This window comes from Hirundo rustica, chromosome 4, assembly GCF_015227805.2.
Source record: "Hirundo rustica isolate bHirRus1 chromosome 4, bHirRus1.pri.v3, whole genome shotgun sequence".
Lineage (NCBI taxonomy): Eukaryota > Metazoa > Chordata > Aves > Passeriformes > Hirundinidae > Hirundo > Hirundo rustica.
Window position 1 is genome coordinate 68,438,666 of NC_053453.1, and position 144,179 is coordinate 68,582,844.

The window sequence follows — 144,179 nt, forward strand, 5'->3', positions numbered from 1 at the left end:
TCTTTACCTGCTGCCTGGCTTAAAAGCCGTCATAAATCTGTGCCGTGCAGCAGGAATAACAGGGAAGGCACCGTGTAATACAAGGTGCTCTAATTCCATCCCAGGCACTCGGAGGCAGCCGTAAATCAGCCCGGAGAGGCCTCAGACGGGAGAACTGGGGGAAGGCTGGGAAGGCGGCCACAGCCCGGCCCTTGCCACTGGAGCCCATCCGCCCTTGGGCTGAGGTGAGCTCATCTGCCTCACAGATAAAGGGCTCTGAGGTCTCCAGGCCTGAGCAGTGACCAAACTGCTGTCAGATCTCTTCGGGGAGAAGCGCAGCCGCCTGCCTTTGGTGGGAACGCCCCGTGGGATGCGCCACACGCTGCAGCACGGAGCAAGGCCTGGCCGCTGCTCTCCTCGTGCCTCTCCAGGTTTGCCTCCACCTGGCATCCCCTGGGGACACCAAACACAGCCCCTGGCTGGGCTCACCCACGGCCAAGGCTCCCGTGTCCCAGCTGCAGACGCGGCTCTGGGGCAGGGAAAGCTCCTCCGATACCGTGGGCCTTTGGCAGCTGTACGTGAGCGACGGCTGCTCTGGGCCGTGCCCACACACTCACCCAAGCCAGTGGAGCTCCTCCACTGGGAATTCGGCAAGAGCTGGAGCTAGGGAGATGCTGCCATATTCTGGACAGGAAAATCTCTTTTTCTGTGCGCCAGTGGGAAAAAAACTTTCTCAAGTGTGGAAGTTTTCCGAGGGAGACTTTCCTAATAATGATTTTTCTCAAGTTTTGAAAAAAAATTGTGAATATTCTTTTTCCTGCCTGCTAGTATAGTATGATGGATATAACATCTTCATAAGGTTTCTTTGTGCTACGGTTAAAACTTATTAAATTTTGGAAAAGATGAATTGCAAAGGGGAATGGAATGAAAACATATTTGTCCGTTCGAACTTCCAAACTCACTCTAAGACTTGCTAAGATGCAGGAATAAAAGGTAAATTATTGAATACTGTGCCATCAATCATTTTATTCTACCCATGGTAATAAGCAAAACAAGAGGACAGAAAAAGAAAATACAACTAAAGTTGTGGCTATGTTGAAACTTTGGAGGAAAAAGTTGAATAAAAAGGAAGAAAAAAGTATGTGGCAACCATGAGTATCCTATGCCAAACCTCAGTGGAGGTCCCTGGAATGAGCCAGCAAGCCAAGCCTAAATAAAAATAGGACCTGTGGGATTCTCCATCCGATTTTCAAATAGTCACTGCTACACTGCCATTTGTCAAGCTTGCAGGGCAGTTTTTTACCAGATGTGAGAAACACGGTACCAAATCCAGGCCGAAGCCAGAGAGAAGAGTGTATGCTTCCACACAGGAATAATCTGCTCAGGAAGAACTGTAAAGTCTGAGACTGGACTGAAACCTCCCAGATCCCTGGGTGCTGTGAAGTGTGTTTTAATAATTTCACCACAAGTGAGATGTTTTCATCACCAAAAGTGAGGTGTTCAAAGGACCTCTCTTACTGTGTAAAGGAAGGGTTAAACTGCCTTTTTTCACAAAAGGGAAATGGCAATTTACCGTATCAGGAACAATTTTCAGTTTAGATGTTTACACTAAGAACTGGCTAAGAGTGGTACTTTTATTTGTTTTACTTCAAAGTGCATCAAGTGTTTCTCACTCTCTTCCAAGTGTTAATTAACATCAGATATTAATGAGCAAACAGCTCCTCACTTTCAGCTGATTGAGAAACCTTCTTAACACGCTTCGTTTGCTTTATAAAATCTCACTTGGGCTCCTTGAGGATGGAAATATTATTGTTTACATTTGTATAAGCAAGCTGGACAGGGAAAACCCAGAGCAAGAACCTCTGGAACACGAACATAAGACACATCAGGGAACTTAATTGCAACTGTGTTTTAACCTTGTTGGGTTTTGATTTGTGTTGGAGACGGCATGAACAGTATCCTACAACCAAACGAGTCTTTATACCATATCAAATGCTTAGCATGACTGCTGCTCATTCCTTTTAATTGTAGAACAATTGAAAGTGTCCAAGTGACTTAGGAACACAGATTTCTTTGAAAACCAGCGGATATTTTAGCCTAGGTTTTTTTGATACCTTTGTCTTCCTTTGTTGAGCTGATTTTTTGGTGAAATCTGAGCATGCACGTCAGTGAATCCCAGATCCGCACAGACGTCTTCCCAGGCTCCCATCTCCCAGTTTTTGTAATGGGAGTTAATACCTGGATGCCTTCATGGATAACCATCCACAAGTCACAAGGTTCAGAGTGATGCCATTATAGCTTTCAAATATTTTGTTAATGTTCCTGTCATTCAAGTTTAGTGCACTGCTCTTAGGACTGGGCAGTTTTGGCCACCACAATAAGAAAGATCTAAAGCTATTAGACAGCACCCAAAGCAGGGACACGAGGATGGTGAAGGATCTGGAGGGGCCATATGAGGAGTGGCTGAGGGCACTTCAGCTGGAGAAAAGGGAATTAGGGGGAACCTCATTGCAGTTTGCAGCTTCCTCACGAAGGACAACTCTGCTCTCTGTGCCCAGGGACAGAGCCGAGGGAATGGCTGGAGCCGTGTCAGGGGAGGCTTAGGTTGGATATCAGGGAAAGGTTCTTCCCCCAGAGGGTGTCGGGCTCTGAACAGGCTCCCCAGGGAATGGGCACGGCCCCAAGGCTGCCAGAGCTGCTAGAGAGTTTGGACAACGCTGTCAGGGATGCAGAGGGTGGGATTGAGGGGTGTCTGTGCAGGGCCAGGGGCTGGACTCAATGATCCTTGTGGGTCTCTTCCAAGTCAGGATGTTCTGTGATTCTGAGTCTACTCTTCACCTCCCAGTAAGAGCACAATGCTGGGACCAGGCCCCGTGTGGGAGCCCTTTCCGAGCCCAAGGCTGGGTTTTCTGTATTTCCCAACGAGTACCATCTCTCTCCCTGCAACCACAGCTGCCCCTCTGTTTAGCAAGATGGGATGTGCCATGTCACACCTGTACCACCATGGACTGGCACACCAGTTACAGTCTCACTGGGCTTTTGGATCCTCCCCCAGTACAAACACCCCTTTGCAATTGGCCCTTTCAGGAGAGTGCCCAGGAATCACTCCTGTGCTCTGTGGATTTCCCTCTGCTGCAGCCATGGAGGAAGAGCCCCAGCAGCTGCACTCCAGGGCACTCACACACTGGGGCAAGGATGGATGTTCATGGCTGGGGCTGGCAGCACTTCATTAGGGGAGTTATTGGGGTCTTCTGTAAACATCTGCCTTTGCTTTTGTGCTTTGCCAAATGAGGTAAAGATATTTTTCCACCGGGTAACTGCTTTCAGAGAAAAAGAAGGGTTGCTCATGTTGAATACCCAACAAAACTGTAAGAGCTTTGAAAAAGTCAAAGAGGCAGAACACACATCCACACAGTAGAGATCCAAAGTTCAATGGTGGCTTCAACGTCAGAGAGCTGCTTCATGTCTTCTCTGTGCCTTCTTTCAAAACACTAAGCACTTTCTCCAGGGAAGCTAGTAACTCCCTCACAGAAGGGAAGCTAATGACTGAAATCCTGGCCGCACAGAAAATCCCACATCCACCAATTTTTACCTGCCCTATTATAAGCAAACATACAGACTTCGTTCCAGCAAGATGTATTAAGCTTCTGCTCATCAATGAACACTTGCTGGCACACTAAATTGAAGAGAGATGTTTAAGTGGACACACACTATATAAAAGTGCTTGCCATGATACACAGACCTCATGTGATGTTATGTGTGCTCATGATTAAGCTCTTTCCTCACACCTGATGTGAGGAAAGCAACCAACAGCACCTCAAGAAGTGGCAATGCTGACTGGAGTTTTAAAAAAAGCTGTTCTTCCCTTGTGATTCCAGGAGGCCAAGCTGCTGTTTACATTTGGGTACTAACATTTTCAGTAGGCAGTTCTGGGAAATACTCAGCGCCCCCGAGTTGTGCTTTCAGGTTTCTGGTGGAGTGTCATTAGCTGCAATGACAGGCACTGCTAAGGACAGGCCTGATTATCTGCAGGCTCCCACGCTGCCAAGTACAGGCACATGGTTTTGCATTTACAGTTGATCCTAGAGAGGAGAACACTGTGGATATTTTTGGCCCTTTATTTTAACGGGATTGCCAGAATGACTAGAATCTGAAAACTCACAGCTCATTACCAAGAGCAAAATGCTGACCCAGGCAGACCCAGAAGATTTGAGAACTACTTCAGAGTTGAGATCTAACAGGCTGCTGTAGAACGTGGACAGCATTTTCCCCCTGTTAACCCCACCGTCCCAGAGAGAACATTCTCTCTGTGTTTACAGAATGCTCTCCAGCCTGTTGTGCACCCTGGAGAGCAGCAGGATGCTTTAGGCTACACACAATGCAATCACTACCTCAGCTTGTCTCATGTTCACACTGCAGCCCTGAGGCTGCAAGAAGGAGCTCAGGACCTGCAGTGCTGCATGAGGAGATGCACAGCCAGAGGAATGGAGAAGGTTAAAACCAGCCACAGTACTGCCTGTTCCCCTGTGAGTGCTTCAGACATGTACCAACTTTTCCTCCTTAACCAACAGCCTTCATCTGTCTCCATGAAGCCGAGTCAAAAAGCCTTCCAAACCTTTGGTGAAGGTGTGAACAAAAGGCTGCTTCAAGGTGTTGATGACCTCAAGCACCACCTGACGCCAGATAACGTGTGGCATTTTTGGACCAGAGAGGCAATAAAATACCCACTTTTGCTGCTGACTGTCCCAAGAGTTATTCCATTTCACTGTGCATCTCACAGCTCTCCCAGCCACAGAGATGAGGGGAAAGCTCAGGAAAGCTGGGCTTGCCTTTGTGTAGCACAGCAGACAGAAACACAGGATTACAACGAGGCAATTTTGACTCCAGTCTACAGTAACAGGCTGCTGTACAATCAAAATATATCCTAACGGTTAAATAAAACCAGACTGATACCTCTGGTCTCAAGGTAGCCTTAAGGTTTACAGGACTCCTGGTTTTGGGTGTATTTTGCACGTGAGAGAACAATTTCTATGCCTACAGCCAAACTCAGCACCTTGTTGTTATACTCGTTTTCTTCCCCAGATTTTTCTTCTAAGACTAGAAAGTTCATATTCTCAAAGTATCTTTAATGACCAAACATTTTTTGTCCATCGTTTTTCAGATGCAATTTCTGCTTTTTAGATAGCAGAGAATTCTTTTGGGGGCACTAAATGTCATTCAAAGAGTCTCTTATGAGAAACTGAGGGACTAAATAGATGTCTGGTTTTGGTTTTTAAATTCTCATTCTTGATTTTCATTGTTAAAGCTTTTCCCTTGCAATGTAAACCTTACCTGCTGAAGAATGTTGTGTGATTTAACACATATAATGTGATATTACCTGAAAAACACTGCATGATTCCTGAGGAAGAGGCGAGGTTGAACTAAACCAGGGCATTGTGAGTAAAATTTGTTGCACTCAAACTTAGATGTCAAGGAAATACAAACTTCCTGAATGCAGCTTCGCAGCATTTTTGGAATCATTTCCCCCAGTAACTTCATCCCACTCAAATGAACCAAAAATGAAACAGATCGAGAGCAGGTAAACGTTGAAATAAATAAAACTTCTTTAATTTGATTTTTCATGATAAAGATTTAAAAAAGGGTACTTATTTTGCAGGCAGTTATCAAAAATCTACACTTAAAATCCAAATTTAGAGCTATTAGGGACAGGATAACAACAATTGTATCTAGACTTACTTTGCTGGTCTCAGAAGTGTATCTCAGGAGTGTATTTAGCTCTTGTTTCTCTGTGAATTAGGACACTGATGTTGTTATGCTGCCTATCAGGGAAGGCAGTAGGTTGTATAGTTATCTCCTGATTGGGGCAAAATCACTACCCTGAAACCACACAACCTACTACCTCATCCTGTTAGAGCATCACGTGCATCTTCTGAAGGAAACATTTCACCATTTGTAAGTAAATTACCTTAACCCTCCCCAGCCCAGACATTTCTGAGCCTCAGAAAGGCCACGTGTGACCTCTCAGCCCTGTCCCACAGCTCTGCCTGGGAGTCAGACAGAGCTGGTGGAGGGACTCCAGAGACAGGAGAACTGCAGTGGCAAACACTGTCCCTCCCAAATGAGCACTATGTAATAAAAAAACCAGTTATGTCAGCATCCAAAACTGACTGAAGAGATCTTTTACTTAAGGTTCAAGAATTTACCAGTTCCAGGGCAGAACGTGAGTGACTGGAAGACATCCTCTTAGGGTTTTGTCCAGCTCATCCCTTTGTAGTTTCTCAAACAGCCTACACCAAGTGGATTTAAACAGCTGCTGAATCAAAAAACTTCATGTTTAAAAGTATTTTATGTTTAATACGAACACAAATGCCAGAAAACAAGGAGAAATGGATCAGCTGTTTCCAAGTGGCCACTCCCAGGGCAGTCCCAGACAGACGTGTGTGAGCAAATCCACTGCGGACTGGGTTGTGCCTCTGTGTCCGGGAACCCACACCCCACCTGCTCTCCCAAAATGCCAGAAGGAAATGGCTTTGGAGCCTGAATGGGAAATACAGGAATCTAAACACTCTAAGGACATTTGTGTACAAGAACCGAACACGTAGACAGAGCCCAGAGAACGGTATGGTTAAAAAATATCTGCGTCGTCCTTCGGAGACATCCCGCGCTGACATCACAGCCACTTCAGGAAAGACAGTAGATTGTATAGTTATCTGACAGGCAGGGCATAGCCCTAAAACTATACAACCTACTACCTCACCCCAAAGGACAGTCACACTCTGATCACAGGAAGCACAGGCTGCATTCCCAGACAGCTGGATTGCTTGGTGACAACCTAGAAGATAAAAAAACTCTGGCGACAAATGTTAACAGTCTTGAATTTGAAACAGTTTGTTATATACCAGTCAACATTCTGCTTAATGAGCTCCAGTTCCATGTTTGAAATGTTTAATAGATTTGGAACTTGTGAAGTCATGTCAGTGACAAGATACACAAGGGAAACAGGATACAGCATTCATTTTTAATAACTGCACTTGTGTACTTCCAGCTCCTACATGACTGTACCTTATCAAACCAGTTTGTCACTTAGGGAAAGGCATCACTATGACACAGAATGGATGCTGACTCAGAGGGATTGTTTAACTTGCTTCCAGATACTCCTCCACTATCCTAATGGGGAAGAGCTGAGGTTCTCTAAGGGCATTTCCCGAGTTCTGCATAGGTAAACCCCAAAGACTGAGCAATGCATTTGTCAAGATTGTGAGGAATTGTGGCCTGCTCAGCAATGCTCCTAACTGGGCATTAATCCAGCTCTGAATTGATGACCAAATTAAGCACAGCCCACTGAAACAGGGGGATTAGCAGAACTGCCACTACAGCATCAGCTTCTGTAGCCTCAAACTGGTACTCGAGTTTGGGGGCAGTTGATATTCTCTGCCACCTGGTTTGATAGACAACAACATTTCCCGTTCAGGGCAGATCTGTGGAATAACTGAGATATCAGTCTGTGTTCTAATATAAACACTGCTTTAATAAATAAGCAAACTTTTAGAACAAACACCCTACCTTAATCAGCGAGCTAACCTTTTGCTAGTTAATTAAAGAACAGAATAAATGCTGCATCCATCAGCCCCACACGGATCAAGGAGAGTTGTTTCACTCGGCAAATCCCACCCTGAGGGCAGCTGGTCACACTGCAGGGGGATGAAGCCATCTGCCCTGGCTTTCAGCATGTGGGGATCTGAAAAGAGAGCAGCAAGATTAAACGCACATATCTCAACTGCATTTCGCTGCACACTGAAACAATTATCTGTGCAGAAGCAGAGAGCAGCTTCTTTCTCCAGGAGAACCACGCACAGCACCAGCTTTCCCTTTCACCTGTTACACCACAATTACCCCACAGCCCATGGGGATCCTGACTCACAAGAGACCGGCAAGAATAAAGTATAGTGAGAAGAGAATAATTTTTTATTAGATTAACTTGAATGTTAGAAGCATTGCAGAGACAGGCAGAGAGAGGTATCAGGTACTTCACCTTCAAGGAACAAGCACTTTTAAACAAAGCAGAGAAGGAAGGAGAATGCAGATATCTGACCCAATGTGTTAATCTATAAAGGACAATGATATGCCATCAGTGTCAAAGATCATTTCACTGCACGGGGCTGTAGAAAGAGGTCATTGGTTGCTGTTAGCTGCACGTGTTGCCACTTGTTGGACAAAACAGGGCAGGTGCAACTCTCACCATGCTGAGATCACTGCAAGGAAGGAAACACTGTCCAGCCCTGTATTTCCCCTCTTGGAACCTCAAAGCCCTTGGAGGCCAAAAAGGATGATATTCTTTCAATACCATACTGTAGGAGTACCTTGAGAGACTTCAACATTTCATCAATGATAAAAAACCCCAAAACTGGTACCAGAAGCCACTCTTAACCTCTAGAAAGAACCCCTTTGGAAAGCTCTTCAGCAGAAAGCCTGACAGTCTTCTCTGTGTACTTAAGGGTTTTAAATCTCAGAATTTTCTGAGTATCAGCTTTTAGGCATGGTCAATTACTTTCCCAATAATCCTCTGTAAAAAAACCCCTACCCTGTACCTCTGTTTTTTTAGATAAAATATTTTAAAATAAACAAGTTCTTTACGTGTGCAATCAGAGATCTCAGTATTTTTCCTAAAAGCCAAGAATGTGAAGTGGAGCTAAACTTCTGTGCAGTTTCAGCCAGGCTGGTTGTGTTGCACAGTCACCTCTCAGAAAGTGTTCTCTGTGTAAAATAAACCCTTTTATGTATTATTATACATAATATAATTGGAGGAAAGCTGAGTATTGTGTGACTTCAAAGTGTGACTTTTTGTAAGCATCTGCTTTATAGTGCAAGGCTAAAAAAACAACGTAACCTTTCAGAATAGCAACCCTTTATGCTGGATGGTCCAGTGAAACCAGTTCAAAGAGCAAGTCTGGCTCTAGAAGGATGCAGTCACAGCAGTGAAAAGCCCAAACTACCCCACAGACCCATCTAACTCCAATGACAGGGAATTCTGGATGAAAAACCTACACTTACAGCTGATCTCAGTGACTCAAAGAGACAGAAACATAGATTGAAAGAAAAGCAACATTCTGGAGTATGTTCTAGGGAATTACGCTGCCTGTCTTTAATATATCTGGACTTCACTTGTACTTTTGGGGGCAGTACTAGGTGGGATACTAGAAAATGTTCATCCCTGTTGAAAAAACGGTGAACTTTAGTTAACCATTTCTATAGGATGCTCTTATTTTCTATGATAATGATATTAGAGATTATTTTCTCTAGGTGCTGTGCTGATACAATGTTGTCTTAGTGTATATTTTCCCACAGAAGTAGTAGTCTGTTAATTCATAATGATATTGAGGTAATTACTTGTAAAGTACCATATACTCTGTGTAACACTATTTTCTATAAGATCTGTTATTATGGGTATTAGTAATACTCATTAGCAGACAAAAATGGAAAAGAATGCGCTTTATCCAACACCTAAAATTAATTAGTCTTCTGCTTTCACAAGCTGCCCATAAACTTATTTTAATTGACTAGATCACCAAACAAGGATGAACTTTGAAATACTTAATGAAAGAAAAAAAAAAAAAAGAAGCATGTTCATTTTCCTTCTATGAAGACGACAGGCACGAGAAATAGCTATCTGGCAAGAGTTATGTTTCTAGTTTAACAACTGTTTAACACTAGGAAAAATATGACATTTCCATATTCCAACTCTCACTGAAAAATGTCTTGGAACTGTTGTTAATAAGTACCTCAGCAGTCACTTTTCAAAAGGCTGGGGGCCAAGTCTGCTATTTCTGTGATCTTACAGGAAAGCAGCCTTAAAGCAGGGCTGTTATCTAACTAAAAGCCTTACTAATGAACAGACTGGGACAGCACAGACCAAGCATTCTGCGATTTCAAGGTACCTAACCCCCAAACCTCAGGAGGATTTATGAAGGCTGAGCCTCCCTGGCTCCCAGGAAAGGGGAAATGCCCTGGCTGTGAGCTCTTGGAGTGCACTGTGATTACCAGGGAGGAAGAGGGCTTGGAGGCTCTCCTAGGCAGGGACATTCCCCAGCAAGGTCTGGGGTCTGGATGCAGGCCAGACCAGCAGTTTCCAATCCCTCTGCATGCAATGGTTGTCTCCTGGCTTCCCAAGGGATGCACAGTCCCCACTCTGCTCTGACAGACTATTTATTCACGATTAGGAACGTCACCAACATTTTTGGGAAGAGCCTTGTGGGGCAAATGGCTGAGGATGTGCCAGGGTGGACACTGCAGCCAAAGGGAAACCTCCTGACCAAATCCAGCAAGGCTTGGGTCAGGCAGGAGAACTGCAACACCCTTCCTCTGGAGCAGGAGCAGTGTGGCAGGCAGCTTTCCTAGAGATTTCAGGTAGAGATTAATTAGAGGAGGGAAAGATTCACTTTCCTTGGATTTATTATGATTAACTCCCCACAATGTATTTTAAAATATATTTTAAACTAAATATAATGAAAAAAACACACTGCCTTCATACAGCATGGAAACGTCAAGAAGAAAAAAACACTCTACAATGAATAATAAACAGTTTTACGTATTCAGTGAAGCCATTGTTGTTATTGAACTGTTTGCAAGTATTTGGGAAAAAGGAGCAGCTGTGAAATGAACTCTCAGAATCCTCTGGCTAAATTTCTCTGAGCTCTGCAGTAATTTTTGTATGTTTTTTTATGTAATTTGTATGGGGTTTTTTTGTATGTAATTTTGTATGTTTCTGAAGTCTGAACATTTCATGTACGGGGATAAAAAAAAAAGTAACAGAATGTAAAAACATTTAAATACATCAGCTTAAATAAATCAATCTCCCATAGAGTAGCCTGACTACCAGCCAGACCTGCACAGGAACTTCCTCACGCTTGTGCGGAACCATGTTAACGTCAAGGAAAATCCTCCACAGAAATGAAAGACTTGCAGGAAAGTTTTACAGTGGTTATCAGAAAATGGGATGTGCTTGATGTCAGCTGCTCTGACTCCTTGACTGGGTGTAGGGAGGTCTGACAAGCAGCAGATCCAAGGAGCTGGGGCTGGGTGTGCACCAAAGGTGTTCTGCACCACCACAGGCACGTTCTACAGGTGTTATGTTAGCATTTCCTACACCTTCTGTCCTGTGAAATGCCTGGAATGTTAAACATGCTCCAAAATGGACTGCATTAGGGAAAAGACCATTTTCCATCAAAAATAGACCTCATTTTTCTTGGAGATGGGATCATGTCTTCTGCTTAGGAAAACTGCACTACCTACACTGACAAAATAGTTATTTTTCTATTGCGTTTATCTCTGCATTTTGCTTATGTACTAGTCTGAATGCTAAAAAGCCACAAGAGCTGGTATTCCAGAGAATGATGAAACACTTGACGTCTCAAAGCCTCCACAAATATAGAAATTAAACCATGGCTAAGCTCTGTATATTGCACTTGTGATCTTAAGCAAATAAATATGTATTTTTTAAAAAATAAGCTGTGAAAGACACCACAGAACTGTTCAGTGCATTACAAGCTATTGTTTTTGTAGGACTTAAAGATCAATCTCCTGTTTTCCCGGCATCATCTTTCCATCTCCTGGCTCCCCAGCCGAGCTGCTGTGCTTGCCCCCACTGTATCCCTGAGCTCTCCATGGCAGAGATGAGGACCACCAGATCCTAAAGTTCAGAAATCAGGGTGACTCCAGAGTGCAGGGGAGGTGAAATCTGTGTGGAAATGCCAAATAAGGTGAGGTACACCTTATGAAAAACAAATATTACATGTACTCTTGCTATCTTACCATGTGTAAAATCAAAAGTGCAAGGGCTGGATTACCTGGGAAATGAACCCAGCAAGAGGAGACGAGGCTGTGATAAATTAGGGATTGGTTATTATTAGGAAAAGAGCAAAGAGGATGTGTCAGGTTTATTTTCTCTTGGCAAACGGAGATAGCAAGAGTAAAAGGGGCATAGAACACTACTCTCACAGTATTTCCTAAATATTCCTCAATTATCTCCATGCTCCTGGGAGGATTGTATTCATGCAGATCACACAAAAATGAAATGCTAAGGACAACCCCCACAAATATTCACTAATTTTAGGATGCTGAGTAATGGACCTTATATTTAAAAGAGCTGAGCTCACCTAACTCAGCTGACATCACCTGGATTTGCCTTAACATCTCTGAACACAAAACTGGACAATTAAACTGATCACCCTCATCTTTGGTTTGATATGTGATGTCCAGCTCTCCAAAGCTGCACCTTTCCCACTCCCCTTAAAGCCCTGTGAAAATAAAACCAGGCACAGTCAATGATGCAGAGAACATTCAGAATCAGCCTTCCAGTCTCTCCAGCTAAATACCCAGCCATCTCACAGGCAATTATTTGAGTGATATTTTAATTTTTTTTTGGATGAAAAATGCCTTTACTACACAGAGAATCTTAAATAAGCCACCTGGACTTTAAGTCAAGTGGATTTGGCTTTTCAGTACATGCAATTCATACAGTGTCACACCTAACCCATGTGACACCACTGAGAAAGTGTATTTTTTTCAGTTCCTTATAGAAGCTAGGAAAAATTGAATAGACCACTCTTAAAAGCATGCCATTCCCAATCACAATCCACTAATTCCTTTTTGAGAAAACTGAATTTTCACTCTTAAATGGATTCAGGCCCTTGAAAACTGTTCTTCTTTAAAAAGACATGCAATAAACTAGGAAGTGCAAATCCTAACTAAGAGGGAATGTCTGTCAGGGTAAGCCTCAAGAAGAAACTAAAATTCATTTTGCAGAATGCAGCCATGCCAATATTTATAGCTGGTAGAAAAAGGGCTTTCTCTCAAAAGGCCTTAATTTTAAATTTTAGCCCTCAGTGAGATCAAGCAGCTGACAAGTAGGAGTGAATAAATCAGTGCTCTGAGAACCAGGAGTGGGTCAAAGCTTTGAATAGTGTTACATGAATTTAGCCTAAAATTGTGTATGTACATCAATGCACCCTTACATTTGTCATCACCACAAACAGGATAAGATTACTTGAGTGCTCATGAAGAAGGAGCTTTAGATGATGGCAGACAAGCAAAATCCATCCTTTACAAACTGTTCCATTTGTGACGATCACTTCAGAGCCTTCAGCGTTTGAAATGGTGGATAACACTGTATGGAAAGCTGGCATGAAATCCCTGTTCTGTGTAATATTCTTGTTTTAAAACATTGTTAAAAGCCTAAAATTCATTTCTATTTCCTGGAATCTGGACTGCATGTGTGGTTGAGCCAGTGGGTTTGGTTCAACCTGACAGTAAACCAGCAGAGGCCTGGAAGTCCACATGCTTTAACACAGAGAAAGCATTTGTACAGGCACTGCAAATCCAAGCTGCAGTTTGTTTTTGGTTACTTTTGGGGCTGGGAGAGGGTGTGAAGCTATAGACCTGACCAGACAAGCCCATTTGCAAGAGCAAGCGTTGTCCCTGACCCTGTTAAGGCATTTTTGTGTTCCTGTCAGGGCACCTATGCACTTCGCCACTAGCGACACTGCCAGTTATCGAGCTCCCTGTCTCCTTTGGGTGACTGTTTTCCTTTGGTCACCAGCACAGATCCCTGTGCACTGCACCAGCTTTGTTGTCACCCCGGGATGCTGTCTCAAGTTGTGTTATGATTTCAGAAGCACACATTTGTGCTTTGTCACCATGACTTTGCCTCTGCTCTGCCCAGTTATTTTCCATCCGGAGCATTCCAACGACAGTGCCAAGAGGCGCACGCTCGCCCAGCCCAGCCTAACACCTCTAAAAAGCAAGGGGGAACCACTGGAAATTGCCATTTCCACACAGGGGCCCTTCAGCCCACCAGTGCCTGTGTACTGAGGGGGTGAAGGCTTTTGGAGCCTTGGGGTGAGTGGGCAGTGCTGCTGACATGGCACCGGCTGGCACAAGAGAATTCCCCATGAATTCCAGGCTCGCGGCTCAGACACACAGCACTCCTCCCATTCCTCAGCTGCCTGGGGCTCTCCAGAGGTGGACACCAGGGTGAGCTTTTGTAGCTGAGACTAAAGCTTTTGGGGGTTAAACATTCCCAAGCGGGCTGAAGCGGCGGTGGCAGAGAGCGAGCGGATCTGTGCCGGAGCTCGGCGCGCGTTCGCCTCTCCGTGTCCATCGTCCATGGCGCTGCTGCTACGGGCGCTGATTCTACATCAACGAAGTCACGAGAGAACTGCTACGAGGAGCAACCAGGAGAGGCACAGGGAAAGGGAGCCTTGTCAGTCGGCGTTAAAAACAGCTCAGTGTTGCGTTTTCTGATTGTGAAGCCTCTTGGGAGTCAGAAAATGCAACACATTTTCTCTGAAGAGTAAGAAGCTGAAACCTAAAACCTTGTAGAGGGTCTTCAGAATCGATTTCTTCATGTCCTGTACGTGACTCCGTTCCAATTCCCCACATATGAAAAATATATAACCTCTTAGCTTTGAATTCATCTGCCTTACAGTTCCTTTTAGCTCCTGTTTAAAATCTACTAAATTCTATCTTGGCTATCATGTAAGCAATTGTTCTGCGCCTGCTCAGGGATGACAGACTTCAGAATTGAAGAACTGTCGTGCCAGGAGGAGATTATACCTCCTCTGAAGACAGAAACACGCACATTGCTTGTATCAGCTGAGAAATACAGCAAGCAGACTCGGTGCAACTGAAATAATTGATTCCCTTTCCCTTATCAACACAAAAGATAAGAGCCATGCAAAAGTACCTGCTTTTCTGTCTCACTGCATTTGTAGCAAACACCTTGGACAGGATTTCAATACTTTACTGTTACAGAAATAAGCTTTAGGCAAAGAATCCATGACACATAAATAAAGATATACTTCACAAGACATATCTTAGTTGTGAAAGTAGGTCATGCATTTAAGGCATTTCTAGACTCTTGATGTAAATATTCTGAAAATATTTTTGTGTGCATAGAATAATATTTTAATTATTTATCGGACTTCATTCTCTAAGAACACTAAAGGAACAGATATTTCTAAGAGTCCTCATAGGGTAGAAAAGAACTTCTTTGCAACCTTTTACAACTTCATGTTGTGCACATTTCGTTCCTAATGGAACTGCATGCTTGAAGCACACCTCAAAAAGAGTTGAAACAGTAAAAAAAAGTTATTGTGTGAAGATCCCAGACTGCACAGGTAGGGAGCCTGACTAAACAATACCAGACATTTTCACCTTGTATTATTTTGGGACTCTTGGAATTTCCTCAAGACTGGTGTTGGGTATTTGTTCACTCGCCTATGAGCAAATTATTCCATGAGCAAAGTTAAAGAGGGGAAAAAAAAAAAAAGAGAAGAATGCTAGAAATCGAGGGTGTATGTCTTTGTGATGTGAATTGAGTTTCCAGGCCAGAACTTTTATCAGGAGAATAAAAAAAAAAAAAAAAACAGAGGCAATTTAACTCAGCACCACTATCAATTTATCCACTAGGTGTCACAAAATAATCATGCAACCAGACGAGAAGCAATTAGATGTAAAATGTGTCAGTGTGCTACATCAATGAAGTGCTGCTTTGAAATGAAATCTGTGATAAGAGCAGATGCAGGAAAATGTCATGGATGTCATGAATATGCATAAACTGCCAGGAGTGTATGGGAACCTGAGCCATGACACACAAAAACCCTTGCTAACCATGGTCTATGTCATGTAATGGATTCACATACAAGCATTTAAGTGTTCCATTAAAAAAAAAAAAAAAAAAAAACCCAACAAAACAAAAACAAAAAAACCCCCACAAAACCTTCCCAAATCCTAAAAGCAGTATTACCAGTCCTCAGAACTGCAAGGTTTATGTTTCTTGCTTTTTAATGCTCTAGGCTCTAGCTACTGGAAAAATGTATTGTATCAGATTCTCTACAAATGTGTAAAAATCTCTCATGGCTACAGGGGAAAAAAATGCCAAGAAAACAAGTTCTGAAGGATAAAACATATGAGGAAGAAAAACATAAATATTTTATTAATATTAGTATAAAATCACCACAAATGCCAAACTCTGGAATTGGCAGTAACATGTGACAGACACTCCTTAGATCCAGACTGTTCTTTTGGAAGGGCAGGGTAGAAAATTACCAAATGGTTCTGTAGCCATTATTTTCCAGAAATTAACCTCTCACAGACAGTATTTTTGTTCTTAAATATTCGTGAACCATTTTAAATTCATAATTACACATACACCTGCACTCATCCGAAACACTGAGCCCATGAAAAGATTAAGCCCGGGCTGTTGAACAGGCACCTTGGTTTCCAAAATGGTTCTTTAATAACAGGAACTTTTCCTCAGAGTTGCATAAAATTTTTATGGGCCAAGTAGATTCCAGTGTGAATATAACATTATCTGTACTCACACATAATCCAGACAATTAAAAATGCTGTAATCACTAGCATAAACAACGTTATGAAGTAGAACAGGCTGGTTAGATAAGAAGAGGAAACGTTATCCTGGACATTTTTTATCATCCAAACATAACAGTACCAGGGCTCTGCAGGCTCTGCTGCCAAGTGCCATTGCAGAAAGCCAGCCTAAGCAATGTCAAAACCCCTTCCCCCTAGTGAGAAATGCAGTAAAGGATCACATGCCCTACCAGGGCACTGTATGTTTATGCTGCACTTTGTATGTTTTATCCTGGCTGTAAAAACCAGGCTTTTTCAAGGGTGTAAGCAAGCTCAAGTGATAAAGTTCAGATTTTTTACAGTCTTTCTCTGTGAGATGAACTGTCTAAATGTCAGAGCTGCCCAACACTTTCCAAAGCTTGGAAATACTTTCTTACTTGGTGATCATAGGACAGCTTTTCTTCTGTGAATTTTTCCCTCTTTTTTTGTCAGCAGGACAGGAACTTCCAGGAACACAGGTACAAAGCTGAGAGAAATACCTTTTGTTTGTTTGTTTCCAAAACTAGCATAACTTAATGTGTATATGCTAAAGGAGTCTGATGTGAAATACACTTTCAGAAAAACTCAGAACTATTCTCTGAAGTTCTCCCCACATTAAAACCATTATCTGACTTTAAAGAGCCCTCCAGCGATTCCCATTCAAGCTGGCAGAATTCAGAGCCTCCTGAAGTCAGTGAGAATTTTGTTATCATGTAGCAAAGCTGTGATTTCCCTTTGGGCAGAGCCATGCAGAAAAAATGCTGAGGTAACCATTCATTACAAAAACCCCCGACTCTTTGATGCCAAGAAGGTGAATGAGCAGAGATGTACAGTATTATTAATTCCACTTAAGGAATTAAGTTGCTCCTTTTTGGTCTTTTGGCGGTCCAAGTCTGCAATATTTGTTTTTTAGTCCTTGTTGTGAAAGAATCAAAGAACAACAGAATAATCCAGGTTGGAAGAGGCATCCAGTGCTGAAAGCATCCAGTCCAGCCTCCTGTTCAAAGCAGGTCTAATTTATCAGGTTGCTGAGGCACACACCCAACTGAATCTTGGACACCTCTAAGGATGGACAACCCCTCTGCGTACCTGCTCCAGCCTTTGACCACTCTTTGGTTAAAAGATTTTCCTTGTATCTGACTGAGATTTCCTTTGTTGCAGCTTGTGGCTCTCAGCCCAGGACGAGCCAGGCTCCAGGCTCTCAGGCTGGGATCAGGCAGCTGCTGGCAGCACTGCAGGTCCCCCCTCTGTGGTGCCCTTCCCTGCCTGGACCAGGGCACGTGAGCTCTCCCAGTGCTGGTGCCTCTCCTGCACAAAGGTGCTCCCAAACTGGGCACATTGATCCCAGGGATGGAGCAGCTCTGCCATGGAGAAAGGCTGAGAGAATTGGCATTGCTCAGCCTGGAGAGGAGAAGATTTGGGGTGACCTCATTGTCCCAGAACCTGAAGGGAGCCCACAGGAAAGACAGGGAAAAACTACTTATAATGGCCTGGAGGGATAGGGCAAGGGGGAATGGCTTCAAACTGACACGGACCAGGCTTAGATGGGACATTGGGAAGAAACTGTCCCCTGTGAGGGTGGTCAGGCCCTGGCACAGGGTGTGGCTGCTCCATCCCTGGAAGTGCCCAAGGCCAGGTTGGATGGGACTCAGAGTTTTACATCTCGCCTCATTCCAACCCCCTGCCATGGGCAGGGACGCCTTCCACTTAACCCTCCCAACCCAAACCTTTCTCAGTGGTTCGAAGGCAGTCTCTCCAGGGCACTGGGGAGGGAGGATCACTGCTCTGAGCCCTGTTTCCCTCGTGCAGTAGAACAGCTTAGGAATGTGAATGTGCAGCAAATGTGCTTCCTATTAGCTCTTAATGCCATAAACCTAAAATCCTTGATACTACTGTTAGAGCAGCGCTTCCATTCAAATCTCAAAAGAAGCTTTAGACGGGATAGTGAGAACTCAGCAGCCACACAAGACACTTACTGCTGCGTAGGGCAGACTCGCAAATGCTCGTGGATCAGAGGTGCTGCCCTTGTGCATCACTATTTCACTTACAGTGGAATAATTTTAAATTACATTAAGAATTATAATCATATTCCGCTACCATTTACTTTTTCATACCCTCTGCCACTAGAAATACGCTTGGAGATCTCCATCCAGCCCAAGTGCACTATTCTGGGAAAGTTTCCATTTAGATGAGAACATTTATGCTCATTACTACATGATTTTTTTTTTAAGCTTAATTCAGTATGAATAACTGGTTCAACTTGGTGTCTGCTCGTGAGTGAGCAGTTGGAAGGAACTGGTTAATCATTGTTTGCCATCTGCTTTGGAGAATCAGCACTTTACAGAACCTTTTCTGCAGCAAATAAAACTACAGTGCACAAAGAGCACTAAAAGAAAATCCTATTTTCAGCTATGGGGTGCTTCTTAGCACTCCCCATCAGATTTCTCGGCCAAAAATGAAGGCAGCCCCTTTCAGGTATTTGTTGTTCTCTCAGAAAGGCTCTGAATTCTCTAATCTCTCCAGTCTGTTTTATTAAAACCAACTCTAAGTTCTTCTGAACAGACAAGCCGGGACTTAAAAAGCTATATTGGGTCAAGAAGCAAAATTTGCCTCCTCACATAAAAACATCAACATGAAAAAATAAAATTGGTTGACTATCTATGCTGCTTTGTTGGCTGTTCTTCCCCATCTGGTGCAACTGACAAATGCTGTGTCATACTTGGAGAAGGATCAAAATTTCCATTTTTAGATTTTGGAATCCAGGAGTTCCTATAAAAAAATCATTTGCTTCAAAATGAGGACAAATATATGTGCATGATGTAAAAATGTTCCTCTTAAAAACAGAAAAATTGCTGGGAAAAGGCACTTCCTAAACTGAGGTTTTCTTAAAATACACATTCCTAACAAGTGGCAAAAAATATCAGAAGAAATGCTGAGCATGAGAAAATCAGTTCTGCTAGGCTCACTCTGCTATCAAAGGTCTGGCACTGGGGGCCATAATTCAGGTTATTCAAGTCCTTTTCAAGACTGATTAAAGTTCAATTTAGAAACATCAACAGGAAACCCAGGCTCCAATGCTCTTAATATTGAGGGGGCCAAAGACTGCAGTCTTTCAGCAGAAAATCAAAATGTGTTCCTCTAGGCCTTGCAAATACTGAGCTCTCAATGCATTCAGTCATCCAAAAAACCTGTCAGTGAAAAATATTTTTCCTTTAAAAAACTTCTTAAAACAAACAATGGGACATGGTCCTTCTGACTTCTTGCTCCAGCCATAAATTTCAGCCATCCTCCTTTTCTTTGCAGATCTCCTGGGGTATTGAATCACGGAATCACAAAATGATTTGAATTGGGAGGGCACTCAAAGATCATCCAGTTCCTGCCATGGGCAGGGACACCTTCCTCTATCCTGGGTCACATCAAGCTCTGTCCAACCTGGCCTTGAGCACTTCCAGGGATGGGGCAGCCACAGCTCCTCTGGGCACCCTCACCACCCTCAAAGTGAAGAATTTCTTCCTAATGTCCAATTTAAACCTACTCTCTGTCCGTGGGAAGCCATTCCCCATCGTCCTGCCACTTCAGGCCCTTATCCAAAGTCCCTCTCCAGCTCTCTTGGAGACCCTTTGGCACTGGAAAGGGGTCTAAGGTCCCCCCAGAGCCTTCTCTTCAAGTTGTTTTATCTAATGACTGGGGAGACACACTCTTGCAGATTCCTGAGGCTCGACAATTGTTTGCTATTTGAGATAACTGGTACCAACAGAGGTGTTAAAAAGAGATTATCCAGAAAGCCTTTGGAGACTTTAGGGTTCCAGACCCACTATGGTCTAATGGGCACAACGGGACTCTCTGACAGTCCTGTTGGGATTTTCCCTCTGTTACAGCTGGCAGTAAGAGATAGAAAGATTTAATTAGCACAGAAGAGCTGCATTGCCTTGCAAGCACTCAGCAAAAAAAAAAATCTTTGGAACAGGAAAGTGAGCAAGGTGGGAGAGAGGAAGGTCCTTTGGGTATGCAGAAATTTGAGTGAGCTGGATTAATTTACCAACTGGATCACATATTTCTTTCATAATCTTGAGCAAACCCTTGGGTGAAGTTTTCAGAAAAATAAGCTCAGTTCTTCTGGCTTCTTTAGATGCTAAAATAACTCATCAGACTTTTTGAAAGGAAACTGCAACTCGGCTCCCTGAAAACGTTACAAGCTGACCCACACTGAAGGCTTTTAAAGATCTACCCCTGTCTGTGGAGGTTATACATCCTAAGGTATTCACAGCTGTGCTTCCCTTCCACATCTGTAAGGGTTCCTCCTCTATATGCTGAGGAGAACAAGGTTGTAGCGTCCATGAACCAGCTTTGAGAATCTTCAGTGCTAAGGTCATTTAAATACCTGGACTGACAAAAGGTGCCCGTGTTACAGGGACCATCTCCTACTTCTGGCTTTGACAAAAGAAGGATTCAATGAACCCCAGAGTCAAGATCACAAGATGCCACAGATGCCAGGGTAGGTTGCTCTAAACCCAGCGAGGAGTCTGGCCTTCAGTTGTGGGGAGGAACAAGAAGGGCACTTTTCACTCCTTCTCTTAACAGGGACAAGAGCCCTTTCTAGCACGTGTCTGTACTGAGTTGAACTGCTTCCTGTGAAGGCTCTTTACAGTATAAAACAGAGATGTTTAGATCAAGAGCTGACTTTCCTTTCTAGATTCATCAATGTTCTTTGACAGCCACAGGATACTTAACCAAACAATCCAGATGCTGGGTTTGAGAGATGAAAACAAGGTCAATACAGATATCTAGCGTATCTTCAGAGTCCAAAATGTGTCTTAAAATACCCTGCATTTACCATAAAGGTCTCTAGCTTGCTTAAAATTTAGCTAAAGCACTGGACTTGGATACAGTAGGATTAATTGGCCCATTCAAGACCAAACTCCTGACATTCCAGATCACCCTTGTAGCATTCCCTCAGAAGGAACACAAGTGTTTCTTGAACTTATTATTCCAGAATAATTTGCTTCTCGTTAAGGTGAAATTAGTACAGGTGAAGACATGAAATACCTGCAGAAGTTCCCTCTTTGATCACTCAGCTGGATCCAGCAGAAGTTGAAGGTTGAAGGCCTTGCCAACAGGAATTTCACGCAAATGATTCCACATTCTGCAGCTGTTTCTTCTGAGAAAGACTTGTCAGGAAGATGTATGAAATAGTTTTTTCTGCAGGCATGAAAGAGCAGAGGGAAAGAAGATTAGTAATGCCAGAAGTTCCACCCTTAAGCTGGGCAGGAATCAGAATCATCCTTAAGCTGGGCCCAGTAAAACATCTCATGTGGGCAAGTGCTTTCAGCCTGTATCTATGCCAAGACACAGCTCTACAGGGCTGCATTCCTGTAGACACAAGCCAAGACAGACATAAGAGGTCTATACTCTGACTTTTCCCTATGGGTATCTCCACAAGAATGTCTTTGGTTGAGGGTCATGTGTTTTTTATATATATATTTTCCATAAAAATCAACAGCCTTTTTCTAGTATTCAACTCATTATCGACACTCCCCACTTTGCCACATCAACATTTTATTTGAAGTATCAGTCATAGCATCCCATCAAAATTTAATAGCCGCTTTCTATAATTGAAGAGTATTAACTCTTGGATTCACCCATGCTAATGTTTATCTTTCTCCTTCTTTTAAAATTCTAATGATATTAAAAATACAACACCTTTCTACACCATGACTCAGAGTTGCATAATATTTCTTTCTTCAGCTCATGGGAAAGGAAAGAGATACAAGCAAAGGCAGAAGAATTCTCTATCCAAGTCTGCAGCTTTATACTGAATCCTGAGTGTCAAACCAACAGGGCTTTTAAGAAAAATGTCAACAACTGTAACAGTTACATAAGACATAGTTAGAAAAATACTTTGCAAGGAAAAATGACAGTTTCTGTCACTTGGGAAGATGATTTATATTTCAGCTTTAGAATGCAAGCATGTGACCTGACATTTACTAAAGAAATCAAAGAGATGTTGAGCAAGATTACAAAAGGCAAAGCACTGATTGCCCTCTTCCAGCAGCTCCTCTCTGTACCACAGAAGGATCTGCATAGTCTTCCTCTCGACATTATGCAAAAAAATAGAAAGGGAGGTCACAACAACAGCTCTCCCTGTTGTCACTTTGTGCTGACTTGCTCCAGTTACGAAGGCCATCTGGTGCTGTTTGTGCTGCCTTTGTGCCTTGTGTTGTTCTTTATGGACGAGGAGGATTCACAGGTCACATCAGCTGTGTTTTAAGTTTCTTTGCAAGAGAATTTGATGGCTGAAACTCTGTGCATAAAGAGTGTATAGCTGTCGATACCAGAACATGGTGAAAGGGATACCAGGTGCAGGGGTGTCCAGATAGGAAGGATGGCAGGTCAGGTGAGCTGGGCTTCCTTACTGGTTCTGTAATCCACTTCCTGTAGGACTTCAAGTGGCTACATGAGCCCTTTGGGGCTCAGTTTTATCGCTTGTTAAATGGAGATCATAATTCCCTATCTCACGGTGATACTGTGAGGCTTATTCATTAATGGGTTCAACTCAATGCCAGGCAGATGGTCAATACAAATTTTATGCATCACTGAAGTAACATTTAACCTCAGGACTTAAGTGGCATGTAGTCTCGTGCTGGTCCCTGAGCAGTCACTAGATAAATATTAAGCATTCACTTTACTGAAAATATTTGAGAGGCAGGAGTTGTTAGTAGTGCTGATTTTGCATCCCTTCAGTTACAAATTTTCAGGATGACGAACGTAAAAGGACGCATTCTTCAAATGCAGTGCAAACCAGGTACTAAGTGCATCTCCTAGTGATGGTAATAAATGAGGAGGAGAAAATGGTAACGCTGCTGAACCAAGCATACAGTGATTTAAATGAGTCCATGAAACAGGCACTTTAAGTCTCAAGAATGACCACTGACAGTATCTGGAGGGATTGATTTCAGTTTAGTGTTGGGAGAAGGGTTGTTTTTACTGGCCTCAGCCAAAAAAACAATTCATTGAGTGTGATTGCCATTTACCTGCAGAAACACAGCTACAATTCAGCATAGTAATGAGTTAAAAGGTGCATCTCAGAGATATTTATAACCATATAAATATTTGCTTTGCTTACTGTGGCAATCACACAGAGGAAAAAAGTTCTTTTCCAAACATCTTTTTCAAGGTTTCTGAGGACTATTTTTAAACTTTATTGCCACAAGTAATGTACCATGAAGACCTAAGCACCAGCAAGAAATGAATCTCCAGCGTGATTACTATGCATACCTTGTAATCTCCTCTGCAGAGATGACCAATCTTCACTTCTTTCGTTTCAAACTTGGTTCCCCAGTAAGTCATTCTTTCTGTTTCTAAAGAGAGAGAAAGAAAAAAAAAAATTGTGTTATCCTTAGGATGGAAAAAGTGAGGAACAGAAATTCAGATATTAAATACGGCCTTCCAAAGTCTTTCCTGCAGGTGAGGAATGCGTTTCAGAAGAAGGCCAATGTCCCACTGCAAACTTATTTTGGAAGCCTTAATTGAGGGTAAGTAGGGCATGAACAGCGCTTTGTAGAGGGATGACTTCACCCTCAGGGAAGCACTATGACAAGATTCCTGAGACCAGTCAACTTAATAGCTGCAAACCTTGAAAGCTTTGAGTAAAAAAAGTCTCCTCTACTTTCACAGCCAAGTGAGTTTAAAGAAAAGTTACCAGATAAAAATATTTCAACCTTTACCCCGTAATATCATCCTTGTTTTCAGACCTTTAAAATTACTATACCAATCACTAGTAGAAAGATTAATTGTGGTCAGATTAATTGACCAGTCATGGACATCAACACATCAGGTATAAATCACTCCTAAAATGAAGTATGTAGCAGTTTAATCTCAGTAGCCAGGGACACTAACACTTTTGATAATGCATTTGTGTCAGTAATATCTTTCTTTACATATGCTTTGTAATTGCAGTCAAGTACAGAAACCACTATCTCAGATAAAAACACATACAGTGTGGTGAAATAACTCCTGGTTTCTTGCATGGTGATGGTGATAGAACTAAGGGGAACACAAAAAAACCCTCTGTCATGTCCCCACTATGAGAAGGGGAGAGGAGCTGAGATTCACAGATCCCCTCAGTGGATTAGAGTGAGATAACACTCAAGGTCCATAATAACACTCAAATCCATAACAAGCCACTCAGATGGCACAGATATTATAAAAATGGTGACCCTGTCACAACTATATCCACATAAGCTATACAGGAACACCAAATTTCATGGAACAAGTACTCAGTAAACATTAGCCCTCTCAACAATTATATCCACTTAAACTGTGCAGTGAACGCCACCTGTAATGGAACAAATATTCAGCAAATGTCAACTCTCTCACAAGTGGGACTGACCCTGAAATGGGCTCAAGGGCATGGTGTTGATACCACTAGGGTTGTGGGTTCCATCCCTGTCCCACCTCTGGAACTCTCCCTTTGGGTGCTGCCTGAACTCACAGTGCAATTACCTGGGCCTCATCCCTTGCACACTCCACATAAATGACTCTGGGTCATTCCAAAGAAGCGATGCTGTGATTGTTCTCTCTCTCATCACAGGCTAAATCTATTCACTTCTTACTGCTTCTACTTTTTTCCCAGCTAATTCTGCTGCTTTTTCATGAAGAAGGGTTACTTTTCACCACAACTTCCTCAAAATTTGTATATATGTAACAGTCCATTCCAAGCCAATCTTCCTGGAACACTGCTTTCCTCCAACAAAAGACACCTCCCATTTTGGCATTTCTCAGTCTTTTACCACCACAAGATCCATGTGCTTCACAACTCCTTTTGAATGTTACCCCCCCACAACCTCACAGGAGAGAAAATACTGCCTTTGTTTACAGAATAGAAAGGTAGAGACAGGGAGAGTATACAGCTGGCTTTTTCTGTCTCAGTTAAGGTGACTGGATCGTACGGAGTCCTTCAGAGAGAAATCTGCAGCACATCTCTAACATACACACCCTGAACCAACCTCTTAGGAGCCTCTCTTTTCTCTCTCCATAGCAGCAGCTTAAGAAAAACAATTACCTACACATGCACCTAAATTAGATCTAAATGCAAGTGAATATTCTCTTCACCGCCAAGTCTGAGAGCAAAGTCCTATAAAGAACTTAAGCATCCTAAAAATTAGGATTGGGTTACCCACTGTGAGATGACACCTGGCCTTGGAATGAAAGGCAGTAAGGCAACAGAGCTCCCCACACAATCTACGAGGAGAGGTAATGGTCTGGTTTATCTTCCTCAAAGCCACTGCTTTGTTTTGCTTTAGTGCTCAGAGACCACCTCCTCTTCCTCAGCTCTGTAGGTGACGTAATGCTTTGCTCTCTATTTAATTCACTCTGAAATGTGCCAGTACATCTGTGTACCATTCTGAACAGCTGAAAGAATTTATTTTAAATTGTCACTCAGTTTATTAATAAAGGAGAAAAATGCATGTGTATATTTTTCCTTAAAATAGAATATAGGTACTGTACACTGTACTACACGAAAAGAATCTTTAGCTTCAGTCAGACATCTGGTCAATGGGAACCTACAGGCAGAAAAAAGTCCAGACACAAGATGGGATAGAAATGCTACAGATAAAGAAACTCTTCAAACTTGACAGCCTAAAGGCTGCATAAAGAGTATGTGTTGACACAGTGCCACATTGAGATTTCATAGACATGGGTTTCAGACTATTCCATTATTACAGTAGGCTACAATCCTGCAGATGTTTAGACACGAAGGACTTTATTCAGTCATGTCAGTGTTTTCATGACTGGGTCTTATTAAATTTCTTCGCCAGAGAGTTAATAAGAAAGCCCACTCTCATAGACTGGCTATAGAAGAGCAACAGTTGCCAGATATATTTTTGTTGAAACATGAGAATGCACAACAAGAAACATCATATTAAACTCTCATCCTGAAATGCACAATACCTGCACTCCAGGGCCTTCAAGGGCTTACTGAAATATGGAACTCAAATTAAAGATATGTTTATGCATTAGTCTGAATGGGGACATTACTGAACATCATGGATATTGTTCCCAAACAACAAACAGGATCTGCTTTAGCAAGAACTGCATTTAAATGTTGTGAGTAAAAGCAGAAAGAGGTGAATAGCAGGAACATGTTAACTACAGTCTTCGAGGCAGCCAAGTGACCCAATCTGAGAGTCAGAGAACTACTGATAGTGCTGGTCTAGAAAAGAGTGTGCAATTTCCTTTGTACACAACATCTACAGACCAAGACAATTATGATTAAGTCTACATCTAGTTTTGGCCCAGAACCACCAGAGCTGGTGGTTCCTCTCTAATGCAGTGAACCAAAAAAGGGGCTACTGATAAATGCCATGAATGGCTGGCACTGGAAATCAGTGTACTGGGTTTAGCTTAACCTGGATATGTTCTTTTTAGGTCAACGGCATAAGCCACCCTTTACCATGGCAGGTTGCAATACAGAAGGATTGTTGCTTTCACTCAGGATTGTTGAACTGTACTCTTGCACATCCTGATGGCAGTGCAGCATTGAACAAAAAATGTTGTAGAACTGACACTCGGTGTCTGCTAAAATGGAAAAGCCCCACTTTACTGTAGAGCAATACAAGATGTTTCCTTTGTGGGAAGAAAGGAGAAATTATGTTCTGATTGATTAACCCCCCATCCCATCCCAACAACATGAGTGACTGGAAACCCAGTGAAGTAGGATCTCCACAAAATGGCACCACTGATCCCATTTTAGGAAAGTGTTGGCTATTAACTTTTTCTGGAATACTTCATATTTGCAAAAGACATCCTAGGTGTAATAACTACAGTTATTTCCTGTCCCCATAAGCTCTACAGCCTGACTGCAGCATTACTAAAACACTTTTGTGCAAAATGCAAATTTTTGTGATGTGATGCTACTTCAGCTAACAACAGATAATAACTTCTACAATCCAAGTCCTCAAAACACAGAATCACATAATATGCTGAGTTGGATGCCACCCACATGCATCATCAAGTCCAGCACCTACAAAAACTAAAGAAATGGAGTTTATGCTGAAATAACGGAAACAACCCAGGCAAATCAAATCCATTATTGAAAGAAGCAGGTTACTAAAGTTATTGATTAAGTTGGTCATTAAATGCATTTGAACACTCTTGTACTGTTACTGAAGATGAATGCCCTTACAAATAGATTATTTGCAAATGGCTGCAACCTGTGGGCTTAGTCCCAGACTTGTCTGGTGTCTGTGCTGTGCTGGTCCCTATGCCCAATATGTGACTGTGAATCCAACCATACAAACCCAGGCTTTTGCCTAAGAATTCTCTATCCTGTTGCACCTACAGTCCAGGGGGATTTTCCACATGCAGTGACTGAGTTCATCAACCACAACACTTCTGCCTATCTATTCCATATACTTAGCACTTGTATTTTTTCAAGCACAGACTACTAATCGCCTCTGGAAACAATACACTAGGTCAGACAGACCCTTCTCTGGCCCAGAATTCTTACATTCTTAGGATTTTTAACTGAGGAGACTGTTTCTCTCAAAGTTTTGTTTAACATACATACATATTGAAACTGCCCCATGCTTCCCAGGCTACAATCAACAATCAAATGCCGCAACACAGTATGGGGCAGGAGGAACATCACTGCAGAGAAGTGCTGAAACTGAAGCAGAGCTAATGGAGTTCCTTCAGAGTCCCTGATCCCCTGCAGCTCATTGCCACTAGAACTGCAGCCTCCTCTTAGCCATTAATACCTGCTGCTAGGATTCAACCCTTACCTGAAATTTCCACGGAAAACTTTTAGAAACAAAACCAAAATGCAGGCATTATCAACGAGACCTTATGAGAACAATTACGAAAGCTGTGAATGCAACAGCAGATGTGCCTGCCTGCAGATCTTTCTGTCTGCTCACAGCGTAACAAGAGCCACACAACTCGGGGAGGGTGTTCCCTGGAAACCACCCGTGTGCAGGTAAGAGCACCTGAGGCTCCTCAGGACCTGCTTGGGGGAACAGCATACTCTCCTGAAGAGCTTACTGCCCTTCTACACAAAACATGGCACGGGCTAGAGGAAGTACTGGCAGGCAGCTCCCAATGTGTTTGTCAGGAAAACCAAGTGAGGCAGCCAGAAAATAAATGGCTTACTGGATATGTGAAGTTTTTGTGCCTCTGCTGAATCAGCAGTGGCGTCTGATAATGGTTTTCATCCTTCTTTTTTTTTTTCCCTCTAACAAGGAAGATGTATAACTCTTGACATAAACTATATTGTAGAATGTGCTGAACAAATATTTCATCAAAGGGGAAAAGTTTATCTTAGAGTCATTTTGCTGCCAAATGATTTATTAGAACTCAGAGCCAAAACAGGTAAAAGCCCTAAGGAAGTGCTCTATCTTTCCAATAATTCAACTCTAAGAAGAGCTAAACTCTACATACAGGAAGGCTGGGGTTTGCTAGGAAGCAGAGTCTTGCAAAACAAATAAAGATTTCCTACACATATGTCAGTGCAATTCTCTGCATCAACACCTGAAAAAGGAGCAGGCGTTAAAGAAATGCACACTTAAAGCCATGACTAATGAGGATACTTCTGTACCACAGAGTCTGGATTAGCCAGTGAATCTTTCAGACAATCTAAGTTGAAAAATAGCATTTGGCAAGGTCTGCTGACATCTGCCAGCACTTTCTTTAGCCTCCTGCATTCCCCGAAGGTACCGCCTGCGAGCTGCCCTGCAGGACCACAGCACAGCAACTGCAGACACCAGGGAATGCAGACAGACATGCAAAGTGTTTAAAATAGGAAACACAGGCTCTGTGCTGGGGGCTGGTACAACAGGTGTATATATATATATATATATATATATGGGGAGCTCATATTAATGAGGCTTCTGTTACACACGTTCGGGGCGGCCGGTAGCCTTTTCAGAAGTAGAAGGGTATTTTGGTTAAAGTCAGACAGAGTAACCTCGTAGTAACCTCTAGTCTGGCTCACAGCCATAGGGAGGACTCTGAAGGACTGTCCCTTGGTGCTGCATTGATTAGATTTCTTCCCATAATACACCCAGTGTTTTTGCTCAGTAAACCTTACTAACAACTGAATCACGAATAAAGACTGAGAGGGGAAATAAAAGCTGATCTCCATGTGAAAATGGGCCATAAAATTAACAAGGCTCTCAGCATCAAGTAATTCTGTCTGCTCTATTGTGGCCAGAAAGTCAGAGCCTGTAGAATACACACGCAAGCAAGTACAAGAAGAAAATAACCCCCCCACACCCACCCAGCCAACCAAACCAAACCGAAATCAAGATCAACCCCCGCAAAAAATGCACAACCCACCCCCAACCTAAACCAAACAACCCCCCCCAATCCAAAACAACCTCAAATACCGCCCCCCCAATTTATACAGCAAGTCAAATATTTAAAGAAATAACACTTAAGAAATCTAAAAGCTTAACTTCTCATACTATATTTAATTATTCCCTTGTATTTTAAATATTTTCCTTGTATTTCCATATATTATACATGCATAATTTTGGGATACCAGTTCTGCTGGCACACATTTTCCCCAATCTTTCATTGTGCTGTGGAAATGCTAACATCCTAATTTCTATGTCTTACAGCATCAACACTGCATATAAAGCACCTTTACAAAAGCAAACAAAAAAAAAAAAGGCACACACTCTTAAATAAAATGTGGATGATAACCTGGGACATACCAAGCCTACAGGGTAGTAATTTTTCCTCTAAGAACATATGGGGGTATGATAATCCCAGAACACTTTCAAATCTAGATATTGGATACAAAGAGTGCCCTGCTGTGGACTGTCAATAGTTTTTGCTAGAATGATCCTTAGTTGCTGAAAAGGAAAGCAACCCCCAAATCATTGTCATTGGAAAGACAACTGTGACACTGAACATTCCAAATGAACAGCCCCCATTCCTTTAAGAAAGGATCACCAGCTTCTATCAATAATGAATCATCTAGGCTCTGAATAACAATCACAGCATTTGCATACTTGGTAATTCATGTGAGAAAAACTATCTTTCTAACATGTAAACATAACCTACTACCAAGTATTAGAACTGAAAGGATGAGCAGGATTGTCATGACTTCAGCTACGCTGCATGGTAACCGATGAAGTAAGCAGACTAAGCATTTTGCAACATCTAGAGTAAGATGGGAACATAATACATAGGACTGTTTTAATAAGGCATGTGGGAATACACAAATAACTCATTTCTATCTTCTCTAGTAACACATGCTCTTAGGAAGGGCTGTCCCCCCAAAACGATCAATCTAGATATAAAGACAAGTATGGTGTGCAACATAATTTTTAAAGGTCTGTAGCTGTAGCAGGATACCAGACTAAATCTTAAGCAGATCTATTCATGTTATCACAACTGCGACCTAATAAATTAGAAGCAAAAACCCCCTTCTTGCTACATGAAAACAGGTGCCCAATATCAAAGGGCAACAATGGTAAGGACCTTAAAATACTATCATTTGTTCGAGGTTTTCTCCCTTAGATCTTTTAAATGAACGACTCTGGTAAAGCAATGTCAAGGAGCAATAATCAGACACAAAATAGCCAGGTGAAAAGTCAGCACCACAGGAAGCCTAACACAGCTGATGCTGAATGCTAGCAAGCTTTTTTTGCTTCTGGAAACATTGGCACTGCAGGTTTTACCATTTTGTTTAAAAAGCTGGTATGGCAGCTTCTGAACCTTTGCTGTTAACTGTGGTAAAGAAATGAATGCTGTCATTCACCTGGCGCTGGCTTGTCTTCCTACTGCCTTAGGGGCATCCAAACACTGGGCAAACTCAGTGATTGTGAAACACTTGCAAAAACTTGCAATCTACGTGCAGAGGAGAAAGGTCTTACTTCGAAATAATAAAAAAATTCAGTTAGAAAAAAGTATCTCAAGAACTTCATGAAAGAATATGAGATTTTTCATGGAGGTTCTTAATGTGTTTTGGAGCTTAAAACAATTGTGTTGTATATCTATCTATCTATCTGATATATTTTGCACAAATGGCACTTCAAATATTGAATTTGAAGTTTTTTCTGTGCCATGCCCCTCCTATATCCAACATCTCCTTTTAAGAAAAGGGTCAGAAGAGAATCAGATATTTGATAATTCCCTGCTGTGCCACTCTCTCCTCAACCACTCAAGCAAGCAACGCATGGAACAGCAGGATGAATTCAACATGCACTAACCACAAACCCTATAAGAGGATCTTTCATTTGTGCCATATAAGTATAGTGAACTAAACCCATATGTACTTATTAATATATGACATAAAATGTGCAATAATTTACAAAAGCACGTGTATCAACATCAAAATGAAACACATAATGGGAGGAGACCTAGTGGAGCAGACAAACACAAAATACAAGCCCTCTTTACTGCTGTTTCAAAAAATATCCTTTCAGATACTGCCTAAGATATCAAGGCTAATGATTTAGAGATGTCTTGGCTCAAATATCCTGCTTGCTGGGACAGCTGTCCCTCGGAAGGACGCACTCACATCTGCAAATCACAAATTACAGTATTGCTGCTATGAATGCATAAGGTTAGGAAGAACTATCATAAGCTGCCTCGTACTTTCAAGGCAGTGATTTTGAATTATTGGAAAAACACTTATTATTCCCCTAAGGAAGCCAGGTTTCAGACACCACATAAAAAAAGCTCTTCTGGAAGAGGAAAGCAAACCTTATTAACTCCTAGTTACACCTTCAGAGAATTGAATAGAAATCCAGATGTCTTAACTCTGTAACCTATGATCCGGGTCCAGATCATCCGTACTTTTGGCTCCCATTTTACCTCAACTAAACTTGCTTTCATTGAGTTATTTTTTTGCTATATAAATACCTATTTCTGGGAGCTACTGTTCAGCTGAAACCAACAACCTCTTTCAAAAGCTCCCCCTTTATTTATCTTGGGACAACAAGAATGGTTGAAATTAATTCACAACTTCTTGGCCCAAGGTAGTGGTCCTGCCAGTTCCATGACTGAAAACACTGTTTCTTGCTGATCCTAGGTAAAAAAAGCAAAGCCTTTGATCAATACAAGATTGAGGGTCAGTCTCAGAAAATAAGCAATCCAAGAAAAAACTCACTCATGAGAAAATCCTCGTGGAAGTGCAAATAGAGGTGATGCAAAGGCATGCTCTCATTGTAGCTGGTTATTTGCTGGAATATGGTGCTGATACTTTTATATTCAAGTCGTGTTAAAAATGCTCTCAGTTAACATGCTGTTAACATGTCTGAGTTATGTATGTCACATTTTTATCACCAACAACAGTAACAGGTATATTTGCACCATGCTGGAGGAACTTCAAAGTCATTTATAAGCACTAATGATAAGGAAGCATTAATCCTTATTTTGCAGATGAGGAACAGATGTACGAGACTCTCTTGTGCTTTTTCGTGAATCACTGCAGCAGAGGCAGAAACTGAACTTGAATTACCTGCAACCTCAGTCACCTCTACATGAACAGCTTTCTGAAAAAGCATGGTAGACATGGGACACCTTCCTGAGAAGTAAACAGAAAGCAGCAACTTTCCTTGTAATCCTCTTAAAAGGCAGTGCCCAACTCCCTCCTCAAAAAACAAAAACAAACCCAAGAACAAAACAGCACGTGCTGTAATTTTAGAGAGAACTTTAGTCAGGTGGGGCAGTTTCTCTGTCACCCCTTGCTCAGTTTATGACAGCAATCCTTGCCTGTTACTCAGTCTTGTTTGGAGAATTTACTCCTTGTTATGTAACTCCAGATATTTCTTGCAGCATTGAGCTTTTACTGTACTTAGATGGGTAGGAAAGAAAGGAAGAATGACTCTACAGAAGGAGTTTCAGATACTTTATTTTTACTGCCGTACACATCGTTTCCTGAGGTATTTAGGTGTACTAAGGGCGCAATGTATCAAAATGATTGATGGATTGCATTTTAAAAATAGAAGTACTGTTCTGATACTGGGATTAACTATTATCATTAAGATATGGCAGAATTTTAAACAGCTTTGAATTTGCACCCTCTTGTGAATGTAAAGTGTCCTTCCCCATCCCCCTTGCCCATGTTACACACACGAACCAGAGCATTTCACAGAGAAACAGAGTAAATGCCACTAACTTTGCTCCTCACACAGCCAGTCCTGCATCCCTCGGACCACAGGAACAACTCCACACTGTCCCTTCAATTTCTGTCACATATTTTCAGATTGCTTTCAGCATATTTCTAGTCTACCCTGCTGCCTCTTTTTCCCTGAACAATGTTATGTGTTGCTCTACGGGAGAAGCCTAATTACAGCTGTTTTGAAGGTTCTTATTTTAAAATATCCTATCTTTTCTTGATCAAATCATGGTTATTGAAGGAGCTGCAAATAATATTTGGAATAAATGGCTGTGCTGGATCTGGTTGGGGTAGAGTTAAATTTCTTCCAGTAGCTGGTAGTGGCTGTGTTTTGGGTTTGTGCTGGAACAGTGCTGACAACACAGGGATGTTTTAGTTATTTTTTAGTTTAGGCATGCATAGAGCTGAGGCCTCTTCTGCTCCTCTCCCACCCCACCAGTGATAGATCTGGGGGGCACAAGGCATTGGGATGATACACATCCAGGACAGCTGACCCCAGCTGGCCACAGGGACATCCTGATGGTGTCACTCCAGTACACACAGCAGGTGGGAGAAGGAAGGAGGAGACATTTGGAGTGATGGAGTTTGTTTTCCCAAGTCACTGTGACCTGTGATGGAGCCCAGCTTTCCTGGGATGGCTGAGCACCTCCCTGTCCAAGGGAAGTGGGGAACAAATCCCTGGTTTTGCTTTGCTTGTGCACACACTTTTGCTTTCTCTTTTAGTCTTTATCTCATCCCAGGAGCTTTCTCAGTTTTACCCTTCCGATTCTCTGCCCGGACCCACGGCAGGGGAGGGAGAGGGGCTGAGTTGGCACCTGGGGTTAAACCACAACGGTGCCGTAAGCTGGTGGCCCCGTACAGTGTGAGCAGGTTCTGACTCAGAGCTGGGTGAGAGACCGCAGCTACAGCAGGGCCCTGCCAGCAGCACGTTCGTGCCAATAGAAAAGAACAGTTGATGGCATCTACCCAAGGTCAGCTCCTCAAATTTGGGAGCCCGCTTTCTTCCAGACACTGTAAAGTCACTTGTTTAAACGCAGCCAGTCGGCAACAATTAAACGCCTAAACAAAACATGCAGATTTGGTGCTCCCTTTGAAATCTCCCCCACGCCATGCTGTTTATTTTCTACTTCTCACAGCCTTAATTATCCAACAATCAGGCCACAAAATGGCGCTGGGAGCGAGGCAGACATTTTGTAACTGTGTCATTGAACGGGACAATGGGAACGCGCCGAGGGAAAGGCAGTGACCCAAGGGACACTCAGCTCTATGACAGCCCAGCTTCTAAGCAAACCCTTTATCTTATTTTACAGCAAAGTAAAAGCCAAGCAGCGCTGAGGAGCCACCTGACAGCATTTGGCCACTGAGCAGGCAAAAATATAGTCCAGGGCAGCCCTTTCCCAGCTATTTCACTGCAGCGAGCGCAGCTCATCACCCGTCTGAGCACAGCCTCTTTTCTGGGAGCCACATGGACTCAGGACCACCCATTGACACTGACTCAGTCACTGTAATCTTAACCACATTCTTCCCTTGAAAGTCAAGACACCAATGTTTTCTATTACAGCTCCAGGAACTTCACAGTCTTCTGCACAGCTCTGAATGCACTTGCAACATAGCCAGCAAATGAACACCCGAAGAACGGAGCCTACACCTCCATCTCTGCAAGTGACTTTTGATTTAAATGTCACTGTCTTGTGTGTAATAAGCCAGGGACAGCTAAAGCTGAACAAAGTAACGCCAGAGCTGATAAAAGCACCAAGAACTAATAAGCACATTTTTTCTTCAAGTGTGTGTCCACCAACCTCCTTGTAAAAGTATTAGCACCTGATAGAACCTAAGAAATAAACATGCAAATCTTCAGGAAAAACTGCAAAGCATATGCTACTCATTAAAGATTTAGGTACCGGTTTAGAGATTTAGGTTTAGGTACTGGTTTAGAGATATAGATATTTCACACTGCTTCCTGAGAGGAGAAGAAAACACAAACAATTTAAAAAACAAAACCCAAACCCCAAACCTACAACTTTCTAACACAGAAAAGCTGTGGTATAAATAAAAATGGCTGGGGAATTTAGCTTTCTTTTTTTTTAATGACACAGAATAAGCAAAGCAGCTGAGCTATTGGTGTATTTGGAACAGCTGATAGATGTAAAAAAACCCCAACACTCTGGAATTATATAATGCAAAAAAAAAATCATCATTATTGATTTTCATGCAGCTCTGATTTTGAGGGACTTGTAATGTAGAAATGAAACCAACGAAACAGGTAAGAGAGATAAATTTCTGTACAAAGGCACCCTGAATACATAGGATTACACAGGTACACTGAGGCGAGAAGAGTTTAGGCAAAAGCATTTCTGTTCCCTCTATTCCAATCCAGTGTGATGCTGCTACTTGATATTCAAAGGACCAGGAAGAGGTGACTGAATGGGAAGGGCTGGCCCTCAAAAGCCAAGGATAAGTGACCCTTCCCAGAGTGCAGGCAGCAGAGTGAACCAGCTACCTGGAAAAGCAGGAAGAAATGTATTTCGAAACTTTATCTCTTGGAAGAAATGGCAGAAAGCCTGACCATGTTAAAAGAAAAATACTCTGAGCCCCCAGGGACAGCAGGGTAAAATGTTCTCAGAAAAGGGAAGAATTTAGCCTACAGTTGACATACGACACGTTTCCCAGTAACTCATCTCTAAAGCTGTGGATTTAAAATCAACCTGGATTACAGCTGTCCTTTGCTTTTGTTACAAACCCCCAATATTGTGGAAAGAATTCTGAGTATTGTTACAAACTTGAAAGCAGGTCAAATTTAGCAGAAGTTCCCTATAGGCTGTGATCCTTCAGAGTTAAGATAACTCTGGTCTGAGCTGGGGGAAAAGAGCTCTGAATTAACACAAGGCTTTACACTGGATGTGTGGGAAAACTTGTGGCTTGACAAAATTTCCTTGCAAACCCAGGTGAAGTTCAGTGGTTTCTGTGATATTTCACAAAGACTGTCTGGATGCCTTTGAACTTGAAACTCAAAGCGGAATCCAGCAGCTGCAAACTTAAACACAGCAAGACAAAGATTAAGAAAAAAATGTTTGCATGAGCTCCTGGGAAGAATATACTAAGTTTCACCTGCTGACATTGGAAAAGCAGAAGTCTAAACCCTCCAGTTCCACTTCAATTTAAATAAAGACAGTAGGGAGGGGTGGCAGAGGCACATTTGTTACATTTATGACTTACCTAAGAGAGGTGGCATGAAGGAAACTAAAGAAAAGTAAAGCACTGTAAGCAGAAAAAGAGAAAGTAAAGTGAGATGATTACAGACAGATGAGAATAAGGATTAAAAACCAGCCCACAAGTACTGGGAAAAAGGTTTAGAAATCATACTGAAAATCAAGGAATGGGAATAAAAAGACTAAGCATGTTACTTACGGCACATTTCTTTGACATGCTTTTTTTCTTAAGTATAGAAAACTTTTTGAGCAATAAAGAATTTTGATTCTACTGTTAAATCCCTACAGAGAGAGAGAAAAAAATCCTAAATTTTGTCAGTATGCTTTTGCTCTCTGTGGTTCCACTTCTTTGGTGAATTACTCCTTAGTCACTTGAAAATGCTGGAAATCACATATGCTGATTCTAAAATAATATTCCCTGCCTCCCTAAGTCTCCAGTTATCCTTTAACTGAGCGAAGCTGTAAGAAAAGTAGCCATTTGTATAAAATGGTCAGGCAGATCACCTCGGGGGCACAGCAGTGTTCCCACTATGCTGCCATTTCTGCCTGTCTGACTGATAGAAGTGTGGGAAAGGAGGAGCAAAAAAATATTTTGGGAAGAATCATGAAGTATCACATCTGTGGTTTTTTTTTAATTATATAGTTCTCTGTCTTTTTTTGACTAACAGATATCCTAATGGGGGAACTTAATAGTTACACAGACAAGAGAAACTGGGATTGATACAGCTATGAATAACGAGGGTTGCAGTTTTTCATTGCAAACCTGGAGAATACTAAAGTAAAAAATCGCCTGGATAAAATGAACTACAGCAACAAACCCCAGAATGCTTCCATGTTAGTTTAAGAAATGCTGGATTCACCATTATGACCTAAAGAGTCTCTTTACATTCCTTCTTTCTTTATAATTTATGTAAGACCAACTGCTGTGACAATTGAAAGAATTGCTTTAATAAGGCAATGTCCCCCTATCTTTTAAATACTGTTGGTTCCTGAGACAAAGAAATCCACCCCACAACTCCAAAGACACAAAATAATGCAACACAAAAGAAGCCAAAGGCAAAAATGAGAAGCCTGCACACTAAAGGAATTTGGTGGGGAAGGTGGTATTTCTGGTCACAACTCCAAGCACAAGCTTGCTGCCTTTTATCAGCTTTATTACTAATACCTCCTACACCTCTAACTCCATTCTCTGTCCCCATGGCAAACCAATCCAAACCTGTGTCTCCTGCCTGGGCTCCAATAAAAGCATGATGATGCATAATGCAAGTATTGCAGGGGTACAGCATTCAGTGCTGAGAGCACCAGGACACCTGAGAGCAGGTGAAATGTGCTGTGAGAGAGGCTCACAAGGGACCCTCTGCACACTGGAGCAAACAGCCTCTGAGGAGGGATGTCTCTGCAGCATCAGCTGAGGGACAGTCCTGAAGTTACAGAGACATGGAAATGTATTGGCTGCAGGAATAACCAGAGCCTGGTGGGAAATTCAGGGGGAGGAAAACGTGAACATCTTGTTTCACTGCAGTGGAATGCTAACTCTGTTTACCCTGCACACTGCCATTCTTCAGACAGGGACTCCACTACGGTGCACTTTGTGCTGGCCTGGAGGGACTCCTGCCTCTACCAAAACATCACCCAGACAGCTAAGAGTTAACAGAAAACGTACAAAAGAGAACAATCGCACATTGTCACAGGAGACGAAATTAAATATCCCAACAGACATTCCTGTTCATACGACATTCTGGCCAACAGCCTCCTCAGATACTACAGAGATAACAATGCAACCGCTTTCATTACTAATGCTAATTCAACGGGAATTTAACGGAGTAAGTAGTTTAAATCAGCATTTTCTTTTAGGAATTCTGGGCTGGCAGTAGTAACATCTGTCTCTCTGAAGTGACAACAGTGAGCTTAAGCTCCAGCTCTGGCAGTTCTGCAACATGAGGCATTGCATTACTAACCCAGAGCTAGGTAATCCTTCTCCTGCCAGCATTAATGAGTTTCCAGCTACCCAAGAGTCCTTCGAACTAAGGAGCCCAGGTAGCAGGAGTGGCAGCACAGGGGGCTGGGCCCTAGACCTGATCTCTCGTGCCACATCCAGGCACTGCCCTGGGCCCCACTCTGGATACATCCCAAGGCGCAATTCTGGCACAGATCTCGACCTCGTTGTTAATCGTGTGACAGTGGCGGTCCCCAAATGCAGCCCTGGGCTCCCCAGCAGCACAGCCTGGCTGGATCAGCAGCTGCTGGGCTGCACCAACTCCAGTTCCTTCATTGCTTTGCCCATTTCAGCGCTGGGAGCACTTGTCCTTCAAAACAGGCTTGCAGAGGACTCGCTGCCTCCCAGGGAAAGGACGTTCCACACATGGAGAGCTCTCTGGGAGAGGATGAAGCTAAGGTCCCAGGAACCCTTGTGAAGTGTCTGTAGTTAACACTTCATGCTCTCTTTTTCCCCCCCCAATAAAGTATTTGTTTTCTGAAATCCTTTAAGAACTGTGTCATTAACACAGTATTTCTGATTTTACACAGAAACTGCTTTTTGAAGATATTTTGCAGCATAAATTCTGCACAACTTAATCCATATACTTTTTTTTACTTTTAAAACCATCCCTCTCAGCAACACTATGTATTTTTGAGTAGGAATTACCTACTTTAGAATAGATTACAGTGTGATGTTCAAAATTTCCATCTTTTATTCCTTTGCAACTGTGAAAGAGTTAATCTCCCATCTTAATGGGAGTTTGCCTTTAATAAGAAAGCATTAAAACAAGCCAACAATAATAAGCTAAATGAAGGCCATTCTTTTGCTTTTTGTCAATATTTTCATAGCAACAAATAGATCAAACACAAGATATTTTTTAAGGATTTCCCCCCCACCTTGTAAGTCATAAATGCTTTGGTATATTTAATTTCAAAATGAGTTCCCTGTGGATCAGGCTAACACAACAGATTAAGAAAACCTTCCCAAACCCTGCTGCATCTTAGATGGAAAAGTACAAAAAATGTTCTTTTGCAGTTTCCCCCTGCTCCTTTTTCAACTGTTCCTCTTCCCCCCACACCAAAGGACCAAGCTGTCAATGCCAACCAAAGGTTTCTTAGTCCTATTCTGAGGCTTCAAAACACTAATACATATTTTTTCTAAATAAATGAAGGGTTTTAGACTATATTCACAGGAAAATATTCAAGTGACTATATATTTGCTATATCACACTGATACAGCTGGCATATTTAGAGACAGAAGGATCCCCCCTGCAGGATGAAAAGCAAAGGGAATACCTGTGTTTTGCGACAGTCTGCACAAGTACTACTCAGTGCCTGTTTGTGAGAGACCTAATGGACTGTTACTCTTGGATCTGTACCAGTTTTAAACCTCCCTAAGCAAGGTCAGGAGACACTTCTGCCCAGGGAGGGGTGTTTGTAAGACCTGACCAACTTTTCCATGCAAGGGCATTGGCCAGACTTTGAAAATACTCCTTTGCAATACTTGCTTGTCAAAGGGATTTCATTTGCAGACTTGAATATCCTTTCTCCTGTCCTTCTGTCCTTACTGGTTACACGACACCAAGGGCTCCTCAGTGAACTGCAGAGCACAGCTGTGCACAGCTGCTTTAGCACATGGACACCATCCTTGTCACTGGAACACGCTGGGACTTGGTTCACTGCCCCACTAGATCTGCCTGATGGTAAGTCCTGTTCCTGGAAAATGCTTCCATAAGAACTGCAAGCTCTGCTCCAGCTGTGGGCAGATGTGAGGGCAGCAGAGGCAGGGGTGGCAGCAAGAGCCCCAGTGCAGAAGGGTCCTGCCTCCCTCCTCCTGCAGCTGGACCAGAGAATGGAGGCCTATAACTAGAAGCAAAAGTGACAAAACAAGCTCTCTGTCTGATAAATCACCAACTCTTCCAGCTGGCCAAGGCAGCTGCGACGTCCCACCCGTCCCAGCCTGGGATCACCACTTCCATTGGTGCTGGTGCCACACTTGGTCCTCAGCTAAAAAGAAAATGTCCCCTCTAAACATTTTGCAAGAGTGGTAAAGGTAGTGACAAATAACTTACAAATGGCACTGCAAGATTTACCAATGTCTTGTGCAGTGCGAACACACGAAGGCTCAGGGAAGCAAAAGCGCTGGTGCAGCTCTAATCTACTGTGAATTTCAGCTTTAGCACGGACATGGTTTTGGTTACTTACCACATATTTGAAACAATTGAAGTGGCTTTTTTCTGTGTTTACTTTGGAGCCAGCTATTTTCAAGGTCACAGTCCCCGCCAAAGGAGGAAACTGTGTCTCTGAGGTATTGGGAATTAAACAGAGGAAAGAAAAAGGCACAAAGAAAGTAGCTGCCTTATAGAGAGAAATCAAATATTTTGTTTCCTTCCTTGTTCACTCTGTAGTCAAAAAAAGAACTTTACAGTAAACACTAACTCAGGTTTTTTAAAAAAATGAACATAATTCTGAATTCACAGGAATTCTTTTTTAACTCCTGGAATCCCTTTCTGATAAACTGCAATACAAAGGGACATTTCCACTTGCAGGTTTCCACTTGGCTTTTACAGTCTCAGAGCACATGCTGACCACTCTCCTGTCTGTGGTGACACATGGGGGCACCTATATCCAGTCAAGTGTTTTGTGCAGGCAGTTTTCAGAGCTGGAGATACAAATGAGGAGGCAGAGGGGAGGCAGCAAATGTTTTGAGAGCCTTGGAAAAGCCAGTCGAGACAGAAATCAGACACTGCAGAGGGCACCAATTTTGCCGTGACCACAGAGTTTTGTGGCAGGAACCAGAGGAAACCAGTGCCAAAGGGATGGTGAGGGAAAGGATGGGAGTGAGAGAACAGAGGATGCAAAGACAAGCAAGGAATTCCACCCTCGGAAGAGCAGGACCTACTGGTATCAGACTGCAGCCTGCCCTGTCCCTGGTACAGGAGGTGACACAACATTTCACCACAGCAGAGCTCCACTCTGTATCTGATGCCAGGAATTAACTCTGGAGCCTTAGGTCTTAAATAACGCAGAGAAGGATCAAAGCCAGCAGCTATATGAAAAGAGGCTTCTTTCATAACTTAAGTGCTCATTTCCAAAATACCAATGTTATTTATTTAAGTAACTATGACCTTTTTTGATGCACTTCTAATGTAAATGCTCACGTGTGGTTGTCAAAAGAAAATCATGATAATAAAATCACACCTTAGATCAGGAGTTGCCCAATTAACTTTGCTGGGATAGCATCCCTATAGAAACAGATTTGCACTGTAGCTCTTTGAGGCAGGGGTTACAGCTGTTTCCAATTCTGCCCCAGGCTCTGCACTTGCAGAAGACAAATGCATTTGGAGCCATTTTGCAGATGCTTTTTTCTCATGCAAGTACCACGAGAAATACACCAAGACTCTGGGAATCCCTCCTTCTGCTGGCCTCTGCTGTTCTTGTCATAGCCCACATTTTGGTGGATGCCTGTTCCTCCAGCTGTAGTGCCAAGAAGAGTTATTTTGAGGTGCAGAAGATGTCTTCCATGGCTCTAATTAAACACACACAGGCAGGGAACAGCATGTACATACCAGTCCAGAGGACATACAGTGTCAACTAGAACCGGAACAGTTTCACTGGAACAACATCAGGAAGGCCAGGAAGTGAAGGAAGACTCTTCCATGCCTTGACAGTGGTGCAGGACATCATCTGTTCCTTATGTAGATGTCAGCAGCAAGATACAATGATTGAGGGAGTGTCATTAGTATCTACTTATTACTTGGGCCAAACTGGGATACAGAACAGCAGTTCTTGAATAGAAGATGATAGACCCTTGGGTGAAAAATGGGCATGGGAAGTATATACAAGAGTTCTGTGAGTGAAAAAATAAGAATTTATATGAGTTACTTCTTCAAAAAGGGTGTGCTCTGTCCCACACCCAGGTATCACAGTAAGGACACAGCTTCTGTTTCAGTTGTTTCTCAAATCTGGGACATTAATAAAAACGGGACAGGAACACATGACAACATAAGATAATTTTCTCTCCAGAAATTGTCTTTTAGACACCTATGCAATTTACCTTTAGGTGATATCTACACCTAAATGGTGTAGGGTTCATTTACACTTGCTGTATTTATTTTCCAGTGACATCAAAGAGCTATGCAGCCTTTTTTTAAAATCACCTGCACTGATACTTTGTAACACACGTGTATTAATGTAAGGAAGCAAAAATACACATCAGAGCTGACTGCTGCTGGTGGGAAGGGAAAATGCATGACTTCTCAACCCTAAGCAAACACGTTAGTAGGCTTTAATAATGTCAAGAAATTTTGTTAGCTGTATTAGCACCACTAAAGAGTCCTCTAGGTATAAAAGAACCAAACATGCAGAATGATAGCATCAATACATTTAAGAACTAATAGTATGAACTATAGAGCTAACAGCTATATGGTTACCACTTTAAAAACCAAGCTGTCAAGGATTCAAGAAAAAGATTAAAACCCCATAAATCATATTTGCTAGTGAATACACAAGAGTTATGTTTTGTTTTGGGACTTGTTTTATTTAAATTCTGCTGCAATCAATACATATTTTGGAAAACAATGAAAAACTCCTCAAGCAGATGATATTCCTCAATGTTTGAACATGAGAATATTCCCCTTGACATCCTGAGGTAATGCAGGCTCATCAAGAAAGATGTTCTAACTGAAACAGGTGAATTAATAACTCTAAAAGAAGGTGGAAGTTGCACAGATAGGAAGAGCACTGTGTTTATACTTGACCAAACCCAGTATGCCACGCTGAGGCACTGTGGAGTTTTCCACAAGTTTAGGCTGTGGCAGGACGTTCTAAGCCTTCCTTGTATGGAGGTTTGGTCTTCTAGGCCTCTGAAGGAAGAAACACTTTCCAAAATGTGAACAGTCTACTGTGCTTTTTAGCAATGTTTCTTGAAAGTACATTTTAGGTACAAAGAGCAGAAAAAAATATATCTGTTACCACAAATGATCACTTCCTCAACTTCTTAATGCACGTTATGTGACTTACCAAAATCCTTCTGGTTTTGAGTCATACTACATCAAGTCTCCCTTGTTGGCTTTGACATCATACCTGGAGCAGCCAATGGTTAGCAGTTTCTGATTTGAGTGTCATCGGCGCAACTGAAATAAAGAACAGAATATTGTTCAGAATTACTTTTATTCTCCATGCCTCAAGGAACACAAGCACTTGTCCAACTTCAGTACTGATGTATTTGAAAATCTCAGTGAGCTGTTAAAGACAGCACCCCGCTCATCAGAACCCAGTACCAAATGATTCCACACATGATGGACCTAAGTGAAGGCAACTTCAAAATAAGGTCTCATCTATGAAATCTTCTAACTGGTAACACTTGCTGTTCAGCTGGTGTCCAAGAGTAAGTCTGGAGCCTGGTTTTAGTAGCATGCTGTTCAAAATATGATTATTGCTTAAAAAAAATTGATTTTTTTTATTTATGATTCTCAAGATTTTCCCTGTCACTACTTAAAAAACTTATGAAAAAATGCCACACTTGTATTTATGAACAGCATGGCTCACGCACCTTCATATTGACTGCAATATGTTACTAAAGCAAAAATCTTCAGCTTTTTGTAGCTGAACCTTGTCAGAATGCAATGCAGCAACCCAAAGCACCCATCTCATTTAGCTCCATGGCCTTGATTTTATACAATTTTAAATGATTTTATACATTAATAACCTGATCACTATTTTTACTGAAATCAAAACAGAGTCCATATGAGCTGATACTGGAATAATGAATCTCTGACACTGCATGGCAATGTCAGAGACAGAAAACAATATTCTGGTGGGCTCTGCAGCAGTTGTGTAACTTACACCTTGGAGCTTTCTAAGCTGCCATAAGATTATGTGATGCAAAAAAAAATCCTTTTGCATTGAATGCAAGAGACTAACTGGTGGGGAAAAAAAATCATCCACCTGTTACACTATGCTTTGTTATCTGGGAACAATCCCAAATTTCCCCTCAGGACTGTTAAAAGGTCCTAACAGAGTTTTTCAGAGCATTTGAGATTATATAATTTAGCTGTAAAATCCCATTTTGGATGCAATAATGTTTGCTGTATCTGGAATTACTGCAAGCATCCTGGAAACGGAAGTAAGAACACACCAACACACCATCTTCCTCTGCAAGAAGGTTGCTGAGAAGGTAGTTTTACCTTCAAGTGACCATGACTGCTCTTATTAAGCAGGACGCATTATAATCATGGTCTTTTCTATCATCTTCTGGTCTTGTATCACAAGTACCCAACCTGGAAATTGTCACTGGCAAAATAACTTTTAATTAAGAAGGAAAGCACATCCATAATGGAATCTGAATTGTGCTTTGCCGCTTCTGAAACTCCCCAATGTACTGATTCCAAGATGAGATGGGCTTCCATTTTGGTAAGCAAGTACCAGCTTTTTAACTTATTGTCAGCCTGCAGCAGCTGCTGCATTATTCACATGTTCTTTCACCTTGCCCAAGGTGAAGTTCATTATTCTGTAAGGATTAAAGGAGTTTCCATGGGGCATGCTAGTAGCCAGGTAGGGGTCAGTATGTTCTCTCAAGTAAAAAGTGACAGGACAAAAAGAAACAGCATCAAAGTTGTGCCAGGGGAGGTTTAGGTTGGATAACAGAAAAAATTTCTTCATGGAAAGAAGAAATTTTTCATTTCTTCATGTCGAGCATTGGAACATTCTGCTTGGGGTAGTGGTGGAGTCACCATCCCTGGAGGGATTTAAAAGGTGTGTAGGTGGGGACATGTTTTAGTGGTCACCTTGGCAGTGCTTGGTTAAGGGTTGGACTTGGTATGAGAAGTCTTTTCCAGCCTAAAGGATTCCATGGTTCTGTAACTGTATGGCAAAAAATTATAACATTTCTTATATTCCTGAATTTCTAATGACATAAAGTGGTATTAATAAAATAGTCCTAGGGCAAGCTAGGGCAAGCACTCACCAAAACACCAGAAAAAAAATTGTTCTGATGCAGCTTAATATATACAAAACCATTCAAAATTCACCTGATTCTATCCCCCAAGTTTGCCCCAAAGAGGGCAAACCAGGAGGAAAGGTTCTCAGGTATAACTCGTGATGAGCACCCGTGACCACAGGCACTGACCAGGCACCACCCTTGTCACTGCCCAGAGAATGCACAGGTGAGTGAAGAGTCAGAGCCCAGGATGTCTGTGTGCCTAAGCAGCCTTGCCCCATGCACTGGGACATGAGGAGAACCCTTGCCTGGGCTGGAGCACTTGTGGTGGCACCCATGGTCTGGCTATGAAGAGCAGAACACTCCACAGGGTGCTTTACTGTGATTGAATCTTTAAGGGAGGAGTAGTCTTTAATCTTGCTAATGACATTTTCTAGGAACTGCTTCAGAGACATTCTTTCATGTGAGAGGCTGAAACGGTAAGGGTTAATGACTCAAACGATGGGCCATTTGCCAAAGCAGCAGGTGCTTTGCTGAGCCCCCCAGCCAGAGCAGGGAGAACTTTTGGGTGTGTGGTGGGGAAACTCCTGGTCTGCAGAAGCAGGGCCCAGGGGCAGAGGAGGTGAGCACCCACCACGGGAAGGTGACCATGAGAAACCTACCTTCGTTTAGCAACAAGCTGGTTTTGAGCCAGATAAGGGAAAAGGTAGATAAGAAGCAGATCTGCGAGGTGGAACGGTGCTTTTGATCACGGCAATGTCCTCCCTTACACAAGGGCTCAGGTGTAAAACTCCACCCGACCCTGGGCAAGACATTCACACGGAGGCCTCAGAGTTTCCATCCCTTCTGATGGGGGGCATAACCGGCTCAACTGCACCGACCTGAGAGGCAGGGTCACGTCTCAGAGCCCTGAAATGCCCCCAGACTTATTTTAGAGCCTTCCACCAGGGAACTGTTCATGATCCACAGTGTTGTATCAGGTAGTGTAACACTTCCCACGTCCCCAGGGGAGGTACCTGAGAATTCCCAGCCGGACACTGAACCCACTGCACTTCGTGTTTCATGGATCCAGACTGAGACCGTCACCCCAACCAACAGACACTGAAATTGCACTGAAATCAACTCTTGTCACTGGATCCATGGGTGGTGATACATCTCCACCATCTACTCTTATCCTTTCTTCTTCTTTCTTTCTTTTCCTTATATGTTTTCTTAAGTGATATCTTTATACTTTTATATTGCTGCTTTTCAGTAGATACGAACCAAAACAAGTACACACCTCCTTTCCATTGTAACCAAATGGTTCTAAAACAAACCTGCTGTCTATTTCTCCATTCTGTAAAACACAGTGTCATTTCACTCTAACTCACCACATGGGATCTATTAACAAGAACCTTGGCTACTTGGCCTTCAGGGATGGGTCATAACATTTCCCTCACCAAAATTATTTTTATTGTCGTCAGTACAAATTAGGCTCCCAAATCTTCTTAAACACATAATGTCAAATGGTACAGATCTAAATATATTTTCTTTGTTTCACAGATTTTTCTTCTACAATGGATATATATGTATTTATGTAAATCCACATTCTAAACCTTACTCTGTTATTTTAAATAATAACTAGCTGTTTTAAAGACAAGGTAAAATAAAACATAATAAATCAACAACTTCTTAAATTATAAATAATAAATTAAAAAGAAAACCAATATTCAGCTTCCACTGTCAAACCTATCACTTCAAACTGCTCTGCTTCTATAAGCAAATTAAAGTTTTATGCCCCTAGTACTGGGAATCCAATAGAAGCCTGATCCTTTGCACATGAAATGCCTTCTTTTGCCTCAAATCTCAAAGCCAGCTCCGTTCTGGTTCTCTCCTTCCCATTCCATCTGTGCACTAAGGATTCCTTTACGCCTTCCTTGGCCCATTATAACTGATGTACATTTAAATATGCACGTACATATCCATAAAATAAATAACATGTTTCTCGTTTTTATCCTCTGAAATATGAATTAAGGAACTGTCTTTGGTGACAGTCTGCTCTTTTGTCTGTGCATTACCAGCAAAAGAATAACAATGCTCAATGGATTTCAATCAAGAATTAACAAGAGGAATGAAAAATATTTTATGCAGTTCCTTCTCTTCATATGCACAACTAAACCAAGCGTGTCTTCTCATATTCGTGCAGACAGACACAGTTTCCATACAATTATAAATAATCACTGAGAGTCTCAGCACAGTAAAAAGTTCATGGGGAACAAACACATAGAAAACCTTTCTGGTTTGTTTATTTATCACTATTTCACAGCACTCTTTCCTATCATAAGTCAACCAGTTTGACACTGCTGAAAGAACACCTGTCCAACAACAGCAGGACAAAAAAAAAAAAAAAAAATCCACTGGAATTATTATTATTATTATTATTATTATTATTATTATTATTATATAATTTATTATTTTCCAATAAACTAAAAGCAAACCAAAACAGGGTTCAATATTTACATGACATTTGAAATTTTACTTCCCAGATTTTACTGGGGGAAAAAGTGCAAGCTAAGCACTCCCCTTTGGCTCTCCCTCACTAGGGTATTTACCTACAAAAGACTTCATCTGAATTCCAGTTTAATCTCTCTCTTGATTATCCTGGAGACATTCTGTTTAGACATTTCTCATTTTCTTCAAGTCATGTTATGTGTTTCTTTCCTGAAGTGCAGTGTGTTGTCCTGAGAGGGTAATACAGGTAACATTTAATACCTAATTGTGAAATAATAGTAGCATTTATCAACCCTGAGTTCCACTGGCACTACTAATTGTCACAACATATACCCACATAACTGGGACCACAAGCTCTGGTACTCCAAAATCCATTTTTAGGTCCAGCAGCAGGGAAGGATGGAAAGAGAATTCCACTTGCACAGAGACCAGTGACTAAACCAAATCTCTGTCCTGGTTCTGACAGCTGCCCTTAGGATTTTCTGTCACTCTCCCTAAAACAGAGTGTTTGTGCAATCACAAGGAAGCAAGAAAAACAAAAGACCCATAAAACACATCTGATTTTCCCTTTCAATGGCCGCTCATTTTCCATTTGTAATTTTGCACTGAACATTCATTAATTCAACAACAAAACAGTGGACGGTCCACAAAGTCTATGGGGAAGTCTTTAGTTTCAGTTTCCTTTTTGTAATTGTTGATAAAAATATCTTCAGAGTAGACACTGGACACAAACAGCTCCGCACCTGGCTACAAGGATGTAGGTGAAATATGTAAACTAAACAGTATACAAACTAATACATACCACTAATGCAGGTGTAACCTCGAAAATCACAACTTCTGTCTAAAATACACAGAATTTCATTTTACAAAGAGATCACCACCTTTGCTAGTGGAATACACTGCTTTCAGCTGAAATATTGCTGCATTTTTCAGACACTTGGCATCAAGTGGCTGCTTTGCCACATGCACTCCAACAAATACTGTTTCAGCAAGGGTCACTGGAGGAGCCCTCAGGCTAAACAGCTTACTGTAGGTCTGACACACCCCCAAAAAAAGACCTAAGAAAGCTTTCCTATAGTTGAACACATACTTGCTTCAAATATTAATATGACACATCAGAACAGGGTGACATTTACGAACATCTGAAAATGTTCTGGCCATGTGGAAACTCTATGCCTGCATTCTACACTTTTAAATTTTATTTTGCTCCTTATTTTAATTATCAAAGCAGATAGAAGTTTAAATATTGAAGGATCTAAGCATAAGTTCATTAAACTTGTAAGTTTATTTATGTAAGCAGAGAAAACCAGGAAACTAAAAACAACTGCAAAATATTTTCAGTAATTGAAATGAAGTAACTGACATTAAGTAGGGAAGAGAAATCTGTATTTTGTTTTAATATGCAATTTTAATATAACACCTACTTAAGGCGGCATTTGAGAGCTAACATAAATATTTCAACATTCTAAATTGCATCTTTACCGAACTGTACATAATCACATTTATTATTGCAATTTTCACTGAAACAGAAACCTGGTAAACATACATTTAGTCTCAGTACCTTAAAGCAGTAACAGAGCTGTACCTTTGCCTGCACTCTATGTCCACCTTCGCTGTGCCCAGGACTATTTCCAAGTGGAAATGACTCCTTAAGCTATAAATGCACAGTAAGATACACAACTGGCTGCATGACTGAAATGGCTTCCGGAAGGAGGAGGCAAAATCTGAACTGTCACCTCCAACTCTGTTTCTCAGTGACACGGAGGCAGGCTCCCACAAATAGCTGAAAGTTATATTAAGAGGTTCTGTGATGTCCTGCCAGGGTCTTTACTAGGCTTCTAGAGTACAAAGGTCATATATTGTTTATTTATAGATAAGGAGGATACTGCACAAACCAGGAGGCTTAGGGAAAGCTTGTGCCCCTGAGCGAAATAATTCTGGGAAATAATACAATACACACCACTTCTTGAGAATTTAATTAAAAGGTGTCCCCTTTAACTAATACGCAGTTTTGATTTGGGAAGAAAAGACACGTGTCTAAATCTTTGCTCAGTTGGGGAAGAGCTTACCTTGACTTACTATTAAAAAGAAATTTACAGGAGATTCCTCATTGTTTAGATAGACAAATCTATCTATGAGCAGTGTCCTGACGAGGATTCCTCTTACTATGTATTTGCAGAGCATTCAGCACAGCTGTATCTTCTGTCCCTACACACAAAACTACTTCCTCCTCTGCATTTGATGGTTGGACTCGATGATCCTAGAGGTCATTTCCAACCTAAACAATTCCATGATTTGTGTAGCAACTGTAGATGTTGTAAGCACAACACTATGAGCTCACCCTCGCTGCAGGGCTTGGTTAAGGGTTGATTCTCACCCCAGTGCTGCCAATCACTTGGTCAAATCACTCCTGCCTTGCCTCTCCTCCCCTGGGACCAGGTAGTAGAGCTCTAATGTTTGCCAGACAGCTGTTGTGTGCCTTAATTATCTCCACAAAGGGAAACAGAATTACTGCAAATTCTCGTCCAAGGACATTAAATGCACGCAGTGTCTGTCATTAACATCAGCAAATCAGTCAGGATTTTGAGTGCATACAAACACAGGCTGTTCCCTAACAAATAAACATTTTTTCCTCTTTTCGGTTAAAGGAAGGACTAAAGTAGCCCCCAGTCCTGTAGTGAACCCTGCTTTACCTCCCACCCCTCACTTATTAATAGGCTGGAAAAAGCAAGCATATTGTGCCTCTCTCTCCAGACACTGTTTTTATTTGAACATTTCTGATTTTCAAACCTGACAGAGCCTTTAATAAGACATAATAGGCAAGCTGAATGTCAGTCCCAAGAGTCAGAAAAACACTCCATTTTAACCTGTCTGAAATGCAGCAAACAGCTTCAAGAAAGAAAATGAACAGACAGAATTACTTCAGTATTCTGTGTTAAGACACTTGTACTGTATCAGTCTGAAAAATGGGTGTACACTTGACATTTATGGCCTCTGGAAAATGTATAAAGTCACTGATTTTAGAAGTTTATATTCAGTCTTTTTGCATAGGCTGCATTCAGTTTGATTAAAACCAGTATTTTCCCAATTCAATTCAGATAGTAACTGATTTCTTACCTTATCTGAAAAATACAGCTAATGGGGATGTTCCTAAAGCAGCAAAGCTGGTCACTGCTGGCCACTCCTGTCCCACAGTGCTGAGGTTTATGGTTTCCTGTGATGACGGGCAGTACCATTTTCTCAATCTATTGACACCTGTGGGAAAAATAATTCCCATTTTTTTACTGCTTCCAGTATCTCCAGCTACTTTTGACATGGCTTTTGATGGGTTGCCTCTTTCACTGCCATCAATGTCCTGTCCATGTCATTTTCTTCCTACACCCGCTATCCTGCTGCCCTTGTTCCTCTCCATTGTAAGGATGACTTTTCAGTCATTCTGTTTCCTTCCCCTTTACCCTCTGTCTATCAAGAATACTTACAAAAACCCAGAAAGATGTTTTGCTTAGACACTGGGTTAAATGTCAGCATCCACGTTTAATTCCTGCAGTGAAACAGATTTTCAAAACAGCTTCTCTGTTTTCCACTGCTAGTGACACCACTGGTGACAGGTTTTCAAGTGAGCACAGCATCAACCTGTTCCTGCTCCAATTCTTATGATCAGATCTTTGGAATAGCTCTGGGCCAATACAACGAAGCATTTCTCAAAGTCCAGTCTTTTGTCCTGCACTCTAAATATCTTCAGAATTTTTGACATTGTGACCTTAATCTGTACCCCATGATGTCATATAAAAAAAAAAGGTATTTTGTCTTCTCCCAAGCTTTATCTTTTCCTAAGGAATTTAGGATATAAATGGATCAAATATTTTATTATACACAGCTTGTCTTGAATTTTAACCTGGAACTCTACTCATTTAGAAATACCACTGTTATGTAACATAATGTAATGCTATGTAATGCATTATATTTATTATATTTTGCCAAAAGAAAAGGTTTAACTTTTAAGACAGCTCAGTTTCAGTGGCCTAAGATTTGCAAAGTCCATTTGCATTAAGAAACCTTCTCAAAATGCATTCTAGTAAGGAAAAATTCTCACAGACATCAAGACCTTACCGCAATTTTGCTAAAATCAGTTTCTCAATTACTATGATTTTTTATGTTTGTTTGGCTAGTCATTTGGTTTTGCGGGAATATTCTTATTAGTCTACAAAACCTGGTTAGCAAATTATAATTTTAATACTCTTCTCTTTCCATTGTTTTCCATTTGAAGCTCTTCCTGCGTTCTTATTTCACAGAAGGTGCTAGAAGGAGAAATCATGTCTGCAGACACAGTGCTCAGGCAGCTGAAGTTACTGAAGTATTTATTAGCCCATCCCAAAGAGATCTTGTGTCTCAATATGGAACAGACTGATGATCCATGTTCTTCCCATCTTCTTTAGATTGATTTCAGGGTTCCTCATGCACCTTTACCTCTCCCTTCCCATCACTTCTCTCTGCCATTCATCCCTCTTATCACTGGCAAGCAGTAACATCCCAGAACACGTTGATCTCAACAAGCTCCCAATTAGCATCAGGGCTCTACACAAAAATAACACTATCCAACACAGCAAAGTCAAAAGCATATGGTGTTTATCCAGCAAACAAAAAAACACCCCACCCTAAGTGTTACATCAGGATTAAATTTTACAAAGAGAGAGGTACCTCCAGAGTAACACCCAGACTCAGCACCCCAGCACAACTCAGTCTGAAAGGCACAGAGGACTCAAATGCATGCTCAAATTATTCGTTAATTGGAACCCATCAGGAGTTTTTCTGCCATTACCAAATATGCCCATGTTTAAAACTGATACAGCTGCTAAGACTTAACTTCTCTTGAAGCACAGACCCCTTTTAGGTTATAATTACCTCACTCACAAGGCAACCTGGTCCTGGATTACTGAACTGTGCTATATCCACCACACTAACCTAATGCCTAAACACGAATTACATTTCAAAAATACCATCTTATAGAGCCTTTTTCTAGTTTCACTGTCAGACTCTATAAGGGATCCTTTCATCTGCAACTAGCAGAAGGTGGTTTCAAAACAAACAAAAAAAAAAACCAAAGTGGCTCTTCACAACAGGTGTGTTATGCTGCAGGACTCCTTGAGAGGGAGGCTGCAAGGCTCCGAGAGAGGTCGGGCAAGTTTACAGAACAGAAATCCACTTCAGTTGCTAATGAGAAAGAAACTATGCCTGGCTGCATGTTTCTCTGGGGTGGGGGAGCACCAAGAGATCACTTAGCAGAAATATGATCTACAATTTCCTTGTCCTTACACACTTCCTTAGGCATTTGGGATCGGACAGGGCTGAGGACAGGTGCCAGTGTGAGCAGCTGGACAGTCCTCCTGCTGCAGGATGCGTCCCAGCACTAAGCTCAGAAGTTCCAGCCCCTCCTGAAGGGAACCCTGACTCCATGCATACTGCTGTGGAGCAAATGATCAGCAATAATTAAACAAAATGCACAGTATTATGCACTGAGGCTTAACCAAATCCAGTTTCGGCCCACTGGCTCAAACAGAGCAAAAAAAGTTTCACAATTTTTTAACTTTACCGTTCTAAAGAAAAAGTTACCCCATTTTTTTCAGTCTCACCCAAAACTAAATAGCTCCAGATGTAGTTAAGGAATAATAGAGGTTTTATGGACTTTTAATGCAGTTCACTTTTATATTCCATTAAATTTCATGCATCCAGCCAAATCAAAACTGCTCTACTGATCACCTCAAGTTCTACCGACCCATTACCAAGTTTAATAACTTTTAATTCAACCTATTCCACATGCAAAGATGAGTCCTTAGCTAAATCAAGGAGCAAAAATGATTGAATCTGTGAGAAACACACATTTCCCTCTTCCCCACTGCTATCAGAATCAGATGCAAGAAGAAATTCCACCAGAAAAGTCTTTTTCAAGAAGCTGCCAACTGATTCTACAGATTCAGCTAAAGTGCAGAATTCAGTGCATTTCTCCAAACAGATTCTCCTCATCTCTCTGCAGACACAAGAACAAAACTAGAAAAGGGGTAGGGGCCATGGCTACAGTAACACAGCAACTTCACAGATTTGTAAAGGCCTTTGTGAGCAGCCAAAGTCTTATTTTCATCTTTTAGGTGAGAATTTTAAGATACTGAATCTTGAAATGGATTACAAATTTGCCAATTGGAAATTCACCCAAACACACTTGGCAATCAATTCCACCAATTATAATCCATAGACAGTGCCTCGGCTGCAGCCTAGCATGAAGGATGCAGTTACTTAGAAACACGCTTTCAGTTTCAGGGATGAAAAGCAAATCTTAATGTTTTAAGAAAACTGTTGAGCTGTTTAGATTGAAGGCAAAAAAAATGTGCCTCCTGTCTTTATGCTAAGCAGTACAGCAGTTTTCTCAAACTGCTGGAAAGAGGCCTGCATTACCAACACTGAAAGCAGGCTGATATGATTTTACTAGGTGTTTCTACCCTTGGAGTGTGTGGTCTGCATGTACTGTTGCGGGCTCAGGGTCATCCTAACTGTTGTGTCTTTGTTTTTCTAAGTGTAGGGAGAGAAAAATCTAGCTCCTCTGAGGTTTGGGCTCTAACCCATCCTTGTATCATTTTGAACACTGATTTTCCCATGGCTAAAATCAATCCTCCCACCATGCACAGGAGGCTTCTGGGATGTGTCCTGTGAACCCCCTCCTTTTCCCCTAGCACACTTCTGCCTGATGATCTCATTCTCCACTCATATCTTCTCATCCCATCTGTAGGCCAATAAGTCATAAATCTGTCCCTTCTTTCATGGCTTGTCTCATTTCATCTCATCCTGTCTCACGTCTCTTCTTGGGTGTTTTGTTGTCAGTTATGAGTCACTGTAACTCAGACTTAATTCATGCCTGAAACTCTCTTCCCTCCCCACATTACTGTTCAATAAATGCTACTTAGGTGCAATGAATGCCCTGCATTCAGAAAAAAAAAATAAAAAGGGGGGGAAAAAACCCTCAACACATCATGCTTTTGAACATTATCAAAGAAACCAAACTTAGATCATAAGTTCAGGGACTTTAAAAATTAAGGCTGCCCTTATATTCTATTTTCTCTCCTCGGTGCCATCATTGCATTTAGATTTTACAGCTGACATTCACCTAACCACTCCTCCCTAGTCTTCATTTTGCATCAGGAACTGCTCATGTTTGAGCTGTGTAGTAGGTGCAAAGCCATAGTTTTGAAATAAAGGCATCCAAACTTTCTCAACAGCACCCTGACGTCATGGTCACCACTCAGTGCAGAACCAAAGCTCCAAACACAGAACCGATTCCCCTTGCACTGTCTGGAACCATTGCCTCGGTTACCAGACCCAGCAAACATCACATTCTCTATTAATTATTAGTTATATGATACTAATTCTTCCTGTGCTCAGTGTAGGGTGTTTTGAAATGAGAAGGAGCAGAGTTTTGAAAGTTTTGCAAAATTTTATAATGAGGAAAAGTTCCTTTTAAAGTGCTATCATCTTCCAGAAATAGTGACTGTGATAAAATACTGGTTGCAAGTTTCTCAGGTCCCAAAATGACACAAAATATGTGAAATGGAAGCACTCCTTCTGTGGAAACAGAACCAAATTAAAAGCTGTATCTCTCAAACACAGGAACACTTGTAAATAGCTTTGTTGTACCTGTAATTTGTTGAGAAAATAGTGTATCAGGCTAGTGTTAGAAACATGAAATGTTTGCAAAAAGCATTAAGAAATAAAAAACGGATAAAATACTGAAAGAAAAGTACTAATAATACTAAATACTATACCATCATTCACTGGTCCCACGTGCCACACCTGCGTTGTGTGCAGCAAAACCTGGTACTATGGGATTTACAATCAAATTTCCATGTAAGTTATCTGAGGTTCTCTCAGATGAAGCAAACTGCATGAAGTCCCAGAAGCAGTTTTGTAGCAGAATCTGAATGAGTACATCCACAGTGTCTGTGAACACACTGCCAAAACCACGGGAATGCACACACATAAAAATACCAACGTGAGTAAGTATCTGAAAGCTGATAAGAGTGTGTAGTTCAGGAATTAAAATAATACCCACAGTGACTTTGCTGTTTACTTGCATCTGCTTTTCAGACAGTCACATATATATAACATTCAAGACTGATTTTTCACATCAGTGATATCAACCATTAAATATATACCCTCAGGAGATACCTCTGCATTTGTGAGTTTGTTTAAAATATTTAATTATGAACAGTAGTTAATTCTAACAGCTTGATCATTGCAATGAGATAACCTAGGACTGCAATAACTGTACAAATAAAATGTTTTCTCTGAATGCACCTTGATATTGGCGCACTCTGCAAGCACCCTTTACTTACCTTTACTCCCATTAGCAGCTCATTTTCTTCCCCCAATTAATCAGCTACGAAGCTGTGTACAGCCAACCTCTGCACTTACATCACCATACAAACATGCATGTAATCACATGCTGCCTTTGAGCTGTCATTTTGCACATCCATGGCAAGTCTGTCATCACCTGCTCACACAGAGCATGGAAAAGGAGTAACACAAGTGTTCCCCCTGCTTCAGAGACATGGAGCATAGACTCAACAGAGCTGTGCTACTTTCTCCTATGTGTATTCATAAAACAAAAATTTATTTTCTTATTATCTAGAAAATGACAACATTTCTCTAGATTGTTCTAGCCTTCCACCTAGAAAGTCTCATTTCTGCACTGAGAAGAACTGTAAAAGCGTCATTTTCTTTCAGCTGAATACAGTGCATATACACAACCTAAAGCTCACAAAAATCCTTGAGCAAGTGACACAGGAGTTCTGGCATCTTTGGGAACCAAAATGAATTTCTTCCTCGCTGTAGGCCTAGCCCAGGACCTAATTCCTGTGGTCACCGGGAGTGTCAGAGTGCCTTAGCCCATCAGCAGAGGAGGGGCTCTTCACTCTGCTCCAGTGGATGTCAGAGAAGGATCCTCTTTCTCCACCACTTCTCAGATGGCCATCAGTGCTCTGGGCAGTGACAGACGGTAAAATCTGACCTGGCTAACAGATGTGATGGACAGCAGCATCAACATGTCTTGAGCTTGGAGCTGCAACTCTACCTTTTCGAACCTGGCTCCATCTTTAAGTTTCATGGGGGCATTCTGACTAAACAACTTTCATCTTTCACATGACTTCTTGTTTATTTATGTAATTTTCTCACCCACTTTGTGTGAGTTAACAAGAGCAAGAACTGCAGAGCATACCATGTGTGTGAACCAATTACTGGTGTAGGAGATCAAAGTGCAAATACCTGAATACCTTGCAGATTAGTCCCCAGTGGCTCCTCTTTGTGTGTTCTGAGTTCATTTCACCAGATAACTTCTTTTTCTTTTTAGGAGCAGCCTGCGATATGCTGGAACAGCAGAAGAAAAAGCCACCTGAGTATGAATTTAGTCAGAAAACACAATAAGCACAGCAAAAGTCAAAATATCATCATTAAAGTACCATTACCCCCTACAGTTTATTTGACTGATAAATGCAACGTACCATGCAGAACAGGTAAACAAGCAACAGCAAACAAACCATGCCATTTCACAGGAAAGGATGGAAAATATTTGCACTGCTCCTTTAGCAATTGTTTTGAACCTCCTGAGCTGAACCACCCTCAAGACTACTGGCAGTTCTTGAAGCTTTGCTTGATTTGGTGGCTACTTTGACAACCCTTCTCCTGCTCCCCCTCTTTAGTGGAAGCAGAAACGTGTTTTAGCTGGGTACAAACATCTGCATACACGAACACCTCACTGGCTTAGGCCAACTCACCTGGAGTGTGCAAGTTGTAGGAAAGCTACAACCCAAACCTAACAAAAACTTTCCATCTCCTGGTTACTCAGGAACAGGGGACAAGTGAATTGTCATCAAGGCCATATCACCTGCCACAAAAACTGGCATAAGCTTGCATTGAGTAAAGTGAAGCTGTGCCAGTTCGTACAAGCAGAGAATTTGGGAAAATGCCCTGTGAAATTCCTCTAAATTCATCAGGATAAACACTAGAGAATTGTTTTCTCTCAAGGCCAGTAAGAAAATGTGTGTTCTACCTTCGTGGAAGATTTGGTTAACTGACATTAACATGAAGATAAATCAACATAAGTACACATATATTTCAACTTCACATAGAGCTGGGTGAGAACAGAAATGTTACAGAATGCCCAGAGTATACTTAATTTCTCCTTCTTTGGTATTTTCCTTGATTCTGCTCATCTTTCAAAACTCCGGGCAGCTCCATCAGACACTGCCATGGGCCATATCAGGCACGAGTCCAAGTCTCCTTTAACCCCTGGTTCTCCAGGTCTCTGCCTCTCCTCACCATTCTGTCCTGATGACTGCATGGCAGATTGATGTGTCACCTCATCCCAGGTCAGACAACAGCACAGAGGTCTAACTAAAAGCCAGACCCAGTAGCAAAAGACCCACACGCGTGTTCCCAGTTTCAAACGCTTCTGTTTGCTAAGTTTTTGCCTTTCTGTGAACGTAAGGCTCTACACATCCATTTCAAATAGATTCTAAAATGCATCTACTGTGCATGTAAAGTACTTTCCATAAAAGTATTCTTTCATTAAATATTGCTGAGCTCGGGTCTCTTAGGAATATTGATGCATGCCTGAGATTTTCAAAACTTGGGGCAATGTGATTTTATAAGATATAATCTTCCCTAACAGCAATTTCTGAAGATTTTGGGTCCCTCTGAAGATTGCTGAACCTGATCATCCAAAGTCACTCATTGTTTTCCAATATTAAGGCAAGGTATATCGTGAAAAAGGATGGAGCGGCCACTATCTGGATGAGATGAAATGATTTACACATCAGTAACATCCCACAGAGTTCAAAACCATGTCCTTTCCTCGTGGGCAAATTTCTGCCAGCAGCTACAAGTATATAATCTCCCTATAGTAAAGTGTAAGACTAGAGTGGAAAATGATAGATAAAGTAAACTCTGTGCACTGAGTAACTGCAGGGAGCCTAAAGGATCTAATAATTAGCCTTACCTCTATCAAGGTGCAACAAGAATAATTTGAGAAGTGCAAGAATGCCTGACAAGACCCCAGGCTCTCCACAGCTGCAGGGATGCCTCGTTATTCTGGAGAATTTTAAGGCTGATTCCATGTGAAGGGAACAGGAGACATTTCTTTTTGCTGCCATGCTGCTGATGCAGGTCTCTGGAAGGTACATTTACCCACACATCATTTCCCTTCACATACAGCCCAGTGCAGGGCTCTGGGGCAGCCAAACTTCTGCTGGATTGTGGCAGGGAAAGGCCAGGGGAAAACTCTCTTTAGGAAAAGAGATGTCTTTCTTGGAGTTCTTCCATTTCAAGCTCTGCTTTGCAGAAGCAAGTATTCTAGACTTTAGGATTTCTTGGTGATTATTACACACTCAAACAGCAGCTGACACTTTGCCTTGCAGATTGAAGGGAACATCCAGGACAAGAAGGTGGTCACTCCTTCCCCAGGTTCTAACACACAAACAAAACACTACCAGGCTGGAGTGCAGTTGCACACTTCTTTCTCTGGACTCTCTCTGGATTTCTCTGGATGTGTGAGTGCCTGAGTAATAAGTTTAAGGGACTCTTCCTCCAAAACCAAGGCAGTTGCTCTCTGAAACGCGCAAATGACATGGTATGAAATTGTTTCATTTTACATTTACATGATACTATGGGCTCTCAGCTTTCTCCCGCTCTGACAGAAACTGTATGGTGGGTTGCTTGCAAATTCCCACTGAAAGCAAGTGGAATGTTCTCACTGGCTTCAAGGAGAGCCAGAATGGCTTTTGTGTTATTTTAAAGTATAGCAGATGATATCTGTTTCCTTGGGCAGCATAAATTACTGTACTTGGTACATGAAAAACTGTTTGACTAAGAAAAAGGACCCCAAACTTCTCTTTTTAGTGCTTCAAGCTTTTTCAATGCCTATGGCCTGCTAGGCAGCTGCACTACTTCAACAGAGCAGTGGAGGAAGAGAAACTGGAAAAAAACATAACTGAAATATGAGTAAACGACCTAATCTGCAACACAGATCTGCAGCAAGCCTGGTTTCACTGCCAGTGAAGTCCAAGACAAGTTTCATCTTCACTGTGTGAAGTAGCAGAACATTTTTACTCAGTATTAAAAAGCATCAGCACTTTACAAGTTCATATACTTAAAACATGTTGACCGTAATTGGGTCAAGTGAACCTTCATGCCTCATGATTTTTCCCACCGAGTTTCATAAAGCTCTCGTAAAGTTCAGAGCCTTCTTTTTGCACTTTCTGAGAGAGACAAAACAGTGTGAGAAGTCTGAGTTGCCCTACACCTTCCTTTCTCAAGCAGAAGCCAAATGTTTCGTTCTTACTTCAAGCTTAAATTTTATTACCTGGGATAATGTTGTGGCTTTCAAGTCTAATTTAATTCATCCTAGCGTCAACTGACAAAGCAAAGTCTGACCTTTCTTTACACAGCCTGCAAAAAAGTATCTCTGGCAGGCTGAAGCACATAGACAGGAGCAAATACCTTTATCTGCTCCACGGTTTGCACAAACACACTCTGCAGCCTGCAGTGCCCACCTGGCAATTCTGAAAATCCAAGCCCTGCATGGCACTACTGCTATTTGTACTGGGGGGATGAGATCCACAAGTAATATCACTTAAAAAAGAAATTCTGAGCCATAAAGTCACTATCCTACTCCATAGGCTTGTTCTCTGCCAAATGCAACTGGTCCAAGTCTGTCATCATGTGTCCCATCTGCCTTTCCAGTGACCCCGTACTGGCAACCTTATGCAGGTAAATCCCCGAGGAGCTTGTTCCAGGAAGGGCCTCTAATGCTGCATGTGGAGAGGGCAGATGGGATTTGCAGCAAGCCACAGCTTGACTGTCCTGACAAAATGCCACTCCTTAGCCAGCCCCTCTCCTTTAACACATGTATGGGGGGGCCCAAAAAGCCCCTAAAGGAGAGAACAGCCCTGCTTGGCCTCACAGGGGCTTTAAAGGCTGTGAAAAAAATCAAACGCTACATGAATGACATCCAAGAGTCACAGGCACAGCCTTTGTTGGTGATGAATGCAAGGGTGATGATGATGATTTGAAAAAGCCAAACTTTACATTAACGATCTGACTGAAGGGATTTGGACCTGATTAGAGGGTTTAAGCTAGGAGATGTTCCTTACAGTAACCCAATCTAGCTCAATGAGACTGTTTATATCAAATCCATATTGTTATTTTTATTTCCACAGTGGATCTGCACTACTAAAAATATTGACTTGAGCTGGCCACAAAGGAAAGTGCTGGCAAAACTGATTCTGAAGTCATTTTAGTTACACAAAATGCCTATACTGCTCTGGCATGTTCCATCCAGAAACAGTTCACAAGGCTCAGCCTTGAAGGTTACACTTATTACACGTACAGAAACCAGCACTTAGGATGAACCATCTGTATTTTAAATAAAGGGGACTGGGACAAAGGAAAAGAATAATGTCCATCCTCTCCTAAGAAACGGTGCAAAAACCTATCCAATGTAAATACATGGTTCGTGAACCGTTACACATTGGACTTTTATTTTCAGTTAGACGTTTCTTTCCTAATCCTTTCAGGACTAGAATATCATTAGTCTAATTGAAGACTGTGTGCCTTTCTTTCCTCCTTCCCCTCGGAGCAAGGCCTCTCCAATCAGCGTGTGTTCATCCTGCAAATCAGTCTCTGGGAGCAGCGTGCTTTCCTCAGCAGCTGGATGCTGGCTTCATCGCTGAGCTCCACTCAGCTGCTCTGCGACTTGCCACTGAAATGCAGCACGTCAATCACTCGCACTGCTCACGAGAATTAGCACCAACACAAGTCTAATTAGAAACTAAACACTGTGTTATCTGCAATGATTTGGAGATGGAGTAAGCTGATACGTGTTTTAGGAACCTGTCTCGCTGCACAGTAGTTCATGATAACACCCACCTCACAGCCCATTAGCGAATCAAAATATTATACTGTATAAATACTACTTCGCTCTTTTCCTTTTTACAGAAGCCCCAGGTCTCAGAAGCCTCCATTACCGAGCACATGTGACTTGGTTATATTGGAACATCGGAGGAAATGGAAAGCAGCCCTGACTGTCCAAAAACAGCAAAATGAAAGCCAGCACACTGTATACTTTGGCCCTGTCTCTAGAGAAGTAGCCCCAGCTAGCCTCCAGACATTCTTCACTGCAATACCTATTGGCAGAACCAAAGAAACTCTACACTGCACGATGCTGTGCATTGGACTGTCAGTCCTCGCAGAAGGACTGACAGCGTAAGAAAACAATGTAACCCACTAGAAATCCAGACAACACTACCTCAAACTTCAGCCTGGAATCCAAACTGTGAACAGGGGGAAACCTGGCAAAGAGCTGAAGCCAGAGATGTGCATGTTTAACAGCAAGAGAAGGATGTGAAGGGATGTGCAGCTGTTTCGCTGCACGGCTTCTCCAAGGGGGAATTGGAGAGCGCAGACGTAGACCACATTCTCACTTCTAGCTGAGATAAACATTTACAAGCCATTCATTTTAAACAGGAAGGCATAACTTCAGGACATGACCTTGGTTTCAGTGTGAAGGCAAGCCACCCCAGCTCACTGCACTGCAGACATCCAGGAGAGATCCATACTGTTCCACTGCTCTGTTATTACAGGTGGGCTGGATTTTAGATTCAACAAGGAAGGTGCAATTTTATGGCTCTGTGGAAAAATCTTTAAAATTCTGGCGGGCAGATGTCTAATGATGCCAGACTACTGCTGCAGAACATCATGTGTAGATAAAGCACTGAAGAAAACGTCTGTGTGCCAATGAACGAGCATTTAGGCAAATAATTCTAAACTGTACATGCAGATTTGGTGTCATTACATTACTATTACAGATGCCTACCCTGCTTTTCTTCTTTTAAAAGGGTGCAATTCTGATGCTTTATCATTAGCTTTCTAGCTGGAAGCCGATAGAACTTGAAAGACAGCAACAAAAGACATTGGAAGATTAATTTACACAGAAAATCTGCAGATTTGAAAAGCCACCATCTAATTGTAGCTTGAAAGATGAAACACAGTTCTTGTTTGTATCACATCCCCCATGCTTCCCATATGGATATATATGTGCAGACAATTTTTTACTGTGGGAAACTACCAGATATCGCTTTGTTTTAACTGGGAAGTAGATATTTATAGCAATTTCTTTTAAAAAATGAAGTAGGTCAAAGACTGAAAGGTGGTTAAGTTTGGGCTTTTGCATCCCAGCCTGCGACAGTTTAATAGGTGGATCTCCTGCTCAAAGCTGAACACTTCAAAACCTTTGAAAGGGCTATCACCAAGTTTTTTAGATTAGCTCTTCAACACTGTCATTTCCAGAATGACCAGTGATTTTTAAACCTTGGTTCACAATTTAAAAAAAAAAATAAAAAAATCATAATATCCATACAAGCCACGACGGAATCTGGTAATTCTGCAGGGAAAAAAAAAAAAACAACCAAAACCTAAATAAAACTGTACAAATATATTAAATGTAAAATTCTTCCCTGTTGTGAGACTGGCTTCTCGTCACTAAAAGCCTTAAGTGGACCCTCAGCCTTAGCTTACAATTCCTCTCAATCAGGAGGAAACAGAGAGACAGAGGAATCCCTCAAGAGGTTTAGTTCAGGCTTAGAAAAGAATTCATTCCAACACCAACAGCAGAGAACCAAAGCTCTGGAACGTGCGACTCTGAAAGCTTGAGAACATTTTTTTTTTGAAGAACCACCGGACACAACCATGACTTGGAAATATGAACTGTACCCAACTGGAAAAGGTCTTCTGCATTACTTAATAACCTGGAAAAATGCTAATGCTGTATTTAATTTTTGAAAACTGCAAACACTCTTTAGTGAAAAGCAAGTATACTACTTCTGGTGAGACAGGTACGCTGGGCTTTGTGAGGTTCTAGCATTTTCAGACAGGCCACTCACACAAACCTGATTTTTACTAGAAAGTTTTCTCCCATTCTGGAATTCTTTTATTGACATTGGGTTTTCCTCAATAATAACATGTGCGAAACAAATATTTCCTGTGACTCTAGGAACTGCTTCAGACACTGAGACTGGGACTGCAATCCATATCCATCACACACTCCACTGACATCTCGGATCCAAAACCATAGATGAACTTGAAAATCAAAACTAATGCCACTCTCTCATCAGATTAAAATCAAATAATTAGGAACAGATTTTGGAGCACCTGGCTGGCACCTCATTGAAAAATGGGGTACAGATTTTTAACTTCAAACAAAACTGAGTTTTGAACAATTCTAAGCAGGCACAGGAATCACCTGGGAGCTTCTGCTGATTTTCAGTTGACTTCCAACTGAGAACACACAAGAAGTGAAATGACCAGGCCTACCACGTCCTACCCATGAACCTTTGAAGAGAGCATATTTTATATACAGTTCTAATAAGGAAAAAAAAAAAGAAAAAATTCCAAATTTAAAGTAATACTCAAGTGCTGGGAACCTATTTGTAAGCATTATGTTGTTGGAGTCCAGGGCATTCCTTTGGTTGCCCTGGAGGGTCAGGGACCTGGGCAGGGGGGTCTGGAACCCCAGCCCAGAGCTCAGAGAGACACTGGCTTTGATCTCAGTCCATGGGAGAGGCTTCTTGCACTGCAGGAAGCATTGCAGGCCACAAGAGTGTGAAAAATAGTAGTTTAGTATATCACAGGGTGAAAAAACAGGGGGTTTGGGATTTTTGGCATTGAGGTGAATGGGGCAAGATGGAGAATCTGGGGCGTTGTCTCTTTCTTCTTCATTCTCCTTCCCTCACTCCATTTCTGCAGTGACGTTGGCACAAAGTAGTTAGTGAGGATTGGGTCAGAGTAGAGATGACCTTTTTAGTACTAGCGATAGGCATTGGCGAGAAATAGTAAAAAAGAAATACGTAGCAATTAGTATAAAAGATAAGGACAGCCCAGCTCGGGGGGAGACGTGAGAAGTCCAAGCCGCGGCAAACATCTTGTTGGACTGAGAAAATTGTAAGATAAGAACTAATAAATGAAGTACGCAACCTTGAAAAATCTAAACCTGAAGACTCCGTCTCTTCCTTCGGTTTGGCACAGAGCTGTGCAGAGGGCAAAAAAGACTCTAAAACCACCTGAATGCCGGGGAATTTAAACTCCTGAAAAGGAGCCCCCAACATTATGTCAGCAATTATATCAGCATTAACTTACAATTAAATTTCCTAAAATTCAGGAAAAAATAAGGTGAAAAGAACGAAAGAAAGACTTTGGGAAACACATAAAACTCACAAGGTTTTCCTTACTTAATTAAAGAATGGTGCTGGCTGGCATTGCCAAGGTCTGCAGTGGGTCTGGTATGTCTGATTTTGCTGTAAAATTCTGATTTTAGTTTTCTTTCGTGAAATTTACTGTTCCTGTTCAAAGGGGTTTTCTTCCTAAGAGATTCATCTTCTGTTTAAATGCAGATGAAAATGATCTAACTTGAGATGGTTGGAATCATGAATAGAGCCCAGAGACAGTTTAAAAAGGGTTTCTGCCTCTTTAGTGCAGAAAACTAGTCCAGTCCATCTACAGTTTAACAAATCATCAGGATCCAAGTGCAAGGTGTATAAAGCTGGATGTTCTTTTCCTTCTAGGCTCATTTTCAGATTATAAACATTATGAACTCATTTTTTCTGAGAATTAATTGCCATAGATCTAGGCCTGGGGAAAAGCAGTACAGGGCAAGACTCAGAAATGAGAATTTCAGTTAAGAGTCAAAACAGATTAACAAAGGTATGACCTTTATAAAAAAAATAAATGTTCATACCAACATACTGTATATATGTATGTTTTAGATTGTCCTGTATTTCTGGTATTAACTGTGGTTATTGCACAGAGAACAGTAATTTGTCCAAACCAAACCATAAATAATCAAGGCCAGGATTCTGACATCGGATCTGTGTGGGTGGATTTTTGCACCCCCGCGGATTCGATGGCAGGATCAAAGATTAGGAAAGCCAGAAATACACTCAGAATGTGAATATTGCTCAAGTCCATCACCTGGCATTTCCAGGGCAGGGAAGGGTCTGCTTTCACGGCCACCCTCCCCTCCGAGGGCCTGGGACAGACATTTGCAGAGTAGCAAACGATGGCATTCTCGTCCCACCTCTTCCAGTCACTTCTTCTGCCTATTCTAATAAAATAAGTTTAGCCTAAACCCCTCCTCTCAGGCTATATATCAAACTTACATTACAGGCTTTTTTTTTTTTTTTTTTTTTTTTTTTAAATGGGACTTCCTAAAAACTAGTTTTTGTTTTTGTTTCAGCTGTTCTGAAAGTAACCAGAGAAAAACTACACCGATTGATTGCTGGTGTTTATGGTGTGGGGCAGATCTGCTGCTCCTGCTGAGGAAGTCGTGGATGGCTGTCACACAAAAAGTAACTTGATGCTATCAAATACTCTCCCTTGACAGAAGAGAACCTGTTGCAGTAACATTTGGGAATTTTGGCTTAAATCATCATCAAAATACAGCTCCCATTCATGTGGAATCAAAGGGAAAATGCTATGGCTGACATTAAGGACAGAATCAGCCCAGATGATGTTCCCCGGTTGCCTTAATTTGTGGGAGAAATTCAAAGCTTATCAAAAATTCAGCTGATTTCCATGGAAACAGGACTTTAACTTGTGAATCAAAACTGCACGAGGGCCAAAATGCCAAACACAAATTATAAAAATATTTTTCCACATTGGGATTCTCAAAATAAGAGGCAAATAATTAAACAGAATAGAAATAATGAATTCACAAGGGACTAATTTTTCATCATCCAGACTATCTTTTTTTGTATAGTGCATATCTACCTACATATGCCTATGTTTTGAATATTTTATTAAATGCCCTAATATTAAAACATTAACATTTTTTTTACAGTTTTAGTACCTCTAATCATTTAAAAGGCAGAAAGTATGTGGAGAAGACACATCAGCATTTGATTCAGCATCTCACCACGGGCCAGTCACAATCTGGACTTAGACTTTGCTTAAACTCTGTTTATGAAAACAACTAAATGCATTTTTTACAGAGTATCCCAGTGGAAACATTATCAATAGCATTCTCTGCTTCAGAATTATCACTTCACCAGAATACCCACAAAAAATGGATGATTATTTTCCTGGAACACACTGGGAGTACATGGTTTCTCTAAGCAAACAAGGCTCACTGTCATACTTTTGTCTTTGCAGTAACTCAGTCTCTTGCAATAAATACTTGCAGTAACATTTAACATTGGCAGTGACATAGCTATGTAAGAGCTAGATTATTTTGTATTTTTTAGTATTTCAGTGTAGGAGGTTTTACATTCCCCTTTCAGTTTACACAATTTTTCATAATCTACAAAACAAACATAAAAGTGCAAATATCCAGTTCAGCCCAAGGATAGAGAGCAGCATGTGGTGTTCTGCATTATACCCAAACTGCTGAATTTTTTAACATCTGACTGTCTAGAAAGAGCTTTTTCAGATCACATAACTTAGAGAAATTTTAAGTTCTCTATAAAGATTGTGCAGTGTTAAGGCTCTGACACGGCTCAGATTTTAAATTTATGAAAATAAGAGAAAAAGCTTAGCAACATTGTTTTTCAGCTCTTAAAACAGTGAACAGATTCCCTTCCAAATTGAAGAGTAGCAAAAAAAAAAAAAAAAATTAGTTTCATTTAAATTACTAGGAGTCCTTCCATTCTATCCTATGACAATTTTATCCAGCACATAGGTGGTGGTTTGCTAATTTGTTTTTTTTCTTCCAAGTATCTTTACTATTTGATCAGATCTTTAAGATGGTTGAATATTTATCCATTAATTTTTCAGTTTTATGCTCAATTTTCTTTTTTAATAAATAGCATGCACTGCAGATACACACTGAAATATAGAACAATACTTCAGAATTGTGTATTTGTTCTGCTGGGGTTTATTTATTCTTTCTACATAACCCTGTGTTTAAGAAACCTTCAAAGCACTCCCAAAATAAAACAGCGATGTTACGTGTAATTTTTTAAGTCAAGGAATCATGGTTTCCTAAAGATAGCTTCTAATGAAAGCCCGGGGTTTTTTCACACCACCTTTACTGATGCAATTATATTTAATCACTGTTAAGAGTCAAGGTTTTTAGCAGCTAGATGAAGTATACTGGATTAGCTTAATAGCCATATCTTTCTCAGACTTTTTAAAACCTGTTTTTCTTTCCATTGAAGCAGAGAGCGAGGGGATTGGAAACTTCCAGTGATTCTTTTGTAGACTAAAGTGGTTTAACTCTCTCTGCTCATATAAGAAGACAACTCTAATTCTCACGGGTCAAGAAAGAGAACAAACAAAAACTACATTCCCTCTCTACATTAGCCAGAAGCACATATTGTCAGAAAGGAAAAGGGACAGAAAACATTAGCTGCCGTACCAAAATATACAGGCATAAAATAAAATCCTTCAGGAAATTCGAGACCCAAATCTCTTCAAAGTTTTATGAAAAAGAGAGCCTGTGCATTTAGAGCTAAACTGGATGAATCTATCACTTGACTCAATACCCCAAGGAAAATGTGGCACATAGTATATTAAGTTAACAAAAAACAAACAAATGTACAGCTAATAAGTCTGAAAATTCAAACCTTAAGTTCCTCATTATAAAAGCCACAAGTGACTTTCTAAGCAGGACTACCCAAACCACTACACTGAGTCCCTAGGGACAATCAGTTTTCCTTCTCATCTTCCTTGCTGCTTTTGTACTGATGTATAAAAGTTTGGTTGTCTGGGGCTCAACCATTTTCAGGCAGCTTTGAGCAGTCACCAGCCTAGTGATGAGATGACCATACGTGATGAAAGGACAAGGTTAACTCACAGTTTCGGAGTTAGTGTTGGTGTTTCATGTGCCACATGGTGAATAACAACATGAGAGGCCCCTATTCTTCTGAAATATAATTGGCTTTTCTTTAGAGAACAGCGTAGAGAAGCACAAAAAACCGGGGTAACGTTCAGGTCACGCTCAGACAGATTGACTTCCTGGTGCCTCTTTCAAACCTTATCTTCCTCCTTCTCCTCTCTCGGAAATGCAAACGGATCACCCCAACTTTCCTTTTGACAGCTGCGCTTTCCACGCAAACATTTGGTGACTAACTGGAGATGGCTAACCCAGAGACCCCTAAACGCTGGCTCTTTGCTTTCATTTTCCTTCAGACATGCTGAGCTCCAGGACAGCCTGTGGCTTCGTCCACCTCACCGATGCCCCGTCACTGCCCCGTGGTTTCCTTCTGCCTCCTCCTGCATCCCTGCTGAGGAGGGGAGAGCCTGCTCAGCCAGACACAGAGCCACTGCTGAACTAAACCCTTGTGGCTCCCTTCCCACAAGCCCCAGTTCTTACTTTATTATGTGCATTGGCACAGGTTCACCCCTCTCTTCCCTCTCTCCCAGACTCTGCTGTGTCCTGCAAAAGTGGCCGTTGTTTTGCTCCTTTTCCTGGACAGTTCAGCTGCTCTTGTTCTTTGATTCATTCCTTTAGGGTTAGATGTTTTTTTCTCAGCAATTCCTCCTGTAAACTGGAATCACATGTCCCACAAATGATCCTGTCTCTAATTAGGAGATCTTTTATGTCTCTAATGTACATGTGCATGCCAGAATTTTCCACCACACAATGCAAGCATCTATTCTCTTCTCTGCTTCTTGCTTTCGGGATTTAGAGAAAAGTATCCCTCTGCTACCTCCTGTACATTTTCCTCAAATATTTTTCCCAGCTGTTTCAGGGTTTCTGTATTCATTCCTGGCAATTTTATTTCACTCTTTCATTTTGCCTGGTGAAAGCGTAAGAAAGCTCTACCTTCATCTTGTCATTTTTATCCCCTTTGTCAGGCTCATGCACAGACACAGCTCTTCCACACGGGTCTGAAATCTTGGTCCGTCAGTTTCCATTCTCAGGGATCTGGTTCCTTGCAGGGGGTTACTCTGCCCTCTTCTAGGTGCCGTTAATCAGATTTTTTTTTCTCTCTGTGGATCTCTCAGCCTGCCTGATGCTAACCATGCTTCCATGCACACCATGCTAGGTAAATAACATGAGGGCTCCATGTTTCTGCAGCAGACTTTAATATGGGTATTCGGAGAGCTTTAATACCCATAACATGTGGATATCCCAGTTGGGTAGGACGACAGTAAAACATCAGTGTTTCAAACTATGCTCCTTTTTCTAAGTTCCAGTTGGGCTCCCACAGTCAGTGTGACGGGAGTTTACTCTCACAAGTTTGGCAGACACTTCCAAACAGCCTCACCTCTGTCCTGCCTAAGTAGTGAATTTCTTCTCCTAGATTTCTAACAGCCATGTTTAGGAAAACTACAACGTTCTCAACGGCAAGTGTCCTACAAAGGAGTGATGGTGTCAGTCAGTCCCAGCTGCAGATAAACATTCTTGCTTGAAAAATTCTGGAGGCAATGCTTGACCCTAACAAATCACCTGGCAGAACAACTTCTCTCTTTGGCAGCACAGCTCCTTGACTCTGCAGCAGACACAGCCATTAATTCATGCCTCTCAGAGTTTCAAAGCTCCATAAGCTGAAGGGAAGCTACATTTTAATCACGTACATCAGCTCTGATAAATAGTCAGAGGCTGTGCTCTGGGAAGACGCTCAACCCCACAGGAGCAGAGCACCCCGTGCCCTTGATGCCCGGAGGGGGCTTGGAAGGTGGGAGCTCCTCACTGTCCCAGGCTGTGGAAGATCCACTGAGTCTCCAGCACAGATGCACCTGCCTGAGACATCCTGGTGCTCTCTGACCCTGCACCCTCAGCTCGGGGCTGGAGGAGGCCAGAAAGGATTCCCAGGACAGGTGACACGTCCAGGTGGGTCCAGGGGGCTGCCACACCCAAAGAGGCACAGCACCCTCAGGTCACCAGCACAACAGGGCTACATTTAAAGGAGTAAAAACTCATTTAAAGTGCTTTATCAGAGCAAGTGGAAATTCTGCAAATGAGGATGTCGGAATTTAAATTGCTCTGCGGGGTCACCATACGCTTCATTTGGCCACAAGTACCACCAAGCCACACCACCAATGACACCAGGAGAGCCAAGTGCTGGGATTCAGTCTCCTGCTGCCCCTCATGGAAGCCTCAGTCAGAGCAAATTTTAAGAGCTGAGTTCTCAGATTTGGGACCGGTGCAGGCCTTTCTTATTGCTAATGCAATTTTAAGGCTTGATTTAATTGTTGCTAAAAATAAGGTAATAGAAGGGTTCCGGCCTTGCACTATAATGAACTGCAGGCTCAATTGTTTGAAGAATGAAAATTTCATTGATGAGACTGGATCAAAGACAAACAAAAAAATCAGTTATTTCCTCTTGAGGGTAAAAAATTTGGGAGGCTCACGCTTTTTCAAGCAGCCCTTACTGCGGTTTAGAGGCAGAAAGATCTTGTAGTCAGATTTGATTTATTAACAAAACAACAAGAAAAAAAGAGAAGTGGGCACATGAAGGCTCCAGTGTCAGAGACGACTCAAAGAAAACCAAATGTAGCAGTTCCTATTACAAAGTGGAACATGTGCCCAAGCTTGCTTTGTTTCAGAAATGAGCTGCAGTGCAGACAAGGGAATGGCATTTGTAACAGCTACAACTGCCTGCCATCCCCAGGCAGGAAACCTCCTGCTAAACTTCAGAGGCACCACCATTTTTAATTCCTTGCCAACATATACACTTGTCATGACTGTTGGGATGCCAACCGTTTCATGACACAATCCAAACAGTGAGAATTTTCAATCCAGGGAATACTCAGAACAAATTATGTCAGTCGCTGTGCTTCATTCCAGAGCCTGAGAATAATACACGGCACAGCCATTACAATTAAATCTACATACACTTAAAATTATGTAGTCTTTCATGCTGTTTTTTAATGATTGTCTGTTGTAGCCAGTCTACTACATCTGAATTTTGTGGACACACTATTTCCTTGATTTCCTTGTCCAATAGTACTGAAATTAGAAAAAAAAAAGAGCAGAGAGGCCAGGTAACTGCTTGAATCCAGGTTGTAGTTTTATAGATGTGTGTCCTGATTACATCAACCAGCTCAGGAGCCCTAAACTCGCCTGTGATTTGTGAAGCTCTCCCAAAGACAGTTGAGCGGTCACATGGTATTGATTGATCAAGTCAGGCTGCTAAACCATACCTAGAAATGGGAGAACAAAACACTGCACTCTCTTTAAACTACTATCCTATAAGCAGTATTTGTTGGAGTGCTGCATGAACTCATGAATTTAGTGCAATCTGTGCCTGTGACCAGCAGCTCCACATTTACACTGAAAACAACATGCCCTTTAAACTTACTTTTCAAAAACAGTGTGCACTCTGGAGTTTTCACAGAGCAGAAGCAGTTCCTGCCCATAAAAAAACCAAAAAAAAAAAATTAAAAACCTTCAACAAGATATAAGAATCATATCCTGAGTACTGCATGCCTAGGTTTCATCAAAGAATACCAGATATACCTGCAAAAGGCCTCTACTACCTTCCTTCAGCATTCCACCTTTTCCTAGTCTGCTACCCAACTCAAGAATTGGTACAATCCCCTGACAGACACATTGAGCTGGAAGTGCCTGAAGTCTTTGAAAATGTGAGACAAGAGAGACAATGACCTCAGAACTGGTGGGGTTTTACTCAGCAACTGAACTGGGTTTCTTAAAAGTCAATGTCCTCCATCTCAGGCCACTTGAAGACAGAGAAGTGTCAGGAAAAGGGAGAATAGCTTCACACTGACAGAGGGCAAGGTAAGATGGACATTGAGAAGAAATTCTTCCCTGTGAGGATGGTGAGGCCCTGGCACAGGTTGCAGAGAAGCTGTGGCTGCCCCATCCCTGGAAGTGTCCAAGGCCAGGTTGGACGGGGCCTTGGAGGAACCTGGGATAGTGGAAGGTGTCCCTGTCCATGTCAGGGAGTGGAACTGGATGGGCTTTAAGGTCCTTTCCAACCTAACCCATAGTTCTGTGATCCTGGGGTTCAACGTAAAGGAAAAATTAAAGACTGACCAAAGGTGTCCTGAAATTGTCCTGTTAGAAGCAGCACCCCTTTTCCCAGCCAGTTTAACAGGCACTGGTTCCAGTTCCAAGCAATGTGGGTGTGTGGGACATCTCCTGGGACTTCAACCTGCTGACCATGGGATGCCCAGGAGTGGGCACTCACTGTACCTGGTGAGGATAGAGGCATTTCCAGAAACCCTCCTTCCACCCAGAGCAGGTTTGTAAAGTAGGTGGGGAAACCCACCCATCTCATTTCATCACTGACACAGAAATGATGCTTCTGGGTGCTTTAAATCAACTTATTTGATATCTATCTATCTATCTATCTATCTATCTATCTATCTATCTATCTATCTAACTATCTATCTCATGTTTTGCTTTAGTTGGGTATGGAGCTTCCAGGGATAAGGATTCACATATTCTAATCATTGTTTATTTAAAAATTTCATTTAACTGATTACTAATATAATCAAGTTAAGTGCAAAGTTAATAGCAAAATGATATGAGACTATGAAAGTACTTGGTAACCTGTTCAGTAATTTAAAAAAATAAAATATTTAATAAAAATTAAGAATATGACTTATAACAAAATCTTCAAGAAAGATCATGACTTGCCCAAAATACTCTAACATTACTCCTGTTCTACCTTTCTCCTGGCTACCCAGAGAGTTTAAGCATCCTCTTATGCTGTTTCTTGCCAGATCTTTTTGTTCCTTAAAATCTTAAAATAAAAGTTCATTTTTTTCCGATGTTTGACAGAGTTTTTTCTCACAGGACCTCCTGCACAGGAATCCTGTACAGAGACAAACCCATCAGAAACAGGACTGAATTCTAAGGAACATACACTCATCTCGTGATCATTTTTCAGCTGGAGATTAAATCAGCCAGCTGACTGCACAAATGAAGAATTTCTTTAGAGAAGAGAAAGGTTATAGCTAAAGCACAAAGTTGTCAGAATTTAAAAGATGCCAAAGGAAAGGCTACCCTCTGCTCAGGAAAAGTGAATTGTTATGACTGAACTTGCCTATGGCAGCAAATCTGAATAATACACTCAGCACTGAAAGTCCACCCCAAATATTTTAAGTTTGGCAACATTCTAAGGAAGAGATAACAATGACAGTAAGAGGCAACCAGGCTCTCTCACAATTAACTTCCCTTGTTTTACTACTCTCCTTTCAGTTGGAGAAAGTCAATACCTTTACAATTATCTAACTTTAGGATATTTATTAATCTTTATGCTGCATACTGTATTTCTACCCCAGCACATTCCTTCTCGGGGGAAAAAAAAAAAAAAAAAAAGACTATTAGTGATTTCCTGTGAGCTGGAAAGAAATCCAGCTTGAAAGGGTTGCAAGAGCAATTTAATATTGGAGCAACTGCACTGTCCATTCTCTGTATTCATTGCTCACCAGCTGAGTGAAGATCACTTGTGTACAAGGGCATGTGCTTTTCACGGGTGGGTCTGACAAGCCCAAATTCTTCCATTTCTTGTGGAATTACAAAGAAAACTGTAGCTGAAAGGAAAAAAATCCCATACAAGCAGATCTTTCTTCACCTGAACACATTCAAATTAACTTTCAAGCAATTTAACAAGCATGGGGTCAGCCTTTCCTCACAGCTATTACTTATTGTACACATTAATAATGTTCTGACTAAAAATTTAATTTAATTATTTGTGACTATCATTGGGCATTACCTGATTTTATTGTTAACTGGGTTTCTTCCTCAAAAAATGAACTTCAGCCTCCAAAGACTTTAATCTTAACAAGGTTTCATACATTAGAGTTCTTGGAATAGACCATTTCCTTAAAAATACATGAGGGTCGAGTTTCAGAAGATTTTAATTTAGTTTCTGATCTTGCAATTTATTCTGAGGTCTAGTCCTAAAGAGATACATGTATTACCAGACTTAGATACGTCAGAGGTAGCAGTAATAACTCACTGTTTTCTTAATAAGAACAATCACCTCTTAACCAGACTGATATTTTTTTCTTTCTCTCCATTTTTAAAAAGAAGATTCTTATGATGAGATATTCGTGTTTTAAATTCAGTGTAAAATGTAGGAACACACAAATTTCAGCCTTTTAACACTGCTAACTAAAGACAATAAGCCAAGACAAAAATCATCAGACTGGTAACACATCCTCAGTAGAAGTCATCCTTCTAGATAATTATTAAAGGCCTCAAAACTCCTGACCCTCAAGTACGTCATCATCAGATACACAGCCCCAAACTGGTGTCCCAGGTGCTGCAAAGATAAATGGGCTTCACAGCCAATCTACACAAGCTGGTTTGGACAAGCTGCGAGAGGAATCAAATCACAGATTCCCTAAGGGCCCTTACAGAAACTGTTGTGGCAACTCTCACACACCAGTGGCCCCCCCAAGACTGACACTTCAGCTCACCTCAACTGCCTCAGAGCTGACTTAAAAGATGTACAACCCCTGAAGTTAAAAGGTCTGCCACATACAGGGCTCTGCCCTCAGACACAGGCAAGCCAAACCGCTTTACATATTTATACACATGTATGCATGAACACACAGTTTTTTTTATGCTAAACAAAATAATACCATTCCATGCCAGGATTCCTGGGCAGCTTGTTCATGTGCTTGATGTAATCCACAGTTGGGCCATGCAGGATCCAGATCAGCATGAAGGATTCCTCAGCCAAATGGTAATTTACAGTAGTCATTTCCAGAAATAGAACACTGATGTAATGGTTACACAAGTCTTTGCCTGTGTTCATTAATACCTCTGGTGTTCTGGGGTGCACAGTGTGGTACTTGTGTCCAGCTATCATTCTTCTCTACAGCATTTGGAGTGATGGCAAAGAGAGAAAATAGGCATGTTCTGCTTTTATTGCAGAGGCACAGACGATGGGAGGAGAGGGAATAACCAGATTCAATAAATAAATAAACAAATGAATCTGCATGCTGTTGATTCCCCCACTCTCATTACTGTGCGTTCTACCACAAATATTCTCTTTGATGCTTTCAAGAAAGATGAGCTACAAAGGCTGCAAGAATGCTTATGCCCATTACTGTCTTAATTATAAACTCGTCTGTCTATAAACAAATGAAAAAAAATGTCTGCTTTTAGGCCCAGGCCAAGGTCCTATGGCTATGAAGTGAGCATTCCATTATTTGTCTTTTGCCATAACCAGCATTTTATACTGTCCTGGATGTGAACACCTGCAACATTAACAACTGTGCCCAATATGCATTTAGAAAACAAGGCTTCTGGAATGTGTTTTAGTTATATATGTGACCTAAAACAATCCAGATATAAGAGAACATACTGATAGCCTCTGGAAAATGCTCTTTATATAAAATCCTGTAACTTCAGTCATGGAGAAGGGATCCTGATGATACCCCAGCTGCCTGTACTACGTTGACAGAGAAATAAGGAAGTACACTGGAAGAGTTTAATTCACCAAATGTAAGATAATGGGCACGCACCACTGCAGAACACAAACCAAAAGCACTAAGGACAAGCAACGGCATGAACTGTACACAGTGCAAATATTGCAGCTATTTCTCAGGAACTAAGCAAGACAAAATACATTATCCTACTCAGTGGTTCCTACTTTACCTCCTTAACACTAACACTTATTTTTCATAGTTAAACACTTCTGTACTTTGACACATATTTTCAAAAGAATAAAGAAAACATAACATATCCTTTCATTTTTTTAATACTAAGCAATTGCTGTATATATATCCATATATACATTTATATATATTTGATTCTGGTAGTAAACTTGGGCTTATTGCTCCTTCTGCTTTGATTATTTAAACAAATATTGCATTGACATTTTCTAACAATGCTTTTGCTCCTATTGACAGGGGTCAATGCACAAACAGGATCTTCTCTATCCTAGAATTATACCTTCATGCTTTGCACCAGCTTCTACTTTGCAACTAAGTTGTTTGTTCTTCATTTTCAATCTTACCTTAAGCTTCAGAAGACCTGCTGGAGTCCTGCAGACAGTGGGATGGAAAACTGCTTGGTGACTTCCATCATGCATTTTGAATGATGGTTCAGATGAGAAAGAGCTTTTCCAGTGTTAAAATAATTTCTGCTGTAAATTTTACACTCCTGACAGGGTGGCTACATCCAGGCTCATATGCTGCAAAAATAATAAAAATAACAACTTTCACCACCCAGAAACAGGCAAATATATATCCACTACAGCAGTAAACGTCTGCAAGAGTTTTCTCTCCTTTTGTAACTCTAGGGCAGGATATCAATATTAGCTGTAAGAGAAAGGCTGCTTGCACACTGCATTTAGATCTTGAAAGAGGTATGTGGACTGGTGAGAGTATAGAAGTCAGAATTTTGCAAAAGCAACCACTTTTTTAAACTGGGTCCAATGTTGGAGTTGTAAGCAGGGAGGAACAAGACATTTTTTGTGCCCACATTTTAAGTTTGCAAGGGCAGTGATTCTCAAACAATCCCCCAGACATCAATTTTGTTCTTCTTGTGTTCTCAGCCCACTGCTCCTCTCTCTCAACCCATGAGCTTCTCGATGGCACTGCACGGGGCGGTGCTCTATTGGGACACTTACATTTCCACCTTTAGTGGTTATTACAGTGTAAATTTTAGCTGTAAAAATGCTTGTCCCACACTGGATAAATATGTAAATAACTCTGCTCTATATCTTTAATAAAATTAAATGTATTTTTGTATTTCTATTTAATACAACATATGAAATACTAAATGTAACTCTACCCACGTGCAAGACACAAACTCACAGCTTTCTATAGCAACACATATGCTCAGCAAGCAATTTCTATAGGGGCAGGGTGATTAATTTCAATCCATACTTCTAAACACGTGTCTCAGAGCATTAAAGTATACTTTAATTACTGTGCCAAGCAGATGAGCACATAATAGCAGCTATCATTTCAGAACTTTACAGACATGGTTCACTATTTGAAAAAAAACCCTCTTAGATGAACATTTGCTTTACAAAAGCAGCAGACTCTTGATCTTATCGATGTTGCTTTATTTTAAAATCAAATCACAATTTCGTGATACTCAGTATTGCTCTTAAAGCCTCGGGTTCTGCAGTTATGCAATTACATGACACCTAACAATTTTTAAGACTAAGTATATCTCTCACTGTTCTGCTTTATGCTTAAACCCTGTATCTCAGCAGCTCAAAAAACACTCTGCAAAGAAACTCTACAGTGCTTTAACACCTTCTAGCATTTAAACTATGACGATTTTCTAATCCAAGCTAATATTTTCCTATATTAATACCTTAAATTAGTAACGCCACACTATTAACCCAGGAATCTGCTGTGAAGGCCAACAGCATCAGCCCCTGGCACTGTTTCCAGCTGATGTTCAGCAAAAAACCCCACACTCTTTAAGTGGGCTGGAGAAGAGTGATGCAGCTCACAAGGAGCCACCCTGCCTGTGCTGGTGCCAGCATCCCATGGGACAGCATGGGTCAGCTCCAGCACTGTCCTGAGAGGCTCCTGTGCCACTCCTCCGCTGATCAACACTGCAGTGAAGGCAGAACGAGCAGGACCCCCGCCAGTGACCATCAGCACTGTGAGAAGGGGCTAAGGGACCTGAGTAGGCTTTGGTGACAGCCCCTCCACACCCAACAGGAGGCTAGGAGAAACCAGAGCCAGGTTATTCACAGTGGGTTTGACACCACAGAGTTTGAAACAACTGACAGAGTTTCAAATACGAAAGGTTCGGGTTAGAAACAATGGAAAACCTTTCTGCCATGAAGTCAGTCAAGCAGTGGATGGGGCTGCACAGAGAGGCTGTGCAGTCTCCATGCTTGGAGGCTTTCATCACCTAACTGAACAAAACCTTAAGCCACCTGGTCTCAGCTGGCCAAGCTTTGAGCAGGAGACTGGACTAGATGCCTCCCAAGGTTCTTCCACTCTGAAGGATGAACCCTGTGATGCTGACCATTGCCGCCTAACTGGAATGTTCTCTGGAGCTCATCTCTTCTTGAAAGATTTCATTTGCTCTGTTCACTTCTCAGAGACCCTTACTCTTGACATCCTTCAGGCCCTGCAAAAATGCATTATCTGATACCTGTGGGACTTTTTTCCCTCTAAGAGCCAAGAGCTTCAGACAATTGAACCCCAAAGTATTTTAGCAAATACTCTACAGTTCACGGGTTGGTGTTGAACTTCATTGTTCCTATACAATGAGTAACAACACACACACACACACACACACAGATACAAACAGCATTTAACATGCACAACAGAGGAGCGAAATACCCGTTAAAAATGTTTTCCTCATCATGAACAAAATCCAATTTAGTTAGGACATTTTTCCCTTATCTTTTCAAAAATACAACTGCATATCTCACCTTGACATATCTTTTCTCACTGGGGTCAAAACCACTGCTGAAATGGACCTGTTTTTGTGGCTCCTGGAATGCTACTGGAATAACACCACCAATAGAACTAAGAAGCAGCGGTGTTGAGCTACCTAGAACCCAAACTATCTGACATTTGAAAATGTTCCTTAGGCTCTTACATGAGGTCTTGGGAGCATTTTGGTACACAGACTTTTCTGCTCAAGCCTGAAAATAGGACAGAGGGAACTCACTGAAATAAGTCTTACAAGAAGTTTGAAATACACAACTATAACAGGTGACCCCAAAGCAACTCACACACAGTTAGCAGAAGCTTACCATACACTTATTGGAAGACCACCTTCCTAAAGCAACTGCTTTAGCTCCTGGAATGCTTCTGCTTAATCTCTTTGTCTTGTCCAGCTGGGCCCTAACTCCATTTTGCCAGTGTGTATAATTTCCCCTTAGAAAATATCAAATGGACAAATCAGGTTCCAGCCACTGGAACCAAGATATTACTGAGCTCCATAAGCTATTAAGGGGTTTCAAATTATGGCAAACAAATCCCTCAAGGCTCACTTAGGAAAAAAAATATAAAAACACAGGTCTAAGCTTGCCAGACTGTCTGCCTCTCACATTCACAGAAACCCGCCTCAGAAAAAAAAAAAAAAAAATCTTTATTATGTATGAGGTAGAGACCATCTGCGATGGGCTTTGAGAGCCAACTTAAAAGTGGGGGGGAGGAGAGTGTTCCCAACTGCATTCAGTCAGTGAAGAGCTTGAGACTCAGCAGCTGTCTGTGAGCAGGGAAGAGGTGGTGGGTCAGGATGAATGAGGCTGCACAGGACCTGCCAGGGTCAAGGATGGAAAGGAACATTCTTACACACAAACTGTGTGTAGAGGCATATGGAGAACAGGAGCAAGAACCAAGAAAACCTTGTGGAGACAGTAAGATCATCCCATAAACAAGGTATTCTAGGAGTGCTGCTTCCCTGTCACTGTGGAAAAGTAAGGGATGATAACATCATTCCTGTGGTTGTAATACAGACCACTGAACGCTTCATGCCATGGGAAGTAAGAATGGCAACAGCAGTAAACTGGTAGCAGCAAAGAATATAATAAAAAAATTCTTTTTTACCCTTTCTTTCAGAGAATTATACACATCTTTCCATATCAGTCTTCAAAATTTTCTTAATTCTTCTGACACCTCTTTTTACTACTCCACTACACATATCTGTATTAGCCATTTACATTTACATAGATACTTTTATGCATACCATACAGCTCGATGTTTCATTTCTGAAAAGGAAAAAAACCCTTTTTTTTACATTTTAATCACTGAAACTAGAGTTAGATTTAACCCTCCCCACCCAAAAAAACCCCCAAATCCCATGAGAACATTTTCTAACATCTAGCAGATTGCTACGCCTTTGTGTGTTCGCAACTCAACAAACAGGATAGCTCCTTTGGCTGCAAATGAACTGTGACCGGACAAATATGAGTAAACCCTTACAAGTGACTGCTGCTGATTCTGTCAGGAAGCAAATCTATTTTACATCTCTACTCAAGCCAAAATCATCACAAGCATTTGTCCTGTTTCACAAAATTTTGCTGTTTTTTTTAAGCACTACGAATTAAACTGATATCCCTGGCTGAAACTCACTCGTGCCTGCGGGGCCAGGCCGTCGCCTGGAGTGTGAGTGTGTGTGTGATTCTGGAAACACTTACCAATGGTAGAAGGGGCACTGGCGAATCTCGCTGTCACACACCAAACTCCCTTTTCCCAGCGGTCTGCTCCAGCTGGCTGCTGGAGACGAGGGCTCTCCACGCTGACTCCACGGGCTCAGACCTCGGGCGTGCCGCAGCAGCTCTGCAGCGAGCGACGCCCTTCCAGGGGCCAGGGCCGGACCTGTGGGTTTGCAACGAGGCAGCTCAGGTGCGGGTTCTGCTGAGGAAGCACTAATCCCCAGGGAAAGGGTGGGGTGGGGAGTTTGGGGCAGTAGCAACTCGAAGCAGCTTCCAGGAGGTTTGCCAGAGGTTTGCCTGCCAGCGGCCCAGCTTTGCTCCTGCACAGAGCCCGCATGCGCCGGGGCCTTCAGCGACATGCGCACCTGCACGGGAGGCCCAGGCCTGGCAAAAACAGGAATGCCACCTTCCATGTGGGCACGAGGACGTCGCTTTTCCTTTGCTCAAGCACTACAAAGACTGGGAGAAACAGTGCAGGAGCACCGTGCTTAAATTTGTTCCTTTATTTAAAATAAGGACAATTTAGCGTACCTGTGCTAATATCTGTAATTTACTGGCTGTGCCCCTGCAACTATCTAGGAATATGGTTATGCCTAAGCAGGGAATTTTAAGTTGTTTCCCAGACTGTTCCTGAATCCAACTGCAACCTGTTTATTTTGACCTCAGTTCTTAGAAACTGTTGATGCCACGGTAGAAATATGCTGTGTGTTCCAACAGGCAACAAACAGTCCTAATGAGAGCACACTCCATCTGTGCTGCCAGCGCACACAGCCTCAGCCTATAGCTCGGATACGCTGGAGCTGAGAGTGTAGGGACGAGCCCACGCTGCAAGGGACATCCTGGCACGGCAGAGCTCCCCGAAACAGGCCTCTGGGAGAGCCCTGAGGCAGCCAGGGTAGGCACCAGCAGCACTTGAGTTCTCCCCTCCCGGTTCTGAGCTAGCAGAGCACAAGCTTTTACGTCTTTTTCAACGTTTCAAAACTACAAAGTAAAGAAAGCTGAATTAGAAACTGCCCAGTGCTCTCAAAAGGTAGGAGTTAAAGCGTGCAGAACATATGGCACTATTTACAGCCGAATTCAAGGGAATTTTCCATCAGCCTTGTACTCTGCAAAAGGTACATTACAGAAAAATACACGTGGGGATCCTTTAATTTCTCCTGCATCTTCTCTTATAAGATGCAGCTGGGGAGCAACACCCACTGGTATTGGTAGCATGAAACGGCGATCCTTTCCTGTTACCGAGGTCTGGTACAAATTACCACGGATTTAGAGGCACTATATAAAAGACAGTGCTGATTTGTTTCTAAATTTGTATCTTGATTAAACTGTCAGGCTATAGCACAAATGCAGAGCTCACCTGATTTTAAAATCCTACAACAATAAATTATCCAAGAAGTGCACTACAACTTGAAAATGCTTATAAATGGATCAATACTGTGCTTTATGTTTAGATTTTACATCTTGGTCATGCCAAATCAAATGGAATAGAAGCAGCAGTTTATATTCAAACTGTAAACTCAGTGTGTTCCAAATAAAACTGTATGGGAGAGGAGATTGTGAAGCAGGATTTTAAAAACCACCAAGCTGACCAACAGCTTGCATTATTATTTTCTGCATTGCAACTGCATTATTATTTTCAGAATTATTTTTAACTGTGTTGTGGTAGACAAAAGAACAAATATAAAGGGCCAAAACTCCTACTCTCAGGAACTCGCATGCAAACTTGCATAGATCAGATCAGCATTTTTCAGCATTTACCCCTGTAAATAGAGCAGAATTTGGTCTCATCTGTTAAAGTGAACTCATTTACTCCGGAATAGCTTCAGTGATACCGAATATACTTTAACTATCCAGAATTTCAACATCTAGGATTAGTGCTGTAAATACACATAAGCATTGCGGTCTAATGAAAGAAGTCAGCACAAATATGGCGCAGCAAAAGTGAGATCAGCATGCAGAACTTCCAAAAAGTAGCTTAGGAATCCAACTACTATTATTAAAGCTACTGTTATTGAACTACGGCTGTTAGAACTTTCACAGTTTATTGAACCGTTCTGCCTGTTGCAAATATTATAAAACAGAATAGGTCAGTTTTCCATTATGATTACAAGCCAATGCTGTTCCTAAAGCTTTTGATTTTTAAACCAATGTTCTTGTATGTTTGAACACAATTTTTTCTACTTGCTTTTACATGGTATCCATGTAAGAAAAGAGCTATCCTAAATTAATTAATCAACACACACCCTTCCAGAGAGGGAATATATGATAAAAGTATTACATAGTGAAGTTCAGGCATATTTTTATGCTCTCAAAAGAGGGTAATTGATCCTCCCCTCTCCCCAGTTTCAAATATGGAACTTGGCTGCTATGGGTTCTTTCCCACACAAATCAAGCCCTAGCTCTTTTGAATTGAAACAATATGGGATGATTATTGTGGGAAATTTTTTTACTGTTACTGTAATTTAAAACTTTCTGTACCCAATTTTGCATTTTCTATAAATCAAAAACCCATTTCACTTAGGGCTACAATTAAACAGAGGAAATCAAAGACTAACTTCTAAGCAAGTCTTGCTATTAATCATAGGACAAACTAGTAGTACAACTACTTTTACTGCAGTTCCTTTCTGCCTGAGAACTACGTTTTCATCTGAAGCTCGAGCTCTTTAGAGGAGACTGTGCCACAGATGAGACAAATTAAATAGAGGTACAGCAAACAGGAGAACACCATGTGCTGCTGAAGACGAGCCTGCCCAGCAGTCCAGCACCAGCACAGGCACAACTGCTCGGGGTCTGCCGCTGCCGTTCCAGAAGCTACCATGCTTCTTCCTTCACCAGGAGCAGCCACGGAGTCACGGCTGTTCCTTTAGATATCTGAACTGAAATCAGCACCTTTCTGCTTTTGAAAGAGGAATTTACAAAAGCGGCGCATTTCAGTGCTGAAGTTCGTGTTGAAAACAGGACACGCAAAAGGCAAAATTAAAATCGGAGCGCAACATGAAACCGCGTGGAATATGGAGACGTAGGGCTTCTGCTTTTTCAAATTGGAAACCAAATTATGTCTTTTTATTTTCTAAAAAGAAAAAAATGCATATTGATTGCTAGACAAAATAAAACATGAATTCTCAAATCAACAGAAACATGTTTCACCCAGCTGTCTTTATTTTTTTTCTCTGTCTCTGTTTCTCAAATAAAAATTTTTATGTCATTTCTTTTTTTCATGTATTTTAGGGAGAAGCTTAATGTCTCATGGTGTTAGTCTTTGCAAAACTCCCACTGAGGTACAAGTCATACAAGTCATCACATTATTTGTAGCAGTATATCTACAATAAGAATAAGTGATACTAGTAACTTATTCATAAAATATATGCTCATAACAAAAATTGGCTTCCAGTCAAATAGTCTGCAATGTGCATACTCCATGCTAAAGAGGAGCCTTTTATCAATTGCAAAATAAAATTCAAATGCATCTTGTAAAAAATTCCACTTTTTAAAATCAGACGTAAAGAAAACAGCTGTGAGGAGTTTAAGGTGTTATTGGAAGGGCTTCTAACACAAAAAAACCAGAATCTTCCCAACGCAGACTTACTACTCTAATAATGTGATTCAACAAAGCATGAATGGAAACAGTTCCACCTCTGAGCAGAACTAGATTTCAAAAGTAAATTACTTACTGAAGCTATAGATTGAAACATTGTTTTACCATTGATTTTCTTCCCAACTAAGATCTCTCGCGTATTTGCAACTCTCATTATCCCTGACAATGAACTCCTGCGGCAATCAACACATTTGTTTCTCAAAAAGTGCACTGAAACCATGCCAGTCTGACTGTGGCACCAGGAGCTCCCAGGCCTTTGCTTCAGGCTGCTGAAACCTGCTCATCCCTTTGAGCACACCTTTCATTGAGGACAACAGGGAGCTTCCTTTGCCTGCCCCCGATCTGCGTATCAGCCAAAGGCGGGCAACAACCACACAGGAACAACACAATGCCTGCAAGAGCAATGCTATCAACATTCCAGATTTTAATTGTTAATTTTAGCTTTGCCTACCAGTAATGTTGGAAAGACTGGATGTCAATTGACCTAAAGGGTGAAGAAAGAAAGAGTGGGGAAAACCCAAAAAAATCAAACACAGGAGTTTGGAAGTCTTGCGCAAAGAGCATGAGAAAAGCCCGGAGCACTCACTTCATGTAGACAGCAAAAAACCCCTGTCCAACTCCACTGGAACATCTACACCATCTCTTTCTGCTTAGGTTTATCACATTAATTTCTCCCATTTGATCTCAACTGATACTGCAAACAAGGGAGGCGAGCTGCCAGCCCTGGCCAGCTTACGCCCCCCTAGTGCTCAGGACATCCATATGCAGCTGGACCTGGAAGCGGGAATTAGAATCCAGGATCACCAGTTACCAAAAGCACTCCTGAGGCAGATGGAGACACCAAAATCCATACCAGCACCACAACTTAGGGGCCCAGCAGCACTCACCTGAAGATTTTCAGAGTCATTAATAATCAGACTATAAAGCTGCCAAAGAGGGCAGAGGAATACTAGGAAACATTTCAGAGAAGTCTGGCTGCAGACTATTCCTCCCTTTGGCTCAAAGCACTGGTTTGCCAGTCAGCACCAAGGAGCTGTGGATGAAGAGAGAGGGGATGCAGTGGAGAAGCAGAAAGGACACGGAGAGAGGACAGAGACTCCCAGCCTGGGACTACATGTGGGTGCACAAGTCAGTCCTATGCATTAGCACCTGCAGGATTTGGTTTCCACAGGCACATTTATTAAAAATAATGCAGGAAAAAACTAAACCCAAACAGCTTTTCCAGTGTTTCTGAAACACCCTGGCCTGCTGGAGCCGTCCACATGGTGGAACCAGTGTGGCTCCGTGCACTCAGCTGCTCCCTGGTGAGCACCCTGAGTGTGTCTGGGGCACTCCAGGGTGGCCACGCTCTTGGGGAATGGACACTGGACACAGAGTGACCCAGACATCTGCTGCTCCAGCCACTGCAGTGCCACAGTGCCAGTGTGGACAAACCTGCCTCCTCCTGGCTCCCAGAAACCAAGCTCCTAGTGCAAACAGAGGAGAGGCCGCTGTAAAAAGAAAGGAATCCTAAACTCAATTACATTTAGGCAAGCAGTAGGATAAAAACAATAGAGTTGTCAGAGGAAAAAAAAAAAAAAAAAAAAAAAAAAAGAGCCAGCAAACAAAACATGTAAAATATGCTTGTGTCTTTATCTTTAAAAGTTGCCTCCCAGCTTTCTGATCTGCAGGGAGCACATAAAATGTTATGATTTGTAAGTTCTAGTTTTCGTGGTCGTTGTTCAGTATTCTGTAAGGCTTTGGGGGGATTGTTTCGTTTTTTGGATTTTTTTACACAATGATCTACCTAACCTCCCCCTATGATCATAAAATGCTATCAACGTACCAGATTTTAATTACTTGCACAGCAGAATCCTACACTGGAATGATAAGAGACCAGGCAACTTCACAGCATTTTTCTCCCAAGCTGTTCTGATCTGACCTGGACTTTGACTTTGGGTATACTGATGCAGATGATGAGTGGGTTAGTCTCTCTTATTATTTATCAATGCATAAAACATTTATTTACAAGACAGTGGTCATAAAAGAAACCTCATGGTAAGAAATACATATCCTTTCCACTTTGGCAAGGAATACCAGTGAATTTTGGGAGGCAAGGCCTCCCAAAGCTATGAGAAAAAGCCTTCATTTAAAGGCAATCAAGGCCTAGAACAGCAGCTACACCCCAGACCCAGACTATGAGACGCTCCTTGTGCAAGGGCCATGCTGGACACTTCAAATTCAGCAGGCTCTGCATTCCGAGCAACTCTCCCTTCCCAGACCAGTGTTCTGTGCTGAGCGTTTGCTGTACGTGGTTTATCCAGCCATCAGCTGTTTCTCACAGCAGGAATCTCATGGGCAACACCAGATCTATCTCCACCTTACAAGGGGAGGTGCTGCACGGTAAGAGGAGGAAACTTGAAAAGGCTCTTACTCATACACCCAAGGCTGAGTGAAAAAGAATCTCCCAACTTCTCACTCACTTTTCCAGACAAAGGCACCAGAATGCCCATTTCATCATGGCTTAATTTCTGGAGAACAGCATGTCTAGATGCATATTTTACAAATTAGAGGATATTATACAAAAAGACAGAAGAATGACTAAATAAACTGTGATCAAAATAATCTGCAGTCCCAGATGTGTTAGCTCCAGTGATTTTGATGGCACAATACAAACTATTCTTTGTACCCATTATTTCTTCCAGTAGCTACTTCAGTAGTAGCTCATAGTACACCACAGACAGCAAAAAAGCTGGGAGCTATCTGAAGTGATCTGAGTGGGGCCTAAACTTTATGTAGGCCTTGAACTAGCCATCAGCACGAATGCGAAATTCACTCTATGAAGAGTGGCTTTATTTTTTAAATTGCCATTAGAAGCAATATCCACCCAATAGCCACCTGTGGAAACTTCTGTCCTGAGTGCTCTACAGAAATGCTCATACAGAGCCAGAACAGAGGCTGCAAATGCACTGGCAAAGTGTTTTTTCAGCTTGATATCTTGGTGTTAATTGAATTTTAAGACTTTTCTATTTGTTCTTCCACTACTTGCAACCTTAGAACTAATACACGCAGTTAAGGCATAGGCCTAGTTTTTCACAGATGAACGTTCAGGAGAGCTCGCTAGCACTTCCTGCCGAGCCTTCAATTGCACTTCCATTTAATGTTTTAGGTTAGATTGTATCTCAGGAGGAACATACTGATGACAGGAAAAGTTACAAAATTCAGGAACTGGATACAGGTGCACCCCCTGCCCTTTTCCAGGCGAAATCCGACCCACCACCAGGCCTGTGTGGACTCTGGCGTATTCAGCTCAGCAGGCATCAAAAGTTAAAAAAGCTCGCAGCAATTATTTCAACAATGATGGAATTTTAGTGCTTCTGTGTCCAGCCCAGAACCTTATATGGGTGCAAACTAGCCATATCCAACTGACACTGTGAAGAAATCTATTTTGGGAAGAGAATTATGCTCATATTTTAAGTTCCTTCCGACTTGATAAAACCGATTGCAAGACGCGGCCCGCAGCGGCATGGACCAAAGGGAGCTGCACCAGCAGGGACACACACACACATGCATGGTACCTTCCACAAACATGAACGCCTCCTTAGAAAATGACATTTATTCTATGTTCACTCCTGACTTGCACTCTGGCACGCTCCTCACAACAGGTACAACCACCTTCCAGCTGGCTTTCCTATCCCAAACCAGCCCTCTCCTCGAGACTCCAGACCTTGCTCCCAGCTGGCTGCACCTGCAGCCATGTGCTAGTCTTTAATAGATTTTAATTAATTAATTAAATAGAAATCCTTAAGCTTCTGTTAAGCAACACTGCTGAGTTTTGATTCCTGAAGGCGTTTTGAGGAAAACAAAATGCAAGCACCTGATAGATATCATTTTTATGCCATTAAATACCATCCCCAAACACATTTTGTGTTACAGAGAAGTAATCACTAAGTAAAGTGCCAAACAGCATCTTAAATGTATACATGTGAATATTATACATGCAACTTCACTTTTAGTTACACCAAATATTAGTGCACACATACAAAAAATACTCAGCTCTCATATGTGAGACATATACATAGTAGAGTAGGTTATACTTGAAATGAAATAATTTTATAGAGACATTCAAAGGTACCAATAAGACAGTAGAAATAATTGTTTTAGTATAATTTAAAATGTAAATGTCATGTAATATGTAATTTAAATGTAAATCTGCACCTTAAACCTTCAATCCATCAATTGTAAATCTCCGTTTAAGAAACAAAATTTCCCTGTGATCATGTAAATTCCTCCTTCTATAATAATTATAGAATGAGAAACATATAACCTTCAATTAAAACCGGTAACTAGCTATCTTCATAAAAGATCAAGTTGAAAAACTGTTTTGATAAAACGGTTACTAATAAAAAAAAAATTTAAAATGTTAATTATTTATTCACATAATAACTAAGCAATCAAAAAACCCTATATGTCACACTGCATTAAAACCTAAACTAAACCTCATGACTGAACCCCTGCAGCAAAATTATATACGTCCTTTGGGCCTGTAACAGTTTCCATCCATTCTGGGATGTGATCAATTCCTTCCGTGCACCCTGCAATTCATAAATGCGTGCTGGAGTAGGAAGAATACTGATTCCGTATTATTTTTAATTTATTTCTGTATTATTCTGACCCTTAAAACCAGAACGCAGGACTGACACTCCTTGGGTTAAACTGGATAAAGCAAGAAGGTACAAAAGCTCACTGCCCAAGTCTGAAGGTTGTGCAGAATGTAGTGTTCTTTAAATGCACTTTAAGAGTCATTTGAGTTCAGGCTTCCTGCATCAGGTTTTTAAATTAGTGTTAGCTGGGTTTGAGAGAACAACCCCAAACCCTCTGATATCTGTAGGAGACTTTCCAGTGACTCAGGACTGGATATACTATTTTGTTTCCTATAGACAAATTAGACAATACATCTTATCTGCCAAAGGTAACAAAACTATCATGACAACTCCCCTTTCTTTAAAAAAAAAAAACAAACCAAAAAAACCCCAAAGAACCCCTGAAACCAGAGTGAAAAATAAATATATACATAAAAAAGAAGAAAATAAAGAATGGTTTATCAAAGAGGAAAATCTTTTGAAAATGATACTTGCTGTATATACAATGTAAAAGTAAATATACCAGAGCTCTTTGTGTTTGGGTAGCTAAACAAATATAGCGATCAAAATCTCTTGGATGCAACAAAACAGCAGTCCTAGCCTTTTGCACACTGCATTCCAACGAAAAGCAAGAGCAGCTCTGAAAAGATTGCCAATGCATTTAGAAGTCCATGTCAAAGCTTCGTGTTCACCAGCACAGAACTGCCTGAACTGAAACGACTGTCCATCTGAGACACTGTCAATATTTGTAGCTGCTTTATGGTTATTACATCCTGCAGATGAAAATGCAAATGAACTCCCCCCCAGAACAACCCCTCCTCGATCACCTATGCTACTGCGACTCCGTGAGACCAGTTACTGTCAGCAGTGCTTTGGAAACGATAACGTAACTTGTGCCAAAAAGCCAGAATTTGGTGCTCACTTTTACAGGCCCCTCGCAGCGACTCCTCTGTCTGAGGCATTAACTCCGGTGTAGAACACCTTGGCCTAGCAGGGCTGTGAAAAACAAACGCGCTCTGCTCTCACATATTTCTCTAAGCTACTCAGTTCAACGGCCTGTCCCCAGCATTAAAATAAATAGATTTGATGGTGCTGCTCCTTGTTTTTCAGCTCCTGAGATCAACTGCTTGCAGGGTACTTTCCTACTTTTGAAACTACACAAAACGAGGGGAAAAAAAAAAAAATCAGAGAAAAATAAAGGCAACAAGATCAGTCTAAATAGCACTATTTTTTCTAATTTGGCACTCCAAAAATATTTGCCTCTGTAGTTATAAAACCACGTGAAGTCTTTTATTATTAAAATTGTAGCTGCCCTCTCCTCTGGAAATGTCTGCTTAGATTGACAAAAGAACTTCAGGAGCTAAATGAATGCCACAGTAAACATATCTGTGTGAAGGTATCTGAATAAATAGGCAACATGCTAAGCGTCCCTCAGATTTAAAGTGTGGCAAAATATCAGTCAGCAATTCAAATGCAATCAATCAAGGGCTGTAGAAAATGATGACTTAATTAATATTTGATAAAGGTATATTGGTTATTATAATAATAAATTCATTTTTCCTTAGCTCCTCTTCCTTCCCGTTTGCAAAATGTTCGATTGGTATGCAAAGCAATTTACTTTTCTATTTGTGCTTTAACAAGTTTGAAAAGAGCAAATCACTTTGAAACTCCACACAGATTGGACAGGAGCTAAATGTTTTCCTTGGCAGATAACAGGATACAACGGTTGAGGTTAATTTAAATTTACGCGTGTAAAAATAAATAGGCAGTACATTGCCATCTCAAACCTATAGACTCCTTCCAAAAAGGCTGCCCTAATTTAAATAAAGAATGCATAAGGTAATGCATCAGCTACATACCAAATATTGACCCAACATTCCCTCTTTTTTATTCATAGAACACTCATTTAGAGCACCAGTGAGATAAAGCTCTTTGGAGCACAACCCTGCAAACCCCCCCCCCCCCCTTTTTTTTTTTTTTTAAAGCAAAACAACAAAACATGATTCATGCTTAGATGTGTATTTTAGAGCATCATGCCTAGACAATTTCCACGAGAGTTTTCAGAAGTTTTGTGGAAGACCCTGAAAAAACACCGTAGCAGTCAGATCTTTATTTGAAACTATTATGTATATAGTCTTAACCCAAATCCCATTTGAAGTCAGTGGAAAAACCCCCATTGCCTTCAGAGGCCTTTGGATCAGATCCTTTGTTTCCAGAGGTACAGAACAGCAAATTTCAAACGTATGCAAGAACGAGAAGTATACAACTACTAAATAAATGGCAACACTAATCTGTGAAAAAAGACAGTTTTTATAAAGGGCAACTCAAAATGATGAGATCTCATATTTGATGGCATATTTTTTTTTTAAAGACAGGCTGCAAAGGGCCTGATCCTGGGCATTTTATTCCTACATATCCCTCTACAAATTATGGCGTCTTGAACAGAATCACCTTCTATTTTGGAGATCGTAAGTCAAATTAAAATAAAACCCTTCTGGAACTGGAGATTTAAAATACCCTCTGTGAGTGTAGAGAAATACCTGTGGACATATTTCTGCACCATTCCTAAAAGAATCACAGGCTGTTATGATCTCTAGTGAGAAGTTACAGGCCAGAATTATTAGTGATTCCACAAATGTGCACACAAACTACGTTAGTGAATATCAGGTGGAGGGGGATTGCTCCAAAGCCCATCAAACTCAGCTCAATAGAATTCAGCGTACTGTGGCTCAGGTATGGAGTCAGATGCATTAACAAGTACAGATCTGCACGGCCCAGCACAGTTTACAGCAGATAAACTCAGGACTTGCCGAAATGCACGTGCAATTCCAAACATCTCCCCGTCCATTTTCTATCTGCTGGGATCACTGCTGGGGAATGTCCATTGTGCTGGCTATAGGGATTCCAACTTTTTGTCTTCTGGCTGCAAACGTGAGTCTAGCTAGCTGCACGCATACGGAATAAATGAACACTTATCTCTGCGACAATCAAACGCGCTGGGCGAGCACACGCTGCACGAACACGCATGCGGCTACGAAGGAACACGCTCCACAGTGTGTCTTATTTGAGAAACAAAAGACGTGCAATCGTATTTTTAAATTTTTTCCTCTCCCCCCCCCGCTTCTCGGACAGGTACAGGCGCCATAAATCAGCATTAGAACTGTGGCAGCGTGGCTTTGTTGTGCATCTCAGACCTGCACAAGCAGCACCACTGCGGGGGGAGGAGGGAGGGCTGATTACCAGCACCTGCTTCAAGCTGCGAGGGACTGATGCAGTTAGCAGGAAAAATGCCTAATTAGAGCGCATTTCCATTTTCCTGAGGGAAGGTGTCACGATCACTGAGCACCCATGTGCACGGCAGACTCTGAGCACCAAGGCCCTGCCAAGGTTTGTGGAACATGTGGCACATGGACGGAGGCCGAGCGCAGCACAGAGCCCATTCTGCTCGCAGGGGAGCTGACGGAGCGCTGAGCGGATGTGAATTACATCCCCCCCTCCACCAAAAAAAAAAAAAAAAAAAAAATTCTGTTCTCTTTTCTCAAGAAAACTGGACGAAACAAGGCGTTCCTTCCAATCCTTTAATTTCTCCTTAGCTTCTACAAAAGGTTTACAAATACTTGGCATGGACTACGAGAAGACAGTGCAGTGCCCACAGAGCCACACAAAATACAATCCAGCCTCGCAGTCCTACTCATCCTACAGACTCAACAAAGACGAGGACCCCGGACTGCACCCACATCTCAAAGAGCTAACTGCCGCTCCATTCTTTTCTTTTCTCCTCTCCACCTCCTCCGTTTTCCCTCCCCTTTACCCACAATAAAATCTCTCTTACCCCGATCCAAACCTGGCAACGTTCACCCGGACGAAATCACAATTAATTTGAAAAAGTTCAGCCGGACAGCCCACTTGCTGTCTCTGGCAGTAAGGATCCCAAGGTGGCCCACCTGCCGGCAGATCCTGCTCCCGTGGGATCACTGCTGTGCCATTCAGGGAGCACGCCTCTGCCCAGCACTCCGCACCCCTCCCAGGCCTAGAACACATGGACCTTGCCCTTGCGTTCCCCTCGTTCTCCACACTAGTAGGTAAAAGCCAGATTTTCAGCCAAGAGAGGTGGGAGGTTAAGAAGAGACAGTTCATTTATCAGCAACTCCTTAAATTCCCTTTTGGAGGACAAAATTGCATTTCGAGGATTGAGATGAGGTAGAAACCCTCATTTTGCCTTTAACTCGCTCTATCTTAGATTATTTTCACTGTGTTTCACTCAATTATTACCTGAAAATATGCAAAACTTCATAATTATTATCTGAAAATATGCCAAACTTCATCCTAGCCAGCTACAAAAAAAAATCTTTTAATTAAGCAAAGTATTGTCTATGCTTTTCATTTTTCATTCCATGCACCAAACATTTTGTACGAGAATCTTGGCACTCCAGCACAAAACACTTTCAAAATGTAAATGCTCCAGCACACATGCATAATTTCTGAAGACATTCATATGAGGGGCTGAATAGTTCTATCAGCAGTTATATTTCAAGTTGCAGACTAAAAATAATTTTAAATTTAAACACTGGAAATTACCAATCTAATGAACAGATTTTAATCCCTCTTCAGTTAACATGCACGTGGTCTTTATACGGTGCTATGTTAATTTTCAGCATACTTCCAGAAACCCTGGCTGTGAAATAAACCAGGCAATTCTGGTTCTTTTACTTTCAGAGTTAATTTCTAGCAAGCCTCCACAAAATAATGAACTAATATGCGAGGAACTATTTTATATTCCTTTAAGCTAGTCCTCATCAACAGGACAGCCCCCAAGTACTACAACCTAAGGATAAAAAAAAAAAAAAATTCTTTAGATAAATAGCATCATTAGGAGCAATATTGCCGAGTACTCTGAAATTTCTCAGTGAGGAGTATTCAGCAGTTTGTGAACCCTCAACCAATATTTTATTTGCATTGTACCGTGTAGCTGCTACAGGCCTCTAAAAACTACTTTGAAGAAATTAATTTTAGCTATCACCAAGCCATATGCTCCTAAATTCCTTTCTTAATCTACGCAGTTCACTAAAACATTCTCTAGTTACTTTGAGCGTGATCAGCCAATAAATACTGCTTTACTACTTACAGTTATGAGTTGTATTTCAGTTTATGTTGCCATAAAACACTTCTAATGCAATGCCAATACGGAGATGGTTTCGATACAATGCTGTCAATGGCCTGAACTTAAAACTAGGTTTGTATAAGTCACTAGGTATTTTCAAATATATATATATATATATATATTTTTTTTTTTTTTTTTTTTTTTGAGGGGGGTAGGAAGGGGCTGAGGTTTATTTGGTTGGGGTTTGGGGTTTTTTTTTTTTGGTTTTTTCTTTTGAGAAAACCCCCGAACTTATCTGTATTTGGTCTCTTATTTACTTTAAATCCTAGACATAAAGAAAACTAACAGGAAAAGGTTAAAGTATTTTACACAAGCCTCCCATTTTTTCAGTGTGCAGAAAAAGCATTTTGCATTAGAAATATATATGAAAGGACTATTTTCTTCATAAAGTCTCCTAAAATATATTTATTTTCAGATACTTTAATTTCCACATAGTCTATATAAAAAACTGAAAATACCTATTATCATAAGTCTGTCAAATTCACAGTAGTAATAAATCTTAAGCGTTTAACCGTCTGTCAAATTGCGCCTAACTCAGTACATCTCTATCCACATGCTTCTTTGGTCTATAAATGGCATTACTCTAATATTTAAGTATTCTGCTTAAAATAAATTCCTTCATTAACACCCGAAGAGAAAGAGAGTGGGAGCGTGCGTGAGCATGTGCCAGGGCGCACACATAAAAGATAAAAAGAAAATACACTTTTGGCACTTACGGACCTTTAAAGGCCTTGAAAAATAGTACTTTTTAAATAGATGATAAAAATGGTAATTAGAAATTAATCCTGAACAATCCCAGGTATGAAAAAATTTAAACATGAATGCTGAAAATTATTCACCTTACTAAGAAAAATCAGGAAACGCAATTGTGATGAGATACAATAACTGAAGAGCATCAGATAGTTACCTGCAAAGCCAGGAGTTGAGCAATGCCACCAGGTCCCTTCTCTCGTACGTGTCCCTACAAATAAACCCCATGCACTGGCTGGTGGCTACGTTACAGCTGCTCCGCACAGGGATGCTTAATTACGCTTCACACAGACCGAAATATTAAATAAATGTAAAAAACTCGCACCGCCCAACTTTGTTTCTTCTCTTAAGCTCCCTTCTATTTTTATTTTTTAGAAGGGAAGGGGGGAAGCGCCATTCAGGAAAGCAGCTATATTGTGCTCAATGAAGGCAGGACTGGCACAAGTCCTAGAACATTTGCATTCAGAAATAAAAGCTGTGATCGACCTTTGTCTGCTAAGAAAATGAAGCTTGCTGGTTTTAAACAGGCTAGCGAAGGGAGGGGCAGACTCGATAGAGAGGGAGAAGAGAACCTAAAAAACAGCAACAATAGCAAATATTAGTCTATCACATCCTTAATAGGCAGCAAAGCGATCCTCCCGAACGAGCCTGGACCTCGCCGGGCTGATAACGCGCTCCTGGTTAATCATAAATTACCAGGCAGACGCGAGCCAATGCGCCGATCCCCACGTAGTTCCCGAAAACTTGATTTTCCCACTTGGCATCATCCCCTGCGCTCCGGCGGGAGCAGCTTACCCTGGCAGGGCGGGACGGCGGGCCGGGAGCCGCCGATGGATGCGGCGCTGGGTGTTCCCCTCGCAGCTCCGCAGTCCCCGGGAAGGCGGGCGGGAGGCTCCGGGCGAGGCGGCGCATCTGCGCGGCCGGGCAGGCCCGGGAGGCGGCCTGGCCCCGGCCCCGGCCCCGCACCGGCCCCGCCGGCAACAATGGGCGGCTGCGAGGGGTGGCAGGGACGGCGGAGAAGGGAAGGGAGCAGAGCAGGCAGAAGGGAAGGGAGAAGAGAGGGGAGGGAGCGAGGGAGGGAGCGGCGGGGGGGGGGGGGGGAGCGGGGGGGGGGTTGGGGGGGGGGAGGGAGAAACGGAGGGTAAGGGAAAAAAAAAAAGAGAAAAAAAAAAAGAGGAGCGTGTTAAGCTTGTCTGGTAGTTAACAAGTCTTGAATGAAGAATGTTAGCAAACAGACAAACAGCATGTCTGATGCATGCTAATAGTCCTGGCTTCACCACTGACAATATGAATAATTCAGCAGAAAGGAGGGAAAAGAAGAAGCGGGGAGGGGGGGGGGGGGGGTAGGGGGGTGGAAGAAGGAAATAAAAAAAAAAAAAAAAAAAAAAAAGCATCCTCCCTTCACGCTCCCAAACGTCTGCAGAGGAGACGGGAATAAAAAAGTGTGCCGCAACTTTCTCCTTCCCACCCATCGCACAGAAAATATTCAGCAAAAAAGGCCGGTCGGGCACCAGCCCTTTCGCCAGCCCTGCCTCTCGGAGATTTTCGATTCCTATTTTTGTTGCCTATTAATTTCCCCCCCCCCCCCCCACTCCCCCCCTCCCTCTTTACCGCCTATTTTACTTCTTTTGTCTGGGAGCTGGCACCTGTCCCAGAGACGGCATTTTACTGCACATCCCCTTTTCCCTCCTCAGCAGAGAAAAGCGGGGGGGGGGGTGGGGGGGGCGGGGGGAGGTCTGCAAGGACGAAACAGCCTGTGCACCCCCTGCCCCCCCCAGACATCCCCCCCATATTTCCTTTTCAGCCACGGTCCAATTACAAGGGGTTTGGAGGGATATCACACGCCCTATTTCACATGGCGCAGACACCTACAGCCATTAAAAATATATTTCTATGAAAGAGAAAGAGAAAGGCAGAGAAAGCAAGAGGCTTCGTTCCCTGAGCAACACTGTGCACTGGGGCTCCGGGGAGGAAAATCACCAGCAAAAGCTCTCATCCTCAGAGCACACAAACCTGCAAAGCCCGAGTCATTGCTCAGGCCCAAGGAATCCATTTCCTTAACGGAGGGAAAAGGGAGTGAGGGAAAGGGATGAGCGCAGGGGTGAGCCCTCGGCGCTTTGCCCTCTGCATTGGGATGTACAGCGCAAGGAGAGGCGAGAACCCGCTCGGGAACGCCGCGAGAGGAGAGGAGGGCTCAGGCGAGCAGAAGAAAAAGAAGATCCTATTTGCAGCATTTTTAAAAGTTCTGCTCTGGCAAAGGCCGTCTGAAGGGGAGGCCCTTGCAGCAGGAATGCGAGCAGCAGCCGCCTTTCCAGAGTCCAGCCTCCTTCTTGTGAGCGACTGGAGCAGTCTGGCGGAGGAGGAGAAGAAGGAGGAGGAGGAGGAGGAGGACGTGAGCCAGCGAAACGCAGCGGGCTGGAGCTGATGATGAAAGCGGCACGGCCCTGCGCGGACGGGCTCCTTTCCATCCCCCGCAGCCACGGGCACACGGACACGCACCGAGCCCGGCCCCGGGCGCCGCCGGGAGGGGACCCGGCACAGAGGCAGCGATGGGAGGAAAGGCGCTGCGCTGGAATGTAAATGCACCCACGCTATGGCAATATGCTTGACAGGGCAGTGCGGCTAATGAAGCTTTTAATTGGGGGAGGTGGGGGTGTGTGTATGTGTGTGTGTGTGTAGGGGGGGGGGGTGGTTTCTACGGAAATATCTCCCGGGATTAAACGGAGAGAAGAGGCTCCTCTCTGCATTCACACACCTACACCGCTCTGCGTAACCCAGCAGTCGGCAAGGACCACGAACTACAGCACAGACACAAAACCAACCCCAACCTACCGAGCTGAAAATGGCTATTTGAAAAAGTAAATACTGTATGTGACAGAAAAACTTCTGTGATTTTGTTTTCTCATGCCCTTACTTCCAAACCAGCTGCACAGCCAAGCTCAGGCTGCTTGGCCCTTATAACTCTCTTGGCACCGAGTCAAAAGCTGATAAGCATTTGGGCGAGACAGCTCAACTGCTGTGCTGGAAGAAAAACAGCTGCCATGATTGCTGTTTGATTGAGAGCGCTCGCACACACTCACAAAAAACATACCAGGCTGCAAGGACGGGCCACAAATGCCTGAGGATTCAGCTTCAGAAGATCAACATACATTTCCTTAAAAAAAAAAAAAAAAAAAAAAAAAAATTATAAAGTTTCGCCTCCATACACCCTCCCCTTCCTAAAAGAAAACGTGCTGCGTCGACTTGCTTTTCTTCTTCCCATCCCCCCTCCATAACCTCAAGCAAACTCAAGGAATTGTGCCAAAAGTCCCGTTGCTAGTTACCAAGTGCATTTTTTTAAACGTCCCTTTGATACTTCTTTCCCTCCTGCTTGCCATGGAATACGCAAGTAAGATAATCTTTCCATTACTTACAAGAAGTAATTAAAAAAGAACTTCTAGCTCAGCGTTCCTTTCCCTCTTTCTCTCTTAAGGGGCAAGAGGAGGGAAGCGAGGGGGAGAAGGATGTTTTTTCTCTTTGCCGAGTCCAACATTTGGCTTTTTCCATTTGTGGCAGATCACTGTAACGCTATTGTAAAACAACTTCCTGCCCCTTTTGGCACACGTTCCAGAAGCTGCTAGGCTAAGTTCATAGCACAAACTTTTTTCCCCCTTGCCGAAGAAGAGAGACAAAAAAAAAAATCCTGCAAATTATTTTCCCCCTATTCTGGCTAATGGACTCACAAGGTGAATTTATTGCAGCTCTTTAAGAATGTTACACAAGAGACGTCGGTATCCCAGCTGGATAATTCATAAGATGAAAAGGTGGGGTCATTATAAATATATGTCTGTGTGTGTCTGTCTGTGCCTGCATTTCAATTCTGTCATTTTGAATTGTAAGCCTCAGTACCATCAGGTGGATAATGAGCTAAGCTGCTTCATCTGCCGTACTAATTTGTATATCTATCATAGCACAGATCATTGCCTCAGTACATACAGCCTCCTACTTTCCAATTGCTTTTGTGCTCTAAGGTGACCTGCATCTCTCTCGTCTCCCTCCTCTCCTCTAAATGCTCGGCCTGATGAAAATACCCACTGGAAGCTCCTGAACGCTCCCTGCTAGAAACGAGAGACGTTGCAGTCTCTCTGCCATAAGCCAAAAAGGAAAACTAAGGCCTCCACAAGTTGCTCTCTCACGGTCTCTCCCTCCCTCCCTCCCTCTCCCTCTGTTTCTCTCATAGCAACAGCATTTCTTGGTGCGCCTGCTTTGGCATACATCAGCATTTCCACCGTCCAAGTGTCCTTTTGCGTCACATCTCGCCATTTCGTTCAGCCAATGAAATCTCCTTCTTGCAATAAAAATATATAGACTTTTTCTGTTATTGGTATATTCAAATTTTTTTTTTTCATGTGCCTTTCCTAACAAAAAACGTTGTCAAGCATTTGATTTGCCCTGCATGGGGGGGGGGGGGGGGGGGTGAGAGGGGGAGGAGACTGTACAAGATTCAACCTTGAAGAGTCTTCTTTGTGGAAAATATGTTACCGTAAGAAAAAAAGGGATTACATAGTTACTTAAAGTCATAGTTGTCCCTCTCACTTACTATTGATTTTGCTTATGCTATCATTGCTTTCCTGATGTACTTCTAAAGCAGCTAGGCAGCTTCAACTGATTGGAAAGTCAATACCACGTGTGTCTAAGTTTGTAAAATATTCTTCAGGAAAAGGCATATATTAATTGATATTTTATTCCACTAAATATTGATCAGGAGATGATAGAAAGAACCGCAGCGTACAAAGAAAAACCAGAGACATACGTTTCTATCCCATCCAAAGGGGCTGCTCCTCAATGCACCATCCTGCAGAATGGAGCCGAGGGTTTCAGAGTCGCAGGGTCTTTCCAAGAGGCATTTCCTTCTTCCAGAACCTCAGAGCGCAGCCTTTCAGCGCCCAGCCGCGGTAAAGGTGGTGCCAAAGGCCCCGTTCCGTGCCCCAGGTATCCCGGCTGCTGAGGCAGCCCTGGAGCTGCCCGCCCTGCGCCTGGCACGGCCGGCGCTGCCCTGGAACAGCAGCCCGGCCATGGAGCCCAGCTCCGGCCCCAGCCTGAGCCCAGCCAGGGCTGCTCGCAGAGTGCACGGGCTCAGCCAGGTCCAGAGGGCACGGGGTTGGCACGTGTGGGGTTCTCGGAGCTGCCGTGGCGGGTTTAGGGAACCGCTGGTACCCGTTTCCATCCAGCCTCGGATCTCCAGAAAATGCTGAACCACCGGCATTCTGAGGAGAACACACATTTCTTCTCTAAGCAAAATATATGTTTTATGGTTTTGCCCTACCAACTTTTTTTTTTTTTTTTTTTTTTTTTTTTTTTTTTTTTTTTTTTTTTTTAATGGTGTGAAACCACAGAACCTTTCTAGTACTTATTTTTAGGGAATTATAGTAAAAGCATACTAGCGATTATCAGGACACAGTTGACAAGATATTTAAACAGTAACTTTCCCACAAATATTTATTTCGGTAAAACGACACCTAGTAATTCTGACCTCTTCTAATAAATGGTCTCTACTGCACACAGACTGTGGATGCAGAGGATGTGCATAAATTCTGCGTGGTTAAAAAGAAAAAGCAAGCAAAATTTCTGGATAACAGCCTTAGCAGCAGCCAGCCATCATATCCAGCTAAAAACTCTTATCATTTTTGTTTTAAAATAATGGCATGACATTCCTGATAGTATTTATTTTAACGGAACATGCACAGATGAGAATGTTAACCCCACACAGAAAAAAAGAGATTACACGTGATAGCGCAGTCAACAACTTTTAATGCCAATGAAATATAAAAGACAGACCTATTTTTTAGGGAAGGATCGGACTTACGTAGACAAATTGCTTAGTTCAGAGTCTTTTACTTGTATTTAATCAGCTTTCTGAATGACTTTCCCCCTTGTTTCTCAGACGTGATTTTTAGCTCTCTATTTATTTTTATACTTTCTATATAAAATATAGACCTTCTTTTCTTTAGTCTCCATACCTGCCCCTTCCTTTCTCATTTTTTGTTAATATGAAAACAGCTGAGGTTCCTCCCTTCTTTTGCCTGCTCCTAATGGGGATAATTCTGGTGCATTTGGAGGGTTAAAAGTGCCTTGCCTTTACACAATTATGGCTCGTATTCATCCACTCAAAGCTACCCTTCCTCAAGGAGACACATAGATGCATTCTGTCTGTCACCACAGTTGAGAAGAAAGATCGAAAGTTGTCTAACTTTAGGTTATCGCAGCACTAAAAAATTAGGGATTCAGGAAACAGGAAAACAATTGCTTCAACTCCAACTTGTAAGCTTCACTTACACAGAAATGGAATTCCAAAAAGGGAGGTGGAAGAATTATTTTAAGATTCATAACGCTTGAATAAATTCAAATTATGCAAAGGGTAGTAAGCCAGAATTTTCATACCACAGTTTATGCTGTTACAGAATTTTATATCTCCTTTCTTTTCCTTTAACACAAGTTCTGTCTATTGGAAACTCATTATAAATACTCCTGCTGAACACTAATTAATCTGCTTGTATTTTAACTCAAAGTGGCATCTCTTGTTCTTTCCTCTCAGTTTGGTATGATAGAGACATCCACACTGAGGTCACCTCTAAATAGATCATGATTTTTTTGCTCTCCAGATAATACAAGTAATTTACAATACAGGGTGGTTTGTAATCTAACAGCCTCCAGAAATATTTAATATAAGATGATCAGTTTAGGTTTTTTAAAAAATAATCTAATTAAACATTTATTTATTTTTTTAAAGATTAAGTTATCAAAAAAGTGTAAATTCCTCCTTTTTTTTTTTTTTTTATTGTATCATTAAAACAATTCCAGTGCAGATTATTTTAAAAACAGCCAAGAATATTTTTACTTAACATTTAGACAGCTTTTGTTTTTAAAGGCACTCTCTAGGAATTAAAAATAAAAAGAATTAAAATCTATCTAGAAAAGCAAAGCAGTCTTGTGCACCATCCCCTGAAAGGACCAGCCTGGAGATTATAGGGGTGCACACTTCAGAGAAAAGACAGCAATTACACATAGTGCCATTGTGCAGGTCACTTAGGAAAGTTCTATTTACTGCTGGATAACTTGCATTAATTCCAGTGGATCAGCGGCCTGTTAAATTATGGGGGAAAAACATTGAAATACCAAACAGACAATGCTGAAATGACTTAAACTGTAAAAGCAAGCTGAATGAGGATATATTTCTACACCCTCCCCTTCAAAACATAACGAAGCATTTTGCAGAAACGCTTCCCCCAGCACACTGTACTTTAACAATAGCGTCGTACAGAAAACTTGGCATTAAAGCGGTACCAACGTAAGCGAAACTCTGGCACTAGGACAAGGCGGCTCATTTTTTAATTCCATTTATTTTCCTTTTCTTCAAGAAAGGAGGCATTAAAGGGGGTGGTCGCACCAGCATGTTTTCAAGGGTGCTACCGACACAACTTTGTTTATCTCGCAACTTTTTCCTCCTCCCCCGGGTATTTTTTTTTTTAGCCTACTTTTGCCTCGGGGCCGCCGGCCCCGCTCCCCCGGCGCAGGTGAGCGGAGGTGCCTTGGCAGCCCCGCACGGAGAGAGCCCGTTCCCATTCCCGTTCCATTCCCGTTCCCATTCCCATTCCCGTTCCATTCCCGTTCCCATTCCCGTTCCCATTCCCATTCCCATTCCCGTTCCCGTTCCCATTCCCGTTCCCGTTCCCGTTCCCGGCACTGCCCGCAATGCTCCGACCGGGCACTGCCGCTCTCTCTGCCCGGGAGCACCGCGTTCAAACAGCCGGGGGAGCTTCCAACCCAGTCCTCCCCCTCCAGCTCACGGGCAAGCTCTGCTTCGAGCCGGGGTGACTCGCAGAAAGAGCTGCTGGGGATTTGAAAAATAATAGTAATAATAATAATAGAAAGTCCTAAACAATAATATATATATGTATATATGAAGAAGAAGAAAAAAAAAAAAAAAGAAAAAAAAAAAAAAAGGGAAGAAAAAGAAAGGAAAAAGAACAGGCTGGGGAAAGAAAATAAAAAAAAAAGGAAATTGTATGGGTTTAGGGAATGATAAGCTGCAAAAAGTAAGCAAATATACGTGATGAAATCGTCATTGAAATTTTACAGTTTCTCAGGTGTAAAAAGGGTTTAAAATTCTTTTATATCATAAATTACTTAAAGGTTTTTAAACTACTCAGGAGCTGTCCTGTAATCAAGTTCTCTTATATTAAGCACCTGTGTTTTAATTATACCAGAGTGCAACAATACTGAACAAAGCAAATTGCAATGCACACAAAATTCACATACAGTCCTTTGTGGTTTTTTTGGTAGTGAAATGATAGCAAAGATGAGAAATTTCCACAAACTGTAAGAAAATAAAAAGGGACTTCCTTTACAGTATCACTTTCATAGCATAGTTGCAATTACTTACTACACACAGAGACACTCCAAAATGGTTGTAGATACAGAATTCTGTTTCTGAGCTGAGTGTTAATATCAGATTTATTTATGTGGCCAACTTCAGCTCTACAGTTCAAGTTAACCTTTCTTTTGAGCCTATTAAAGGTAAAATATATGGTACATAAGGAGCACCTAAGATTGGCTATCTAAAGGATAACTGGAACCTCACACAATGACAGTATATTGGCACTGCTAAATTTAAAAAGCCCTCTCCTTGAAAAAAACTCACTCCTAACACAAATGGTATTAACACATTATTGCTACAATCAAATATAATGTCAAGAGAATAATTAACCTACTGGAAGTATTCATGCATTTATCCAGCCAGATAAATACAGGCTTCTACACTCCTGGTATTAGCCACAGGTATAATACATAGATGTGAAAAAAGGAAAGTACTTTATAGAATTTTTATTCCATGAATGGTCTCATTCGAGTCTTTTGTCTTTCTGTCTGTGATGTCACACTTACTGGAGTTGTCACACATGCATTATTAAGTTTGGTGAATTTTGAAGGGATTCCTGAAGTTATAAACTCATCTCTAACACGATTCTGCTGCATTCAGTTTTAAGGTTAACAAAATGTCCCGCACGGATGCAAGGCTGATATAAGTAAAGGTCTCTTCTCTCCCTGTGGACAAAAAGGGCCAGTTCCAAGGCTTGGGATGAGGCCGTGCTCCCCCTGGGCTGTCACTCCACACTGGCATGTAAAATGGGTTTAGAAAGGAAGGTCATTTTAGTGTTGCAAGCAAACCAGAAATTCAGTGGAAAAAATATCTTCCCCCCCCCTTTAATTTCCTGCTTTCTGTTTCAAAGATGAATCAGCATCCACGCGATTAAACATGTGCCATAATTTAATAAAGGTGATTTTACTGAAGTTTATTACCAACACAAAAGCCCTCATAAGGAAAAGACCAAATAAAGTTTTTGTTATGTTGTCTACACTAATAAAGTGCAGCATGAATACTAAAAGTGGCATTGTAAAAAAAAGAAAGAAAAAAAAAGGGGGTGTGTGCAAAATTGCGAAAACCTGTTTCCAGGCTTATTCAGGAATCTATGTTTTCCAGTTCAGCCCAGGGGATGTCTATGACTAATCCATGGAAATTTCAAGTTTCAAATTGAGCAAATTTTTCTTAGGGCCTAAAAGCATTTTACTGGATATTTTAGACAGCTGATCAAAGCACTGAAATATTAAGAGGTAAACTCTTAAATGTAAATCCCCAGAAAAAAGTTACCAACAGAAATATAATGCAATGATTTTTTTTTTTTTTTGATCCACCAAAAATTTCAAGAAAACTGAACAGTTTTTTATTTTTTTCTAATGCAGACAAGTAAGTTAGTAAGAAAACTGCACAGGGAGAAAAACCCGGACCGTTTGTCTCTTGGCAGCAGCAGAATGTGACTGGGTTTGTCGTGGAGAAGTCTCCCTGACTCAATTAGAAATACAGATGCTTTTCAAAAAAATTTGAAACCAAATACCAAAATTAAACTCGATGTCTGAAGTTATTTCTGTTATTTATCTGCAATAGAATTAAGCAATTCCACCTTCCCCCAGCGATCATTTCAACAAAATCACATCCTCTGTCCCTTCTGTACATGGGTGCAGAACAGGACACCTGGACACAGGTATGTTTGTGTATGCATGCAGTTACGGTCTCATGCTACCACAGTCCAGTAAGTGTGACTACTACTAGAATAAGACTTGAAATTAATGTCATTTATGTAATTCTCCACAACAGAAATTATAGTATTTTCATAATGCAGCCTAAAGATTACTAATGAAGGACTACATTTAAATTACAGCAGCAAAATCAATGGCAGGCACGGTTCAGGACCATTGTATTTCCAGTTATATAAATAAATGCAACATTTTAAAAACCTTAACACAACTTCAATACAGAGTAAGAACTACATGAAAGAAGTTGATCGTAACAGCACTACACCAGCAGGAATTTCATCCCTTGGTGTTACCGTAACAACTCATCCCTACCTTCAGAGAACAAAGCTCTGCTCTGGGACTGCCTGGATGCAGGACCATGCTCCCACACCTGGAAGCACGAGGGGCACTGACACCAGCATCAGGGATTTCACTGAATAAAGCACTGCATGCACAGACCAAAATGTTCCAGCCTTCGGCTGGCAGCGCCCCGAGTATTCAGCTCAGAGGGGAAAGCAAAACAGGTACTTCAGACTCACTGTGGGGACTTGAAAAAACAGTTTTGCTTTAAAACTGCACTTAACACAACTGTTTGTGTAGCAAATGGGGATCCCATGCTCACAGGGAAATGTTTCTATAGGAGTATCATGCTTACTGTATTATTGTTCAGGTTTTAACGGCCAAAACACTAAGCACTCTAAGAAAATTATTGGAAATCTATTAGAAAAGGCCCTTTTGTGACTGCACTACTGCACAATTCCAGCTCATCTTTGCCTTTCCCTGACAGAGAACACCATTTTGAGGCTGTCATGCATTTTTCCTTCCAAAGGGGTTAACGCCAGTGGAAAACGCAAGGATCCTCTTACCACAGAAAAACTGAGCAATGCAGTTTCCCAGAGAAGCTGCCTTTTTATTTTTACAGGTGCAACTGACGTCTGTCTTGTATTTTCTGCTCACCCAAGTATTAATTTAAAAACCACACACACATGAACGTATGATAGGCGGCTATCTGCACCCAGGTAGCTTTTTTACACTTTCACATACTTCTTTTTACTCAAGTATTTGATGGAAAGAGGCAGAAGGACAGATTTTGACGTAGGACAAACAAGGAAAATAGGCATTCACTTCAAATGCATTTTGCTAAATTACACTAGGCCTGAATGTATATCCTAGTGTTTAGAAAAAATGTTTATCTTCAAAATGTAAAGAACAGGCTTCGTAATTTCCATAGAACACCTAAAGCCTGACCAAACCCCACGTTCAACAGGACTATTTTAAATTTTTTTTCATGTTTTCCCTCCTTAAACGGATATATTTTAATGGTCCAGAGAATCAAGGAAATCAACAGGGAAACAGAAATGGTTTCACATTAAAAGCAGTACAGACAAGTGTACACCAGTTACTAAAGAGAGAAGACTGTTAGATACGAACGGTTCCTACTTGGTTTTCACTGCAGGGGTCACATTTGGAAACAATTTTGATACCAAAATTAGAAGCTCATGTTTTAATTTCAGCAACATCTTTGTCTAGGAAATGAGAGAAATCTTACCCACCATTAAGCTTTACCAGGTACACTAGCTGGAAAAATCAGTGCCAAAAATAGTAACGCTGAGGAATCAAGTTCACACAGTAAAATAGACTATTCTCTGCTCATTCTATTAATCTAAACCTTGCCACAGATAAATCTCTTTTTTAAAAAACAGGAAAACAAAACTAAACAAACAAACAAAAAAATCCTGAGAGGTTTGAGTCAGGAATGTTCAAGGCAAAAACCTTCCGAAAGGTTCCCCTCAATAAGGATCATTCACAAGAGGCACTTCTACAATGGCATCCTAAATTATCACATTGCATGCTGAAATGTTTAACACACTCTGAAAAAAATTAGTTTTCCCTTTCATCAGGCACTTCCTACAGTTATTGCAAGGTTCCAATATATTTTTTTAAAAAACAAAGTATTTTAAAATTTGAATATTGACTATTTTTTAAACTTTTTTCTTTTGAACTCCAAGCTCCTATCCACGTTTTAAAATTCTACTACAGCTCATTAATTCCAAAGAAAGCACAACCGTATCAATGCTTTAAAGCAAGGAAAAAATCCCCCAAATAATGCAAATAGCGTTGTATTGAGACTTTGTTTAGTCTCTAAAATCCTGCAGATATCAGAAAAGCAATACTAGCACTGAAAAAAAAAATCATGAAAGGGGATGGACTTTGCATTTTTGTTAGTAAACATATTAATTATAACTAAGTGACGCGAGGGAGTAACAGACTTATGTCAACCTGACGATATTATTTTCCGTGGAAAACAGGTAAATGTACACTTCTACTCTATCTTCCAATAAAAAAAAATCTACAGGCAGTGGACTTTGGGAATTTTGGACACAGAAGGGCTGGTTTCAGTAGTGCTGCAGTCAGCATCACTTGCTGCTCACATTTGGTTCAGCTCTGAATGCAAGTTTTCACTCGAAGGGCGTGATGGCTCAGCTGCTTGGCAACTCCTTTTGTTAAAAGAGCTCACTCTCCGGTATTACAGAATGTACTTTTAAGTCTAAGAGTAGATTATTAGAAGTGTTTGTTTAAATAATTCAACTGCGAGGAAACTTAAAGAAGGATGTAACATTTTACTTGAAATGACTGGAATGCAAAGACACATTTTTACCTTAATCCCATTCACGTTGACAGCCACAGAAGTCTCAAAGTTTACTATTGTAGCATTATTTATTTTTGTGATGGCAACATTATAAGCTCCCCCCAATACACTCAGATCCCTTGTGCTCAGTTCTAACCCTGCTGTGTTTTACACAACTTGGCTGTCATCAGCAATTAGGGTTGTTTTGGTTTGGCTTTTTTTTTTTTTTTTTTTGATAGAAGGAAGAAATGTGGAAAAGCTGTACGCTGACTGAAGTTATGTGTTTACAGTGCAATTATTTTATGGTCAAAAATTGTATTTCACAGATTTTACTGCGGAGCAAAAAGAGCACACAGATGAAAAAGAACCAACTTTGGGTAAAAGGTGACGGTTTGCTGTACGCAAGTCTTCCAGATAATTTATCTCAGCTTCCATGTTTATATACGTTCCCTAGTCACAGCAACTAAAAATGAGATGCATCACATTCTGCCACCAGTTACTTTCGAAGCCAAGAAAAAAAAAAAAAAAAAGAAAAAAACCCAGGCTTTTTGCATAAAATCCGTGATAAAGATGAGGAAGTTCTAGTTCTCTCTGGCTCAGTACCCCATGCTTGCCATGCTTGGCCTCACAGGGCCCTGTGTGTGTGTGCACTGCTGCACCACACAGCAAAAGTTATGGAAAAGGTGCTGAATACAACCTGGGACCCAGCACCACGCCTCCTTAGGGGCTGAGAAACAAGGCTCATCCCGAGACCTCAGAGGCCCAAGGTGATGCTGCAATTGCCGTGTGCGTTCTCACTTTCTTTTAAGGGAAGAAATCGCTATTTTTCACTAGTCTGCGCTTCTTCCTTTGGAAGGATCTAGTCAGGGGTAAAAAAAAATGAATTAAAGGCTGAAAAGTGAATTACAGGGGGAAGACCCCAGCAATATATCTAGCTCAACAAGGGATTAAGTGGCACGGCCAGTAGTAATTAAAGAGCTAATACGTCCTCTTTGAAAGAGTTTGACTTTTCCTCGGGCTGCGAGCGCGGCGCCCTCGGAGGCTCGGCTGAGGCAAACCTGATACTCTGCCATTCTCCGCCAGCACGTGCCGAAATTAGTTCTCCATTTTGTGGTGGCCCTCGGAGAGCAATTCCCATTGAGAAGTGAACAAAGGCCGTGACCCCGGGGTCAGAGTGTAATGCAGGAAGCATGACCTCCCCTTTGTTCAGAACAGCACTGTTTACTCTGCCTAAGTAAAGATCACCAATACATTAACTAAAGAGGATTAAAAAGGTCATATCCCTAGGGATGGAGCTCACGCAAGTGGCAACTCTCTTCAGTCACTAAATCACTGGACTTCCCCACCTACTCCACCTTCAAAAAAGAGACACCTTGAGCTGACGTGGCTCAGTGGCACATTATTTTCAGAGCAAAAGTCCGTACGAATTCACGTTTCAGGTTAATTTCTGCAGAGCTAGCCGGCTGCTTGAAAGTTATTTTTAAAGTTAACAAAATATTCTAAGTGAAAACTTATCATCTCATTATAACTTTTTTTATTTTGTATCTCCTTTTGAAAAATTCTGAGTTGATTTATAAAATTGATATGGTCTTAAAATGGTTATTAAAAAGTGAAGGTAACAATTATAAATGAAATTCTTAAAATATCCTGTAGTCTGTGGATGGGCAGAGAAGTTGCCTGTTGCTAACTCCACGATGGCTCACTTGCAAAGAGGAGAACAAGGAAAATAAATTTAAAATATGCCGCCTATAAAATTTCACATATGCTGATTGCTAAACTTTATCAGGCTAAATAAGCACTTACTTTGGCTGTTAAGATTTCTCTTACCGACTTCTCATAATACCTTAGAATGTCATTATTAATTTGGATGTTAAGAGAAGCATCTCTTGTAACAGCTAAATTAATGCTGCGTTGGTAACATACAGCTAGACAGCGTGTTGGAGTGTCTCCTTTCCATTCTCACCTCTAATCCACTGGCCTGCTGAACGATCCCAAACTTGCCTTGGACCTTGGTTTCCCCAGCTGTGATGATGTGGCTCACTGGGATGCAGATGATACCATCAGTTAGATGGCCACGATGGGAGGAAAAGAGCACTCAGAAGAGAGTGGTCCACACTAAGATATTTTCCCTTCTTTATCCCCAGGCAGAGGCACGTCTGATTAAGCTGAACATTATGTGAGAGCTTCCAGAAAAAAATAAAAAGAATCAGACAAGGGGACAAGCTTTTGATCAAAGTCTGGTGCAGGGAGCTCAGCACCACAGACAAACCCCACATTGGGTAAATGAGTTGGAATCAGCATGAAATCACTCATCACCAGCAACTTTAGGAAGAGGACCAAGAGTGGCCAAAACTCCAAAAATCGAGGTCCTAGAGTCCCAGAAAACAGCATACAGGGGCAGGGCTGAGAGTGTGTCCTTCTGTTCTCAGACACTTTGTGCAAAATAGCTATTTTTGGATGCATAACAATATGTTCACCTTTTTAGTTTCTAGCAGCGTGAATTATTGCAAGAGGGTGGCAAGCTGGGATCTCATTACACCCAGCCTGCAGTGGCTCTTCTTCACCCACCACTGCAGTCCCTGCTCCCATTGTTTCTGACCTTTTCTTGTCCCAGTAGTAGGAGTCAGAAACTTACTGCAGATTCCAAAACAGCCAAGAGTAAGGAAGAAACTTCTAAGCTGCGTGTCTGCACCGTGATGAGCGGCATTCCCACTGCAGGTGGGTGAACGACTGGCACTCGGGGTAACTCTCACCTGTCCAGCTCTGTGCCTGAAACAACCAAATCTAGTAATATCCTGTGACTGCTGCTCCCTGAAATCTGATATGACAGTATTGGGCTTTTTATTATACACCAGGAATCGTGGAGAGAAAGTGGAGTCAGCCTAACAACAGGTTTAGAAAAGGCTGTGTCCAGGACAAAGCAAAACTGTACAGCAGGTATTTAAAATAATGTTGTATGCTCATCATATCTTCCCATCGATTTCAAGGGAAACACTGCTTTTTGGCACAGAAGATTATGCAGGCATAGTTTATCTGACAGGAAAAAAAGGGTAACAAAATCTCTACACACAGAAGGAGCAGGTGGGCAAAAGCAATGTGAGTACTGAGCAAAGCTTTGTGTCAGGCAAAGGGGTACCTTTTCCAAAAAGCACTGGACTGAAACAACAAGAACAAAGAATATACTTAGACATTAAGATTTAAAAATGGAGATTTGGAGCATAAGGACTGAACCAGTGGCATAAGGACAATTTATTGACATACATTAGAAGCAGGAAGACTGCACAACAATTATCTGGCAAGACTGAAATAGTACTGGGAAACAAAGAGAGTGAAGAAAGAGGACGAAAAACACCACAGAAAAAAAAAAAAAAAAAAGGCTGATTATGACCTTGAGCTATTTAGTCATGCAAAAGAGGAACCTTGCCTTTTCTCCCCCTGTATGATCATACTAACATTTCTCGTTAGCTGGGTTCCTAACCTGGGATATTAATAAAATATACCCACTATTTCTTCCTGTGGAAATTCCTAGTCTTTTATTTTTCAGTTCTCTTTCACATCAGCCAACAGCACTCCCCCTCCAAGATGAAAAACAAAAACAACGCTCAGGAAAGTGAGGGAATGAGATGTCCCTTCTCTTGAACAGGAAAACAGAGGAAATATGATTCTGTGACACAAAATCCATGTGTTGTCCATTTTTTGGGGGGGTTGGAGCAATCTTGACCCTACCTCATATTCTAAGATGTGCCTCTCTATTTCCCGTCGCCCAGAAATCCAGACAGAACAAAAGGTACCTTTTAGGCTAAAAATAAGTTTTTAGGCTTAATACAGATGGAAAAATCTATGATATTCAAGTCACAAAATCATCCCCTCTGGTTCTTTCAAATAGCAAATCCCATTAATCATTTCTTTTTGAAGTGAAGGGTAAAAGAACAGCAGATAACCAAACAGAAAGTGCTGAAAAAAAGGGATAAATTAAAGGCAAGCCATTCTGAGGACACACACAGCCTTTCGGAAGCAGCCCAAGGTTGGAGGCATGGCTTCCAACAAAAATCTGCATTCTTCTATCAGGAATGAAAGGATAGCAGTCCTCAAAAATAGCCACAAATGATGATCCAGATTACATGCCAATGAATTCTGTGATTTTGTAAACCGTCTGGAAGGCTACTTTAAAAGATTATAACTTTAATGCCTGAGTGAGGATTACATAACAGGGAGAAAAGCAACATTGATAACATAAAGAAAATTACGTCTTTTTTAACTTTGAGTGAATCCACAGAATTCATTATTATTTATTTGGCCTTTCAAAAGGGTTTGACAATGTGACTTCATGAGAGCATAAAGAAAACACAATAGTCACGACTGGAGGTTGGAGTCATGATTAAAAACAACCTAAGGAGCCAAAAGTAAAATGTACAAATGAAATGACACTTTGGCAAGAGAAATGTTAAGAGCTGTTGAATGCAGAGGCCATGCTGGTATCAGTTTTTAACTTTAGTTCATATCTAGAAATATCAGTTATTAAATAAAGAGTGGCAAAAATGACAAGCAAGGGGAGAGTACTGGGGTTACTGAAGGGTCTAACCAAGCTGAGTGAATGTGAAACACAATAAATATATTTTTTTATCATTGCTAAAGAGATCACATTGCAACATTCTCCAAGGGGAGGACCTGGGTGCCACCATAACAAATCACTGGAAATTTTCAGGAATATGCAATAATGTCAGGTAAGACAAGCAGGAAAAAAAGAGTCCTGTATTGAAAACATTATCCTTCTAATATCCGCCTGCCAGGGAAACAGCTTCCTGGAGAATGCTAATGAGCCTTTCCTCATTAGCTACATTAAGGTTACAGAAGTAACAGGAGTGAAAGGGCAGGTGTCTACAAAAATATCACTTTTAAGAGACTGCCATATATGAAAACACAAAGTGATCAAACTATTTATGTCAGGGAGCACATGAGCAACAGGGAACACAGCAGAGATACACAGTCTGAAAGTCAGGGTCTGTGGTCAGACTTTCTCTCCAGTCTTGAAAGGGAAATGATACAGCTAAATTAAACAAGCAGTAAATTCAAACGATAGGAATTTGTTATTTTTCAATGTGCAGCCTGAGCACGTGAAAAATCAACGCCTTGTTAAGGGACATCAGCAGGAATCGGAAAGAACGATTCTATCCATAGCTTACAAAAATACTGTGTTGGATGGGATTGTTTGCTGGAAAGACCACACTGACCTCTGTGCAAAGCCAAGGGACCTGCCTGCCCCACTTTCTGACAAGGACAGGGTATTCCAAAAGGATCTGATGGTGGTCAACTTCACTCTCTTATCAATCAACCCTTTGTAAGAAATGTCAGGGCAGACTTGGCATTAATCACACCGTGGGCCTGTTCCAGCACGGTAACTTCTACTTTTGTTCTCTGTGGCCAAAAGAAATGGCAAAAAAATAGATGAGTTCACTTTATCTAATGTAAAATGCCTCATCCTCTAAGCTAGCTATGGTGCCTGACACAACGCTGTCAATGCATCATTCAAACGTCACAAAAACACGTAAAAACATGCACATTTACTTTGCCACCTGTTCTCCACCTTGCCACCACAAATAATTAGCAAGGACCTAAATTGTAAGACTTTGTTTTACTGTATAAATGTTGTGTCTAACAGTCTGCTTCATAACATATAAATACATTTCCTTTTTTTTAATCTTACTATCTTTTTTCCATCCCATCATTATTTGTAAAACCCATTTAATGCTAAAAGCAGAGTCCAAGTTGTGTGTCAGATGCTGGGATATTGCCACTCATGCAGTGGTTTGCTACACTCAGCCTTTGGTCTTGTGGCTAACAATTCACCCAAGCTGTGAGAATACCTCACCACAACCCACACACTGCTGCTCATCAAAGGAAGACAAGGATACATAATTAAGAGATGATGAGCTCAAACAGAAGACATGAGATGTGGGAGCAGATTCTGTAACCACACCGGTGAGTGGTTTTACTACTGAAGTTTCATCAGCTCCCTCTTCACTTACGGTATCAGTAGAACTCACATGTTTTCAAACTATATTTGCAGCAGCAAAGGGAAAAAAAGGATTGCTAAAACTGTACCACTGCATAAAAATAGTTTTAACATCAGCTGGTCAGAACTGAAATTGTAAATCAGCATTATTAATAAACTGCCCTTGTAAAAAGTGGGGCCAATGTCTCAAAAAAAAAAAAAAAAAAAAAAGCATACAGTTTGCTAAAAATACTGTCAAAATTTCATCCCACAAGAATCATACCCTGAAAGTATTCTCAGTCTCATTTCAAGACTTTATGCTGCTGTAATTGTGGCCGTAATATAAAGAACTATAGACAGAAGTAGGGACTAAAGGCACAAGGCAGAGTGGAAATGGAAATTCAGATGTGAGTACACATCCACTCCAGCACGTACAGGATCAGTCCCTCACTGGCTATTCAGAATAAACAAAACATCAAACCACTTTTCCTATTACTCTGCAGAGCTGGAACTAGTTTTTGTTGTTCTTGTCATGACTGATTAGGGAAAGAGTTGAAAAGTCTGGAGCAAAACAAGATGTGAATAAAGCTACCAAACTCGAGTGAGGATCAGTCTTCAGAAATAGGCATAAGACATAGCAGGACTACATGCTCGCTTGTTTTCTGATTAACAACAACAACAAAAAAGCATAATTCAGTTTTACCTAAAAGAAGTCTTCATTTTGTGCCGATGCAGGACCACATCTCTGGAAGCCAGGGACCCTTTGCAGGGCCAGAGCCTCCCAGCAGCAGCCACACCCTCCTCTTCCTCATTTTTTTCCACTGACCATTAAATACTTTCCAAGTCAGGCGCTGAAAAAAAAAAAAAAAACCCAAAACAAACCCCACATTTTTAATGGACATCAGATAGCATATTGCTGATTTAATTAGGCAGATTAGAAACAAATAAATATATATGGAAACACACCCGTATTTGTATTTTCTGTTTCATTTCAAACAAATTTGGTAGGCCTGATTTGAATCTCTTTTCAAGCCACAGGAAAATAATAATGAAAATGTGTTCTATGCTGACAGCAGAACTAAGCCCTCTGGCTATCTCTTTTTAGAGTTTTATATGACATGTTGTCCATTGCTACTGGAAAAATTCACAGAACAGGGGCTTTTCAGAGAATCTTCAGATGAACCTGTATGTTTTGCACCAGTAATAGATGCCAGCACGAGACAAGCTGAGAGAGACATCCCAGAACTTATCTCTTCAGGGATTCTATGGATTTGACACCAGGCAGATCTATGACTTTATTTAAAAAAAAAAAAAAAGGCAAGACTTTCCTGGTTCATGTATCACTCAAACTCTCCCAGGTAATAATGATGCTGCATAGCAAGTATCAAACAACATGTCCTTGCTCTTATTATATTTAATCCAATTTATTTTATCCATAATTCGGCGGTACACAGGACTATCTGGAAACTGACTGTTGCTGTAAACTGTTTTGCATATTGTGTCATCTGCTGGCTTTAATTCATTATTTAAACAACACTGCAATTATACTACATTTCATATTCTATTTAACCAGAAAATAGTCAATACGAATTCAAAGTGAGAAAGCAAACTTCTCCCATATCTGAAAAAACCCCTGCTATTTTCAAAGAACCACCTCCAGCATTCAACAACAAAGCAGAAATACAATATTAGGGTTCAGCAACTTAAGCTCAATTTTTTTTTTCAAATAACTGCACAAAGATACTTTTGTTTAACTATCATTAGGACTGTGAAATCAATATTAAAATAAAAGGCTTGTTTATTTAAATTTAGAACTAAATTTATAACCTGAATTCACAGATTCCTACTATTATGCTTGCTGAAAGAACAATGTAGTGTTAAAATAAGAACAGAGGTTATGCTGAGATGTGTGTTAGGGGGTGACAACATACCTTACAGGTGGTATATTAAATAAAGCCAAATCCAAAAATGATTTTGTAAGACCAGCAGCTTCTACATATTTATTCATGTACAATTGTACACCCACAGGAAAACACTGCACTAAGCAGGTGATACACTTCACTACTCGTCGAGGTGTTTGCAGTTCCGTACAGTCCTACATCCTAACAGGTTTCCAATATACAATTCTGAATTCTCAAAGCCTGCAAAATGCTGTCTTTGCACATACAGTAAAATATGTATAATTGACTTGCAGAGTACATCAATACTCAAGTCTTTCAGACATGGTTATTCCCAAAGAAATCTTTGTTCTCTAAACTGCAGAGTATTAGGTAAGGCTGCCATTTATACCGGAGTGCTCCATTACACCACTGACTTTTAAATCCAAATACAAAACAAGGGAAAATGCTAGCACATTAGTATTTCACTGGCCCACAAAACAAAGATTCACCCTTCCAAGCCCTCCCATCCACGTATTTCATATCAGAAAAGCACACTTACTCCAGATTGTCTGCATTCCTATTTACGGAGATGCTCTGCAATAAAGGGAGCGAACAGAAATCCAAGGGTTAACAGAAGAAACAAAACAAAACCCTAAACCGAACCAACAAACTCCACCACCAAAATGCCCAGCCATGCTGCAGTCCTTGCAAGAAAAGGAAAATGTTCAGCAGACAAGAGCCTAACAAAAAGCAAACAGAGAATTTAGTGCCGCTATTGCCTGGATACCAGTTTGGGATTCAGGCAGCCTTGGATTACAAGGACTATTCCCTTGAAAATCCAGCCCACAGTTCCTGCACTGTTTTCTACAAATACCACATCCAAACTGTGACTAAACACCTCATTATGCTTCTCTGGCACTGTCTGAAGCAGACATATTGTACGATTTTCTGGGGCACCTAAAAGCAGAGGGAAAAAAGTGGCTGGTTTTTACCAATAGGTAATGAAATGATGAGCAAGTTCCCTGCAAAAGCCTGCATGATCAGTAAATCTTCTCCCCCTGCCTTTTCTTGTCCTTTATAGGCAACAGGTAACAAAATACAACCCCGATCTTCAGCTTTACAAATAAGAAAATGTATGTAAACTAGGAGACATCTGCACTATAATATAGCCTTTTAAAACAAATTCAGATTGAATGAAGACTTAGCTGGGCCTCTATGCTGGCTTCAGAAAGTAAATGCTTTTCTTAATATTTATTTGTAGAGGTTTCGTTTAAAGAAAATACAGTCCTCACAGTTACAAACAATAACTAGCGACTTGAGGTAAGAATCTGGTATTGATGGATCTTACAAGAGAAAATCCAATCTGCATTTTCAAAGGAACTGCATGCCCCAAATATTTCACTACAATCTCATTTTCCTATAACTTGCTAATTGATCTTAAAGATGTAGATGAATTATGAGCCAATAACCTCTAATTTTCTTAGCTCTTACTCCAGACAAACATTACATTCTGATTTATGAACATCTGAAATATTTAATTTGCTGTTCATGGCATTTAAACAGTTAATCTAATTTATGGGAAGTAAGGATTCCACATTAAAGACTCCTTCTACTTTCTCCTTTAAGCTTCACTATTTCAAAAGCCTTTTCCCCATCCCTTATTTAGGAATAGCATCCCTTTGTGCACTGGACACACTATGGTAGTTCAGGAGGCCGTGGCAGCTCCTTTGCCAGTCCCCATATTGCTCATTAAATAATTTCACTCCCGCATATACACCCGTCAGCTGGTGACTTTGCTGCATTTGGCTACATCTACACTTCCAGAGCGAGCCTCGAAATAAAAAAAAAAGAAAAAAATCACAGCGTTACAAAAATGATCAGCTCCCATCACCGCACACTTCCCGAGTCTCCGGCTGCTCACGCTACGTTTGCCAAGCTGTGATGGAGCAGTACACCTGCGTCTCTTCTGACAAAAAAATCCACAGTAGGCTAAAAACGTTTCAGTTCTGTTAATACCCACTTCTCAGACCGCAATTAAATGGAATCTTTCTTTAGAGAACGGATTCCCTAAAATATTTTACAGGCTTACAAACAGTTTTCTATTTCGGAAAGCTTTGCAATTTCTTCCCTTTGCAAAAATTCAGCTGTGCAGCGCCAGCGAAGAGCTCCGGGTACAGCAGATGGTTAAAACTCTGCATCATTTTTAAGAGCCTAAGAGAAAGCACTGCCTTTTTTTTCGGGGGAGGCGGGTGTGGAGGAGAGGAGAGAAAAAAGCTGAGAACAGCAATTTGCAGCCCCTTTTTTTTTTTTTTTTTTTTTTTTTTTCCTTGACAGCAGCAAGCCCCGCCTCAGTCTGGCCCTTCCTCCAACCTCTGCTAACCTAAAAACCAGCGCCAGCCTGGCAGCGGGCCAGGGATTCAAAAGTAAACATTATCCTTCTGCCATTTTTCAGTGCTGTTTATCATATCCCGACCCCCACCCCCTTTTTTTTAATTTTTTTTTTTTTATTTTTACCCTCCTCCCCACGCCGTCCCCTCCAATTCGCCATGGCTGAAATGCCCGTCTCTGCTCCAGGTTTGTTTCGCTCCGCGGCCACATCCAGCCCCGGCAGCGCCGCAGCGGAGGCGCAGGACGCGGTGGGAGCGCGGGATGCGGCCGTGCCCGGTCCCGCAGCGGAGGCCGCCCCGGGCGCATCTTTCCGCGCCTCTGTCCCCTCTGCGGGATGGGCTGGGACTGCCGCCCATCGCCCGCTCCCCGCACGATGCACTCGCCTCTCCCGGCGCTGCAGTTGCCGGCACAAACGCGGCTTTTGCCTCCGCGGCTTTCCCGTATTCTTATTTAATTGTGAGGGGAGTGCTTAAAGACCAGAGCCGTCCGCGGGCGGTCGTACGGCGCTGCACCTGACTCTTTGTTATCCCTCACCGCTCATCCCCGCTCCCTTCCGCTCCGCGCTTCCTCCTCCCACCTTGGGCTGCTCCTCGTTTATCAAGGCTCCGTAAAAAAAAAAACAACCCAACGCGACTAATTGAAGCAGCTCTGCGCGTCAGGGTTTTTTACCTAGTCGTGCACTGCAATGGTGTGGATAGCGGGCATACCGGCAGGAGGAGGAAAGGAGGTTTAAAAAAAATAAAAAATACATATATAGAAGGGTGGAGGGTGTGGAGTAAAAATAAATAAAAAATAAAGACATAAGGAGAGCGGGATGGTGCCGCTGGAGCCCTCCGGCTGGGGAGGAGCGGGAGCGGGGCCGGGCGAGCACGGCCATGTTGTGCGCGGGGTCAGCGCGGGGCACTGCGCTCTGCGGCGGAGCGCTGCATCTGCGGGCGACTTGTGTTACTTCCCTGCTAAATCCTCCACCCCCTCCCCGCACATTCCTGCCCGGCAGAGCTGGATCTGGGGGTTATTTGTATTATTTCCCGGTAAATCCACCCCCCCCACACGCCACTTCTGCCAGGGAACGCCGGCTCGGGGGATTCGCCCGCACCCCCTGCCTGCTCCTCTCCGGGCACAGCGCGGCTCAGCCGCAAGGTCATGTGCCATCGGCCCGACGAACAAAAGCGCTTCCCTCCTTATTTATTTATGGCTTTGGGGCGTGTTCCCGGTGAGGAGGAGCCTTTGTGCGCGCAGGTTTCACACCCACCGGGGCGCAGCGGCCGCGGCTCGTCCTGAGGCGCCGCGGGACAGCCCGCGGGCTCATTAATAATTGCTCGCCATCTCCATATTGAAATTGCGGAGCGGCGCATGATTAATTAAGAAGGGAGGGAAAAAAAAAAAAAAAAAGAAAAAAAAAAAAAAAAGGAAGAAGAAGAGAAAGGGGCGAATGAGGGAGGCCCGCGCGGGCCTGGCCGCGTTAACCCCTTCGCGCCCGCGGCCCGGGAGCTCGCCGGGAATATTAATTAATTCTGCTGTTTGCATGTCGTTAGGCGACCACGTGAGGCCTCTGGCACAGGCTCTCCAGAGCCGCCGACTAATGAACAGAATTTCCTGCAATCCGCTCATCATCAGCTTTTCACTGGGGAAAAAAAACCCTACCCCCCCCCCCAAATAAAAATTGTCAGTCTTACTATGATTGTAAATTATTCTCACGCAGTGAGGTTGAAAGCGTATTTACAAGGTTATTTATATGCAGGTATATTACAGTTAAAATCCTACGAAATGTGTAATTTAAACCCGTCCGAGTCCTCCAAATCATGAAAATATTTCCCATTGCAACGCTGTGATTAACTCGCACGCGGAATCGCGGATCCTCAGACAGGAACGGGAGCAACAAATACAGGAATCAAAATATTTAACAACGATTTTCCAGAGCGCTGCAACTTCAGGCGGTTGTGTCTCCCCCAGGACTCGGTCAGTCGGGCTCCTCCTGTCACAGGGCCGGGTTTGTCTGGGCCAGAGCCGGGATGTCTGAGCGCTCCCGGAGGCGCTCTCCGGGAAGCGAAGCTGCGAAGCGCTCGCCCGGCGCCCGCCGCTCGCCCGGGGCCGAGGGGGCCCTGGCTCGGGGCACCCGCGCGCCGGGGCCGAGCGGGGCGCGGGCGCGATCACGCGGGGCCCGGGGGCGCGCACACGGACACGCACGCGCGGGCCGGACCCGCGGCGCTGCGCCCGCACGCCGGCAACCTTCCCTTCCCTTCCCTTCCCTTCCCTTCCCTTCCCTTCCCTTCCCTTCCCTTCCCTTCCCTTCCCTTCCCTTCCCTTCCCTTCCCTTCCCTTCCCTTCCCTTCCCTTCCCTTCCCTTCCCTTCCCTCTTAACCCTGTTCCTTTTGAAATCCTTCCCTTGTTTTACATCCAGCTGCTCCAGAATTTCACCTGTGGCTCTTTGGCCATTTAATCTTTAATTCCCCTGGTTATTACTTTGCATCACTTACAGTCTTTTCTGCAGACAGGCCCTTCATTTGGCGGGGCGGAGTGTGGAATAGATGGGCCGTGCACTAAACTGAAGCACCTTCGTTTGTGAAGCCAAGCACACATTCATTTGACTTACTAACTCCCTTTTTTGTGCAGAGTATGAATTCTGGCTGTCACCTGCTGGGTGGCTTCAGCAAGCAGAATTTATCCAGGCAGGAATGAGGCCAGGTGTGCTCCATCTCCTCAGCGTGCTCAGTCTGCAGCACGGCACCAAATTCATCCTGAGCAGCTGTAATCCCACTGGCACTATTCTTCACATCCAATGTTCTGCCCAGTGACAGAAAGGACAGGCTGAAAACTGACACAAAGTCCTTTATAAAGCCCCACTTTTAGGACCTGCTAGATAATAATAGCTCGTATTAGCAATTTTCCTCATCTGCATATTAACAGATGTGTGTTTGTCAGAGTCCTCCTGTTTCCTCTAAAGTATTTGGTGACTTGGAGAGAGCTGAAACACCAGTGGGCTGACCAGGGATGACAAAGTTTCGTGTTTTTCTTCCTACTGCTGACATACTATAAAAGTTTTTACTGGCTGTAATCTGTTTCTCCTCATAATAGGTGACGCCACACTGGGCAACTCAAGTAAGTCATGCTGTGACTACCCCTGTCAGGAACATTTTCATCCCTTCACACATCAGAATAAAGCACACTCTGCTGTGCAATATGAAGAGCAACGTGTTACACCTGAAGGTTTTGCATTTGAGTTGGCATCCAACAAAGAAAGTGCAGACCGAGCGAACCACAGCCCATAAAGACTTAGGCAGGCCCCAGTTCTTTAGATGCATGTTTTATGGCTTTAGAGGCTAGAGAATTCTTTGGAGGATATAATCCTTTAGCTACAAAAAATACTAATAAATACTCAAGTCAAAGGGAGTGAAAGCCTTCTTCTTTCTTACAAAGTTTGCTCAGTGTTGTCACAAGGGCAAATACCAAATAATTTGTACAAGCGGAAGCTGTATATACCAAGATGTTCTTCATTTTCAGTGTCCTTCACTGCTTTTGTCTGGTTTAAAGCAGCAAGGCGTTGTCAGAGCTAATACAATAAACAGTCAAACTCAAGGATGGAACATAGCAGTAAGACTTTAATTTCTCATTTATAACATAATTTTTAGAACATGTAAATACATGCTAAAAAATTAGAGCCATACTGAGGTATTCAAGATGGAAGAGTAAGTAACAATTTTGGTATATTTTTTCTCATTTTTTATCTACACGTTCAATTACAAACTTCCCAGTGTTATGAAGCTTATGGGAATTGGCTAGTGATTCCAAACTCCACATGCTGGTTTGAAATTCTCTCTCTACGGTTTGTAGCTCAAAGAGGTATGAGGAAGCAACGTGGTTGTATATTCTTAAATTCCAATGGAAAAAATACTCCCTTAAAAATCTTCATTGCTTTATTAAATGATCCAAAACATGAGAGGTGGGGCTGGCATAACTGCCAGGTGGAATGATTGCCAGATACCTCCTATTAGAACACTACATTTTCAGTTGGTTAAAAGAGTTTGCCAAACTTCAACTGCTTGGCTGAAAACAGCCCTCACCAGGTGTGTGCCTCGGGGATGACTTGTTTGAAAATCTTCAGCCAAACATCTTAGGGCTTTCTGAGAAGGAGCCTATCGGAGACTGCTCCTGCTGCCAAATCACGGAAACCTCTTCTTGGAGAAGCTCCTGCTTGCCCGTGTTTGGAGCAGGGGTTAGCATGGGAGTGGCCTGGAAATGAGCTGGAGTTTGCTGCTTCACTCTGGCCACCACCAAGGTGAGAAAGCCTCAGCTTGTGAATGCTCGCCAGGGGCTTCCTGAGGTTTGACAGAGAAAATCCCAAAGCCCTCACTTCCACAAGCCATGCTGCTGGTGAGATGGAAACAAACCTACCTGATACCAGAGCCCTGTCATTCCACCAGGGATGGTGGAACTGTCTGCCTGGGAGCCACGAAACCACCATCCTCTGCTCTTAAAATCTCTCCTGTGGCATCCAGACAGCCTAGTGCAAGTTGCTCGATTTCAGTATGGAAGAACTAAAACTGCTAAACCAGAATACAAGGAGAAGAAGGGAGAAGGGCATCAGTAAAGTGATGGAGACCGGTGGAGCAAGGGAGGCAGGCTGGGTGCAGAAGGTGGGAATAGACTCTGTCTGAACAGGGAGGCTAAAACTATTTGCAAAAAGAAACTGGGTTTCTTGGCTTGGGAAGCAAACGGGAGCAGGTAGAGAATAGTGCTGACAAGGCAGGGCATTGTCAAGGGAAAAGAGGGAATCAACAACTGTGTTGTTTATGGAGATGCTTGAAATAGAGAATTACCTTCTTATTGCCATCAGATGGCTCAAGTAGCACTGTGGGATGGTTCAGAATATTCCGCTCCTGATGACTCATTTGGATCTTAGTAGAGTGCTACAGGGCAAAATCTCTGTTCATGCCATTTGCTATTAACCCCCTCATCTGACTTGCAAAAACCAACATGCTCAAGCATGTGTACTGACACACGGACCCATGCATTCGCACGTCAAAATGATATTGAAACAAGGGTTGATCTTGTTCAAAGAGGATTAAAGTGTATAGAATCAAGTAGAGAAAAAACAGGAATAAAATCTGAGCCGCAAGCAGCACTTCCTGTATACAGCCCTTGTTTGTATGGCACAAGTCTCACTCGCGGGCCTTTCGTCTTTTCTGCTGGGTTCCAGCTTCAGGAGCAGGAACAAAACAATGCCAATATTGGTGGCTACCCTATTTTGTATTCTCCTCACTAACAAGGTGCAGTTCCATGTCTTATTTGCTGGATACTTCTCAAACTACCCACTGGAGCCTGAATTACAAAGTTTTCCTGTGGCACTATTTACCACTGTGGTCTTTGGACACTTCTCAGAGACCCTCTAATTCATATTCACGGAAATCCCATGAGCTAAAGGAGAGGTGCTACCCACATTTTTAGGGTAAGATTTTGGCACAAGCATCCCCTCCATCCCAGGAGCCCAAACTCCTGGTAAAGCACCACAGGGTACTGGCACTGTGTGCTGGAAGCACCTTTCCCCTGGATCCCACTGGCAGGGGAAAACCTTTGCCAGAATTCACAAGCAAGGAGCATATGAGGAACCAACATTACCTGACCTATAATTTGTTAAAAACAGAAAGTAAAATGCCTGCCCTCGTGGATTTCTGCTGAATACATGCCCTTTGCTCTATACAAGGCACGGTTCTAAAGCAGGCACTGCCAGGCACTAGGAGGTTAGGGAGCATTTCCCATTATCCCAGGTTAATACAACTAGTTGTCTCAGTGTTACAGTGCTGGAACATAATATAAAATAAAATCAGTTTTAAAAACTTTTTTCTATCCTTTAACATCTTTTTAAGTAAGTATTGAGGTTGGGGAAGGTTTGACTCATAAATCTTGCACAGTTGGCAATTCCAGTAATGCTTTGGGGGGTGTAATGGGCTGCGGAGCGTTGCTGGTTTGTGTCCAAGCAGACACAGCAGGCACTAGCCGAGATCCACAGCTCCTGTAGCTGCTGACAGCTCAGGGTCCACATGGGCTCACTTGGTGTGCAGAACTGAGGGCAAGGACTACCAAGTGACCATCGAAACCACCTGCCAGGCCAAAGTCAGGTTTCTTTTTCCTTTGGCACTAAAGGAAGGTTGGGAGGCTGCAGGGAATGCACATTACTTTCACACTGCCTGAGGGAGGAGGATCCAGGTCAGGGCAGCAGGGAAGGCCACAGCGCACTTACTGGCTGGCTGAGTTTGTGGTTATTTTGGATTATTGTTCCAGTAACACTCTTTTTAGCTTCTTCTGAATTTTCATCCTTCTGGAGTTTTTTCAGTGTTTTGAATGGGCCTAGAGCTGAAAGTTGTAATTCAAAGAAACCCGTAAAAACATGAGTGCTTATGCTAACTTTTACTGGAACTGTCAGACACCTCTGGAAGCAAACCTCTGAATGGGATAAATCCAGAAATCACAGGCAACGCGCCTTGCGCAGTTAAATGGGAGAGTATTTAGAAAGAAAATCGTTTTTCAAGGTGAGCGAGTTTGGCAAGAACCTACTGCAAAGAGATTGAACCACAAATTCCTTTTTTGCACAGCACAGGAGACCTTGAGCCCCAAAGGGCAGCTGAGTCTTTGGCAGAATAAGCTTTGACACTGCAGCATAATGATGCCAACAGCAACGACCTTGCACTAAGTGTGCTCAGATGGCACCTTCCAGGAGGACACATGGTATGTTTTAGTGAAGAGCAAACAGTTGCCTGGATATATGCTAGACACAAATTACTGAAACTCTGACAACATGGGCAAAATGTTGCTATTTCAAACACAAAGACCAGCATCTTCTCAATGGAATGGTGGTGGCCTTTTGGGGTGAAATGTTCTTGGCACACTGTTATAACCTGAAACCAGCCTCTCTCAGGGCAAGCTTGACCAAGGCTGAAGAAATGATTCCTGGAGAAAAACAGTTAAAATAGTCCAAACAAAATCTGTAAAGGACTCAAGTATTATTTTGAAAATTCAAGTTCCTCCCTACAAAATATTTTTTTCATTCTTGCCTCAGCCCAGGACTCCTATTTCACCAGAAATATACTTATTCAAAACTGCTAAAATCACATTCTGGAATCCTAAATTCCCTATGTGGAAGAAATGTCCTAAATCAACTGGAACTTTTGGCTAATGTGTGAGCATTTTCAATGAAAAAAACCCAACAAAAGCAAACAGAAGAACCTGAATGTAAAAGCAGCTCTTTCATTTTCCTAGAGAATGCTGGATTACTTCTGATAAAACTTGTAATTTATAAAAATCTGTTTCTTTGGCGAAGGTACAACTCACCCCTCTGTACTCTCATAATTAAAAGAAAAATGAACCTGATGAAAAAGTAGGGCAACTAAGAGTTAAACTTCCTATGTTCACAATAGACACTGTTAATTTCGAAAGGAAAATGTTCATTTTGAAAAGCAAGTGGGGGAAAAAAAGGAGCTTAGGAGATGAGAAACTACTGGAGCTTCTTTCATAATGTTGTTTCCCACACCCAGCTGCAGGTAATCCTCTGTATGAAAGTTATATTCTTCTTATCTAAACCTTGTAACAGCAGTATTCACATCATCCAGAACAAGACATACACTCTTAGAAAGTAAGGATGATACCCAAGCAGGAGAACAATGGAAGAAGTGGGATAAACCCTCAGACATTCCTCTGTTCAATGGATTAAAAAAGCCCAAATCAGCCACCCCCAAATTTAAACCAACCTAGCCAAGTGTTATTTCCTAGCTTTGGTTTCTTTTTGTTACAACGTTGTTACTGAAATGTGGATTTTGGTTGTTGAATTTACTTGTAGCACAGGATTGTATGACAAGCAATGTTTCTGCATTTTGTTGTATGTCATTAGTTTCCCCCCCATAAACCATGCAGGCTGTCACTCAAAGATACCTTCCATGGGTTTTTTCAGTCTCAATAGATTAAATTTTGAATTATGTTAAAATAAAGAATGAAAAATGAGCTGGACTAGTGAAATCAGGGTTAATTTTTAAGGGTATCCTGACATTTGAAGAAGTGGCCAAGCACATTCTGCCTGCTTGTTTTGATACAGATACATCTGTCAGGAATTCGCGCACAAGCTTGTATGGGACTCCCAGGACTGTGTGTGTTGTAAAATAAATCTGTATTGGTCTGTTCCCAATCTAAATACACTTGTGACTAAAGCTCTCACATGCAGACAGAGATCTAGCAAATCAAAGTACGTCTCCAGGAGCTGTAACTTACTGAATTTACATGCAAAATCTAACAGGTGATGGAAAAAACATACATCAAAGATTACTTGAACTTCACCGTAATACACTCGTACCATTAGATCTTCTTTTATTGAATGATTCATGCCTTATTGGCTTTTCTAGATTTGCCTTTGCATTTCTGCCTCGCTATTTTAAGATGCATTATCTTTAATCCAAAACCTGCCATCCTACCTAAACCTATTTAGAATTTCCTATGATTAAATCTCATTGAATGAAGATTAGTGAGAATTACGGCTCTTTCCCAGCGCGGTCTGAGGGAACACACCAACCACAGCTTGGCATAACTCAAAAAAGCCTTGTCCACCTTTACATTTTATAACACCAAGATGGGAAAGCTATAAAATGGGAGAGGTTTTTTCCTTAACTGAGAAAAACTAATGGGAGACACACTGATTTGTGCTCAGCTGGCTCCTCACAGCAGAAAGCCTCGCAGTTTTCATACATTCCTGCGTTATTTGTACCACGTGCAGAACACAGGACATGCCACTTCTGTGGAGATGCTGACAGAGACCCAGATCTCAGGGTGGGAGGGAGCTCAAGCCAGGACACACTTGAACCACAGACCAGTTCCTCTGGAACTTGACTGCTTTGCAGGAAATTCTCTGATTTGGAGCCACCGCAGATGGCTCAAAATCTGTCTGCACATGCAATTAACAGAAAATGAACAGAAAATTGCCGTTATTTGGGAAAGACCAGGGCAATAACGAAAAAAAGTCCATTGAAGCTTTTATATCTCATACTTGCTGTTCACTTCAGATAAAATCCCACTCCAGTGCCAGGAGCAGGAGGTGAGAGAGGTGCTGGCCCCAGCTCTGCCCAGGAGCCCCTGCCAGAGCAGCCCACACACTCTGAGGACACTGCACCAACCACCTGAGGCTCAGCAGGATACCCAGGGCTGCCAAGAGGATACAGGGAAAACGTGTGTCGGTATGTGACTGTCATGGGGCCACAGGTCTGATCTTCTCCCCAGCCACAAACCTTACTCCTCAGGACTTGAAAGGACTCAGGATTTGTGCTGGATTTGGCTGGGGTGGAGTTAAATTCCTTCCCAGTAACTGGTAGTGGTTGTGTTTTGGGTTTGTGCTGGAACAGTGCTGACAACACAGGGATATTTTAGTTATTATTTAGTGTAGGCATGCATAGAGCTGAGGCCTCTTCTGCTCCTCTCCCACCCCACCAGTGATAGATCTGGGGGGCACAAGGCATTGGGAGGATACACATCCAGGACAGCTGACCCCAGCTGGCCACAGGGACATCCTGATGGTGTCACTCCAGTACACACAGCAGGTGGGAGAAGGAAGGAGGAGACATTTGGAGTGATGGAGTTTGTTTTCCCAAGTCACTGTGACCTGTGATGGAGCCCAGCTTTCCTGGGATGGCTGAGCACCTGCCTGTCCAAGGGAAGTGGGGAATGAGAATACCTGGTTTTGCTTTGCTTGTGCACACTTTTGCTTTCTCTATTAAACTGTGTTCATCACATCCCATGAGTTTTCTCAATTTTTCTCAATTTTTTTTCCCGATTCTCTCCTGTGTGTGCTGTGTGGGGCTGAGTTTCCTTCTGAGGTTAAACCATGACAGAGTTTCTCACACAATGAAACCCTTGTTCAACTGCAGAGGGAAAGGCTACTAAAATGAAAAAAGCAGAACCCGTGTGATGAAAGCTACAGAAGAAGCTTCCTCACCCTTCCCTTTCCAGGTTCCAGAGGAGGTTCTTTGCTGGCTGGTCTAAACACCGGTAACTCAACGAGGATCAGGCTGTTTCACATCACCCTGGGCCCTGGGTTGTGCAGGGACAGGGTTGGAGGCAAACACTCCTCTGAGGACAGGTTGGATACAGTCCTGCTGGAGGGAAGACAGTGTCTGGGCTTGAGCTGTCATTCGGTTTAACCATCTGGTATGGAAAAGCAGAGCATGTGGTTCCGGACTGCAAGCTCATACTTGTTTCTAAGTCATCATTGGCCAGTACCTAGTTCCAAGCTCCATGGTGAATATTTGAACACTTACACTGACATTGTGCAAAAGAAAGGAGCTTTTTAATGGAAAAATGGCTGCGTGTATCGATTGTGGGGTAAACATCTTCCAGTTCAACAAAAACCTGGCCAAGGCAGTGGTGGAGGTATGAAAGAATGCAGAGTACAGTGCATTATCTTCAACTTCCAGGCCCCCCCCTGCCTTTTTTTTTTTTTTTTTTTTTTTTTTTTTTTTTTTTTTTTTTTAAATGGGTTTAGTTGTCATTAGTTATCTGTGATCTGCTCTCCAGAATTTACTACTGATATTGGTAAGTGTTACAGGAGTACTTGAGATCTCTTCTGAATTTTAGGGCACTGCTGTGATACTGTGCACTTTGGAAAAATGTACAGGGTTAATATAGGTATTAATGAGGAGAAATACAATACAGGGCAAGGCTGGGGGCAAGAGCATCAGTGGTGTGGGGGATGTGTTGCATCTTTGGGGAAGAAGGAGAGGCTAAGAAATAAATTAAAATGCTGCCTTTAAAACAAGCTTAGTGGAACTAAAGTAGTATCTTTGACTTCAGAGGTCCCTTTAATTCAAGAGGTGTGTGATTTACTGTTACCTGTTGTTATTTCAGACTTAAGGTATTCACATATTGGCAAATATAAATAAAAATGGGGGAGAAAGGAGAACCACCATGCAGCTAATCAAAGAGTGCTCCCTGAAAATACAAAGATTTTCTTTTAAAAATGTAGGTCAAAAATAATCATAAGACCACGATGTGTGGTACTTTCAGCACAGCTGAGCAAATAATGCCCTTTTATGTTGATTGTATGAGGCTGATATTTGGAGCCATCACCTTAACAGTTGCATTTGCTTGGGATGATCAGGAACAATTAAAATGCTTCATTTGAAAGAAAACTCATGCAACTCTTTATTTATTATTTAACTAATGGGAGGGGCTTTCAACTATAAATGTTCATCTATTATTTAGAAAGGAAAATGCAGTACTGTGGTTTTTTTCATATATCAGACGATTGTCTTATCTGCAAGGACTGAATGTAACCATTGATAAATGGACAAGAATAGCTTTTGAAAGGTACTGCAGTATTTTCCAAGTAACAGAACATCTCTGAAAAAAAACCACATTATGCCTCAAACATCCCTTCCCCAAAATACAAGACTGTAAATAAATAGCATTATTTCACACAAGGAAGTTATGACGTTGAACCTGCAAAGATCTCTGCTTTCTGCCTATAAACATGATATGTAGAAGGTCTGTCCTGAAGCTTTCCCCACCTGCTCGAGCCCATGAAAGCCCTTGAGGCCTTGGCCAGAGCATCCTCAGCCAGAAGGGTTGGACTGTCAGTGCAGAATGCCCTACAATGATTATAATGTGATATGATGCTCTGGAAAGGTCTGATTTTCCCCTAAACCACCTGGCTACTAAGTTTTCTCCCACCTCACTTTTTGGTCAACTTAGGCTTACTCTCCTGGGAACTAAAGTCAATTTTTATGCAGGTCATTCTGTCAATGTCCTGCCACCCATTACCTTACCGTGTGTTATGTCTTTCTGAGGTTGCAACTTACAGTGTTTATTTGCACAATTTTACATCAGAAGAGTTCCTGCTGAGATTCCCTAAACTCCACAGCACAGAGTTCCCCAAGCCTCTGGTTTCTTTATGTTCTTTGGAGGCTGAACCAGGGGTGACACCTCCATAGCCAAGCCATTCCAAACTCTTTTTCCACTTGCCCTCTGCTAAGCAGAACTCAGGGGTGCTGAAGGGCGCTGGCCTGCATTCCCAGTTCATGTGGAATTTTGCAGAGCAGCCTGCTGGTGACAGATCCATCAAGCCTTGCTTCTGAAGAGCATCTCCCAGTCTTCCTGCCAACTACTGTTTGGAAGGCAGATATTAGCCAAGATATAGAAGTTTTGAGGCACATCAGGAGGCTAAAAGCACAGTGCAGTTTTGTAACTTTTCATTCAGCAGAGGACAGCACAGGTTCTTTATACATCCATAAAGTTTTCCAACATACTTGTTGGTGAACTTGCCTGAGCTCTATTATTATATCCAAAGACAGTAGCCAGCAGCTATTCAGAAGTGCTCAGAAATAGTGTTAGAAGCTACCAAGTGAATTCATTTTTCTATTTTAAAATATTTTCAAGAACTAATGAACTACAATAACAATAGAACTTTTGACACTCTTACTCAGTCCAGTGTTTGGACACCTGACATGCTCCAGTGAAGTGTGACAGCATCTCTCACCAGCCCACGTCACACAGTTACACAGCATCTCCCTGCAGCTGGGAACTGCTTGGCTGGACACGCTGTCTGTAGAGGCAAGTGGAGAACTTCCCTGCAGGAATGGGACCACACAGCTTTCCCCTGCCAGTGCCAGAACTCCAGGGGTGCGGATGGCCCTCACTCACTGCCAGTGGGAATTATACCTGTGAAATGACCTTCCAGATACTTAAACCCACGGTACATTTAACTACAAGACACTGGTGGCACAGCCTCATTTATGAGTCCCCTTGAGTTACGCAATGCTGACAGAAATGCTGATACAAACTACTTTAGTCTCAACGTTTTAACATCAGTTGCTTTGGTTACCAAAGGTTTTGCTGTGCAAAGATCAGAGTGGTAATAAGTGTTAAACTCCCTACAAATATTTCACACGTTTCTTATGCAATGGAATGCTACAATTCTCCAAAGTCTGGTATCGCTACACTTACATAGACTTGCAGCTGTAACCTGCACTCGAGTGAGTGCCACCTGAGGAACAAAACTCTCTGTTGCTATTCTGCCAAATTACCTGATCCTCAAATTGTGCCACTGATTCTGGACTGAATACTGTAACTGTTGTAATTCTTTATTGAGAAACAAAAATGTATTTGTGGTAGATAATTACTTTTCTGTTAGCATCCTGTCCTTCTGAGGAAACAGAAAATGTTGCAAGCAAGAGAAAGTCATTGAAGAGCTAGATTAATGCAAAAAAGGGCATGAAAAGCAGTTTCTCTAGCTGGTATCACCATATGGTTAAACAGGATAGCAACAATAAATCCACAGCATGTACACAGCACCAGTATGCGTACCTGGAAGCTTATATAAAGAAAGCATGTTCATCAGAAAAAACCAACTACTACTTGGTTTTGGTTCATTTTTGCATTATTTAGAAGTCCCTATTTTTAGGTGAAGCATTGTAAAATGCATTTGAGAGCAAACTATTCACCTGTATTTCTCATGCAACTTGAAATTTTCTAGCACCAGATACACACAGGGAAAGAAAGAGTGGCCTCAGAGCCAGAGTCACCATCAATAAAAGTAATTAAAATGCAATTATTCTTTGAATGACCCCTCCACACTATAAGAAGCGCCTTGCTAGAGCTTTCCCTCCAGCAGCATCACTCTGACCTCACCAAGGGAAGAGAACACTTCCCACAAGACATGGTAAAAGTAGCACCAGCCAAGCATTGCATCTCTCCCTTCAGACACGCAAAATTTATACAGAGTGGTCAGACCTGGCCACATTTCGGGATAACATTCCCTGCAAAGTAAAAATCCTTCGGTTATGTCAAAAAAATCCCAGAGGGGCTACATACAACACCTAACTCAGTTACATGTCAGGCAAATACAAGTCCACTAAACATAAAAAGTGCAAATCTCCCTTCCAAGGAAAAACAATCTATATGAAATCTATACGGCTGGCAATCCCCTCACTGCCTTTCCCACACAGTTAGTTCTATGGCACACTTTCATTTGCTCATTCTCAGTCTGTGGTTGCACTGTCTCACAGGTCAGCTCTAAGTGTCAAAGCTGGTGCTAATGTGGTGACAGCAGGAAGGGCATGGAGGGGTCAGCCTGATCTAGACCTTGATACGAGGAAAGAAACAATTTTTCTCCTGTGTCTCACCAGTTTCCTACGCCGGGTTCATCTCCAAGCCCCCATATGCCATCGCACCCATCCAGCTTCCACTCTGGGGGCTTTCAGCTCCTGCACACAATCTAGCCCTGAGTGCCACAGAACAGTGCCCTGGGACAGGAGAACCACAGTCACAGTTAACCCACTTCTGCTTAGGTTTGGTGTTGCTAAGTGTACAAAACATCCCCCTCTTACAGGGTGCAATTGGTGTGAAATACAGCACAATAACAACATTGGCAAGGGAGATATTTCTTATATGGCACAAGCCTGGGGCTCCTGTGCTCCTTTCCACTACCTCTGGCAGGGCCAAGGAATTCAGAATGTCCTTTGTCAGGTGCAGCTCTTCTGTTTGTGCCTTTGACTTGAACTTTGGCGAAGGGACCAACAAACAGGGCAGTCAAAAGGAGACTCTCCTCCATCCCATTTCATCAAAGAACCCCTGCTCAAAGAACTACTGGTGTTCACACTAGAAATATCCTTAAACTCCTGTATGTAGCAGGAATGAAAAAGAATTATCAAGCAGTGCCATGATTTCTGCATTAATATAATTAAATTAATTTCAAGTAGTGTTGTGTAAAGTAACCCATCTGTTTAGAGGCCACATTTCATTGTGCAGTTAGTCCACGTGGATATGCACCGAGCAGTGAAGTACTGTGCAAAATTCTACAGAAGTTTAGGTTTTAGATTGCTAAATGCTTTCTAAAGAGTAACTATTTTTAACTCAATCGGTTATGTACTTAAAAACTTTAATTGCAAAAACTAAAATCAGCATTTACTTTTCTGAGAATCTGAATTCAATGAGAGCAACTGTTCAGAAGTATTTCCTATTTTAATGGATCAATGAAAAAATACCGAGATAAAATAACAGTACGGGGTAAGATAAGGAGCAAAGCTACGCTTAGTGGGACAGTACATCTTTGTGCTGAGGCCCACGGGACAGAAAGCATAACCAGAACTTTTCATGATGAAAATTGGTCACCATCATGAGGGGATTCTTCATTACATCAGGCACCTTCTTGGCTTTTCCAACACCATTTTCTCAGTACAAATTAAGAAGATTACATATATGTCTCCTGCAATAGGGGACAGAAGAGGGGTGCATCAAAGGCAGTAAGAACAAAACTTTTTTTCTGATCTTTCAAAGATTTGACAGGAGGAAAATATGGCTCCCTTGCAGGGATCCAAACTCTGTTTGTCAACTGAATCGCTCTTTTCAGTTTCCCACTATACCTTAGTCAGAGCAAGAGGTGAGTGGAGATGAGGCTTCCCAACAATTCTTCTGTCCAAGAACTGACACCGACAGTCGCTCTCTCCCTCCTCTACCCTCCATCACAGAACACTCCTGGCAGTGACCAGGCTTTGCAAACCCTAGTTCTTCATCACACTGTTTGGTTTTGGACTTTGGCTGGGGAGGAAAGGCAAAAGAACACAGCATAAAAAGGCGATCCTGGGATCAGCCAACATGAATGTCAGCGAGCCACATCCCAGGAGGCAGACACTGACATGGATGAGGATAGAGGAGAAGATACCTTGGGATAAGAGCCTCTCCTGGCACAGGGATAAGCTCCCTGGGAAGGTGAAGCTCAGTGGGTTGTTGGCAGTATCAGGGCATGTAAATACTTGTCAAGTTTCCTGGATTTTCTGGATGTCTATAAATTGAGTAATGACACAATGAGGAAAAGGGCCGTTTGTTCTAATACTGAAATATCCCATGTATTCTACTATTCAGCCCCTTCAGAGTTTATTGCTGGGGTCTGAACACAGCCATCAGCCCTGAGGCAGAGCTAGCAGGTGCTGGAAAACACAAGGGGAGAAATTCAAAAGGATAAGATCAGTGTTGGGGAAAAAAAAACCAAACACAAAACCAAACGAACGAACGAACGAACGAACGAACGAACTAACTAACTAACTAACTAACTAACTAACTAACTAACTAACTAACAAAACAAAAACAAACAAACAAAAAAAACAAGTAGAGGAAAACTAAAGCACCAGGTAAGAAAATCCTAAATCCCATGTCGTTTTTCCACCTTAAAATAAAGTAATTCTCCAAGGCTGATTTATTATATTTTCTCTCTAGAAAACTGCAAACTCTAAACAACCTTATCCATGGGGTCTCTCGCACTGCACACACCTAATTAAAGGATTTGGCATCATCCAAAATTTCTGTGATATGACAGTGGTCTGCTTGCTCCTTTTCTGTGGCACTGAAATCTCAATATGCAATTTCTGTATTTTCCCTCCACTATTCAAAACCAATTCCACAAAACCAAACCAAAGCAAACCAAACCCAAAAATCCACCTATCGATCATGGCTGCAACCTCCAAAAAAATCCACTGCAGTCCAGGACACCCAAGGGCATCCAAGCTGTGCCTGCAACTTTGGCTTCCGCTTAGGAGTGATCCAAGGGGTTTAGGAGCTGGTGGAAACCACACCAACAAAAGCACAAAGTAACATAACAGCTGCGTTTCCGACATTAGCGTTTGTATAAATACAGCATCTTTCACACTAGGTCAGAAAACAGTGTGTATTTTTATAAAAATAAATCTGTTTTCTACAGCAAGCAAAGCATTAGAGACTCTTCTGTTTGTGTGCTTCTCACCTCCTTAAAATTCCAGAAACAACGGAAGAGCACATGCGGATGTATACACACACAGACACAGGCACAGACACACACACATGTGTCAATTAGAAGAAAAATGCCAAGAAATGATTAATGTGGTATATCTGATACAGTATGAAAAAAATTATTCACTTTAAAGAATAAAATAATTGCCAAAAAAGAAAGCTATTTTGAGAGCATCCTGTGCCTGAACACTCAACAGGGTTTGAGAGAAAAAGATAAGAGAAATTTTTATTATTCTAAAATAAGAATATAGTCACATGTTTACAGTGTGGCTGAGATGCTTTGTTGCTCTTCATCTGTTTTCAGAGCTAGCTACAAAGAAGCTTCCCATGGCTACATCACATCCATGATTATGAAGGTACTTAAAATCCCAGAAAGGGACTTATCAAATTACCCTTTGATTACACTGAATGCTTTACAGACAGACCACTACTCACCTGCATCCAGAACTTAATGCTAAAGGAAATAATTTGTTAATGAAAGAGCTATTTTGTCACATGCAAAGTGCTTTATGCCTCGCAAATTGTTGGGAAAAAATAGGTAAATCCTCCACTCCCCAACCCTGTTGTTACTCTAATACGATTGAATACAGGTGCTAAAACCATACTATTTTTGTATCCAAGAGTCATAACTGAGATGCTTGTAAGTATGAAGCAGATGAGCAAGGTAGGGAAAAAAAAAAAAAAAAATTGATTCAGATAAAAGTCTGCAGCTAAAAACTTGGGAATTGCATTTCCTTGCATCTTTGTCCATACCCAAACCTTAACAGTGGCTGGAGGTGGGGGGATTCAGCCTATCCTTTCGCTGGGTGGATGGTCCTCACCCAATCACTGTATTAAATATTTATTTGTCCATTTTGAAGCCAAGATTCACATTAGATTTCAGAGCATGACTACATTTGCAGTCAGGCTATCATCGCTCCTTCACTAAATACTAAAGCTATGGAGCAGTATGTCTCTAATTGGGGAAAACATTCTTATTAAATCAATCATTGTTGCATTTTAAAAAATATTTTATGAGTTGTAAAATATTTTGCTTAATAAAATAGTCAAAACTGACTGAAAAAAATTATTTACTATAACACACCAAACTGTTTTTTTTTTTTTAAAGTAATTAAAAAACCTTCAACCAAATTATGACATGTTCTTCTTGGACTAATTTCCACTGACTGAAAATTTTATGCTGTTTGCACCACATTAGTAGTTGTGTTGGCTAAAAAAGGAGGTTCATAAACAACTATTTTTTTGGTGCTTACTAGTATTGTAACTGTCTTCCCCTTGATACTTTCTGCGATTTTTAAAAATGTTTATTTTAGGAGCTGCTTTTTCCCCTGAAAGGTTTGATATTTTGTAAACATTTCCACGTAAAATATGCTTTTGCTCTCTGCATGTGTCTTACCCGGGATGGCATTTAAAATAACGTTCCCAACTGGATTTCCAAGGGTCAGATGCAACTTGGCGAGGCAGAGACAATGAACTGATTATACCTTTGCGTTTGGTTTGGGGCGATTGTTTGCAGCCAGCGCAGCTGAAGAGTTAAAGCCATGCGCTGAATTTAAATCTATAAACATGAACGATGGTGCCAACTTGGCAGCAAATCCTGCTTTCAAAAGGAACGGGGCACCCTGGCTGCCCCAACGGAGGCAGCAGGAGGAGGGGGAGCTGCTGCCTCCCCAGGCTGCACATGCGATGCCCCCAAACAGCCCCTACTTTGCAGAAAGACTCTTCACAACAGAACAAGAAAGGTCACAGTTTGCATTTCAATGAGCATATTAAAAGGAGATCTGGCATTATTTTATTCCTTCATAAGAAAATTCTCAGATCTCAAGCTACAGCTATAAAGATAAGTGGTTTTCGTAACTGAGTTAAAATCAGTCCAACTCAAGCGGGGCTTACAGGTTTCAGGGTAATGGGCTACAGTGAGCCAGCCTGGAAATGAGATGTCAGCTCCCAGCAAAACTGCAATAGTATCCTGCACAATGCGTTCAGACACACCATTTAAAATTCAAAATGCAGCTTGGAAGGAATCGAATTACGGTGGATAAATCTATATTTCATTTTAAGAACTGCAAAAGGCCATACCTTCTCTAAAACTAGAGGATGAAAAACAAAGCCAAGGAAATGCTTTCTTTGGGAAAGACAGTCTTTTTAGTATGTATTTTAAACTTTGATTGCAAGCTCTCAAAAGATCAGGCTTTTGGTGGCATACCAAAGTTTTCAGGAGATATCTTTATGAGTGTACATTAAAGCTATATGAACAGCGTTCAATTTTTTGAATCCTAAAAGATGCCAGCAACTCTTTGTCAGTCTGTACACAAATGAAGGTCTCCACACCATCTCAGCATCTAACTAAGCAGGAAGCATTTCAGGATGTAACCCAAACATACCTCAATAGAAACAGAAAGAAAAAAGAGCACCCAAACCCAAACCAGAAGGGAGATTAAGCTAATGCAATGTTTTCTGTTAAAGGACAAATGTCATCTTTTATTCAGCTGGAGTCTTTTTCACAGAAGAGAAAAACCCGGCAGCACTCCAGTGCAGTGGTGAGCAGTGCCCTCTCACTGCCTCCAGACGCATGGACATTTGATTTGCTGCTGATTAGTGTGGGCAAAAGAGGGGGGGAAAGCTGGCATCAAGTCACATCCTCCATCTTAGTCCCAGCTGGTACCAAGCTCCGAAGAAACAAAGCGACTTCAGACTGTGCGATCATATATTCATGACCAAGAAGAAATATAAAAACCAGCACGTTTGAATTCCTGACAACCATAGAAGAATAGTGCATTGGCATGTTGAATTTTTCCAGCCAGCCTTTGCTGACCTATAAACCTTTGTGACTGGAACAAATGCAAATAGAGCTGACTTGCCTCCCAAACTACTGAAGGGTATTCAAGCCGAGTTGTGTCTAACAGGCTAACAATAACCCACTGTCCCACCCATGCAAAACACACAGTCTGGGAAAAACAGCTTTAGAAAAGCACTTGACGGAGACATAAAGTGCAGACTATGCCAGGAAGAAAAAAAAAAAAAGCCTTTTTTTTTTTTTTTTTTTTTTTTAATACTTCACCTAAAATTCTACAATATAAGGTAATATGGAGTAAAATTATCTAACTGTAAAAAGAAGAGCGCACAGTTTTAAAAACAGGCTGGAAATTGGCAGCTGAAAAAATCAGGGACTGCACTGTCTGAAGTCCTACCAGCTTCAGCCATCAAATTTCATGCCCTAAAAGCAAACTTAGAGTAAATGACAAACCTATAAAATGATTGTATGCTAACCAATTGCATATTAGCACTGAACTACACTACAATTCAGGAAAAGTGTATTCAGAGTAAAAGGTCTGCTTGACTACAAAAATTCCTGGATATTTCTCTTTAAGTGATCACTATTCATTGTGTTTTTACTCAGTGGAGGGAAATAACTGATGGTATTGGCTACTCCAGCTTCCATACAGGCCCAAAAAAAACTTCAGTTGAGGAAGATCCAACTCATAGAGTATCTCAACAAAGTCTTTTCCAGTCAGAGAAAGGAAACAAGGCACCACTGCAGGGCATTTACTCAGTGAAACAAATAATTTCTCTTCATGAGGGAGCTAAAGCAGGGAAGTGGGTGGCTCTTTTCCCAAGTATTTGCATGCCCTCACTATCCTTGTGTTTGACTGAGGTCTGTGACTGAATGGGGCCAAACAGCCTTCCCTTGGTTCCTCTCCACCAGAGGCCAGTTAAAGCAGCCTAAGTCTCCGTGCAGATGGAAAAGGCTGAACAAGAGCACAGTTATGCAGTGGGAATTTGGTTCTACCTCAGCGCTCTTGCTGTGTTAGGCAGAGCCACTAGGGATGGAATCCAGCCCTAGACTTCAGCCTGAGCACTTTCACCTTATCAGATAAAATTTGTGTGTCTAATTTATCCTCCCTTATTTCAGGTATTCATCCATCTAATTCCCTGAAGCTGTGGATGTATGCAGTGAAGAAAAAATGGCACCTCATGATGAGCACTCAGCTGACTGTGCTGGAAGCCTTGGCTGAGCAAACTCCTGATCTGGAACTGAGATTTAGTCCCCACATCTCACCTTCCTAAGGCAGAAAGAATCCAGGTCAGAGCATTGGTCCTACAGGCAGCTGCCATTGGTCTTTTTGCATTCAGCAAACTACTTGCGTGTATAAAATTGATTGTCTGCAAATGCTTGGATTCTAAGCATGACAGATACATTTTTGAAACTTTTTCAACATCTGGCTTTTAAGAACAGAGTGTTAAGGAAAGCTGAGAAGATTTGTCTCAAGTTTCCATTAAAGCGCATATGACATATAACCATTTCATAAACATTCCCCCATTCCCTCATAAAAAAAAAAAAGCGGAGGCAACTGGCAGCCAGAATAGCTCTAAAAGATACCACAGAAAGAGAAGCTCACATTTCCATCACCTGGGAGGAAAAGGTAAGGCAGAACTCTCGTGAGAGGCTACTGAATTTGCACAGGAAGAGGGAAGTCAATGTTCGTGCACACTGGGAGGTTTAAAACAGAGTCTGGCTACATGTGGAATCACTTCAGAATCCCTGACTCACATGCAGTGACAGATGCAAAAGATGTCCACAATAAGTAACGTATCTGTGGGGAATTCCCAACAATGAACTTAAAAATCTGCCATTTTGGCATGTTCCTTATGAAAGGAGATCCATATCCCCAACTCTCTTAGACATCCATGAGATTTGGGCTTGCAGCAACCCATGGAGTGTTTAAGCTGGAATTCATCCCATGAGTAGCAGCTGCCTCTGTTAGGAACCAAGTGTGACTTGCCTTTTGAGCTGCTTGTGCATCCAGAAGAACAAGAAACGATAGGAGCTGTCTTCTGAGGTGACAGAAGGCATTCTCCACCCCTAGAGCCATTACAAGAGGATCCCTGATGACCTCAAAAGACAAGATGTAACATGCAGAGGCTGAAGCTTTCAACCCACAGTGTTTTATTATAAAGCAAAAACACATCCCAAAAATAAATTAAATTCCACTACATTGAAATTGAAAATGGTGAAACAAAAGCAGGTATTTCATTGAAACTCACAGACAGTTGTCTCTTTCTTGTATTTCTGCATAAAGTTTGTATCCTCTAATTGTATTTTAAGTACTTTTTCAGTGGCATTTGTATTGATCTTAATTGGTCTGGATTTGCATCATTTATAGGCATTGTGGGGCTAAAGCCTGTAGAAAGACAAATATGATAATCTGAAAGGCACGCTCTTCCTTTGGTTTTTCTCAATCCATGTTTGCTAAAGGTGTTAGTGTTGCAGAGTGGCAGCAATATTCTGCCATTTGACAAAATCAAGTATGAAGAATGAGGCCAAATTACCATTATTCTAGCTTAGAAACAACTAACAGACAGTTCTGCAAAAACACAAAGATGTGTAAATAGTCTCTTTTACATTTAATGTAATGCAGCAGATTTATTCTGGGGATTAAAAGGAGTTTACCTCTGAAGCGTACATTAAAATGCACGGATTTTATGGACTTGCTTCAATATGGAAAACAACTATGCTTTTTCTTTTTTAAACATCTTTTCCTGCTACAGTTCCAGGAACTTGAAGGGTCACACGAGTTTCAAAAGCATTAACTTATCTAAAACTTTCATCTTATCCTTGCTAACTTTTGAAATATGGAAGCAGGCAAAGCACAGCTGAAAGGTGAGCTCCCAGCTGTGGCACTGCTCCAGTAAAGGGCTGCAGGATGTCTCACACATTTGTTAGAGGCCTTTCGGAAATGCACAGGCTCTGTTTACTCAAACCAATCAAATCTTGACACAGAAAAGCCTGCCTCAGTCTCTCTTGGGTCAGGGCACTGCTCCATGCACCTCCTGGCTCTCAGTTCACATCACCTCCTCCATCTAGTCATTCACAGGACTGTTTGCTGTGGGGTAGAACACATTTTCCCAAAGGTCTGCTCCACTGGACAGCTCCGTGACTGATTGCAAGTAAAGCTAATAAAGTAGTGGTAGACACCACAGTTTTCCTTCTGTTTTTCATGTCTTGTTCTTTTTCAAAAGCACCGAGAAGTCTTACTAAAGCCAAAGGCAGACATGACAAAGCCATTTAGTCTTTCATGACTTGTGACAAGACCAACTTGTGGGCCCACAGGGGTCTTGTCACAAGTTGCTGTGAACACCCAGCCAGAAGAGCATGAACTTACATGACACTTCACATGTGTGTCATGTCTTACATGAAGCTGAAGAGTGGGGAAAAGAAAGGCTTTCATTGCATTTTTTTTGGAAACAGCAGAATTTTTCAGTGTTCCCTTTTGCCCTTCTGCAAAAAGAATACCTGAGTAGGTGTTTTGGTCAACTGAACTTTAAATTCAGACTAAATGGCCTTTTCATTCCAAGGGTCTCTTGATTAAGTTTCTTCATATGAGATTGGGAAATCATCAACAGTGGAGATTAGATATACTGCAAAAAGGTATTAATAAAAATGCTTTGAATGCTATGAAAATCTCAGCAAGCTAGGAAGGCCCCAGATGAGACAAATGCAAACCCAGCACTAGCAGAAAAACACTCACATGGGGAGCCTGACATACACTGTAAGCTCAAGAATGAGCTCAGAAAACCACCTCTTAGGTTCACTGTCCTGAAACTCTTGGCCAGCCGTTTTCTATTCCCAGCAGGCAGGAAGAGTTGCTTTTTTTTGAATCCCAAAGGCAGCACAGATTGTCCACCCCTCGTTGTGTGAAGATGGCCCAAGGCTTCCTTCTCCTATGCCATACTGCAGCATTCTCAAGGGTGAAGTTGGGGCCCATAATCACAAGACCAGCAGAGGTTGCTGCTTTACTCAGCTGCATTTCAGTTTAGAAATGCTAAAGGACAGAGCCTTGAAAAAGAACATTTCTGGAGAATTACATTTGTTGCTGGCAAGGCAAGCCAAAGTTGATTTGGGCTAATAAACCAAACAGTTATCAGAGGAACTAATCAAAACCACATACCTTTGGATACCTCTTTTACTAACTCACAGCTACAACACTACCACCATGTCTTGGTTATACACAGTAGAACAGCCCTAAGACCTTAATTCAATGCCTGCCCTTGACTCAAATCAAGCACATGAGAGAACTGTCCCAAAGACCCAAACTAGGGATGCCTCTGTTCCCATCTTCCTGCTGACACTCCAGCCTGGAATGGACTCTCAGCCCACTGAGAGCTACCAACACACAAAGTGCCTGTGAAGTGGGAGAGCTTCTCCAGCTTTGCTGACACATGAGGAGTACATGTGCAGCCTAACATCCTCTGGGGCTTCCAGCCTGTACATCTTTATGCCCCTTTTAGAATTTTCTGTGCTGTGGATTTGGAAGTATCCTTTCTTTACAAAGAAAATTATCACTGATTTAGCATGTTGGGTTAGTAAATGTGAGAAATTCATCCCTGTTCTTGTATTCCTGTGAGCTGGCAAATTTTCTCATTCACTCATTGTTCAGTTTTATTTTACTTCATCCCTATTTGAAGAGAAGAACATTATCCCACTGTTGGGGGATAGGATTTTTCCTTTAGTTTCTTTCTCTCGTGGAATTTTGCCCATCTATTGCTTAGAAACAATAACGACCAGTACTTAAGAGAAAGAACAAAAATGGCCAAAGTGAGGAAAGCACGCAGCTGGCTACTCTCTTACTGAGAGCTTTTCTCTTGGGAAGGGCAAAGATACTGTGAGATTTTGGCCATGGGCTGAGAGGCTGGGCTGGGCTATGCTCCTCTCACTCTCTTGGCAAAGGGGGAGAAAGGTCAAGCTGTTGCTTACTGCAGGGAGAATTCACTGCCACTGCCAGAGCCCAAACCTGTACTGCTTCTTCCTCACCGTGGGTGAGCCTTTGCTTGTAGGAGCAGCCATTGGACTGGGATCTTATGAATACCTCACCTCATTAGAAAGGACCCTCACCATCTACTTGGGTGCCTCAGGGGAAAATCCAGGACCCCGAGACCCTTTGATGGAGCCTCTCCTGACCATGCTCAGGAGCCCGGCTGTCGCTGCCCAGCCCTGCCGCTTCTCTGCCACCGCTCCGGGTTTTTCACCTCACTGTAACCCCACACCCCTGCCAGCCGGGACACCCGCGGCTCCTGCTGCAGCTGCGGAGTTTCCGATACATTTTGCTGGCAGCTCCGGGCTCTGCTCGTCCCTGCCGTTCCAGCCGCCGCTCAGAGGTTCCCGCTGCGGCCCACGTCGCCATCCAGAGGGGCCCTGGGACCGGCTGCCGCGGGGTTTGTGAAGGAAGCGCCTTTTCCGTCCCGCCCGCCATTGCCCGCCTGCAGAGAGGCGCTGCGCTGGCGCCACAGCGCCCCCTGCAGCCGCGGAGGAATCACCGCACCCACCTGCCCGGCCGGGAGCCAGCAGCGCCCCTGGTGGCTGTGAGCAGAACTGCACTGGAGGGGAAAGCGCCTGCGGCCGAGAGAGGGCTGGGACTGGGTTTGTGTTCTGTTTGTTTGCCTTGTTATACACACACATATAGTAAAGAACTGTTACTCCTTTTCCCATATCTTTGCCTGAAAGACCCTTAATTTCCAAAGTTATAATAATCTGGAGGGAATGGGGTCATATTTTACCATTCTAAGAGAGGTTCTTGCCCTCCTTGGTGGACATCTGTCTTTGAAACCAGACACCCACACTGGGACAAAAAGAGTAAATCTTGTCCTCAACACAATATTTTGTTCTGGAATAAAAAGTTCAAATTATAAAAAAATCAAGACTTGGATTTTGCATCTAATTCTATACAGACAGGCTTGTTTAGAGGAAACGTAAAGAACAAGTAAAATAGATAAACAAGGACTGTAGATAAGATTTTGTCCAAACCCAGCCTCAGAAATTGCTTAGCATTTGGAGAGCGCTTTGGATTGAACTGTTACCACTAAGGTGGTTGAGTTTCATTCTCCAGTCTAAAACCGAAGGTTATTTGTACCAGACCATTCCAGAGAGTGGTCAGCTGTCATATAAACCTGTGCACACTTGGTAAATCTCTTTTATAAAAAAGGGATAACCCATATTGACACTGCATTTCTCAGAATATTATTAAGTAAGAACCTGAC

General features: G+C 42.0%; 2 long non-coding RNA genes across 2 annotated transcripts; both read right to left on the reverse strand.

The window, feature by feature from the left end:
- Positions 1-7,054: 7,054 nt before the first annotated feature.
- Positions 7,055-81,340, reverse strand: LOC120752004 (uncharacterized). The gene is made up of 7 exons (XR_005700569.2): positions 81,214-81,340; positions 77,104-77,280; positions 57,437-57,538; positions 43,723-43,835; positions 23,659-23,741; positions 21,430-21,582; positions 7,055-7,717 (listed from the first exon to the last, which is right to left on the reverse strand). It is a non-coding gene; the product is annotated as an uncharacterized LOC120752004 (long non-coding RNA).
- A 19,086-nt stretch (positions 81,341-100,426) lies between these two features.
- LOC120751845 (uncharacterized) lies at positions 100,427-118,158 on the reverse strand. Its single transcript, XR_005700542.2, has 4 exons — positions 118,057-118,158; positions 116,527-116,561; positions 114,791-114,938; positions 100,427-100,605 (listed from the first exon to the last, which is right to left on the reverse strand). It is a non-coding gene; the product is annotated as an uncharacterized LOC120751845 (long non-coding RNA).
- Positions 118,159-144,179: the final 26,021 nt, after the last annotated feature.